General features: G+C 42.5%; 3 protein-coding genes and 1 non-coding gene across 8 annotated transcripts in view; 3 read left to right on the top strand and 1 right to left on the bottom strand.

Annotated features, from left to right (window-relative positions):
* The window catches only part of TRIP11 (thyroid hormone receptor interactor 11), a 67714-nt gene extending 46655 nt beyond the window's left edge, over window positions 1-21059 (top strand). For both annotated transcript variants that reach the window (XM_039884039.1, XM_039884040.1), the window contains 5 exons: window positions 2948-3029; window positions 3838-3952; window positions 13375-13491; window positions 14674-14818; window positions 17664-21059. In XM_039884039.1, coding sequence (XP_039739973.1) covers window positions 2948-3029; window positions 3838-3952; window positions 13375-13491; window positions 14674-14818; window positions 17664-17884 — 680 coding nt within the window. In that variant the 3' untranslated portion in view covers window positions 17885-21059. The remainder of the gene's footprint in view (window positions 1-2947; window positions 3030-3837; window positions 3953-13374; window positions 13492-14673; window positions 14819-17663) is intronic.
* Window positions 8128-8246, bottom strand: LOC120619787 (5S ribosomal RNA). Its single transcript, XR_005657665.1, has one exon. It is a non-coding gene; the product is annotated as a 5S ribosomal RNA (ribosomal RNA).
* Window positions 21060-38018: 16959 nt separating the features above from the next.
* On the top strand, window positions 38019-105673 carry FBLN5 (fibulin 5). Its single transcript, XM_039884038.1, has 11 exons — window positions 38019-38523; window positions 41842-41896; window positions 43228-43279; window positions 46447-46701; window positions 81377-81499; window positions 84304-84420; window positions 88095-88214; window positions 91856-91978; window positions 93109-93235; window positions 96077-96272; window positions 104705-105673. The coding sequence occupies exons 1-11, from the start codon at window positions 38507-38509 to the stop codon at window positions 104864-104866; spliced, it is 1347 nt and encodes a 448-aa protein (XP_039739972.1). The 5' UTR covers window positions 38019-38506; the 3' UTR covers window positions 104867-105673.
* Window positions 105674-128044: 22371 nt separating this feature from the next.
* TC2N (tandem C2 domains, nuclear) overlaps window positions 128045-144179 on the top strand; it is a 33870-nt gene continuing 17735 nt past the window's right edge. For 3 of the 4 annotated variants that reach the window (XM_039884034.1, XM_039884033.1, XM_039884032.1), the window contains exons 1-3: window positions 128045-128173; window positions 140271-140392; window positions 141681-141914. In XM_039884034.1, coding sequence (XP_039739968.1) covers window positions 140326-140392; window positions 141681-141914 — 301 coding nt within the window. In that variant the 5' untranslated portion in view covers window positions 128045-128173; window positions 140271-140325. Of the gene's footprint in view, window positions 128174-128304; window positions 128349-140270; window positions 140393-141680; window positions 141915-144179 lie in introns of those variants that run through there. The other variant, XM_039884037.1, reaches the window with a different exon arrangement.

Below are 144179 nucleotides of genomic sequence, written 5' to 3'. Positions count from 1 at the left end.
GGTTCCTGGAGAGAAAGAGAGTCTGTAGGGACCTTTGAAGTCAGTATTTGACTTTCTTTTCTTTTCTAAACCTTTCCTGGTTAATACTAGCCTTCCAACTTCTTCCCCCAAATTCTGAGGGTTTTTTCTAGACTCAAATATCAGAATATGTTTAAACTACTTGAATTCGAAACAGCTTTCTTCATTGCCTGCAAGGTATGCAGAGTTATCAGTTCTCTATCACATTAGCTCAGGACTAACTTGTATTCTGACAATGAGTTTAAGAAACTTTTACCTTATTATTTTGGACTTAAGTATGTTTTGATCCTGCCTTTCAGAACACAGAGATTTTATTCAAAATGATACCAATATTGAATTTTCATCAAGAAAATTTTTTTTGACATGAACTTTATTAAGACAGATTTTTTATTAGTTTTTCATAGAGCAAAGTTATATTTTTCTAATTCATCTTCCTAAAATCATTTTTGTCAGAATCAACTCTTTGCTTCATGAATTTTACTCTGAAGATGTCCATTTATCATTCAGTATTGTCTTTTCTTTTTTAATAAGAGACAATTATATTGTAGTGGTTATATCCTGGTTATGCTGCAAAGCAGTGCTATCCAATAAAAATACAATGCAAGCCACATGCAAAATTTAAAATTTTTAAGTAGCCACATTAAAAAGTAAAAAGATACAGGTGGAATTAATTTTAATTAATTTTATATAACCCAATATATCTAGAAAATTATCATTTTGACATTTGACATTTAAAAAATCATTAATGGTAGGAGAAAGGTAGGAGAAGGGAGATCTTAGAGAAAGGGAAGGTAGGGCTGGGGTAAGTTTGACTTCTGTTTCTCTGCTGCCTTTGGGAAGGAGAGAAGGAGGGCAAGAGAGAAGACCGTGCCCATCTTTACTCTGGCTCTTACTTTAATTCGTGCATGGGATTGTTAATTCAGAGTGGTTAATTTACTATGAATAGTCGAGGGTTCTATTACATTCAGAACGTAGTACTAGAAGAGGCCTGGACAGCACCATGTGTTCATAGCATATACGTGCACCTTAAGAATCTAAAATGTCTTTTACTGACTCGGACTTTAGTAATAGTCTTATTCTCTCTCTCTCTCTCTTTTTTTTTTTTTTTAAACGTCCAAGCTTAAATTCCTTACTGGAAAGAAAGGAAAGGAAACGTTTGTAGTAGATTTTCCGAACACAAACCTCACTTTTATAATATGGTTATGGCAACCATCTCTATTTTGGTAAAGTTAGCCTATTATATGAATTACATTTGGCAATTCAGATTTTTGCAATTTAGAAAAACCATAAGCCATTGCAAACAGTTAAACTGGACAATTTTATGTATACATTTAGCACTGTAAGTCAGAATTTTAGGCTTGTACAAGACAGAATAAAAACATTAAGCAGATGGACCTGGCTTAAATCTGTAAGGTTCAGAGAAAATTTTGAGAAAGTGACTTAGGAACGGAGATGTGAAGGGTGAATAGGAGTTAATAGGTAGTGCCAATGGAAAGGAGCTTTCCAGGCAGAAGAAAAATCATTTACAGAAGTCTTGCAGTGGGGATTGAAAGTCCAGAACTAAAGCATACATTTATAGTCAATAGATTTTCAACAAGAGTGCAAAAGGATGGTTTTTTCAACATATGGCACTGGAAAATCTGGATATCCACGTGCACAAGAATGAAATTGGACCCCTGCCTTACACCATGCACAGAAATTAACTCAAAATGGGTCATAATGAGACCTATATTTTAGAAGTAAAACTGTAAAACTCTTAGAACAAAACAAAGGAGTAAATCTCAGTGAAGTTGAGTTAGGCAGTGGTTTTTTAGATATGACACTAAAAGCATAACAAAAGGAAAAATAAATTGGACTTCAAGAAAACGAAAAAAAATTTCTACTTCAAAGGATACCGTCAAGAGTGAAATGATAACCCACAGAATGGGAGAAAATATTTACAATATCTGACAAAGGAACTCGTATCCAGCTACTGCTAGGAAAATGCAGCATAACTCATAGAGTAGTTTTGTGGGTAGAGGTCCACGTCTAGTGTTTGGATGTGTTTCTTGATTTGAATATAGAGCTTTGTTGCAAAGCAGCTTTCTCTTCATTTCTTTCAGAATGAAATTTAAGATGTAGTCTGAAGTTAATATGCATCTCTCAGCTCACACTGTCCATGTCTGAGGTGGTAGGCGTGAACTCTGGTCCAGAAATCCTTGGCCCAGGGGCGTGGTTGAATTTATGAACAGGCTATTTCCTATCGTAATCCTAGATTTTGCCTTTAATACTCCTCAAATTCCAAGAATTCCACCAAGATTTTACATATATGGCTTCCTTTTTAAGTAAGAATTTTAAAATAAAATAGTCCAAACATCCTTCTAAATCAGTCATAAATTGTAAGAACCAGCAATATGAATTGTATTTTGCAATTTATTTACCCCAGAATTAGCCCTATCAGCTACATCCTGAGCCATGCATGGTCTTAGTTGTGTTAGATACTTAGCTCACCGAAAGGCGGAGTCCAGCCAGGAAAATGGAAAAAGGAAAATCTAAAATTGTCCTTTCTGTTTCCTTCCATTAAAGGGTGGCTTTGGAAATGTTTCATGCAAGGAAGCAATGGTGAAAATCTCTTCTTTGCTATTAAGTTTCTGAAGAGAATGAAAACTTTTTTGTTTTTTTTTCTGGTATTTAAATTTTCTGTTAAAGGATTGATTATCGAGGGTAAACCATGTGAATTAATGCATACTCTGGCCTCCAGGTAACTTCTATACCAGAAAGCCTGCTTACCTGAACCAAAGAAGAGGTGGAAGTAGTTAAAAATTCCTAATTAAAATAAGTGCATTTATTCAAAATTCTCAGAAAAGATGTCTTAGATCTCATTATGTATTCATTTGTGCTATTTTTTTAATCAGTTAATGACTGTCTTTTTTCACATGTTTTGTAACAGATGAGCTCCGACAAGAAATGCTGGATGATGTACAAAAGAAATTAATGAACTTAGTAAACAGCACAGAAGGAAAAGTAGACAAGTATGCTCTGCCTTTTAACTCTTATGTATTTTATGGAGACTACTTTTATGGCAAAAACTTATGCATGTGATGTTTATATGTGATTGAGTTTTTAAAAGCCTTTTCTTTTTCCTACATAGCGATGAGATATAGGTAGTTTTAATGAGGAGTCAGTAGAATAATTCCTCTTCTCTTGCTTAAATAGATTTTCCCAGTTCAAATTCTTTTTCTTAAAACCATATGGAAGAGTTAAAACATCACCACTGCACTTAGAAAAAAGTTTATTCTTACCATTCTTTTTTACTCTTTACTATCCTTAATTGAACATATTTTGCTCATGTATGAGGTCTGACATCTAGGTATATATGAAATATACCATTAATATTTTAAAGATTTCAATATTATTAGCAAATTTTTAATAAACACTAACGGAGAAATATAAGCATGACCGTTAAGCACACAAACTGTCATTGCTGTTTCAGCTGGGGAGGGAAAAATCTGAAGTGTCTCCTGAAGGTTGACATCAACCCAGACAGGCACTGAGAAGTACTGATGAGGACCATCTCAGTTGTTATTTGGTTGAAGAAAGTGGATGGCCAATAAGAGATGTTTTAAAAGCTATACATTTTAGGTTGTTTGAAGTATTCTTAGTTAGACGTGTCAAGATTTTTTCTAAAGTTACTTGAAAATATTGTTTAGTGTTTTTTATAATTAAGTATTGTTTAAGTACAATGAAATATTTATATGATTAGTGTTTATTGTTTGGGTACACCAAGTATTGAGATAACTCGTTGAGTTAGTTGAGCAGTTTCTGCTTTCATTTTTGTAGAGTCCTAATGAGAAATCTCTTCATTGGACATTTCCACACACCAAAAAATCAGCGTCATGAAGTGTTACGATTAATGGGAAGCATCCTGGGTATCAAAAGGGAGGAAATGGAGCAGGTAAGTGGACAATGTGAGCCATTCTAAATGCAGTTATAACTAAAACAGTGGAGTTGTATAAAATTTTCTTTCCTTGTATGTTATATAACTTTTCCTGGAATACAATTTTTTTAATAGTGTGGAAATGGAATCATTTCATATTACAGTGAAAAAGTGTATTTGTTCAATTCGTATAATTTTTTTTTTTTACTTTTTAAAATTTATTTTTTATTGTGATAAAACATAACAAAAATTTACCATTTTAACCATTTTTAAGTGTACAGTTCAGTGGTATTCATTCACATTGTTGTTTCAACCATCACCACCAACCATTTTCAGAACTTTTTCATCTTCCCAATTTAAACTCAATATCCTGTATATACGAACTACTCATTCTCCTCCCCATGACCCTCAACAGCCACTGGCGACCATATGATATTTATCCTTTTGTGTCTGGCTTATTTCACATAGCATATGTCTTCAGGATTCATCCATATAGTAGCATGTGTCAATATTTCCTTTTTGAGTATGTTAAATATATTAATATAGCATTGTATGCATATACTATATTTTGTTTATTCATCAGCAATGGACACTTTGGTTGCTTCTACCTTTTGACTATTATAAATAATGCTGCTATGAACATGGCTATATAGATGTCTGTTTGAGTCCTTGTTTTTAATTCTTTTGGGTATAAACCCAGAAGTAGAATTGCTGGGTCATATGGTAATTCTGTATTTAATTTTTTGAGGAATTGCTATACTGTTTTCCACAGCTGCTGCACTATTTTACATTCCCATCAGCAGTGAATAAGGGTTCTAATTTCTCTACATCCTCGCCAACACTTATTCTTTTTCTTTCTTTTCTTTTTTCTCTTCGCTTTTCTCTTTTTTTCTTTTCTCTATTTTCTTTTCTCCTCTTTTCTTCTCTTTGCAAACTGGTAATAGCATCCTAGTGGGTATGAAGTGGTATCTCATGATTTTGATTTGCATTTCTCTAATGACTAGTGAGTGATGTTGAGCATCTTTTCATGGCCCTGTTGGCCATTTATATATTTTCTTTGGAGAAATGTCTATTAAAGTCCTTTGTCTATTTTTGAATTGAGTTGTTTGTTTTTTTGTTTACTTGGAGGAGTCTTTTATATAATCTGTATATCAGTCCCTTATCAGGTGTATAATTTGCAAATATTTTCTCTTATTCTGTATTGATAGTGTTATTTGCACAAAAATTTTTAATTTTGATGAAGTTCAATTTTACTATTTTTACTTTTTGTTGCTCGCGCTTTCGTGTCATATTTAAGAAACCACTGCCAAATCCAAAGCCATGACAATTTTCCCCTATGTTTTCTTCTAAGAGTTTTATAGTTTTCGTTCTTTCGTTTAGGTCTTTGATTTATTTTGAATGAATTTTGTATATGGAGTGACATAAGGGTCTAGCTTCATTTTTTGCCTGTAAATTTCCAGTTTCCCAGCAATATTTGTTGAAAAGACTGTCATTTCCTCTACTGAATGGTTTTGGCACTCTGATGGAAAATCAGTTGACCATACATGTGAACATTAATTTGGGGGCTCTTCATTCTATTCCATAGGCTTATGTATCTGTTTTTATGTTAGTAACACAGAGTTTTGATTACTTTATTGTTCTAGTAAGCTGTGAAATTAGGAATTGTGCATCCTCCAATTTTGTTTTTCTTTTTCAAAAATATTTTGCATCTTTAGGGCAACTTGAGATTTCATGTGAATTTTAGGATGGATTTTTCTATTTCTGCAAAAAAATGCTGTTGAGGTTTTGATAGGAAATGCTTGAATCTGCAGATCATTTTGTGTAAGATTGTCATCTTAGCAATAATATATCTTCTAAGCCATGAATGTAGGATGTCTTTCCATCTATTTATGTCTTCTTCAATTTCTTTCAGCAGTGTTTTGTATTCTTTAGTGTCTTTTGTCCCAGTTAAATTTATTTATTCAGTTTATTTCTTATTTTTAAAAATTTTTTTTGATGCTATTGTAAATAGAATTGTTTTCTTGATTTCTTTTTGGATTGTTCATGGTTAGTGTATATAATGCAACTGGTTTGAGCTTGCATATTTTTGAAAAGCTTTTTAGGGAGTTCTGATGGATATCTTTGGCTAGGTACCTGCTCCTAGCCTTCTCAAACTTTCTAGTAGAATTTTGAGCTAGAAAATAGTTTAAATATCACCTCTGGCACTTACCCACTTACCAGATTATGACCTTGGACATTTCCTCAGCATTAAAATGGAAATTATACTTTTGATCATACAGGGTTGTTATAAAAAATTAAATAGATATTATCTGGAATCTAGTAACCCCTCAACTGATGTTAGTATTCACTCTGTTGATTTTTTTATTTCAGTGTTATTCCTAGGTAGGTAATGTTTGCAGTAAGTTTGAAAGCCAAGTAGAAGTTAGGAAGAGTGTTGAGGCAGAAACAGTCCTATATGTGAAAATATAGAGGTGTGAAAGGTTTGCCATGTTGACTAAGCATGCATAGTGACTAAGAGCATGAGCTTTGGAATTCGGTAGATTCGGATTCAAATTCCAAATCCTCCATGTTTTCACTCTATGTCTCTGGGTCAGTCATTTAGCCTTTCTGACACATGAGTCAAAAAACAATTCAAAATGAAAATTAGTATCCAAATTTGTAGGATGCTGCTAAATTAGCCCTTATGGAACATTCATAGCATTAAGTGGCTATATTTAAAAATTTTTTTAAATAACAAACAGGTAACATTCAATATTATTGTGTATTAATTTTAGCTTTACAGCATAGTGGTTAGACATTTATATAATTTACGAAGTGATTTGCCTTCTTAAGTCTAGTACCCATCTGGCACCATACATAGTTATTACAGTAGTATTGACTATATTCCCTATGCTGTACTTTTATGTCCCCATGACTATTTTGATACTGCCAATTTGTACTTCTTAATCCCTTTCTCTTTTTCTCTCAGCCCTCTCAACGCCCCCCGCCCCATATCTGGCAACTAAAAGTTTATCTGTATATATGAGTCTGTTTCTGTTTTGTTTTCTGACATTTCACTTAGCATAATACTCTCTAGGTCCATTCATGTTGTCTCTAAGGGTAGGATTTCAATTTTTTTTATGGCAGAGTAATCCATTGTATATATGTACCACATCTTCTTTATCCAGTCATCTATTGATGGGCACTTAGATTGCTTCCGTATCTTGACTATGGTAAATAAAGCTGCAGTGAACATAGGGGTGCATATATCTTTTGGAATGTGTTTTGAATTTCTTTGGATAAATACCCGGAAGTGGAATTGCTGGGTCATAAGATAGTTTTACTTTTACTTTTTTGAGGAGCCTCCATACTGTTTTCCATAGTGGCTTTACCAGTTCACAGCCCCATCAGTAGTGCACAAGGGTTCCCATTTCGCCACATCCTCGCCAACACTTGTTTGTTGATTTATTGATGATAGCCATTCTGACAGGTGCGAGGTGATATCTCATTGTTTTGCATTTCTCTGATGATTACTGACCTTGAGCATCTTTTCATATGTCTATTGGCCATCTGTATGTCCTCCTTGATGAAATGTCTCTTCAAGTCCTCTGCCCATTTTTTAATTGGATCGTTTGGGTTTTTTTGCTGTTAAGTTGTATGAGTTCTTTATAAATTTTGGACATTAACCTTTATTGGATGTATCATTGGTGAATATCTTCTACCATTCGGTAGGTTGTCTTTTCGTTTTGCTGATGGTTTCCTTTGCTGTGCAAAAACTTTTTAGTTTGAGGTAGCCCATTTGTTTATTTTTTCTTTTGTTTCCCTTGCCAGAGGAGATAATAGCAGAAAAAATTACTAACAGCAATGGTGGAGAGTTTAATGCCTGTGTTTTCTTCTAAGAGTTTTATGATTTCAGTCTTTAATCCATTTTGAGTTTATTCTTGTATATAGTAAAGAAGGTAGTCTAGTTTTTTTGCATGTATCTGTCCAATTTTTCCAACACCTTTTATTGAATGGACCGCCTTTACCCCATTGTATAGTCTTGCCTCCTTTATAATAGATTAATTGACCACATAAGCATCAGGGTTTTTTTTTGTTTTTTGTCGTTGTTGTTGTTGTTTTTAGGTGAGGCCAAACTCTTGGTTGACCTCACAGATTGTAAGGACCTTGTCAGCTTACAATCACTTATAATGATTTTTTTTTAAATTTTTTTATGCCTACAGCACCTGGTCTTCCTAGGTGGTCTCCCATCCAAGTACTAACCAGGCCCAACCCTGCTTAGCTTCCAAGATCAGATGGGATTGGGCTTGTTCAGAGTGGCATGGCCATAGACACATAGGCATCAGTTTATTTCTGGGCTCTCAGTTTTGTTGTGTGTTTTTATGCCAGTACCATGTTTTTTTGATTATTGTAGCCTTGTAGTATAATCTGATATGAGGTAGCATGATACCTCCAACTCTGTTCTTTCTCAGGATTGCTGTGACCATTCAGAGTCTTTTGTGGCTCCATATAAATTTTAGGATTATTTACTGTAGTTCTGTGAAAAATGCCATTAGTATTTTGATAGGGATTACATTGAATCTATAGATTGCTTTGGGTAGTATGGACATTTTAACAGTTAATTATTCCTATCTATGAGCATGGTATATGCTTCCATTTATATGTATTTTCAGTTTTTTTCTTCAATGTCTTATACTTTTCTGAGTACAGGTCTTTCACCTCCTTGGTTAAATTTATTCCTAGAAAATTTTTTTTATGCAGTTGTAAATGGGGTTGTTTTAATTTTTCTTTCTGATAGTCATTATTGGTGTATAAAAGTGTAACTGATTTCTGAATATTAATTTTGTAGCCTGCCATTTTACTGAATTCATTTCTCAGTTCTAATAGTTTTGTGGACTCTTTGGGGTTCTCTATCTATAGTATCATTTCATCTGCAAATAATGACAGTTTTACTTGTTCTTTTCCAATTTTGATACCTTTTATTTCTTTTTCTTGTCTGATTGCTGTGGCTAGGACTTCCAATACTATATTGAATAAAAGTAGTGAAAGTGAACATCTTTGTTTTGTTCCTAATCTTAAGGAAAACACTTTCAGCTTTTCTCTATTGAGTATGATGTTAGTTATATGTTTGTCTTATCTGTGGCCTTTATTATGTTGAGGTATGTTCCCTCTAGTCCCACTTTGCTATGAGTTTTTATCATAAATGGATGCTGGATTTTGTCAGATGCTTTTTCTTCATCTATTGATATGATTATTTGATTTTTATTCTTCATTTTATTTATGCGGTGTATCATGTTTATTGATTTACAGATATTGAACCAGCCTTGCATCTCAAGAATAAATCCCATTTGATCATGATGTATGATCTTTTTAATGTATTGCTAAATTCAGTTTGCTAATATTTTGTTGACGCCTTTTGCATATATGTTCATCAGGAATATTGGGCTCTAATTTTCTTTTTTTTTCCTGTAGTGTCTTGTCTGGTTTTGGAATCAAGATAATGTTGGCCTCATAACATGAGCTTGGGAGCCTTCCCTCCTCTTGAATTTTTTGGAGTAATTTGAAAAGGATAGGTGTTCATTTGTCTTTGAATGTTTGGTAAAATTCATCTGTGAAGCCGTGTGGTCCAGGACTTTTTTGTTTGTTGGGAGTTTTTTGATTACTGATTCTTTTTCATTAGTAGTCATCAGTCTGTTCAGATTTTCTGTTTCTTCTTGATCTACTGTTGGAAGATTATTATGTTACTAGGAATTTGTCCATTTCTTTCTTCCAGATTGTCCAATTTGTTGGCATGTAATTGTTCATAGTATTTTCTTATAATCCTTTGTATTTCTATGGTGTCAGGTTGTCACTCTGTTTTATTTCTAACTTAATTTTTTGTGTCCTCTCTTTTTCTTTATGATCCTGGTTAAAGGTTTATCAATTTTGATTGTCATTTCAAAGAACGAGCTCTTAATTTCATTGATCTTTTGTATTGTATTTTTAGACTCTATTTTGTTTATTTTCATTCTGATCTTTATTATTTCCTTCCTTTTGTTCACTTTGGGCTTTGTTGTTCTTTTTCTAGTTCCCTTAGGTATAAGGTCAGATTATTTATTTGAGATTTTTCTTGTTTCTTGAAGTAGGCCTGTATTGCTATGAATTTCCCTCTTAGGACTGCTTTTGCTCTGTCTCATAGATTTTGGGTACTTGTGTTTTCATTTTCATTTGTCTCAAGGTAACTTTGACTTTTTTCCTTGTTCTCATTGTTAACCCATTCATTGTTTAGTGTCATGTTATTTAGCCTCCACGTGTTTGTGCGTTTTTCAATTTTTTTCTTGTGACTGATTTCTAGTTTCATACCATTGTGGTCAGAGAAGATGCTTGATATGATTTCAGTCTTCGTAAATTTAATGAGACTTTTGTGGCCTAACATGTGATCTCTCTTGGAAAATGTTCTATATGCACTTGAAAAGATTGTAAATTTTCCTGCTTTGGTGTGAAATGTTCTAAAAATACCAATTAAATCCATCTGGTCTAGTGAGTCATTTAAGGCCGCTGTTTCCTTCTTGATTTGCTGTCTAGAAGATCTGTCCATTGATGTCAGTGGGGTGTTAAGTCCCCTCCATGACTGTATTACTGTCGATTTCTCCCTTTATGTTGGTCAATATTTGCTTTATATATTTAGGTGCTCCTCTGTTGGGTGCATAGATGTTTACAAGGATTATATCCTCTTGTTGGATTGATCCTTTTAGCATTATGTAATGTCTTTTGTCTCTTATAGTCTTTGTTTTAAAGTCTATTTTGTCTGATATGAGTATTTTTATCCCAGCTTTTTTTTTTTTTCATTTCCATTAACATGAAATATATTTTTCCATCCCTTTACTTTCAGTTTGTGTGTATCTTTTCGATCTGAAGTGGGTCTCTTGTAGACAAGCATATGTATGGGTCTTGTTTTCTTAACTATTCATCTACCCTAGGTCTTTTGATTGAAGCATTTAATTCATTTACATTTAAAGTGATTATTGATAGGTACATACTTATTGCCATTTTATTATTCACATTTTTTATCTCTTTTTTCCTTCTTAAAGAAGTCCCTTTAGCATTTCTTGTAATCCCACTTTGGCAATGATGAATTCCTTTAGCTTTTTCCTGTGTGGGAAGCTCTTTATCTCTCTTTCAATTTTAAATGATAGCTTTGCTGATTAGAGTAGTCTTAGTTGTAGGTGCTTGCTTTTCATCACTTTGAATATTTCATGCCAGTCTCTTCTGGCCTGCAAAGTTTCTGTTGAGAAATCAGCTGACAATATTATGGGAGCTCCCTTGTAAGTAACTGGCTGCCTTTTTCTTGCTGCTTTTAGGATTCTCTCTTTGTCTTTAATCTTTGGAATTTTAATTATGATATGTCTTGGTGTGGGTCAGTTTGGGTTCATCTTGTTTGGGACTCTCTGTGCTTCCTGGACTTGTAAGACTATTTCCTTTGCCAGGTTAGGGAAGTTTTCAGTCATTATTTCTTCAGATAGGTTCTCAATCCCTTCCTCTCTCTCTTCTCCTTCTGATACCCCCTGGTGCAAATGTTGTTAAACTTGATGACCCAGAGGTCCCTTGAACTATCCTCATTTTTTAAAATTCTTTTTTTCTTTTTGTTGTTCTGATTGGGTGTTTGCTGCCACCTTGTCTTCCAAGTCACTGATTCAGTCCTCTGATTCATTTAATCTGCTGTTGATTCCTTCTAAGATATTCATTTCAGTTATTGTAGTCTTCATTTCTGACTGGTTCTTTATGGTGTCTGTGTCCTTTTTTATCCTTACTATCTCTTTATTGCAATTGTCACTAAGCTCAGCTTCTCTGTGTTTGTTTCTATGTGTTAATTAGATCTGCTATATCTCTCAGTCTTGGCCAGGTGGCCTTATATATAGTAGGTGCCCTGTGGGGCCCAGTGGTGCAGTCTTCCTGATCTCCTGCACCCAGTGCTCCAGGAGTGTCCCTTGTGTGGGTTGTGTATGCCCTCTTGTTGTAGTTGAGCCTTGATTGCTGTTGGCACATCAGTGTGTGGAATTGACCTTCAGGCTGACTGGCCACACCCACAGCATATGAGCTCCTGTGCCGTGGCTGACCTGACAGAGTGGGATTGCTCCAGCGAGCTCTGCTGCCTGCTGGGAGACCACCCTTTGGGTGTGCTGCTTGTGGAGCTAATCAGGCGGAGCTCTGTGGCGGCCTCCAGGTGTGTTCTGGGGCCTCTTGGGAGGGGCTTCCATGCAGGCCACGGTCACCTGCTGCCTGTGACCTGCTGAGGCTTCCTCGTAGGAGCTACAGAGCGGTCCGTGATTCATAGCTGCCTGTGTGGGACCTGGAGGTGCATGGGAGAGGTGACACTGCAAATCGAGGCCGGCTGCCACCAATGCCGGATCTGAGGCACCTCAGCAAAAGTCATAGTGTACGCTGAGGCCTGCTGCTGCCTACCAGGTGCTTATAGGGCCCAGACAGTGTGTAAGTTGGGTGAGGCAGGGTTTCAGGGAGTCGTCATGGTGGAGCAAGTGGGGTTCACCAGGCTAATGCTGATTTAGATTTGGCCACAGTCAAGGAGGGCTCAGCACATGAAATATAGCACTTGCCTGCCAGCTGTGTGGGAAGAGGGCTCAATACAAGGACAATGGTGGCTGTCCCTCCAGCCTTTGGCCCTGAATCCATACAACTCAGTTTTTCCCTATATGTCTCTGACAACTCCCAAGCCGCTGTCCCTCTACTATAGCCTAGGGTGAGTGCCTGTGAGCCAGTGAGTGCCTGTGAGCCAGTGAGTCTGTGTGCAGGCTCATTAAGCCGACACCTGGGTTTCCAGCAGCCTTCGGTGTCATCTGGACAGACAGATGTTGTTTGGGCTCCGCTTGCTGGCACTGGTTCTCTGGCCTGGGGAGCCTGGTGTGAGGCTGGGACCCCTCATTCCTCAGAGGGTACCTCTGTAGCTGAGCTATTCCTCCCAATTCTCAACCGCCACACGTGTGGGGCCAGCCTATTTTGCATCTCTGCCATTTCCTCCAGTCTCAACGTGGCTTCTTCTTTATAACCATAGTTATAAGACTTCCATTCAGCTAGTCTTCAGTTGGTTCTCCAGGTTGATTGTTCTACAATTTCGTTGTAATTTTGATGTGGTCATGGGAGGAGGCGAACAGTGTTTACCTACTCCACCATCTTGACTGGAACACTAAATTTGTATAATATTAGTTAAAATATTTTGTAACATATAAGCCACCTCTCTTATCAGAATGCTGAAATTTTGAGACATGACAGTTTTCAAATTTTAACCGAGATAGTGTTCGGGATGACATTTCATTGTATTTGTAGCCTCTGTCAGTAGGAATCATTTACTAGAAATTGAATTGGAAAAGCATAGTTGGATACCATTTGAAATCATGTAAAAAATGGTTCTTATTTTTTCTTTTCTTGTACTGATAATATTTTTCTGTCTTAAAATCATTTTCCAGTTGTTGAATGAAGATCAGGGCAGTGTTACCAGATGGATGACCGGGTGGCTTGGAGGAGGATCAAAAAGTGTCCCCAACACACCTCTGAGACCAAATCAACAATCTATGCTTAATAGTGTAAGCGCTCATTTTATTTTTGCTGAATATGAAGGGTGAGATGATTGTACATCGCATTCATTTGCAAAGAATCAGATTTCTTTTCAAAGTTATTTTACATAGCCCTTCTATTTTGAAGTTATGGAAATTAAGATCCAAAGATATGATTAGCTTAATGATAAGCAGTTTTAATAAATTTATTGAATATAGGTTTTAATTTTTAGTATATGTGCTGCTCAAGCGAGCACTAACTTTAATTTATTTTTATTTTTATTTTTCAAAGTATTAACTGTTCCTTTATTTGTATTTGATCATGATGCTTCAGGCACACAATTATTTGTCTTACTACTAAATTATGAGATTCTTAAAGGTAGCGACTTTATTTTTCGCATGTATGTATCTCTGTAGTCATTGAGATAATAAATACTTATTGAACATCTGCTGTGTACCTTCCTGTTCTGTGCATTGGGGATGCAGCAGCAAATCAGATAAAGTGCCTGCCCTCAACGATTCCATTTTTGCAGAAGGAGGTAGTTAATAAGCATGAAAACAAAGTGACTGTCATGTTAGTCGGTTTAAGATGAACATCAATTGACTTGAGTAGCACTGTGAGAATGTGGAGTTTACTTCTTTATTTTTAAAAGGAGAAACTAAGGATAGGTGACTTACTCTCAGCTAGCTAAAGATAAAACGCTATTTGAAATTGGATGGCGGAAAACTTAATTTAAAAGAAAGGTCTATACTACATTATTTTAATCTGATAAAATTACTTGTGAGCTTTTGCTATATTCATTGATTGGGTTTACTTTAGAAAAATGTGACTGTTTAATATTTATTTTCTGTCAATATAAGTTTTCATGTCTGTAAACGGTTATTAAAATGATTTAAGACTTACCGTCTTAAGTGTCATTAGTGGCAAGAAATCTTAAGTGTTATCAGGTAGCTGATTCTGAGTATAGATTTGTAAAGTGCTATCATCAAAAATTATTTAGTTAAAGTTTTTGCGTAATGTCTATATAACTGAAGTACTTGCAGTTTTAATTTTTCATAAAGCTTAGTTATAAAGAAATGATTCAAAAAAAGAAATGATTCAGATGGCACGATTAGTTTTTAATATTTAATTAGAATAGCTAGTATTTTTTTAAGTTGTAGTGAATATAATTTTAATACCTGCCTAATATAACTAAAATATTTTCTTCTTAGTCTTTTTCAGAACTTTTTGTCAAATTTCTAGAAACGGAATCTCATCCATCTATTCCACCACCAAAGCTTTCTATTCATGATATGAAACCTCTGGATTCACCAACAAGGAGAAAACTAGATACAAATGTATCAGAAAATTTTAAAGGTAAAATTTATTTATTTTTTCTTCAATTTAAAAATTTGAATGTTTAATTTATGATTATATTTAACAGTGATATTAACTAAAGTTTTAGTTAGTGTTTTTGAAAATGTGCAATGTGACTTCTTCAAAAATTCCAATAAGGCATTATATTTTGGCTTCATATATTCTTGTAGCAACCCAGTATTTTAATTGGCTTAGAGTAATTTAAACAATAGGAAACTATTTTCCCTTTGCATATTGGTTTAATTGTTCTCTCTCCCCGCATAAGCCACTTTGAGTTGCTCTTGGCAGTGGTGGTGAACTGGTAAGCCTTTGCCTGGTCACTCGTTCGCCTTTTTCACTAATGGTGCTTATTGCTAGTAAGAGTTAGAAGTGTGGTTTATAGTTAAAGATTTTTTCCCTGCGAAAATCTAAGTGTTACACTCAATAACCAAACCTTGGTGTGTTAATAATATTTATAAGAGTAGTGTAGTAAACTGGCTTAGACATCCAGGAATTTTATGAAGCATTCTTGTATGTCAAAAGATCTGCCAGGAAGAAGATGGTTTGGTGGCTCTGCATATGTGCACATAGTTTTCTGTCCCTCTGGTTTATAAGGGTCTTATTTATATTCATATCCCCTATATTAGCATGCAGTAAAATTTCTTCAGTTGAAATTTAAGTCTATCCTTTAAATTATAAATAGATTCTTTATTGAAAGTCCCTTTTTTCCTGAAATCTTCATATATTAATTCAGACTAACACGTTTGTTTGCTAATTGGACTGTAAAGGTATATATATGTTATTATATATGTTTAAGTTTGTATCACGTCAGATATTTAATGTGGATAAAACATTAAATAATTTATATTCTGAATTTTTAAAAACTTGCTTAGTCATTTTGACAAATATTTCTATTCTCATGAATTTTTTATAGGAAGAGAAAATGGTAACATTTATTTGTTCTTCAGATAAGAGGTTTAGCTGCTAAATTTAGTGGAACGTCTTAACTTCATCTACAGGCGTAGACCATACTAAAAACACTTTTTCCTTGTTACAGTAGGTTGTAGTATCTTAAGGCGATTTCCAAAATTCATTATGGCAGGGTCTCCCCTTCTCTTTACCCTCTTCCCCTCCTCTCCATCCTTTTCCCGTCTCCACTTTCCTCCCTCGTTCCTGCTCTCCTCCATTCAGGTATCAGGTCATGTGCCCAGCTGGATCTGAGATAAAACCATTGATGCTCTGAGTTGGTACAGGGTTTGCATGAAAAAAAGACAATTTGAGTCTTTTTTAATCCTGAATTTGGAAGTTGTGTGGCTAGTCTAAGAGCTTACTAAGTATCATCATAAGCTTTTTCAGTTTGGAAAGTTGTTATTCACAGGAGGGTACAGCTTGAGGACCTAGGGGTACTTAATTGTGTAAGTAGATTTGATTAATTTGTTTTGGTGCTTTCTTTGTCTTAGAGGCCTTTTTTTTTTTTTAATTTTATTTTATTATTCGTTTCAAGTATGCAGTACAGGTTAAGCTTATAAAACGATCCCCCCAGTTGCTCTTTCTCTCTGGCTCTCCACCTGGCCATTATGTTAATGCTGACTGCACTCACTATGCCTGCTCCTTATTTGAGATTCCCAGTGCTGAAGAGGGTGCCTTCAAGGGGCTGCTGGTCTCTTAACAATGAAGTTGTTAGTGGGTAAGAAATAAAAACACAGTTCATCCACTAAGACATAAGGGCATAAACCAATTACCTATTCCAATAAAAACTAATTGTAAATCCTAACTTTATAGAGAAAATATCTAATTGAGAATTGTTTTCAAACCTTTGAATGTCTAAAAGATGATCAGGTAATGTAATGCATATATATATATTTTTTGTAAATTAATATTAAATTTTATTATTGAAATATGGGTGCCAGTGTTTTTCATGATCATCATGACTATTTGGGGGAAACCAAATTCTCAAGTCGTTTTACAGGTAAATAGTTAGAGAGTTTGCCTTATAACTTAGAAAACACTTTTAAAAGCTGTTATTATAGTGTGGAGACTAAAAAATGTAGTACATTTCCTCCCACTTTCTAAGATCTTCTAGCTGGGCTAATAATCAACAGAGACAGATTAAGAGGAGAAAATCAAACTTTTAATGCATGCGTGTGGGGAATTCACATAAGCATGAAAATTCCAAAGGCAGTGAAGCAACATTGGATATATATGACATTTTTGGAAAATGGAAAGAGACGGTGGAGCGGGGAGGGGTAGAGATTTCAAAAGTGAGAATGTGCGATTTATAGGTAATTGAAGAAGAGTAGAACATAGTGGCAGGCAAATTCTTGCAAGGCAACCCAAAAACATTGCAACACAGGGCTATATTTCTAACAGGCCCCTGCCTGAAGCCCTCCTGTTTACAATACTCAATTCAAATTAGGTTGCTGAGGGTGAGCATTCTCAGATCTTCCTGAAGTAAGTCTTTCCCTCTGAATCTCTTGAGCAGGAAAGGGGAAGGAGGACCAAAGGTTCTTTGAGTCTTTTCTTAATAACCAGCTTAAATATCAGTATCCCAAAAGGCAAAACTTTTGGTCCCCTTCAGTAGTAAGTGAAATTAATCAGTTATATAACTGATATTTAAATACAAAACAACAAAATGTGTTACATAATATTAATGTGAAGTATTAGCTATACATTCAAATATTCTTCTCTCCCCTCTTCTTTCTCCCATTCCTTTCTCTTGTCCTGTCCTTTCACCGTTCCATGTTTCACAGGCTCTGCTTATCAGAATTAAATTTATTAGGGGGCGAAATCTGGGATCCTAAAACACACATATAGTGTTGACTCAATAACTTATAGGAGACTAAATAATTGATGTTTTATCATTTAGATACAACAGAATCCAGGTCTGGTAGAAGAACCGATTTGAACCCTTTCTTGGCTCCCCGCTCCGCGGCTGTGCCTCTCATTAACCCAGCTGGACTTGGGCCTGGTGGGCCTGGGCATCTTCTTTTGAAACCCATCTCGGATGTGTTACCCACATTTACACCTTTGCCAGTGTCACCTGACAACAGTGCTGGAGCTGTGTTGAAAGACCTTTTAAAGCAATAGATGATTCTCAAGCCAGAGACGACATACATAGCACTTTAAAGAAACCATGAACACTATATTTATGTACTTTATCACAAAGTGGCCTTTTGGAAAAAGTCATGTATTTGTTTGCAGTTGTACTTTCTCTAAAATTAATAAATATATCGTTAATGCTTTTAGAAATTGCAGGTGTCGCAAGAGGAAGTGTTTGCTATATTATCTGCTTTTTTCCTTCTCTGATTTGACCTAATTTAAGCTAGAAACATTTGCTTTTTTATCTTAACTTAAAAAAAATAAGAAAAATAAAAAGACAAAAATACTACTAGGTATATATTCGCTCTTTATTTCCTTTTCTGACTTTCAAGTTCATTTAAACTGAAGACATGTTGTTTGTCCTTTAAAGATAATCCAGAGATTTACCAAAAAAGAAAAAAGAAAAGGAAGAAGAAATAATAGCAGTGGCTTATCTGCATAGTGCAGAAAATTGATCTGAAGTGTATATGAGTCATCTTTAGAGGACTCTGTGTAGGTAGACAGGCCAAGAACAAAGGTTGTCCCTGGGAGGTAGTACACAGTTGTCCTGAGGTGGAATGTGTGTGTTTGGTTCTATGCAATTTTATCACATGTGTAGATTCATGTGACCACCACTACCGTCAGATATGTCAAGGACCCCTCATGGCACCCCTCACAGCCACCTCCTTCCCCAGCCCCCCCCTTAACCTCTAGCAACCACTAACTGCTCTCTATCTCTATAATTTTGTCATTTCAAGAGTGCTATAAAAATGGAATCATAGTGTGTAACTTTTTGAGAATACATTTTTTTTTTCACTTAGTGTGTTGCCCCTGAGATCCATTTGAGTTGTTGCATATATTAGCAGTTTGTTTTCTTTATTGTCAAGTACATATTGTGGGTCTGTGTTTTTGTTTTATGACAGAAGATATCTTTTTAAAGGTATCTTAAAACTAATTGTTTTCCTACACACATGCACACAACTTTTATATAAGTATTAAATCATAACAGCTGCATTTACGGAACTATAATTAGCAATATCCCTAAACATGACACCTCCTGGCTCTCTCTGAGGTGTCAGTATGAGAGGTACAGTATGTCAGTCCAGGAACTGTCCATTCTCATCCTCAGGGTCACTGAGGGCAGTGACATTACTTCAGCAGCACTAGCATCAAGTGTTGGGAACTTAAGAATAAGGGTGTATTTATTTTTTTTTATAAACCTATCATAAAAAATCCTGAGTTGGAACTTAATTTAATCAGGATGTCAGGTTTGTATTAGTTGTTGACGCTGTACATTTAAAGACATTTCTTGCAAATTTTGTAAATTTCAATATGCCTTTAAAATAGAAACATCTGGATACAAAGGAAGGTGGAAGTGATACTAATCTAAATATGTAAATAGTCCTGGCTCAGGCCAGGACTAAATTTGATTATTTGTAAATTTTGCTGTGATTACGTATACATTCTGACTGTATTTAGAAGAGTGGAAGTCTAAGGGTTGATGGGTAAATCTGATTTTTCTGAAGAATTTAATAACTGGGACATTGCTACTTCACAACATCTGTCTCCTTGGCTAATTTATTTATATTGTCATTCTTTATTTAGTATACTTTAAAGGAAGTTGTCATACCAGTTCTATATTAGAACTGTCAAACTGCCTTTTGTCTCTTTTGCGCATTATTATTTCTCTATGAAATTATTACTCTTAGGTTTTATATGATCTTTTCAAAGAAACTTTTGCTGGCCATTCTTAATTATTTACTGCTTACCATTGGAGTTTCATTTCAGTGTGAAGCGTCTGAAATAAAAATTCGTAAGTTAAAGAAAGAAGACACATGATCTTTCATTTTGGAGAAATAGAACATGCAAAAAAATTTTTCTCTTTTAATTTGAAAATAAAATTTAAGTGGTAGGTATTTAAGTAGCATGTCATCATATTTTATATGCCTTTTATGACATTTTGAATATTTCCTTATTCAAAACAGCCTGTCTCCCTTCACCCCATAGTTTAACATAAGTTTGAAAGCTGTTATGGGTGGATTGCATATCTACATCACAGGATGACCTTACATGGCCGCTATTTAATTATGTGACCTTGAACTAAAGCTGTAGTACCTAATGTTTCAGTTGTATCATCACTGAATCTATAGCTCACTGGTATGCATGCTAAGTGTTTGTTGATGTAAACCAGACATAACTCATCTACTTTTCTACAGCTAAGTTGTGTCAGAGATGAACCATCTGCTCAAAGAATCTTCTTAGTAACCATACAGTGATGAAGCATATAATTCTAGTGTCAGCAATAGGACATTGCTAACAGGAATTTTATTGCAATATTTTAACTACGGTGATTTTACTGTTTACTTCTCAACAAACTTACTAGAATTTGTGGTGGAATTTTGCTTTGGCTGCCACAGATTTTCACAACATTCCTAATGGCTTTCAACTGCTAATACTATAATAGAAAATCCAGCCAGACATTGAATTTGACTTTAGTATAATTCTGTATCATATAGTGGTTTGAGTTTCAGTTTCTGCCATTATTAAAAGAAAAAAACAAAAACTAAAACTAACACATGGGCAAAGTAAATGACTTCCTTAAAACCAGCCAATTAAAACATTAAATATCCCCTCTCCAAATAAAGCCTCCACTTTATTTTAACCTTTGAATGGTTAATTGAAAGGGAAGGAAAGACTCTACGAATACTTACTCATTCCTTAGGTGAAAAATAAACTGTCTTCAGGGACAGGGGTATGTTGAGAATTATTGAAAAAGTGCTGTTATGAGTCAAAACTTAAAGCATTTGAACTTGATTTCTAAAGCTAGTGAAGTTTTTCATATATCGTGTTTAAAGTGTTTTCCATCAAAAAATATCTTTAATTTTGTAAATATCAAGTATAACTGATATTTATTTTATATATTCCTATGGAAAAAGTAATGGTACTTTTAATGTTCTGACATTTGTGATTATTTGCCAGTGTTTACTTTTTAACTTATTAAGGTTTCTCTACTTCATATTGATCAGTTGTCTTTTGATTTCTAGGGAAATAACTAAATGTGGGAAATTTACAACCCAGCCATAATACTGGATTGTGTTTTATAGAGCTTAAGTCAATGCATTTCTGAATTTCTCAGGAGTACTGCAAGGCAAAAAAAATAAAAAATACAAATAAAAATGATATATATGAGTTGGCAATGTCTTCATCCACAATAAAAAAAAAAAAAGATTTTTTAGCAAACAGCTGCTGACTTTTTCTTTAGAAGGGGGAGAAATGACTTACACATGTTGTTTATAGCAGCAGTTGATCAACTACTGAAGCTAATGTCTTCAAGTGTTCACCGGATGTCTGCTGTGAGGATACTATTTGAGTCTTGGAAATGTTAAGTATAAACAATTTAATAGATGCTTAAGATAATGTATGAAAAGTGGATCGGAGAGATTTTAACCAGCCTTCCCTCCGCCCTCCCCCCGCCGGAGGTGACATTATTCATTATTGGGCTCTTGGTGTTTCGGTCATGGCTCGTTTTTTCTTAGATGTGGAACCTCGAATAGTTTTAACTGTTCATATGATAGCAGTATTGGAATGATCATGGGTTTTGAAGTTGAGAGATGGATGGGAGTACTCATTTTGACCCTTTCTGTGTGACCTTAACAAAATTACTTTGGGACTGATTTTTCTCATCTCTGAAGTAACACCTACCTAGTAAACTTATGGGGTCATGAGGATCAAGTGACACATTCATTCATAATATTTATTAAATGAATAATGTACCACTTGTAGAAATGCTTTATAAAATCTGTAGTTCTGTACAGATGTTAGAAGTTGTGATGATTACTGCCAAAGAGTGGATGACAGTATCATGCGTGGGGGTGTTATAAAGCCAAGGATTGTTTCAAGAAGGTAAGGAGGTCAAAAGTGTGAAGTGTTGCTGCTCTGATGCAAGTTTTAAGACCTCACTGCATTTTGGGACCAGGACATTGGCCATGACTTAGAGTAGTGTTGGCGGAATGGTGGGAACAACGGCCATATTGTTCAGTGGGTTGAGTAGGTGATGAGCAAGTGGAGATAGTGTTTGTAGGTAATTCTTCTGAGAAATTAGATTGTAAAGGGGAAGAGGACGTTAATAGGAAAGTAGGGTGGAGGGAGAACTGGTTTAAGCTTGTGTGAATGCTGACTGGATGGAGAGGCTGCAGAGTGGAGAGAGGAGCTCCTGAGAAGGGGGAACCGATGAGTCCGAACACAGATGGGGGGATTGGCCTTAGCTAGGAAGGACTCCTTTATTGGGACAGGAGTGATGGAAGAGCGGAGATGCAGACAGCAGGTGGATTTGGGTAGAGGGAAATTCTGGGAATTTTCTTCTGTGAGGTTGTCAAGGAGCTTTATCTGTTAAAAATGAGGCTGTGGAGGTTCTGAGTCTTGAGAAATTCACAGTCAAGTGGGAGAAACAAGCCTGTCCGCATTACTGGGGACGTGTGAGGACTGCCCGAGGTCCTGACATGGGCCTGGCAGACAGATGGGACGAGGGGGCGTGGTTGCTGAAGGAAGGAACATTTGAGCACTCTGGGAGGAAGCCAGCTAGCAACATAAACAGATAAAAGTTCTTGCCCCAACCAGTTCCAGTGGAATACAAAATGCTGTTAACCTGCACTCGCTTTCCTGTCCTTGGGACTTAGGTCATGTGAATATATGATATGTTTGAGGGGTTTACAGCATGTTATTGTCATAATTTAATACATCCAGTAAATTAATAATACATTATAATTATACCAATATTTGTTTTGGAGATAAAGAAAAATTCAAGAATGTTAATAAATGGATCATTAAGGCAAATGTTTGAACCCTTAGTTTGTTTTCCGCCTTGGCTATTACTGGGCATCGGTCTTTTAGCCCTTCTGGGGTTAAGAAATTAATAATTTGCACTATAATGATATTTTAACTGTGATAATTTTCAGCTGTGACTGTTTTTACAAGCGTCCTCTCCTTTTCAGCTCTAACATTCTTTGATTTGAATAAACTTTTTCTGACCCTCAAATATTAAATTGTAATATTGAAAATATTTGTGAACTTAGAGTTGGTAAAGTTGTTTCCTAGATATCCTTGGACTGTTAAAAATATAAGATACATTATTGTTTTTTGTAAACTATAAGGCATTTAGACATTGAAGGCCATGGTACTGTAAGAAGTTTTCTCTGACAATGGTTAGTCATTGTATATTCTTGAATGCATACATTTCCCAGAGTACAAGGTCTGGCCCAGACAGTGAAGAGAAACATGATTTCATTTAAAGAAAAGGATTGGAAACAAAATAATATAAATTTTCTTCATGTTTCCGATGCAGCTCTTTCCACTTAGGTATGTTCAAAGAACCATCGTGTCATCTGTGAGTTAACACCTTAATGCCTTTACGAAAGGGATTTTCAGGCACTCTCCCTGAATAAAAATGGGGAGGTGGTGCTAAAGTTACAAATTCTAGACTAATGAGGTAATTTTTTATTTTTGAATACTTGGATGGAATGGGTAGTCTTTGAAAATTTTTGGAATCATTTCAAAGTCATCCCTCTAAAGTATTTGGCATGCCGCATGCATGCAGATTTACCAGTAGAATAGTCTAGATGCATGCATTCACCCTATGTTGCTCTCTCTAGGGCTGCACTTGCCAACTGTAGATTCTGTGTTGAAAAATATTGATGGTAAAAATCAATTATCCACAGAATTGCTACTTGAGCAATTGACCTCTATTTTTTAAAGTGTTTTCACTTTTATGTTTTTCCTTGAAATTAGATTTGCTTGGTGAAAACTAATTTTACCCCTGCTGTCATCCTTTAATTTGTGTGTGTGTCAAATATTTCCAACATTCAAGAGTAGATAACAAGGATATTAGGGACATCTGGCTATGGCAATGTGAAGAGGTCAGCCATTCCTCCCTGCAAAAAAACAAAAACAAACAAACAGAAAAAAAAACAAACAACTTGGGGCTCTGGTAATTGATCAAAGAGACAAGAAATTGAAAATTGTTGATTTTTGAAAAACTTCTAGAGCTTCGGTCAAGAACCACTGGAGTCTAATCTTACTGCCTGAGGCTTCCCTGATCCTCAAGCCTCCCCGTTTTTCTAGCACCAAGCCAGTCTTGAAAACCAGCAGCTTTGTTGCCTGAGAGGGTGAACTCAATTGTGGGGGGTGGCGGCTGTGCAAAAACCATGACTTTGTCAGTTTAAAGTGGTGAACTTGGAAGGAAACATGGAGAAAACTCAGCGTTTCTTGCCCACGGTTGCAATTCCAGATGGGGTGAGTGGCTGACCAGTGGGAATTTAATGGGGGAGGCCTCGGCACTGAGAAAGGCATGGAAGGGTCCTGGCTGCTAGAAAGACCTGACTCATGTGCAGGGAAGACCCAAGTGACCCTAGTGGTAAGAAAGGCCTAACAGAAGCCAACGTGAGACTGGCCTGTGAGGATTTCTCAACCTGCACGCAAATCCACTGGCAATGGATGGAAGCCACATGGGCTCGAGGTGTTTAATGAGCAAGCCTCTGCTGACCACTAAGCCACGCAGCAGCAACCTCTGGGAAGCCAGAGTAAAATATTAAAATAAGAATATAAAAACACATGAAAGGATTGGCACAAAATATTCAACGGCACAAAAAGAAAGGACAGGCAACCAAGATTACCCAGCAAAGCTATTGTTTAGAATCAAAGAAGAGAGAAAGAGCTTCCCAGACAAGAAACAGCTGAAGGAGTCCATCACCACTGAACCAATATTATAGGAAATGTTAAAGGGACTCCTTTAAGAAGAAAAAATAAATAAATAAATGTGAATAAGGAAATATTGCAAAGAAAAAATTCTCACAAAGGCATACACATAATAAAAGCAGTGGATCAACCAACACTAAAGCTAGTACAAAGGTTACAAGGCAAAAATAGGAAGATCGCATGTAATTGCAACAGTAAATTAAAGAATACAAACAAGTAAATAATGACTAAAACGAGCACGGAGAAAGTGAATAAAAATGGTAGTTTTAGAATGTGTTCAAACTTAAGCAACCATCAACTTAAAATAGACTTCTGTAAACGTATCTTGGTATGTATGAAGCACATGTAACCACAAACCAAAAATCTACAAGAGATGATAGAAAAAGTAAAGAAAGGAATCCAAACAATACGACAGAGTCATCGACATGCAAGAGAAGAGAACAAGAAAATAAAGAACAGAAAACCACAAAAACGAAACAATAAAATGGCGATAACTACATATCTATCAATAAATAACTGTAAATGGATTAAATGCTCCAATCAAAACACGAATAGATAAAGAAGGTGTGGTGCATATAGACGATGGAATTACTCAGCTATAAAAAGGCTGAAATCTTACCAATGCCGGCGACATGGGTGGACCTAGGGGGATTAGGCTAGGTGAAATAAGACAGAGAAAGACAAATATATGATTTCATTTATTTGTGGAATCTAAAAAACAAATGAACAAAACAGGAACAGACTCACAGATACAGAGAACTTACAGTTACCAGGTGGGAGGCCAGTTGAAGGCCGGGTGAAAAGGGTGAAGGGATTAAATTGGCGGTTACAAGGGCTGTAAAGTACAGCATAGAGAATATAGTCAACAACACTGTAATAACTATGTATGGTGCCAGGCAGGTACCACGCTTATCGGGAGGATCACTTTGTAAGCTATGTAAATGTCTCACCACCATGCTGTACACCTGAAACAAATATATTAAATGTCCATTGTCATTGAAAAATAAAAAAGAGTTTTTTTCAAAAAACAGCAGAGACGTGAGCAGTCACACTTCCGTGGGGAAGAAAGCTTCCTCAGTATAAATCTAAATTTAAAAAAATCAGAAACATACATCAGAATTAATAGTTGTTACATATAATCTAAAGTATCTAGATGTCAACCATAAACTATGAGTAATCCAAGGAAGAAAGTGTGATCATATTCAGGAAAAAAGCAATCGAAAGAAACTGGGGGCCTAAATGTTAGATTTAGCCCGCAAAACTTCAAAGCAGTGATCTAAATACAAAAGTTAAAGGAAGTTATGTTCAAAGGATACAGAATAAACGCTTGCATGCTCATGACCCAGCTTTACCAACTAAACATGCCACATTTTCTAAAAATCTTTTTGAACTTTGAAAGAAAATTTCGGTCATAGACTCAAAAGTAGAGAGAGTAACAATGAGCCCATGTACCCATGATTAGCATCTCAGGACTATCGACTCTCATTTCATCCTGTACCCTCGCCCATTTCCTCTTTCTATTTTTTATTTTTCAAATGTTTATGTAATTGAAGTAAAATTCATCTAACATAAACCCAGCCATTTTAAAGCGTACCATTCGACGGCATTGAGTACATTCACGATGTCCCACAATCATCAGCTTTTCCTTTCTTCCATAATGTTTTCATCACCTCAAAAGCGATGGACCCTCAGGCCGCCATTCCCCTTTTCCCCCAGCACTTGTATTTTTTAAATTAATAACAATTTTTTTCTTTTTCAGTTATAGTTAGCGTCCACAGCCATTTTGGTTTCAGGTGTACAACATAGTGATTAGAAATCTCTATAACTCACAAAGTGACCACCCCAATAAATCTAGCGCCCCTCTGACACGACACATAGTTATCACTGTATTATTGGCTGTATTCCTTATGCTATACTTTCTGTCTTCATGACTTTTGTAACTACCAATTTATACTTCTTAATCTCATCTCCCTTTTTCATCGACCGCCACCCCCCACCAACCCCTCTCCCATCTGGTAACCCTCAAAATGTTCTCTGCTTGAAACGAACTCTGCTTTTTTGTTGTTGCTTATTTTGTTCCTTAGATTCCACACATATGTGCAATCCTATGGCATTTGCCTTTCTCTATCTGACTGACTGCACTCAGCACAGTACCCTCTAGGTCCATCATGAAATATCTTTCTCCATCCCATTACTTTTAGTCTGTGTGTGTCTCTTAATCTGAAGCGAGTCTCAGAGGAAGCAAATGTAAGGGTCTTATTAAGTATTCAGCCACCCTATCTTTTGATTGGAGCTTTAATTCTTTTTCATTTGAAGTACTCGTTAATAGATATGTTATGACTGCCATTCTTTATTTAGACTTTTGATACCTATTTTTTTCTTCTTAAAGAGGTCTCTCCAACATTTCCTGTAATACTGGCTTGGTGGTGATGAACTCCTTTAGCTTTTTGTCTGGGAAGCTCTTTATCTGCCGTTCGATTCTAGATGATAACTTTGCTGGGTAAAGTAATCTTGTTTATAGGTCCTAGGTTTTCATCACTTTGAATATTTTGTGCCAAGCCCTTCTGGCCTGCCAAGTTTCTCTTGAGAAATTGGCTGACAGTCTTATGGATGTTTTTTTGCTTGTAACTATTTGCTTTCTTCTTGCCTCTTTTAAGACTGCTTTTTTCTTGCCTCTTTTAAGATTCTCTCTTTGAATTTAACCTTTGGTATTTTAATTATGATGTGTCTTGGTATGGGCCTATTTGGGTTCATCTTGTTTGGGATTCTCTGAACTTCTTGGGGTTGTATGTCTATTTCTCTCACCAGGTTAGGGGAGTTTTCACATCGGTCTTCAATTCCTTGCTCTCTCTCTCTTCTCCTTCTGGTACCCCTATGATGCGAATGCTGTTACACTTGATATTGTCCCAGAAGCTTCTTAAACTATCTTCATTTTTTTTGGATTCTTTTTCCTCGTTGCTGTTCTGATGGGATGTCTTCTGCTACCTCGTCCTCTATGTTGCTGATTCGACCCTCCGTTTCTTCCACTCTGTTGATTCCTTCTAATGTACTCTTCATCTCAAGTATTGTATTCTTCATTTCTGACTGGCTTATTATGTTTTCCATCTCCATTTTTATGTTGTTGTTGTTGTTGTTTTTATCTCTGTTAAAGTTCTCACTGAGTTCATCTACTCTTCCCCTAATTTCTTTGAGCGTCCTTATAACCAGTGTCTTGAACTCTGCATCTGGTAGATTGCTTGTCTCCGTTTTGGTGAATTCTTTTTCTGGACCTTTGTTCTGTTCTTTCGTGTGGGGCATGCTTCTTTGCGTCCCCATTTTGGCTGTTCCCCGCTACCCACTCTCGTGTCTGTTTCTATGTATTAGGTACATAGAAGTATGTCTCCTAAGTCTCCCAGTCTTAGTGGAGTGGCTTTATGTAGTAGGTGGGCTGTGGGGCCCCTTGGCACAGACCTGAGGGGTCCAGCTGCAGGCCAAGTTCAGCCACAGCCTGGGTACCTCCAGGACCACCTGGTAAGAGTCACAAAGCAATCCACATACAGCTACCACTCAAGCTGGGCTAATAGGTGCCTCAAGGGGCCAAGTCAGAACCCGAGGCTGGCTGCCACTGGTGTGGGGCTTGGGGCTGTTCAGCAAGAGGTACAAGTCACACTAAGGCCAGATGCTGCTGCTTTGGGTTTTGTGAGCCTTTGAGAGGTTTTATGAAAGTTCACAGCAGGAGCCAAGATACCCCGTGTATACGGAATAAATCACTAGAAGTGGCTTGGGTGCGCCCACAAGTTGGGAGAGGGGGTGGTCTCAGGGAATCCCGTGGGCAGAGCGTCCTGTGTTATCCAGGTCAATGGCACCTGGGGTGCAGGCTGGGAGCTGGAAGGCTCAGCAATGGAACAATGGCTTCTGCCTGTACCTCTGTCCGGGAGCAAACCACCCCTCCAGCCCTCTCCCTGAAGCCTGACAGCTCAGTACCTCCCCGTATGTCCTTGGCGATCCAGGAGCAGCTGCCCCAGCGCTGGAGCCGGGAGGGAGCGTGTCCATCAGCCAGTAAGGCCAGACGCGGGCCCTTTAAGAGGAAGATCCCCACTTCTGCAGCCCTACGTCTCTCTCTCTCTCTCTCTCTCTCTCTCTCTCTCTCACAGCCGCCACCTCCGCTGGTTTTCCCAGCCATGGGTGGTGGGGACTTCTCCCTGCACTGGAACCGTGCACTGAGGAGCCCAGTGGGTGGCCGGGACCCCTCGCTCATCAGGTGGGAGAGGTGGCTCTGCAGCCAAGGTAGGCCTCCGATTCTCCACCACCACGAGTGGTTGTAGGACTGGCCGGTTTGCGTCTCCGCCCCCATGCGGTTTTGAGGTGACCTGTTAGTGGAGGTGACGTAGTTGTACGGCTTCTGTTCAGCCAGACCTCAGGCGACCCCGCGTACTGGCGGCTCTGTAGTTTTGTTATAATTTTGGTGTGGTCACGAGAGGAGGCTTGCACAGCCTCTACCTTCTACGCCATCTTGGATCCTCCTCCTTTTCATTCTGAAAGCATTTTCACATAACATGTCTTAAAACTGCGACAAGGAGCCAGTCTTTGTGGGACAATAGAGATGATCAAATAATGTATGCCTCTCCTGGTCCTGAGCTCCCCAGGAATGTTGTTAAGATTTGACATCCCATCTGATACGTAGAGCAGCTTACGTGGTCTCTCCTACATTTGGTGTTAAAAGTCCTTTCTTTTATGCAATATGATGACATACTATATGATCATTGTTTATATTTTTTATTTTTATTTGGCAAAATTAAAAATCGACAGCATAATATTGTTTCCTCTAATTTTCGAAGGTGTTGATTTTACCGGTCTGGTTAAATGCAAGAGTCTGGGAACCACGAATCTCAGGTGGATTGTAAATAGGAAATGAGGTAATATGAACATTATACTATTATAAAATTATATTAAATAGATTAATTTTGCCCCAAACCTTACTACATATTAAGCATCAGAAAACAGACAAATATGAGAGAGAGATGGCAAATAGATGAATACTATTAACTATTTTCTCATGTGCATCTCTGCGGCTCCTGGCAGAGCATGCTTGCCCATAGCCCTTTTGATAGTAGAGATCTCATGTTTTACTCATGATTACATGTTAAAACCACAGCCAGTTAAAACAATCCAAACAAAAAGCCCAGGCGTTTTCATGATTTGCGGAGGTTCCTGAGAATTTCAAATATGTGCAGAAAATTCTGACATCCTTGAACAAGTTGGTCGGTTACATTGGAGTGCAGTTAGAGACCACATGTAAAAGGGAAAAAGTCTTGGAGCAGAAATTCAAAAACCTGGATTGCAATCCCTGTTCTGCCTCTAATTATGTGAGTAAATTAGTCTCTCTGGGCCTTAGTTTTCACATTTGTAAAATTAGGGGTTACAGTAAATGATGCAGAAGGTTTAGGATCTAGTCACCTCCTTCAGGCGATGTCTTTGTTCAACATTCCCAAGACCAGTGGGGCCACCTCCTTGTGTCCTCCCTTGGCCTATGCACATCTTCTTGCACTATTGACCGATCAGTGACTCATAACCTTTATTGAGGGCCTGCGTTGGTGCTTTATGAATGACTCTCTCCTTTATAACACTATGATATTCTTTTTGCCCCATTTTATAGCTCAGCAAGGTTAAAAGTTGCTGAGAGTGCTGTATTTGTCAAGATTCTCCAGAGAAATAGAACCAATGTTTTGAAAGGTCATCATGTGTTTAACATAAACATAACACAGAAAGGAGAAACCATGAAGGATGGGATTAAGACATCTAAATACATAGAAATGTGAAATGTATACATTTCCAAAAATGCCATAAGATTACAAGGTAAAAAGGCAAACAGGAAAATATTTGCAACGTAGATGACAACGGAGAAATAAAGATGGGTAAAGAAAGTAGAGAGATCATTGATGTTCTTCAGGGTTTCTGGCAGAGTTTGCTACTTGTCCTCCAATGTCCATTTCCTGCTTTCACAGCGGGAACTCCAGATTTTTAGCTAAGAAAGTTGATGATCTCAGAACACAGACCACATCTCCCAGTGTCCCTTGCAGATAGGTGCAGCTATCAACTTCTGTCTTGCTTTTTGAAATGTAGATGTGGTCGTGGTGTGCCCTTTTGGACCATGTAGAGTAGGTCAACATTTTAGAGATTGCAAGGCAACGAGATAGAGGAAGACTGAATCTCTGGTATCTTAAAGGGACAGAACTGCCATAGTAGCCTTAGACCACCACCCTACGGAATGCAATGTGGGAACATGTATCATTTTATCATGAAACATAACCATTGTGCTATTTCTATTAAAACACACACACACACATCACCACCACCACCACCGCCACCACCCCAAACCAAAAACCACCACTAGAGTGGAATTCTTTGGGCTTTTTAATTGGTTCACAGGGAGTGAATGAATTACCCTGACTTGGTGCCTGATTAAGTCAAGAGAGGAAACGAATTTGGGGAACTATCTCATAAGGAGTTGAACATTTGTTTCTGCAGAGAAAGACAGAAGTTAGGGATGATGAGAGGAATTTATTTGAGAGTTGTCTACACATTGCTGACCGTTTATGGGACTTATGTCCCATAATAGCTATAGGACCAGTGACTATTCCCAGGACAAGAGGATAGTAAACAAGAGTAGAGAGGCTGGATCTAACTTTGGGGCACTCTTTGGCTAGGGAGTTGAAGAGATGGATTATCAACGGTCAAAACTTCAAAGAGACAAAGGGACAATTAAAGATGAAGGGATTAGTGTTTGGCCATGAGAGCACTAGGAGACTTAGGGAGCCCCATTTGGGTGCATGGTGTCAACATGGCCAGACTTCAGTAAGTCAGAGAAAGCAAGCTGTGACCCTGAGAAGAAATATACCTTCCGAGAAGAACTCATTGTGGTTAATTAGGTTCAAATTCATAACCAGAGTCTAGAAGCCCTTACTGACAGAGGCCTGTCACGCACTTTGCATTTCAGAGAAAAGCCACAGACTGAGCTGCCAGCCTCCTGCACTGTGCTCCCGCCATCTGAGCCCACCCTTATAAAGAAGCTCCTGGCATCACCTTTCAGCCAATAGGATGAGACCGTCTCCATAAAATCAGAAATGCACAGCTATTTTCTCATTTGCCTCTTTACTGACCAGAGTGGCTTTGTAACAATCAGGACAGTGCCATTTGGACCAATCAGACTGTAAATTTGCATAAAAATGGACCAGTCAGGGATGGAGGTGGGACTTCCTCTATAAAAAAACATCCTTTCCTTTGTCTCTGCAGAGCCTACTTTTGATTTCCACTGGAGGCTGCATCCCCCAGGTTTGCAAACTGTTTATATGGGTAGTTTCTCTTTTACCACATCCCACACTGGGGACTCCTGTTGGCATTAGATTGGTACAGATAACTTCTGTTGACACAAGGCTTGGTAAACTGGAAAGAATAACAAACAGTCTAAACTCTGGCCTAAGCCAAGCTCCAGAATCAAATGAGCTTGGTTTAGGCCAGAGTTTAGATGACTTGTTATCTGTGCGGCTCTAATTTCTCTGGGTCTGTTCTTCATGAGCAAAATGGAGGGTTTCCTATTTCGTGGAATGATCATGGGGATCGAAGGAGAGGGTGTGTGTGGATCACGAGCATTCACGCCACCTTCCCTGTTTTGCATTCTTTCTTAAAAAGGCATTGCGATGTAATTATTTCGGGCAGTGGAAAAAGGAACAGTTTAATATTAATAGTCAAAATATATCATTAAATGTATAATTTTGTAAATCCTCCCCCGCCCCCACAAATTTGAAGCATCATCTTAAAAAAAAGAAGAAAAAAAAATAGCCCATCTGTCTTTCAGTCTGTGGCACAGTGAAGAAACAGCTTCACTGGAGCCAGGAAGGTCCCATTCAACAGGTTATAACCTCTTCCATTTATGTCGAAATTTACATTTGCAAAGTTGTTCTATAGTTGTGATTGTATTCGATTCTGATGATGGGAGCAGAGGCAGATGTGGGATACCTATTTGGCAACTAAAGAATTAAAAAAAAAAAACACTTAGAAAAGGAAGTTATGATCTCTAGAAGCTAGCAAGGGTCACTTAGCAGTTCATGCTCAACAAACCTCATTTTCTTTTTAAAAATAGAATGGCCAGATCAGGAAATGCTATGGATAATGTTCGTTTTGATGTTAGCAGGACATCTGACAGTTTCCCATCAAGTCTTTGTGGACAAAATGGAGAGGAGTAAGTTGAGTGAGAGAAGTTGGTGGCACCCCAAGTTAGACAATCAGCAGTTCCCCCACAATGCTGAGGACAGAGGAGCAGCTCAGTGCCCACCTAGACAGAGTGCTTCACTCTAGTGCCTGCCCCAGTAAATTTGTTATTGACAATTCTGTTAAAATCTAAGATGTCACAGTCAGCAGATCTGTAGTTGTCAAAGCTGGGAGTGATACTTAATACTTTAGATAGTAGAATTCATATTTTAAAAGATCTGGAACAATCTTTTAAAATAAAAAAAAAAAAAAGAAGAAGCAATCCAGGTACAGGATGGAGGAAATGGTGTTAAGCAGCCTGTGTACTATGGACTGTTTTCATCGGTACAAGTTCAACTTGAACAAAGAGGCTGATGCAGCCACTGGAGGAGGACGCTGCCCAGACTGCAGCAGGGGCACGGGACACACATAGGACTAGTCGATAAAACCAGGATGTTCCCTCTGGGGAAAAGGATACCAGCTCAGGCAAGAGGTGGGACTGTTTTCACAAATAGGAAGCTGGTTATGCAGCAGAGGGAGTAGCCCGTGGCTGCAGAGGGCCGAATTAGGACCCAGGGAAGGTAGTTACATACAAGGAAGTAGATTTGGGTTCAACTCAAGACAACTTTCTAACAATTTGAGCTGTTCACAGTGAATGGGGCTGTTTTTGTGAGGTTATGATTTCCTCATCCATGAAACCACTAACGAGTAAATAACTTACTTGTTATTGAAGATATTTTCAAAGGGTTTTGTAGGTGTGGGAATTTGGACACAATGACAGTTATGAGCATAACTGATTTCATTCCTGCAACAACACTTAGAGGTAAGTATTGTCTCCATTTTGCAGATAAGGAATCTGAGATGCCAACAGGTTACTCAACTTGCCCAAGATCTCTAGAAGCTAGCGAGGGTCACTTAGCAGTTCATGCTCAACAAACCTCATTTTCTTCTAGACTTGCCCAAGGTTACTCAACAGGTAAACTCAGGCCCAAGCCTTTTATCGCAGCCCTTATTCTCTCCCTTTTATTCCAATCCTACTGTTTTAAGATGGAAACGACCTCAAGCAGGCTCATTTATTTCCTCTCCCTCCTTATCTTTCAGAAAGGTTGAAAGTGAGGCAATAGACTAAGTTATTTAAAACTCTTCTCTACTCTACCAAATAGCCCTACATAAATAGAATGTATTTTCCAATTAAATTAACCACATATTTTGAGCAGATAATACATGCTCGTGGTACAAAATTCAAGTTATACCAAACGGTGAGCAGTGAGGGGGAAATTCTCTTCTTGTATCTTTTCCCCAGCTACCTATGTAATCTCCTTTCTAGGAGACAAACAACGCTAACAGGTTCTCGTGTATCCTTCAGGAGATGTCTTTTCTATACATATACAAGCAAGAACTGGTGTATATATTTTTTCTCAAATAGCAGCACGCTTTACCCAGTTCTACAGCTTACTTTTACACTTGTTAATATATTAGTTTGAGTTATGTGAAATTACCAATAGTCTACCATTTTGACCTACAAAACATGTGGGAAATCTTTCAATATCAGCACTGAGGCAGCTGCTTCAGTCTTTTTTTTTAAATAAATAAATAAATAAATAAATAAAGTGTAACCCTCAGACGACTTCACAAATCCTAAGTGTACACACTCCTGTGGAACCAGCACTCACATCAATAATTAGAATAATACCAGCACCCAGAAGACCCCTGAGGTCCTGCCCACTCACTACCCCGTTTTTATTTCTCTGTAAATGGAGTCATCCAATACGTACTCTTATGTGTCTAACGTTTTTTATTGGTTACACGAGTCCATTTTTAGAAATCTCTTACCTTGTTTAACCCTATTGGTGCCCAAGTGATGGACATTAAGGCTGTTTAAAATATTTCGCTATTACAAGCAATAGGAGGGATGAAGAACCTCGTAAATATAATGTATTTAAAAATATTTCGTGATGTGAAATTTCCAACACATACAATGTAAAGAGAAAAAATGGATGCTCAGCTTTGGCAATTATTAACATTCTGCCATTCTTGTTGAATGTATTTTTAGAGAAATGTGGGGGCTTAAAAAATTATACTTTTCCTCCCATTTTCTAAGTTTTTCTAGCTGGGCTAATAATACAATTAAGAGATAGATTAACAGGAGAAAACAAAATTTTAATACATGCGCATGGGGAATTCACATAGGTATGAAAATTCCAGAGAAAATGAGGCAACATGGCATTTTGGGCAAAGGAGAAAAGTGGGGTACAAGGTCTTGGATTTTATTTTATTTGATTTTTTAATATATTTTAAAATTAATTAATTAATATTTATGTTGACATTGGTTAACGAAATCCAGTGTTCAGCTCAACATTTTAACACTAAGGCATATATATGTATTTGCATGTGTGTTCGCCTCCCATAGTTAGAGTTCTTTCTATCACTACATATCTGACCCCCTTTACCCCATCTATTCTCACCCTCCCCACTCCCCGCTACCCTCTGGTAACCACTAGTCTATAGTCCATGTCCATGAGTCTCTGTTTGTTTGTCCTGTTCATTTGTTCTTGCTTTTAGATTTATATCCCACATATAAGTGATATCATGTGATTTTCAACTTTTTCTGTCTGACTTATTTCACTTAGCATGATTATCTCGGGGTCCATCCATGTTGTTGCAAATGGCTGTATTTCATCTCTTCTTATGGCTGAGTAATATTCCATCGTGTATATGTACCACAGCTTCTTTAGCCAATCATCTATCGTAGGACTTTAGTTGCTTCCATGTCCTGGCCCCTGTGAATAATGCTGCTATGAACATCGGTGTGCAAATATCTTTTCGGATATGGGTTTTCCAGTCTTTGGGGCAAATACCCAGTAGAGGGATTGCTGGATCATATGGTAGATCAATTCTTAGTTTTTTGAGGAACCTCCATACTGTTTTCCACAGTGGCCGTACCAATTTGCAGTCCCACCAGCAGTGTATGAGGGTTCCTTTTTCTCCGCATCCTCTCCAACATTTGTTATTACTTGTCCTGTTGATTATAGCTATTCTAACAGGTGTGAGATGTTATCTCATTGTGGTTTTGATTTGCATTTCCCTAATAGCTAGTGAAGTCGAGCATCTATTCAAATGTTTGTTGGCCATTTGTATGTCCTCTAGGGAGAAGCGTCTGTTCAGGTCTGTTGCCCATTTTTTGATTGAATTGTTTGTTTTTTTGTTGTTATTGAGTTGTATGAGTTCTTTGTATATTTTGGATATTAGGTCCTTATCGGAGGCGTTGCTTGCAAATATATTTTCCCATTCGGATAGTTGTTTCTTTACCTTGTTGACAATTTCTTTTGCTGAGCAGAAGCTTTGTAGTTGGATGGAGTCCCAATGATTTATTTTAGCTTTTACTTCCCTTGCTTTTGAGATCAAATTCATAAAATCCTCTTTAAGTCCAAGGTCCTTGAGTTTAGTTCCTATATTTTCTCCTATGCATTTTATTGTTTCAGGTCTTATATTCAGGTCCTTAACCCATTTTGAGTTAATTTTGACGTTTGGTGATAGACAACAGTCTAGTTTCATTCTTTTGCAGGTGGCCTTCCAGTTTTCCCAACACCATTTATTGAAGAGGGTTTCCTTCTCCACTGTATGTTTTTGGCTTTTTTGTCGAAAATTATTTGCCCATATAAATATGGGTTGACTTCTGGTCTCTTGATTCTGTTCCACTGGTCTGTGTGTCACCACATATTTGACTCCTTTTACCCCATCTACCCCCCACCCACCGGTCTTGGATTTTAGAAGATAGAATGGCTCTTTACAGGCAGTTGGGGAAAAGCAGAGGACACATGACAAGTAAATTTTTGCTTGGCAACCCAGAAACAAAGGGACACGGGGGAGGGGCACAGGGAGGTGTATCTGATAAATAGGTCCCTTCTGACACCCTCTCATCCATCGGACTCAATTCAAATTAGGCCGCTAAGGCGAACATCTTAAGATTTCCTTGCTTGAGTCGGTCTTTCTCTCTCAATCTCTTAAGCAGCGAAGGTGGGGGTGCGTGGGTGGGTCAAAGTTTCTTTCTGAATCTTCTTAATTACCAGTTTAAAAATCAGAATCTCAAAAGGCAGCTTCAGGGTGGCAAAACTTTGATCCCCTTCAGTAGAAAACCATTTACTTACCAAAAACATGCCTTCGAGAAGGCTAAACATGCAGTCTTGGGAGTCTCCCCTGTATGGAGGAATAGCTGTGTGACCTTGGGGAAGTGACCCAACCTCTCTTACTGGGGATAATAATTCCTACTGCAGAGTGTCCGTGAGGAGAAAGGACATCATTGCTGCTTTTCCAGCTGTAGGTAGGACTTTGTTGAGGGGGCCAGGGGACGATGCAGGTGGGGAGCGAGGCATTTGGACTACTGCCAGTCTGCATTGGTCTTTTATAGAATAGTGTCTTTGGTAAGGTTTCATTGGCCAAAAAGGATTCCCATGCTAAAAAAAAAAAAAAAGAGGAAGAATAAAAAAAATTCGAAACCATCCATATAATGAATATAAAGGACTTAGAATAGTGCTTTTAGGTTATTATCATCATTCTGCTTTCCCTGACCTTTTGCATTTTTAAATCACCTTTTCTCTTGTTCAAATCACTTTCTAGCCTAGGGACTTTTTTTTTTTTAATGAAAACAGTTTTTTTTCCGGCTTTATTGGGATATGGTTGACATATAATGTCGTGTAAGGTTAAGGCGTGCAACGTGTCGGTCTGATAATACAGACACTTTTTAATTCAAGCGAGACCCGGCCAGGGAGTCACGGGCTGAGGGCGGCGCAGCGAGCGGCCCGGGGGTTTGCTTTGCACAAGTTTGTGTCTTCAGCTGGCGTCAGCCAAACTCCGTCCTCCTCCACCCCTTCTGGAAAATCGTGTCGCTTACCCCAAGCCTCTGCTTCATTGGTTCTGGTCTCCCAAGAAATCATACGATTCTAGTCCCTGTCGCGGTGTTTGTCCTGAGTTCAAGTTATTCTCCTAGAGGCGACTTTCTCGGGTGTCCCAACGCCAGGGGTGGGGGTGGGGGTGCTAGTGTGCTGGATCCGCCGCCCCGCCTCGACCACGGCCACCCGGCCCGGGATGTCCTCCCTGGGTGGGAAGTAAAGGGTCAACAGGCCCTCCCAGCACCCCACCCCCCGCACCCCACCCTCCGGCACTTGCCCGCCAATCGCCTCCAGCGGGGATGCCGGGGGCGCGAGTGCGGCTGCTCCGCGGGGGGACAGGGCTCTCCTCCCAGCGTCGGGCCCTGGGTCCTGGCAGACGCCCCAAGATTGTTGTGAGGAGTCTAGCCAGTTGGTGAGCGCTGTAATCGGAACCAGCTGTGTCCAGACTGAGGCCCCATTTGCATTGTTTAACATACTTAGAAAATGAAGTGTTCATTTTTAACATTCCTCCTCCAATTGGTTTAATGCTGAATTACTGAAGAGGGCTAAGCAAAACCAGGTGCTTTCAACTGTCGGCTCTCCAGTGGCTCGGAGGACCCAGGCTCTCCCCGCGTCCTCCCCGCGACTCGCTGTCCCCTCTGGAATAAAATACCCGCGAGCGCCACGGGCCCAGAAGAGGGCCCGAAGCTCAGCAGCTGCCTTCCAGGGTCCCGCTCCGCGAGCTCTTTCTTTCCCGCTCCGCTTCTCCTGCTCACGCGTCTTGGACATGCCAGGATTTAAAAGGTAGGTTCTCCCCTGCGGGCTTTTTCCTCCAGGATCTGGAAAACGTCCTGAAAAACCTGATGGGCGGAAAATGGCTATGGACGGATTCAGGCAGTGTCGGGATATTGGAAAAGACATCAGCTAGTGATGCAATGATATTAATTATAAAAAGCTGCGCCTCTGTCATTTCCATCTTGAAGCCTTCTTTTGGGAGTGGGTACTTTATCATACGGTTTCAGAGTCACAGCATCCCAGAGAGGTCTGCAAAAACCTCGGAGCTTGTTTCCTCGTTTCCCGAAAGGGCGGCAAATTTGTGGGGGTGTTTTTTTTTTAAAAAAAAAGAATTGATATTATTTTTTAAATTGGGAGACCAGTTACCGGTTTCAATTATTTTGCTGCATCGGCTGTTGGACACGCGAACAGGCAAGTTGCACATCCCAGGGCTGGATTTGCCCCATGCGTGGGATTCCCAAAGGGCATGCGACCCAGAAGTCTCAAGCCAATGAAAAGTGGGGACGGCAGAAAGAACTACATGTAAGCAAACGTTTTGCTCTTCTTTAAGGAAATTGCAATTCTAGTCGAGTAATCTTTAAACTTTAGAGAACTTTATCTAGATTACATCGGCAGTCTTTATCCAGCAAAGTCTTGAAATATTAACTGCTTTAGACAGATTATGTGGGTGTGCGTGTGCGTATGCTGAAAACAAATCTGTGATAATATCATCCCGAACTGGGGACATAACAGCCCTGGGATTTCATTGGTCTCTCTGGTTTTCCTCTCAGTTTCGGATGGTGCACAAAGTGGTGGACCCACCTGTTTTCAAAAATTCCAGGGACCAGTTATGAGCATCGAACGTTCTCCCATATTCCTATAGTTAGTTTATTTTTGCGGTTTTCTAGAGTTTTTCATGACAAGGTACAACTGTTTTTGACACCATGAGAGCAGCACGCCTGGGTATGATTTCTCTTGATTAGCCTGGAGCTTACGTGGCCCCCAGCACCCAGCCGTGGCTCTTCCAGGAGTCTTGGCTTGAGGCTGGACCTCTGAGACCAGACCTGTCCTGGACTGCGCTCCAGCCGGGAACGGGGGAGTCTGGAGTAGGGGGAGAAATGGGGTTAGCATGCCTTTTCCACTAGCTCTTGAAGTCCACTGCATTCTGTCAGCCTGTTCTGTCTCCAACATAAACGAGACAGGGTTTTATAACCAACTGAGAGGAAACTTCATGTGAAGAAACAGGAAAACATTGAAATTCATAATATACAGCCTGGAAAATAAATTTGTTATTGTTCTTTCATTCCTTCCAGATATAAATCTGGCTGTTGCAAATATCAAAAAAGCCCTGGGATTTGGCTCTGCACTTTATAAGGTCAGGGCTGTCTCCAGCGTTCTAGAACCTGGCTCACACAGGCACTTAGATGAAATGAAAACTCGTGGACACTCGGGGTCTTTATCTTTTGGTTGGAGACTAGATGAAGGAACTGGGCTTGCATCTCCTGGCGCCACATCAGGATTCTATTCCCTTTGGATGTCACCTTAATTCCAGGGCTTCCAAGTACCCAAAGCTGCTTATTCAGATGAGCCTTGTGTCATGGACTGAGTGAGCTTTGTAATCTGTTGAACATTCTTTATATGAAGGGAGGGATTATAAAGTGGAGGCATATTTGACAGTGACAAGCCACTGAATCCAGCCAGGTCCCATGTCCACTGCTCTACTGAAAATCACCCCCTCCAGGAAGCCTTCCCTGACCTTCTTACGTCTAACCCCCAGCTCTCATTGCACTCAATGGGTGTTTCTAACCAAAGTATATAGACATTATCGATTCATGTGGCTCCCCAATCAGCTCTCCAGGACAGTGACTGCGTCATAGTTTTGTAGCTCTTATGCTTAGGATCCACACCTGCAAGTAGTAGTTGCTCAGATAAATCCCTGTTGAACTGAATAATAATTGTACCAAATAAAGCTCTACATTTACGTAGTTGTTTTTTTTTTTTTACCATCTTAACTGTGTTTAGGTGTAACAGTTCAATAGTGTTAAGTGCATTCACATTGTTGTGCAACCAAACTCCAGAACTATTTTCATTTTGCAAAGCTGAAACTGCATATCCATTAAACAACTCCCCATTCCCTCCCTCCTTTGCAAGCCCCTGACAACCTCATAAAAGTGGGATCATACTTTACTCGTCTTTTTGTGACTGGTCTATTTCACTTAGCATAATGCCTTCAAAGTTCATTTAATTCGCAGCATATGTCGGAATTTCATTCCTTTTTTAAGGCTGAGTAATATTTCATTGTATGTAGACACCATAAATCGTTTATCCATTCATCCATCGGTACACACTTGAGTCGCTTCCACCTTTCGGTTATTGTGAACTATGCTGCTATGAACAGGGTTGCACACCTATCTCTTTGAGACCCTGTTTTTAATTCTTTTGGGTATATTCCCTGACGTGGAATTGCTGGATCATATGGTAATTCTATTTTTAATTTTTTTTTAGGAAATGCCACTCTGTTTTCCATAGCGGCTGCACCAGTTCACATTCCCACCAACACTGCACAGGGGGTTCCAGCTTCTGCACATCCTCATCAACACTTTCTGCTTTTTTTATTATAACTACCCTGATGGGTGTGAGGTGGTATCGATTTTGTATTTTTAAAGCGTGGTGGTGACTACGATTTTCTTAGAAAGAAGCTTGTGAGTGATGAAGGGTAGGAATCGCAGGCTCAGAGAGGTTTGGCGGCTTATGAGTGGCAATGCTGGCCTGACCCCCTGGTTTCTCGACTCCTCCTAAGTTTTCCTGCTACGCTTCTTCTCTGGGTTGCCCAGGTCCCCTCCTCCTCTTCTTCCTCAGAGCCTGCTCTGTTAGGTGACTTTCCTGTGACACTGTCGCTCCTTGGAGCCCAAGTGCTTCACGGTTGTACTCCCTTCCCTTTCATCGTTCGAGGGTGTGATGGCTCGTCCACTCTGGGATCATCGCAGAATAAAGCTGTCACAGCCCAGGCCAGTCTCCCTGTGTAAGGAGGAACAATCGAAGCAACTGGCCAATACACTGTTGCTACCACGGCAGAGGGTTTCAGATTTGTTCTTTGAAGCAGCTAAATCCTTTATTTAAAAAAGGCCATCTAACACATTATCCTAACGCACGGAAGCAGTAGAAGAGACCGGTTGGGTTTGAGATGGTTGGGGTATCTAACATCCCCCTTGGTCTCTCTGGAGGGTCCCCATAAACACAAGGTGACATCGCCATTGTAAATGCACGGGCAGCGTGAGGTCGGCGTTTACCCCCAGACCTGGATCCGACGTATCTTGGGCATTTATATCAACTTTCTGCTCTCTGCAGGATACTCACTGTCACCATTCTGGCTCTATGTCTTCCAAGTCCTGGGAATACACAGGTAAGCTTTTCGTTTTGTTAATTTATCTAGAAGCGTGTTAAAAATCAGGGTGTCCAGCCACATGTTTTAGCATCCGAGGACAGTGGGGGTGGGAGGGGCTTCACAGTTTACCTAAATTGAGCTCTCCCATGCACAGAGATTAAAGCTGGGGCTCAGGAAAGTTGAGACTTGCCCCAGGTGACATAGTTCATGAGTGGCAGGGCTGGGACTTCAGTGTCCTGACTCTGAATCTAAGACTCTTATAATTGGATCACACTCCTTCATCTGTGTCCCTTTGGGGAGGTCTTGCCTCACCATCAATGTTAAGTCAAATGCGCTCCAGTGTTTCTGAGTGGTAGTGCCCCTGTGATGCCTGCACTTGGCCTTGGTTTGTGAGCAAGGCTGGAACCCAGCTCTCCTGGTTTGCTGAGCTTTATGGCATAGTCTCCTGGTTCATCTGCTCTGGGTTGTTTTATTTTGTTTTGTTTTTGGCCCTAAGACTCTGAGACCCCTGAACCTACTCCCAGGAATGCAGGCTCAGTCCTCTCCATAAACTAACCCACAGCTCCGGGAAGCTGAGCTCCTGAAGCTTCAGAGACAGCCAGGCTCCCACAGTCAAAAACACATCTCCTTGGCTTATGCCTATAAAATGCCAGGCTCCAGGGTCTTCCTGAAAGGTCCACTCACTGTCTACTCCCATGACAATTTTTCTGAGTATGTGAAGTTATAACTCAAGTTGTTTGTGAAGCCTACGACCCTTGGGGGCTGTTGGAGATCTATCTATTTTCGAAAGCATCTTTGTGTAATTGTCTTGCTGAGGTTGAAATGGAGGGATTTCCCCAATTCTACTTTTCTTAAAAAACTGTATCACTATGTAGCTTTTCTTTTATGTACAGACCTCAGAATCAGGTTTTCATAGAGTACAAAGAACTCCTACTGGGCGTCGAGAAGGTGAGATTAAGTAATACCCAAAGAGACTGATTGCCCTTAAAAGCACTCAAATCCATTCCCAGAACGGGATGAACACTGGACAAGCCTCATTCAGCAGATCAGATGTGATTATTATTGCCCTTCATAACTAGAGCATGAAAAATTCCCAGTAACCATCTGCTAAAAATGAAGATTTTAAAGCAATAGCGTGGGAACTTAAAAAATAATGCTAAGTGTAAAATGATTGTAAGACAATATAAAAAAAAGTGAAGGACAAATAGGTGTTATCATATAGGTGTTGGTATTATGGATGCTTTTTTTTTTCTTTACTCCTTTCTCTAACTTTCTGTGATGACATTATAATATTTTTATAGTTAAACAAAAGGTGAAATGACCTTGCCTCTTGCTTCTCTCTTCTTCAGCAACAATGCACTAATGGTTTTGACCTGGACCGCCAGTCAGGACAGTGTGTAGGTAAGAGGTCGCTGAAGTTCCTTTGCTGGGTGGGGGCTTCCAGTGATAGCCCGACTGCAGGACCATTGCTTGTTTAGCTGTCGTTCAATATTGTCAAACCTGTATTAGCCTTGACCATGGAAGAACACAGTGTCTCGGAACATTTGAAGTCAGTGACACCTTCTTTGTGCCCATCACCTTAACCAGGGTAAGCCCCATGAAAAGGCAAAGACGAGTAAGAATTGGCCCCTATCCCCAAGGAACTCTTCATCTATATTAGTTTCCTATGGCTGCCATAATAAATGACCACCAACTTAGTGCTTAAACAACTCAAGTGTATTATCTCACAGGTCTGGAGGTCAAACGCCCAACAGAGGTCTACCGGGCTAATATGGAGGTGTCATCAGGCTTTGCTCCTTTCCAGAGGCTCTAAGGGATAATCCATGTCCTTGCTTAAGTGTATAATTGGCAAAATTGAGTTTCTTTCTTTCTTTTTTTAAATTGAGATATAATTGACATTTAACATTGTGTAAGTTTAAAGTGTCCAATATATTGATTTGATACGCTTATATACTGCAGTATGATGACCACCTTAGCATTTGCTAACACCTCCATCACATTACATAATTGCCATTTCTTTTTTTGTGGTGAAAACTAAGCTCTATTCCTTAACGATTTTCAAGTATATAATACAGTCCTGTTAACTCCAGTCACAATGCTGTGCGTCAGATCCCCGGAAGTCAGTTATCTTACAGCTGAAAGTTTGTTCTCTTCTACCAGCCTCGCCCTACACCCTCAGCTTGGTTTTTTAAAACTCTACATATAAGTGAGATTAAACAGTATTTGTCTTTCTCTGTCTGGCTTACCTCACTTAACATCATGCCTCCGAGATCCATCCATGTTATTGCAAATGGCAGGATTTCCTTCTTTCTTGTGGCTGAATAATATTAAATGTGTGTGTGTGTGTGTGTGTGTGTGTGTGTGTGTGTGTGTATCTCTATATCTTCCTTATCCATCACTAGGGACACGTTGTTGTTTCCATACCCTGGCTATTGTGTGATGCTGCTGCGATGAACATGCAACTGCAGATATCTCTTTGAGATCCTGTGTTCACTTCCTTTGGACATATACCCAGAGGTGGGATTGCTGGATCATAAGTGTTTGAGGAATTTCTATAATGCTTTCTGTAGTGGCTGAACCAATTTACATTTCCATGGAATTCAGTTTCTCATGGCTATAGGACTGAGGCCCCCGTTTCCTTGCTGCATGTCAGCTGAGGACCCTTCCCAGTTTCTAGAGGCCTCCCTCACTCCTTGGTTCATGGTCCCCGCTTCCATCTTCAAAGCCAGCAGTGCGCGTTGAGTCACACGCGTCACATCTCCCTCTGCTGTCACATCTCTGACCAACCATTCTGCCTCTTCTTCCACTTTCAAGGACTTATGTGATTACGCTGGGCCCACCCAGATGACCTCCCATTTTAAGGTCGGCTGATTAGCAACTTTAATTCCATCTGCTACCTAATTCCCCTTTGCCATGTAACCTGTGTAGTCACAAGTTCCCAGGAGTAGGGCAGACATTTTGGGGGCTGTTCTCCTAGTACATCATCTGGTGGGAGATGCAGACCTAGACGGAGTGAACTCTGCAGACGGAATAAAGCCATTGCCAAGTTGAGGGGATAGTAGTGGGCTGTGTAAAAGGAGGGGAGAGAGTGATGCCTGATGTCTGGGGTCTATAAAGAAAGTCTCCATGGAGGTGACATTTGAATCTATGTACATATGAAGAATTATATATCGACTAGAGGAGTGAGTAGGATCCTGAGAGATGGCATTCCAGGTGGAAGGAACAGCATGAGCAAAGACCGTGGGTGGAAAAGACGTTCAGGGTATAGAACAGTTTGTTGTGGATGGAGCATAGGGCATATAAAAAGAATAAGGCAGCCCCACTTGCCCTCACCTCAGATTAAATTAGCTTTTTAATTATATATGATTTAGGCCTTATTGTCTGTCTTCCCTGAGCTCACATTAGCTCAGAGAATCAGAGGGCGAATAGATGGTTTAAAACAATGATGAGTGGTGAGAATAAAACCCCGCCATGGAAAATCTGGGCTTGCAGTTTGATTTAAAGTGAAGGGGGCCGAGGGTGTGCCGAAGGACATAGAGAGAGGCGGCAGCCATCTTTCTGGTCCACCAGATTTACGGGGGATTTCAGGCTTACGGCTACGGAATGGGGCCTTCAGAGCCTAAACTTTTCCATTTCCGGAGGTGGGAGTTGGTGTGAGTCTCTCAGGTGAGATGGCTGGAGTGAACTGTCAGGATTCAGGCATCTTACCCCTCCTCCCCCCAACCCCTCTGGTCGCACATGGAGCAGGCTCCAGGCTGGTGAGAGGGCCTGATGTGTGGCATCAGGTCAGCTGCTCATGCTGGAACCAGAGCTCAGGCCTCTCCTGACCTGGCCTAGCAAAGCCAATTTTCTAGAGCACCTACCTCCCCTTCCAGGCTTAACGAGCAGCACACTAGCCTGTCTGGAAGTGGGCCCTTTTTGCTGGCACACTGTGAGCTGACTTTCAAGTAAGGCTTTACCGCACAACCAGCTTACTCTTGGCCAGGCCTTGTCTTTCTTGATGGGACTTTCGAGGACTCTTTCTTCCCTGTCCAGCTGTTATTTGGAGTAGAAATGGGAATGATTCTTAGGTCTATCCCAGAGTTTCCTGTGGGCACACAAGAGCACCTGAGATGGTACACCCACAGATAAACAGTCTTTATTTTAATAGTTATATATTTATTTTTACTGTTACCTTCTGTTTATGCTCATTGATAGTGTTTTTCATTTGCCGTGGTCATGTAAAATTTAAAAAATACATTTCCTTGGGTTTAAAATGTGGATTCATTAAAAAGAAAAGTATTAAGTACATGATAATACAGATTTTTGTGGATAAGGCCGAAATCGTGATGGTGGTATCTAATAACTGATGTTTGGGTAACAGTGGTCAATTCGATTTGACTCAGCCAACCTTTGGTTGTACCTGCCGGTGATAAGCCAGGCACTGCCCTAAGTGTTTGGAAGCAGACGCTGTTACAGGGTGTTTGGAGGTTCTCCCTGGCTCTCTTGGTACAGAGCTCCGCTTAAATAAGCCCCATGCCCAGGACAGCCAGGGGCCACTAATGCTCATCCTTTCTGTGGGCTTCCAGATGTCGATGAATGCCGGACCATCCCTGAGGCCTGCCGAGGAGACATGATGTGCGTGAACCAAAACGGCGGGTACCTGTGCATCCCCCGGACAAACCCAGTGTATCGAGGGCCCTACTCGAACCCCTACTCGAACCCCTACTCCGGTCCGTACCCAGCAGCTGCCCCTCCGCTCCCGGCTCCGAACTACGCCACGATTTCCAGGCCTCTCATGTGCCGTTTTGGATTCCAGATGGATGAAAGTAACCAGTGCGTGGGTGAGTCGCCCAGCGTCCGGAGCTTCCTGTCCATTGTGCTCTGGTGAAGGCCATGTCCTATTCCAGTAGGTTCGCCCCAGTGGGTTGTTAGCTGCCTTCAGTGCACCAGTGAAACAATGACTGAAGCCATGGTTTTTTGACTTTTAGCAGCTCGTGTCTCTGGGTGCCCTCCCACCTAAACCGTAGTTTAGTTTGCTGTCTTATTGACAGTGCTTCAGAAAGCCAATCTGTTTTCTCTCTCTCTTTCTCTCGCGTATCTATCTCTCCATCTACCTATCCATCCATCTTTCGATCATATCTGTTTATCATCTATCTATTTAAAGACCAAGCTCATATTTTCTCTATTATATAACAAATGCAGCTGGTCAAACTTAGTAAGTGGATCCCAGAGAGAGATCTAGAAAGGCTCAGCGCTTTGTCTTCAACACCACTCATCCTTAAATGGAGTATATGCTCCTGAAAGAAAAGAAGCCTTGAGGGCCAAGACCAAGTATTCTGGAAGGAAAATGGGTTTCTTGAGTGTAAATCAATGCCCTTTTGGTCAAAAGGGGCCTCGCTGATGGGAGATTATAGCAAGAGTAGATCTCTGGGTGGAAGGAGACACCGTAGATCATGAGGTCCCAAGGGAGTTGGCGAGTGGCGTGGTGGGTGCCCTAGTGAGCTTTGGTGTTCTGCTGGCCAGTGTGGCCTTGGCAAAGAGTTACCTGGAATCCTCCTTGGTCACTTTGGCTGTGATCAGACCAAAACCTTTGTGATTGTCTCCAGCTTTGGGAGACAATGGTCTAGAGTGATGATAGCTCCAGACTTTTTTGATTGTGTACCCTCTCTACAAAATCTTTTTATATCTGGACCCCCATTAGATGCATATTTATAAATTACATACATATCCTGTTATGCTAATATGGTTTGAGGAGTATAAAGCATACGTAAGAAATAGAAAAATTTTAATGATGTCATAAAAATTAATGTGAATTGAAGTTTAATATTTCTTTCCTTTACCCTGAAAGTTTAGGAGGACCTCAGTCAACTCAGTGTGATTTTTCTTGGTCCCATTTTAGGGCTCCAGAGTGTTGAGCTGTAACCAACTGTTAGGCTGGGTTGGTTATTCATAATATCTTCTATATTTTCATGCAAACGAGCATTCATTTACATTTGAATTCATGCAAATAATATGCAAACAAGTGTCCTTCAGAGCTGCAAGGCAAAATTAGATACACCTGAACCCAAACTTCTTACTGGTCTCAAGGGACAGAGGTGTGGAGGAGGAAGAGGGTAGGGGGAGAGAGCTGATTGATGGTCACTCTGAATATAGATGATGGTGCAAAGGGAAAGAGTGTTGGATCCAGTCGAGCTATGGCCTGAAGCTTTGATGGAGAAGATGAGAACATTCTTCCTATAAGAATCAGCAGAACAGTATGCCAGTTGTAACTGGAAGGGATTTTTGACAATCCTGAACCTTAGCCTCTTCATTTTATGGAAGAGGGGATGTGGACTCTAACTCGTTAGAGAATTGCAGAGGTAGATTGGGATTTTGGCTCCCCTGACGACCAAGCTACATTCTCCTAACTGGAATGCTTGGCCTCTCGTGTCTGGTAGAAAGAAATGATCTCAGAAGCAAATGCAGAGGAAGTAAGGTTGGGGTGGTGCTGCTCTTCCAGAATGTGTGGTGGGGCTGGATAAGTCCAGTGACCGGTGCACCTCTCAAAGTGAGGGAGGGGGTGTAATGACGATTGAGGCACTGTGTGTTTTCGGGAGGGGCTGATGTCTTGGGTGGTCCAGTCCCCCAGGCCCCTTTTGTGGAGCGGCTGGACCGGCCGCAGGCCTCTCTGAAGCATCGCCCTCCCCCCCGACAGACCTTTCCAGGATCCCAGCGCCCTTGAGAATAAGATCATGGCTGGGGAATCTATTCATCTCCTGGTCCCTATGACGTCATGTAGTTTTAGAGCTCCAAACCTGTCACACGGGAGATGCAGAGCCTTCATAATGGCCCTTTTGTAAGAAAAATACAATCTAGGAACCCTAGTGAGGACTGGCACCGGGCCCGTCCATTTCCAGAAAGTTCAGCCTTATGCATTCATAAGTCCAGAGTTCTTTTAAACTTCCCTTCACTCCACCCCACCGTTTCCTGATTTACAGAGGTCCTTCTGGGCATGGAAAGAGGTGGCTTCATGGGGAGGGGACAAGAGAGGGAATGGGGAAGGGAGTCTCCACTGCTGTTTCATCCAGGAAGAGGGATGAGAAAGCTGGGCCTGGGAGCAGGCGACAGGGGAGCCAGGCACATGGGCGGTGAGGAGAGGGAGGGACCTGACGGGAGACATTGTTGCTGCGGGAGAAGGACGATGGTGACGTTTCCCAGCACGCGGGTCTGACCTTGTGGAGGAGGCTGGGATGAGTCTCATGCGGTCGGGGAGAATCGGAGAACATTGCTGAAACTTTGGTGTTTGAGGAGAGGAGGATCAGCTCTCCAAAGAAGCCTCTTTCTCCTCTCTCTCCTCCTCCTTCTCCAAATAAAAGATAATAAACGATAGGAGCAATGGCAGCAGCAGTAACGATGGCAAACACATGCAGCGCTGTGTGCCGGGCTCTTTCTGTGAATGAACACGTTAAACCGTCACCACAGCCCTATGAGGTAGGACTGTTCTTCCTACTGTACAATGAGGACCGGAAGCACAGAGAGGCAAAGAAACCTGTTGGGGGTCACACAGGATAATGGGGGTCGTGCCAGGACTTAAACCCATTTGGGCTCTGGATGAGATAAAGCTTTGTTCAGAGCCCCTCAGAGAGTCAGTACTGGAGCCATGGTTAAAAACGAGGGCCTTCTCTTCCATTTTTTTTAATTAAATTTTTTTCCTCTAAAACTTGGAACCTGGACAAAAGCACAGAGAACACAGTGAACACTTACCTACTTGTCACCCAGCTTCAGTAATTATCAGCATATACCCATCTCGTGTCTTCTTTACCTTCTCCCCATGGATTTATTTGAAGCGAATCTCAGGCATCATGTTTCTTCCTTAAATACCTCAAAATGTATCTCTCGGAGATAAAGATTCTTTTAAAAAAATGGCCACAATATCATCATCCAACCTACAAAAATCAGCAATAATTCCTTTTTACCCTTAAATATCCAGGTAGTGTTCGAATTTCCCTGATTGTCTCACGAATGTCTTTTTTCTGTTGGTTGGTTTGAATCAGATCCAAACAAGGTCTACAAATTTCATTTGGTTGACACATCTCTTAACTCGCTCTTAATCTTTTTTGTTCCCTTTGCCGCTTAATCTGTCAAAGAGGCTGAGTTGTTTGTCCTGTAGAATTTCCTTCATTTGGTGTCTGGCTGATGACATTCTTGTGGTGGCATTTAACATATTTCTCCATCCCTCTATATTTTTGTAAACTGGTGAGGGTTAGATCTAGAGATCTGATGCAATTCAGGTTTAATTTTTTTGGCAAACTTCTTCCCAGGTATCTCTCTTGCTCTTTTGTTCTCTCTGTGTTCTAGTTTTTTCTCCTAAGTGTCTAAAAGTCTATACAAAACTTTCTGGAAGCAAATAGATATCCCCTTGTGCTGTGGCTAATTTTTTCCAAGTTTTGGACCCACTTTCAAGGAGGCAGTTTCCTCCCTGTGCCCAAATTAGACCATGCCCTGTTTATGCAGGAGGGGCAGGGCCTGGCTTGGCACCCATGTCCCCTGGGCCTCTGAGCTTCCTTCTTCACTGCTATGTTTTGGGTTCCTATTTGAAAGTGGCTAGACCCTGATCCTTCTGGGACAAAGTTTGGTCTGAGTCCACAAGCCCCTAGATGTAAATCTGGATCACCTGGGACTTGCAGAGAGAGTGAACAGTGATCCAAGGATTATAGCCCACGAACCCAGAAAGTTATGCGTCATCAAGAAAACTGGCATCTTGGCTTGGGGTGGCACAGCACCAGGGCCACCTCCACAAGGGTGGTGGGACTCATGGCTGGTTACAGTGCCTGCTCCAGGTCCTGGGATCCTGGGCCCTTAGAAGATCTGGTTACCAGCTTCTTGAGATGGAGAGCCAGACAGACATGGCTAATTGGCAAGGAGGAAATAGAATACATCCAAGACCCAGACACAAGGCAAAACCGACCACATACAAAGCCTTCCCAGCTAGCCAAAAGAAATCTCAGAAGCAGGATGGTGCGGGGCGTCAGCAGCATTGGTGCCGAAGGCTCAAGGAGAGGGGTGAGCCGAGCCGAGAGGCTGGGGCACCCCGGATTTGAACCCCTTCAGGATCCTTCCTATCATAGCACACTGCCACTGGGAACAAGGGCTTTGGCTTAGGTCCCTGAGTGTGGATGCCCCTTGTCTGAGTGCTCAATGCTTTTGGAGCTCAGCTTGTCACCTCTCTGGGTGGATGTTCTTAGTTCTGCTTTGCTAATCAACTTGGCTCAATGGTAAGTTAAGTTCAGAGTCTGCACCAAAAACTAACGCGCGTGAGGGGTCTTACGGCCGAGAAGGCAGCCTTTTCCCAGAGCCTCATTACACCAGGGACTGCAAGATTTCTTCTGGCCGTTTGTGGTAGAGCAATATCTTTATTCTCCTCCTCGACAGGGTTTTCTCATTGATCGAAGTGCCCAAGGGGGCAGAGAGGAACACGTATGGATCCTCTGGGAAGATGGATGGTAGTTGGCCTGAGGCTTTCCTCTTGAGTTATTTTTCCTGAAAACCAGCCAGTATTTATTCAACCAGTGTATACATAGTACCTTGTTGGCGCCAGGTTCCGGCCTAGGCACTGAGGACACAGGGCACCTGGGCATGGCCATGGGATTCTCTCCAGAGCTCACCATCAAGGAAGGGAGGTTAGACGTAAAGCAAGCAGCTGAAATACTAGGCAGACTCTAATAGGTTCCTGAGAAGGCGGAGGTGGGAAGGTGGTGTTTCCTGGGGTGGAGAGAGCTAGAACTTAGGACTCAGACAGGCCTTGATTCCCATCTTGGTTTGGCCACTTCCTAGCTGTGAGACGTGGGTCTCTGTTTTCTCATCTGGAAAATGGATATAATAACTCCTGCCTCACAGGTAACATGTGAAAATGCCTTGTCCAGGGTCTGCATGGAGTATGACGCAGCAAGTAATGATGAGGAAAGGTTCAGGGAGGCGGCTGCTAGAGTCTGGAGATGATAACTCGTGGACAGGTTTGTAGAGTCTGAACATGTATGGGAGGCCTTATTCTTGAAAACCTTAAAAACGACCTAACACTGAGCTTGGTACACCCCCACCTTGCAGGCGTTGAAGGTCTTTGCCTAGTTCAGCCCTTTATGGAACTGTCAGGCAGATTTTGCTTCCAGATGCTAACAAGCCTGGATTTATTTAAATTGCGAAACAGAACAATGGGAAGCCGTTCCAATGTGGCATTTGTTCCCAGCGGATAAGACTAGGACAGGAGCACTTAGAAACCTCACTTAGGCCTGGATGTCACAGGCTCCTGCAGGCTTTTCTTCTTATTTTTCACACAGGCTGGGGCTGTAACTTGAAACCAAGCCCTCAGGATGAGACTAGAAGGAAAATGCCGGAAGCTGTGGCTGCTCCGTTCTTTAGCTGCTGAGGGCCTTGGGACCAGGCAGGCCTGGGAGGAAACGGGACCCAGGATGGAGGCAGAGCCCCACAGCTGGGTTTGCTCAGATGTCGCCGTGAACTGGGCCTCGGCAAGCTTGTCTGAGTGCAGCCCCCCGGCTCAGGTTGTCCCATCTTGCTTCAGGTCTTTCCCAATTCTTGGGTGGGACAGTGAGCAGGCAGTTTATCCTCTCTGAACCTGTTTTTCCATATGTAAACAGGGATAACAGTACCAACTTCCACAGGCTATTCCTGAGAATTAAATGAGATAATGCATGTAAATTATCTAGCATGGAGGCTGCCTCATGGGAATAATTAATAGCAGTTATCGTAACTTTGTTTTCATCATTTCAAATCTCGTCATTCCATTACGGATTCTCCTACTCCAGACTCTCAGTCCTGTTATTCAGTTATTATTTATTCTTTCCTCTGGGGATTAGATTTAATAGTGGATGCCTTTGAGAGGGTTGAAGGTTGAATTCTTGCCACTGTCCAGCATTATGTGATTTTTGCTTCCAAGGACACAGGCAGCAGAGAAGGGACTCTGGGATGTCATCCAGTCCAGCTCTTCTCAGAGCTCCTGTGCACACGAATCACCTGGGGAGATGCAGGTTCTGACTCAGCAGGTCTCAGATGGGGCCTGAGGTTCCTCAGTGATTTCTGCATGAGCCTGGGGAGAGTGGCCTCTGATTCACAGGTATCTCTGGGATGGGGGCCTGGAGGTTCCTTGATTTGCCACATGAGCCTGGGAGATGCAGGTTCTGATTCAGCAGGTCTCAGATGGGGCCTGAGGTTCCGCATTTCACACAAGCTCCCTGGTGAGGCATTGCCCGCTGGTCCAGCAAGGCTCTGGTTAGCAAGGCTCTAGTCTATCTGTCTATTGTTAGGTAGGACTGCATTTAAGAAAGAGAGTAACTTTATTTTTTTAAATGTAATTTCCATATTGTTTGATTTGTTAGAAGAATGTATTATTTTTGTTTAAAAGCAAAAAAAAAAAAATCAAAAAAATAATTTAAAGCCTAAATTGAGGCAGCATGCTGAGGTGGTAAAGGGATCAGATAGGACATTAGTAAGAACTGGACTTTGAGTCTAGATTTGCTATGTCTTAGCTGTGTGACATTAAGAAAGTCACTTGGCCTCTCTGGCCTAAGTTTTATTATTTAGAAAAAGAAGGGATGGTAGGAGATTAGAAGTCTTAATCTGGGGTCTGTGGATAGAATTCAGGTGATCCATTTTCATGGTTTTTTTTTCCCCATTAACTTCTGATGAAATTTAGCATTACCTTCCGTTATATAGGCAATAAACTATAGGACTCTCAGCAGTGCCTGTGACAGTGTTAACATGAGAAACACAGATATTTATGTATCACGTTACAGCTGTAGCAGTTATTTTGAAATATATTCTCACTTATCACTACTTCAGAATCGTAGAAGATGTTAGACCTGATGCCCGATCTTGCTATTTAATACACTGACAAAGGAGTGTATATATTACTGTATCACAAATTTAGTTTGAAAAAATATTTTGATAACTGTCTTTCAATATAATTGGTTTCTTTTATAATCCTATGAATTTAATGTCCTGCAGTGAACGTCATTGTTCTGAGAAGGGGCCCACAGACTGCACTGGTCCGCAAAATGGGTTCGTGGCATTTAAGCACACAGTGGGCTTCAGTTCCCTGGGCCAGATGGTTTCTCAGGTCCCCTCCAACTTAAGAAGTTTCTACTGTTCTAAAACTCCGCAGTCCGCAATCCGTAGGGAAGAGGACGTTTGCGTCCTGACAGGCTGGGTTTCCTGTTAACGCATTGTCATCCGGACTCAGTAATGTGGTCCTTCTCCAGTTGCGTTGCAGCCAGCCCGCGTGCTCAGTGGCATCTTCTGCCAGGACAGCATCAGTTCTCCATTTATGAGGCAGCCCCTCCCACCCCCAGCTGGAGCCGCTTTGGAAACGGGCCCTGGCCGGCGTAGGGTGGGGACCCACGGGTGGGGCACGTGCAGCCCTTGGTGCCTTTGTGTAGTAGGTACTTCCCCGATGCCTCGCATGGCGATTAGCTCAATGACCTGTAAATTTTTCTTGGCTCTCACCTTATGTTCCTTGTGTTTCTATTAATTACGTTCCATTCTGGACTTAGCCGGTTATGTGTGAAAAGCAAGTGGTGTTGCAAGAGGACAGAAGCGTGGACTTTCAACATCAGCTCCGCTTCTGACGATTCTGGCTGAGGCGGGTGCATGACCAGGTCTCCGGAGAGCGTCTGCTGGCGGCAGGTGCTCGTACTTACCTGCCAGATTGCAAATAGCCTCAAACGCAGATCGTTTAGCAGCCCGGTTAGCCATATGTGTTTTAATTTAGTGGGAGGTGCATGTTATGGTGCTTCTCAAACAGGCCCGATGGTTCCAGATATGTTGAAAGAGAGGATGGTGTTTGACGGAAGTGGATTGAAAAGACCACTGGTGAACTCTAGAACAGAATTGTACCTACACTGGCACTCTCCGTACATGTTCCCCGTGGGTCTTGTCTGCTTGTACAGATGTCCACAGGGCATCTGCAGCTCCCACCCCCTCTCCAGCACGATGCAAGAAACAGAGTGATTTGGGAGCTCTTTGTGCTATGAGGAATGGATTAGATGGAATAATGAAGTAAAAATCCCATATGATTGCAAAGGATTAGTGAGTGTTACGGAGAGTATGTGCATGAGTACAATAAAGCTGATTAAAACAATAAATGGGGAATCATATTTAATATTGCCAGCAATAGCCTCATGGAAATGTCATCTGATAAGCCCAAGTTACAGTATCTGCTGTTAAGGAAAGAAAGGGGATCTTTCTTTTCTCAAAGGACCTGGAGAGTGTGGGCGATTAGGCCAGGGAGTAGTGGGAGATAGTATGATGCCGCGGGAAGAGCATGAGCTTTAGGTTCAGAACATGCTGGGGTTCTAATCCCATCCATGCACCGTTGCCTGGCTTGGGTCCTGAAATCTCGGAGTGTCCCATCTACAAGACGAGATACTGGTACTTATCTGGTGGGGTTGTTCTGAGGCTTAGCAAAGCATAACCTGAGTGTCCGCACTCCCTCAACGATGGCTGCTGTCGCTCCCCGCCCCCATCCCCCTGGGGCGGCAATCTATTTGCTCCACATCTACCAGTTTCTGCCCAGTTGCAGGTCAGAGAGTGGCAGGTGCCATTGGCTACTTATCCCAGGTGGGGAGGTTTGGGGGAGGGGAAGGACAGGGACCATGTGCTGCCACTTCTCCACTCTGACCACACTCAGCCAGAAGCTGCTGTTGAGCCTTTCTCTGGGGCCCTCAGCTCTGCGAGTGCCAAGGAGTGACATGGGTACATTTGTCCTCCCCTTTCTTTGGCTGCCAGCCTCTCTGGATACATGGACACACAGATAGACAGAAAGACAGACTCCAGACCACGCTGGCCTGGCAGGTTGTGACTGGGGAAGTGCGGATGAGCTGGGCTGACCCTCATCAGACACCTCTGAGTCAGACAACCTTCCCCAGCAGACCCTGTGGTCTGCTTGGAGGTAGAAAGGCTACAGCTTCCCAGCAGTCCCCAGGTGCGTGTGACAGAGGACAGGCAGTTGCCCGTGTGCTCTCATCAGGGCGTGGGTATTGGGAGTTGGGGCAGTGGGCAGAGGGTTCCTCGACTGCAGGTACTACACCAGTGTCCATGATTTATTCATAAAATCTGGCAACGTAGCTCTCAATCGGTGATTGTCAACTGAACGAATGAATGGATGGATGGATGGATGGATGAATGAATGGGTGGATGGAAGGAGAGTGTGGGCACAGTTAACCCCAGGCAAGTGAGAGGGGAGGCTTCACGTGTTTCTATGCTTGGTCTCATCACTCAGTCAGCTCACCCTCCCAGCCACTACCGTGCTGGGCGCTGAGGGGGACCAAGATGACCAAGAATCTCCTTGTTCCTTGAGCGCCCTGTGGGCCAGGGCCATGGTCACCATGTACGTCCACACCCAGCATGGGTCCTCACACCACTGGCACTCAGCGAGTGTTGAATTGAATTGAATCGACACCGTAGCCGAGAGGCTGACGGGAAAAGATGCCCGTGAAGAACCTTCCGGTCAGATTAACTTTACGAAGACACCTTTCCACAGGTCATCATCTCCAGACTCTAGCAGCCGCCTCCCTGAATCCACCTGGAAGCCAGGGCTTCTTTTTCCTGCCGTGGGAGGGACTGGCTCTCAAAGATTCACCTCCAACCGGGACCAACTCCTCGCACAACTCCAGGGGGCGCCATTCAGTTGTGTGACATGCCTTTGGCACCCCCTGGAGTCCAACAACCGGCCTGAGGCTCCTGTTTGTCTTGGAAGCAGAGGAGCAGTGCTTGGGGAAGGGTCCCTAAGGCCATCTCCTTGGGGGCTGGCAGGGAAAGGACATTCGCAAGATTCCTTCCCTCCAGAGGGCCTCAGACATCAGACTGGATGTCAAGGACTGACCTCTCATTCCCCTCTGGCTTGTCGGAGCTGGGCCAGAGGGGAGATGGGGACAGCCAGCACTGGGCCCTGCCCCAGGCAGCCAGCATCCACAGACTCCAGGGGACGGTGGGCGGGTCGGGGCTGGGGAAGAAGTGAGGCTTGGGGGACTTGTCAGTGCTGTCTGAATTTCCCTCAAACTAAAACATTTGCAGAAACCCAGCCAGAGTTGATTTATGAGCTCCACATATTTCGCAGGTCTTAACACATCCCCCAGGAATCAGTGAGGTCAGACAGAACAGACTTTGCATCCGGAACCAGGATGAAATTGGCATCTTCGATAATGCCCATGGGAATCAGGGGATACTAATTGGAGGGAGAGCGTATGAAACAATGCGAAGACAAAAAACTTGACTCTGCTTCATTCCCGCTTAGGAGAAAGACAGGTCATCTGTTTTCTGCATCTGAGCTGGGTGAGGGGTGGCCGTCTCTGCTGGGCCCGCTGTGACCAAATGAAGCATGGTGGGGCAGGGCTGCTGGGGCAAGCGATGAACTCGGAGCAAACTTCGCAGTGACTGCAGTGTCTTGTACCGTGTCCTTTGGCTCACGCTCCATAACTGTGATAAATAGACATTTGTGATTATTTATTTAACATTTCTCTATCCAGCAGGAACTTTCTGTCTTGCTCATTGTTGTATTTTTAGCACCTGATAGATATTTGTTGAACAAGCAGGAAAGCTACACATGGTGAATTGTGTGTATAGGATTCAAATGAGCAGGAGAAATTGATTATGTCTTAGTTATCCAAATAGGTTAGTTTGTTATCATTAATGAAATTCATTCCTTTCTTTATCATGTATGTACTGAGATCTGTGTTGTACACACAGAGATAAATCGGGCATCATTACTGCCCTGGGGAGTTCATACTCTCTTGCCAGGATTTGGGGTAGGATGGTAGGAAATAGAGAACCCAACCTGTATAGTTATAGCCCAATGTTATAGTACAGCAGCAAAAGCAGGTACAAGGCTCTCTGTTGGCGCTGGCTGGAGCGGTCACAGAAACCTTTCATAAAGACAGGTGTTACACATCTGTGCGTTCGTTTGATTAAACAGATATTCACTCAGCACATCTCTGTGTCAGATACTGCCAAGTGCTGGAAAGGGATCTAAAGATGAATAAGACTCAGTCGCTACCCTCAGGATCTCGCAGCTGAGCGGATGTGAGTGGGGATTGGGGAGGGGTGGATGTACGTAATCCATCAGAGTCTTCACACGAGCCAGAGTTTGAGGCGGCGCGCGCAGTATTGCCAGGTGCTGTAGGAGTGCCCAGGAACAGAAATTCCGTTCTGGGAATGGATATGATTTATGTGACTCTTTGGAGGATTGATTAGGATTTTTATGTGGGAGGTGAGGAAGGACTTTCTGGGTCAAGGGAACAGCATGGACAGAGACACAGAGGCGAGAAATTTCATGGCGCGCTGAGGAAGACTGGTGAGGGCCAGCCTTGGTCGTGAGCCCATCGGTCACCTGCCCATTCATAATCCCCAGTGTGTGGCTGCAGCATGGCCATGGTTGGGGGTGGGGCAGGCATAAAGTGACAGATGAGGCTAAGAAGCTTGGCAGGAACTAGACTCTGGGGGCCTTGGATGCCATGCCAACGGCTCGGGCTTTATTCTGTGAACACTGGTGTTTGAGAGGGAGAGTGGTGTGTTGACATCTGTTTGGAGAAGTTTTCTGATTTAGCGGCCCAGGGGCCTGGGGTCTTGGTTTAATCTTAGCACTACAACCAGCTCAGTGAGTGGTTATAGTTCCAGTTTGTTCTCTTTCTGGGCTCCATTTTTTCACCTATACAAGAGGGTCTGGACCACAATCTCTAAAGCTCCCTCCAGCACTGACCACTCAGGATGTGAAAAGGCTTATGACAACTGGGTATAGAGTAGCTTCTGGAGGCAGGTAGATTCAGGAGATAGTATCTTTTCATCGGAGGCAGGGATTTTGCATTTAATCTAAGCTCTGGGGGCTGGTTACTGGGCCATGTCATAATGATGTCACCTCCATGTTCTCAAGAGTCCTGGTTGGAGCCTCTCTTTAAGGCTGAGGTTTAGATGAGCCCTTTTCTGAGTCCTTTTAGTAAAGGGGCATCAGTGGATGGCTGTGAACTTGGCTCTGACTATGATGATAGTACATGGCCTGGTTCCAATGAGAAATCTGGTATTGCCTTTATAACACCTGGGGAGAGTTTGCAAGCAGCTGGAGTAAAACACAGACTCCTTATGAAGCCAAGAATCCTCTTGGAGTGACCAGCAGGGTGGAAATGTGAGCGTTCCATTATTAGGCCTTTTTGGAAAATCTCCCACCTCGGACCTCCTAAACAGACCCTTTTTAAAGGATCATCCCAATCTCTTTTAGCTCCAGAGAGCAGGCATTGGCCAGGGACCAGGTGGCTGTTGGCTTCTCACTGTGGGAGGCTGGATCCTGCGGTTACATCCGTAATCTACATCCTTAATTATCATAACTCCCACTTGACCACTGCTTCTCTCTGTCCGCAATGCTTTCACATCCACTAGCCCACTGAATTCTCCAGCGGCCCAGTAGGCAGGCTCAATATTGTTTTCCCCATTTTAGAGACTACCTGGGAGAGCTCTGTGACCGTCCCAGCACCCCACAGTTTGTCCGTGGGGGAGACCCGCCAGAGTGGAAGCTCGCTGACTTTCAGACCCCGCCCCTCCCGTAAGACGTCCTGGATGCTCTTGGTTATTCGCAGGCCGCATAGGCCCCCTTTCTCTTCCTCAAACGCGTCAACTTCTTCCCTACCTCGGGGCCTTTGCATTCGCTTCAGTTCCTTCTGGAACTGTCTTCTGACTCTTCACTGGCCGGCTCATTCTCCTCTTTCAGGCTTCGGCTCAGTTTAGATGTCATCTCCTTAAAGAGTCCGTCCCTCAACACCCTGCCCAAAGTAACCCTGCAGTCACTCTCCATCACAGCACCTGTCACAAACCTGAGCATGTGTAAAATCATCTGGAGGACTTCAAATGCAGAGGGCTGGATCCCACCCCCAGTGTCTCTGATTCGGTAGAGTTGGGGTGGGGCCTTGATTTCCAAGGGGTGCTAACGCTTCTGGTCTGGGGACCACACTTTAAGAACCACTGACTGATAACTATCTTTTAATTAATTAATTAATCGACACTGAGGTATAATTGACAGGTAATGTTATAGTAGTTTCAGGAGTCCAGGATAGTGATTTGATATTTGTATATATTCATCTCCACAGTAACTCCAACATGCGTTATCACACATAGTGAAAACTTTCTTTTCTTGTGATGAGAACTTTTAAGATTTACTCTCTTAACAACTTTCAAATATGTAATACAGTATTATTAACTATAGTCACCATGCTATACATACATCTCATCATGTATTTATTTTATAACTGCAAGTTTGTACCTTTTGGCCCCCTTCCCTCATTTTGCCAACCCCAACCCCCTGCCTCCGGCAACCACCAAAGCTGTTCTCTGTACTCATCTATGAGCTTTTTTTAAAAAAAGATTCCACATGTAAGCGAGATCCTATGGTATTTGTATTTCTCTGTCTGACATATTTCATTTAGCATAATGCCCTCAAGGTCCAAATGGCAAGATGTCCTTCTTTTTTATGGCTGAGTAATATTCCATGGTAAGAAAACCACATTTTCTTTATTCGTCCATCGATGGACACTTAAGTTGTTTCCGTATCTTGGCTGTGTTTATTTGTTGATTGTCTGTCCACCTCTTATCTTGTTTCTGCTGTACCCCTAGTGCCTGGCCATCACTGGTGCTTGACAAATGTTTGTTAAATGAGCGTTGACTGAAGACTCCGTTGGGACCCCTCGGTTTATTATCGTCCTACATGTAAGAAGGGGAAGAATGCCAGACATGGACAGAATCCCTGGGAGTTACTTGGTCTGATCTCTTCTCCTCTGTTACCTTTTTCTTTAACTTTTCGAAAAACGTTCAAGCTTTTTCTAAGGATCATCATTAATTTTGTGTATAGATTGCACGGATGATTTTCATAAAATCCCAAGTGAATGAATTGGACTGTCTGGATTCAAGGAGGGGTGCCAGAAATCCAGCCAAGCTACAGGACATCCAGCCAAGAGTAGATGCGAGTCTGCCGTGTCTTCGTGCTGTGCTTAAACTTTGAGGCTCACCTCACCTGTCAGCGGGTGGGAAGGAGCCCGCATGTCCTCAGTCTTCTCCCTTGGGATGGGTTACAGAAGAGAGAGCTGTGGTTGGGTGGGTGGGGGAGTGCAGGGTGTGCCTATGGCTCAGGGTTTTCCTCTGCGATGAGCAGAGTGGCACGAAGGGAAGAAACCTTGATCTTGGGCTTGTCAGCACCACGTTCTAACAAACTGTGCGACCCAGCCCAGCCGCCACAGCTGTCAACCTCTAGAGAACTTTCTGGGTAAGTGAGTTAAAATTTTATGACTGGCTAGCACAGGACACGTCTCACCATTTCCAAAGTGGTACTTTCAGAACTTTTAAGTGTCTGAGGCCTCATCCTATGCTTGGGTTTCAAAAGAACAAAGTTGAGATTTTGCCAGACTGGAGTTGGGTTTTAACTGTAAAATTTTAGCTTCCTTGGCAAGGGGTAGTTGGAGATAAAATCTGGGGTGATTATAGGTCCCCTTAGGCTATTACTGTGGCCAAGTAGTGCTGAGGGTGGGCTTGGGCCAAGCTGGCTGACACTCTGTTTTCTAGCTGGGGGCAGGAGTCCCCCGAGGACCACAGGAAATGAAGAGTGTGTGTGTGTGTTTGTGTGTGTGTGTGTGTAGGGGGTGGCGTGCTGACTCTTGTGGAGACCACCACAAGGCCACCCTGGACTAAGTCTCATGGGAACAACTAATTCTGCCCAAGAGAATCAAGGAAGGCGACACAGAGAAGGGATATTCACAGTTTAGTTGGGAAACCTGGAGACCAGAATGAGATGTAATTTACCCAAGGTCACCTCGAAGGTCATCTGCAGAGCTGAGAGAAAGCCTAAAGTCACTGGATTTCTAATCCTAAGAAAAGAGACTAGATTTAGAAGCTGAATGACCTTGGGCAAGTCGCTGCTCCCCTGTGGGCTTCACGGAGGAGGGTGATCTGTAAGATTATTTTAGATAAGTCATTCCTTGTGAGGTACCATGGGTACAAATGAACAATACAGGACCTCATATCGACAATTTTGGAATGTTTGATTCTGTTGCTCATGCTTGTTTTCATATTCTAAGCCATTTGGTCAGGCCAGTGTTTGTCAGGATAAGGTGAGTCAGGGCGTTCAATGGAATAGCCTTTTTAAATTGGCTCATGGCCTGGGCCTCAGTTCCTTGAATTAGGGTCAGGTTTCGCAAGATTTCTCCACCAACCCAGCTACATGGAAATGCCAACCTTTGTCTTCTTCGTAAGTTACAGAGTTTTTTCACATGCAACCTCCACAAAGAATTGTAAATGGAAGAAATTTGGCTGCTACCATTATCTCCTAAAAAAGGAGAAACAAAAAAACAAAAAACAGAAAAAAAACCAAAAAAACGAGGCAGAAGTCCCTGGTACTTTGGCAGGCAGACAAGCCACAAAAGGGTTAATAAAATAGAGAGTGATCAAGACAAGAGGAGAGAATACAACTTGGCTCGTAGCTCTGGTGGGGAGGGAGGCTTGCCAGGATCGTGTTCCAGTGCAACCTACTGACCGTGACGAAGAGGGTGGGGTTCTAGAATCCGGCCCAATGGGCCATACACACACCGACAGTGTCTCGTCGATGGGATAGAGGAAGGCGAGGCCATGCCCTTCCCTGTGGAAGTTTGGGGGGCAGTCTCTAATGTGAGAGGTGCTGGAAGAGCACGCAGAATGTATGAGTCTACTCGGGCTGCCATAACAAGCATGGCAGATCAGGGGCTTAAGCGACAGACATTTATTTTCTCACCGTTCTGGAGGATAGAAATCTGAGATCAAGGTGTCAGCAGAGCTGGAGCCTTTGGAGGGCCTCAAGAGAGGCGTCTGTGCCAGGCCTCACTCCTTGGCTTCTAAAAGGCTATCTTCACATTGCTTTCTCTATAACTAAGTCCATCTCCGTGTCCAAATTCCTACATTTCATGAGGAAACTAGTCATATTGGGTTAAGATCCTCCCTAAATAACCTCATTTTGACTTAATTACCTTTTAAAAAGTATCTAATTATCTCCAAATATAGTCATATTTTGAGATACGAGGGGTGAGGACTTCAACATATGAATTTTGAGGGACAAAATTTGACTTCAACATGTGAGTTTGGGAGGAGCACTATTCAGCCCATAACATAGGACACAGTCCTGTTCCTCCAGCAGGGACCCTTCTGAGGTCAGAGACCCTGGACAACGTCTTTATTTTTTCCTATCTTTAATGACCTGGCCCGTATGCAGTTTCTTCTTGGCCTTATTAAATCGTCATTACCCCACCCCAAGTGCACTGGCATTTCCTCTCCAACTCGCTTTGAGTTCCCAACACACTCTGCTTGTTCCTCTGTTTGGTCGGGTATCTCTTGGTCGGGTAGGGTATCTCTCTACCTTGGACCTAATTAGAAGCGTACCTGTGCTCCCGACGTGTTAAAGCCTCATGTCTTAGGCATCTGTATCGCTCTCATATCCCTTACCTCCTCGTCCTGCACACAGAGCGGGTTCGATAATGTTTGTTGGCTTGTCGATGGGTCAGCTGTCCAAGAAAGTTGGGTAATAAGTGCTGGATAAACAGGAAGATGTGGCTGTTAATAAAACAGCAACATGCTTTTCCTTGGATTCTTTGCACTCATCACCGACAAAGATGAGCTCCTGGATTTATAAAGCTCAGGAGCTCTTTCTACCCTTCTCTCCTTGTTTGACCACAATGGGTCAATGGAAGAATCTGCAAACTGGGTGCTCGGCATTCTTAAACCCCCAGAGTTCAAAGAGAATGACTCCTTTGGCCAGTCTTGAAGAAACTCTTCAATCATTTCTTGAATAATGGCATTCTTCTGGCTCAACTTTATGGCTACTCCTCCCTCCACCCCCAGGCCGGTGACCTTCTGTCCCTTTGTTTCTTGGCTGGAAGTCTGGGACTGCAAAAGCCATTTCAGCGAAGTGAGGGGTCCTTCCCACGAATTCAGAGCCACACACCCCGGAAAGCCTGACTGTGCAGAAACGGCTGGGTTTTGGCAGACTGATTTTGAAAAACAATGCTAATAATTTAAAAGTACTTTGTATGGAGGATGAAGAATGTACTATCAGATAAGGCAAGTCGCCCGTCTTGCTAGGAGAAGACTCATTTGAGGATTTGCTCTGAAACACGTTCCCTCACCTTCCACTTTCACTTCCTCTGGTGAAGCTTCTACATCGGCACCTGGGAGAGAGGTGTGCCTGTGATTAGTCCTTTGGGGTCAATCGGGAAGAGCTCTTGGGATGGTTGGCAGGGGTTTGGGATGCCTGAATTTGTGTACCGATCATCTTTGCTCTCTCTGTTGTACCTTATAATACTTTTAGAATTTCTATGCATACCTTGATGTGGTAACCAGCTTGGGTCACATGCCAATCCCTGCTCTCATGACTGACCAGCAACGTGTAGGCTTTGACTTACCAAGCCAACAACACAAGTCCAACCCTGGGGTCAGGAGTGGGTTTAAAGCTACCTAGGACACATGGCCTGAGAGCTGGGGAAAGGTGGTTCCTCACGGGAAGATTGGGGTGCTATTACACATGAAGGGAGTTTAGATGTTGAGTGGGCAAGAGCTATCCCAGCTTCCACATGGAAAGAGAAGAAACAGAAGGACCATAAGTTTGTTCTGAGCCAACACTGACAGATGACGAAGGATGTGCTCAGCAGCCGACTCATTGTACGTGCACTCCTCCTGACACTGAAGGATAATCACCAGGGAAGAAGGAAGGGGACTGGGGCAGTTATCTTTGCTACCCACCTGTTCTCAAGTACACAGGTACCCACACTGCACCTCAAAGACAACTAATTCTTCTTTTTGTTAAAAATTGCCAGAGAAGTAATGCCACAAATTCTCTTTATAGAAATGTCAGACTGTTACAATGTTCCGCTTCGAGAAAAAATGTCTAGTGCCTTTGTCTGAATCTTTGTTTGTGCTGCTGTCTTTCTCATCCAGTCCTTAGGAAAAACAAAATATAAAAGAAAAAAGAATGGCAATTATTTACCACCATCATCATCAGCTCACATCAAAACCTGCATGTCCCTGAGCCCGTTTAATTTTAACGTGGTGATGCAGTTGGCCAAGCGCTCGACCTCTCTCCACTCACGTGTGCAGAGTGCTTGGTTCTTCCTTATCATAGTGACTCTTGGGAATGGCCTTGGTTTTCTTATCTGTAAAGGGACCATAATGCCTAGCTCATAAGTTTTCTTTTCCCATGAGAACTAAAAGAGGGAAGGTATACAAAGCATGTGACATTAGAAGGTGCTCACTAAGATGCATGGCTGTATGTAGCCACATACTCCCTAAGTTACGTTGCATTAGAGTAATTAATTTCTGCTCTAAATAAAAATCCCACTGGTCACTTTCAAAGTGCATGATAGCTTCTAAGAGCTTTTAAAATGGAAAATGGAACGATGGTCCAGGGTCGTACTGCTTTCTGACTGAGAAAATCTTAAGCAATTGAATAATACTATTCTGAAAATTGACCAGAATCATTCTCGGAACTTTGTGCTGAGGCATCAGAAACAGATTAGAATCTTCCCTGCAAGTGTTTAATAGACGAGCATCTATAGAAAAACCTCAGGGCCAGGGCCAGGCTATCTGGGTTAGACCCCAGCTCAGCCCTTCACTAGCTGTGTGACCTTGGACAAGTGTCTTCAACTCTCTGAATCTCAGTGTTTGCTTCTATAAAAAGCAGGTAACAATTCCTGTCCTGCCTACCTCACGGGATTATTAGTGATATAGTAGAGCCTTTAGTTCCTATAAAATCTGCAGAACTAATTGTTTCCAGAGCACTTTAAAAAATTACTCCATTGTAATATTTACGAGTGTGTTATAGCTGTTGTCAGTCTGTCTCAGTAAACCACGAGCTGAACTGTGGAAAGAACTTATGCAATATTTGATATATACACAAAATTATATGTAACATGTGTAAGCCAAAAGCTTATTAACTATGCATATGGGAGAACCCAGCACTGAACCTCAGAACCTGTGGGCTTCTCCACCACGGCATCCTGTGTTTTCTGCCAAGGTCTTCTGAGACTTGTGTGTTTCATCCAGTGTTATGTTTCTAAGATTCCCATCCATGTTGTCGTGTGTAGCGGTAGTTTATCTTTTTGCTTTGGTATACTTTATCACTGTGAGACTGCATGATAGCACAATTTATTGATTCGTTCTTTTATCAAAAGACATTTGGATTGTTTTAGGTGTTTGCTGTTACAAAGAATGATGCTATGATTTTCTTCTGGGTGACATATAGTTGTGCCATAGGTATGGAAATTTCACCTTTACAAAATAATGATTTATCATTTTCCAGAATACCAGTTTACACACTTATCAGCAATGATTAAGACTCTGTTGATTGACAGTCTTGGTATTGACAGACTTCTTAATTTTTGCCAGTCTGGTAATTGTAAATTTTTTTTTTCTCATATTCTTAATTGCATTTCCCAGGTTACTAATGAGGTTAATCATCTTTTAATATATTTATTGGCCGTTTGTTTTTTCTCTTTTGTGAAGTAGTCTGATCATATTTTTTACCCATTTTTCTATTAGTTTCTCTATATCATACTTGTGATTTGTATGAATTCTTTCAATATCTAGATCCTAATCCTTTTTCAGTTGTATGGGTTGCAAATATCGTCTCCCAATTTGTGGCTTATCTTTTCAGTATCTTTACAGTGTTTTTTGAGCAACAGGCATTCCCAATTAACGGAGTTAAATTTATTAATCTTTTCTTTTGTAGCTAGTGTTTTCGTGGAGATTTATTTGAGAAATCCTTCCCTACTCTGAGATCATAAATACGTTTTCTTATATTATCTTTTAAAAGTTTTAAGACTTTGACTTTCATGTGTATATCTTGAATTTATTTGGGATTTATTCATGTACATGGTGAGCATAAATCCAATTATACTTTTCTCTGTATAAATAATCACCTGTTACCCCATCACTTTTTATTGTATAGTCCCTTCTCTCTCTGTTACTCTGTAACGCCCTCTAGCTTAACCATCAAGTGTCAACATCTGTGGTGTATCTTCCTATTCTCTATTCTTTCCCATTGTTAATTTGTGCACCAGCGCCGCTCAGTGTTAATTAGTATAGCTTTATAATAAGTCCTATTAAATAAGTTGGGTTCCTTTACTTTCTTCTTCAGGAGTGTCTTGGTTATTCTTGGGCCTAGTGCCTTAAAACAAACAAACAAATAAACAAACAAACCCTGTTGAGATTTTGGTTGTAATTCATTGAGTCTTTAGGTAAATTTGAAGAAAACTGGTATCTTAATTTTATTGTGTATACATCCTTGAATGCTAAATTCCTTCCCTTTTTAAAGTCTTCTTTGAATATCTTTCACTAAAGTTTTATAATTTTCTCCAAACAAGTCTTGCAATCTTTGTCTAGGTTTATTTCTAGGAAGCTTATTTTTTGTTGCTATATTAATAGTGTCTTTTAAAAAACTCAGTGTTCCTTTAGTTGCTAGTGTCTAAAATACAATTTATTTTTGAATATTGATCTCATATCCTGCTGGTTTGTGAAATTCTCTTTTACTTCCAATACTTAGTCTATAGAATTTTGGGGGTTATTCTGACAATCACAGTATCTGTGAATAATGAGAGTTTTGTTTCTTCTCTAATTTTTATACCTTTTCATGTCTTATTGCTCTGGCCGGTACCTCTAGAGTAATATTGAGTATAGGAGGTGGCAGTGGGCAACCTTGTCTTTTTCCTCATGGTAAAAGGACTGCATCTAACGTTTTCTCATTACGAATGCGTTTTGTTGAGTTTTATTAAAAAAAAATTAAAAATATGCTTATGTGGGGAATTACATTAATAGATTTTCTTATTAAACCACCTTTTATTTATTCCTAGGATAACTTAGTCATGATGTATTATAATTTGTTTAAAATATACTGCTGGATTTGTTTGGCTAATATTTTGTTTAGGATTTTTTTCATCTATGTCTATATATTAAAATTGCCTGTCACATTTCTTTTAAAAAATTGCTTCTGCTGTGTTTGGTATCAACATATTAGATTGATACAGTGAGATATTCTTTTCTATTTTCTAGAAGGCTAGAATGACCTAGTCATGGAAAGTTTATTGGAATTTGTCTATAAGATCATAGATGTTTAGGATTTTTTTTTTGTACGTGTGGGAAGATTTTTAGCTATTGATATAATTGATTTAATAGTTATGGGACTATTTGGACAATTTTACTCCTCGGTTTGGTTTTGCAAAGTTATGTTTTTCTAAGAATTTATTTAAGTTTTTATATTAATTTCCACAAACTTTTTCATAGCCATTCTTTGTATTATCTTTTAAATCTCTGCTAAATCTGTAATTCTGTTGGCATTCTCATTCCTAACATTGTTGTGCTCTTTTTTAAAAAATGTTAAAATCATATCCATTTTATTAGCTATTTTTAAAAAACCAGTTTTTGGCTTTGTTGATTTGTTTCTTTTTTGCTTTTTTGATTTTTATTTCATTAATTTCTGCTCTTTTATTACCTCTTCTAATTTTTTGGATTTCTTTGTTTCTTCCATAATGTCTTAAACTGAATGCCTAACTCATTCATTTTAAAGCTTTCTTCTGTCCTAATATTAACATTTAAGACTGTATATTTCTCTCTGTGAGTTTGGATATGCAGTATTTTCATTGTCATTAAGTTCTAAGAATTTTCTGATTTATTATGATTACTTCTCGTGGTTCATGATTTATTTAGTGATGAGTTCAAAAATTTTACACATTTACGGAGGTTTATCTTTTTGTTATTGATTTCTTTAGTTAACGGCATTATCACCAGGGAATATGATCTGCGTGATACTGATTCTGTGCAATGTGTTTGGAACATGATTTGTTCACTCTGGTATCTACAGTGCTTAGCATAATGCCAAGAATGTGGAAGTTATTTGGTAAATGTTTGCTGATCTAATGAATGACAGATGAATGAATGTCTAGTGACCAGGCATTAGAAGAATTGTCTCTTTCTGCTCAGCCAAGTTCTTCAATCCTGCCAGCTACATCATATTCCAAAATAGCCTTGCAAATGAGCATCAGTAATATAATTGTCTTCTATCTGGCTCCAAAATTGTCTTCTATCTGGCTCACCCCCTTCTCCTTTGGCCTGGGAAGCAGACACTGACTAGGTGGGTGAGAGGCTGCTTGTAAAACAGGTGGTATGAGACTGTCAGACCCAGTCTTAAATATGATAGAATTAGCTCATTGCTTTCCACTTATTTCTTCTATGACCTGGAGAAAAGTATTTCTTCTGTAATGGCAACAGTCTCTAAGAATACACATAAAGTGGCATTTCCTCCAAAGGAAACTCTTATCTCATTGAAGCCCTGAACGTAATAAGGCACGAAAACCCCCATTTAAAATATAGGAAAACTGACAAAAACCTAGTTAGTGGTGAGGCTAGTTTAAGTTCCTGATCTGTACTTTTTGTTCTATATACTAACCATCAGCACCTCATTTTTATCACTTACAATAATAGGATGGTAACACTTTAGACTTGCCTAAGAGCTTATAAAGGTAGATAAAAACATTCGACTGAATTCTGCTTGTAAAGAGCATTCGAAGACAAAGAATGAAAAATACATCCATTCTGCACTAGTTAATACATATTGGCTAAATTAGTGAATGAATAAATAAAGTCTTTATTTTGATGAGTACATTTTCTCCTTTTTGAATTAATATCTTTGGGGCATATGAAAGAGAAAAGTGTGATTCATTAGCTTCTCTGTCTTTTCCTAAGCCCCCGAGAAGCACCTTTTAAAGATGTCTATTAAACAGGTCGTGAAAGAGGGCCAGAGGGAAATATTAGAACATTTCTTATTTCAGAGTAAATCTCAAGAGAGGTGGCAATGTTTATACATTATAACAACATTCATATACTGCAACAACATTCATATAGTATAACAATGTTCATATACTGGAGCAATGATCATATATTATAACAATGTTTATATATTGTAGTAGACACTTGACAGGAGGCTGAACAGACAGACAGTAGAAAATAACTTAATTGTGCTCCCCAATACTTTTTAAAGTGGAATCAGGTAAAGTCTCATTCAGGTCACCCTCTTATTTTACGTTTTCTCCCTATCTTATAATAGTCTGGTCTACAAGGTCATGTCCTCGTTTTCAGTGCAGAGGCAAAATCGTGGGCATCTCCCAGCCATGTTTATGTCTTTCCTCTTGTGTCCTCCAGAGGGCCTCCTTAGCCCTGTCTAGGTGGTGTAGACCGTGAGCGATGAGGGTAGGAAACTCATCTGGAGCACAGAGGATTCAGATTCATCAACCTTTCCTGACAGAGAACAGACCTCAGACCTCATTTTTCAGAGGAGGAAACGGGCTGAGAAAGACTTATCTGAAAGCCACCATTGAACTAGTGGAAGATTCTGAACTAGAAGTTGGCTTTCAGCCCCTTCTTTTTTATCTTCTTTTGGGGGGTGAGTTTCCCACTCTGTTCCTTCCCTCTCTTCCTTTTCTTATTTCTCCTCCTTCTTAACATGAAGCTGTAACCTTGACTGAGGGCCATTTCTGTGCCAGGCAAGATTTAAACTATTGATAAGGATCCTCACAAAACCCATGAGTTATATACTATCGCTAGCTCCTTTTACAAACGAAGAAACTAAGGCCTTGAATGGCTAAAAACAAACATTAATAACAATGACAAAAACTCGTTTAAAATCACACAGCTAACAACAACAACAAAAAAATAGTGGCAACAGGATTGGAAAAAGGTCTGACTCTAAAGTCTGCATTTCCGCCAGCCTGTGTGGCCTTTGAACCATGTTACTAGAAGCACAAGATGCCTGTAGCCCAGATCTCTTTGTTCCTGCTTCCCTCCTTCCCTCCTTCCCTCCTCCCTATCCCTTCTACGCCTTCATCTTTCTTCCCCACATCCCTTTTCTTCCTGATTCTTTACTTAATTCCTTTGTGGAGAACGGGGCTGCAGAGGAGTGTGGGCTGTTTGGGCAGAGAATTAAGATCTTTAGGAGTGCAGGATGCTGGGATTTTGTTTCAGATCACAGGCCAATTGTATTTCTGGATAGGAACAAGTCATGAAATTTAGAATGGAATTCAATGAGGAAATATGATTTGATTTACAGGTGTTAACTCTTTTTATTGTGGTAAAAACAAAATACCATGAAATTTACCACTTAACCATTTTTAAGGGTCCAGTTCAGTAGTATTAGGTACATTCATATTGTGCAACCAACCTCCGGAACTTTTTCCTCTTGCAAAACCGAAGTTCTATACCCATTAAACACTAACTGCTCATTCTCCTCTCCTCCCAGACTCTGGCGACCGCCATTCTATTTTCCATCTCTATGAGTTTGACTACTCTAGATAACTCTCATGAGTGAAATCATATAAAAAAAAAATTTTTTTTTTTTGGTGACTGGCTTATTTCACTTAGTATGATGTCTTCAAAATTCATCCATGTTGTGTCATGTGTCAGAATTTCCTTCTTTTTAAAGGCTGAATAGTATCCTGTTTTGTATATCTGCGATATATGTATCAGATTTTGTTTATTTATTTATCTGTTGATGGACGTGACAGAGGGTGGGATCATGGGAACCCGATGAAGAAAGTCTTTAAAGAAGAAGGGAGAGAATGACTGTGCCAAATGCTGTTGGGAGTAGTGAAGGATGAAGACTGAACCATTCATTGGATTTGACATTGTGGAGGTCACTGGCGACCTTGACCAGAGAGGCCTCAGTAGAATAGAAGACATGGAAGCCTGATTGGAATGGGTTCAAGAGAGAGTAGGAGGCACAGAGGCAGAGCGGTGACTGGAGATGACAACTCCCAGGAAGTCTGTGGCAGAGGAGCATAGAGAAATGTGGTGATCACTGGGGAGGTGCCCTGGGCCATTTGTTTCCATTTTTTTTTATTAGAATTTCCTTCACTACTGCTACTAAGTCTTACCAAAAAGGCATTTATTTGCAGCCCAATTGAGCAGACTTTTGACCCTGATTGTCAAAATTGTTAAATTTGGGGGTCTCACCTTATTGTGGCTTTTTAAAAAAATGAAAGTCACATTGTTCTGATTGACATTAACTCGGAGAGCTCATCAAAACATAAACTTCATTCTAATTTTTGCTGAATTGCAAAGGGCTAGGACTTTTGTGGGGGCCACTGAAGAAAACAATTCTTAAAACTGAGAACTGATACAAGTTCCCGCATGCAGGAGAGGATGGCTGTGTTTTATCCTTCCTCTCTTCTCTCTCTCCTTCCACACTGTTGCTTCATTTTTTTCTTTCTTTCCACCTTTCCAGTTCTTTCTGCCTGCATTCTCCATCCCTTCCTCCTCCAGCTTCCTTCGCTTGGCACACGACAATTTTACAAATGAGCTTCCTTCCCTATGTGCTCACTCACACAGGTCTGCTCGTGTTAACAGCTCTCGGCTCCCTGAATGTGCTGTGCCTCTCATGCCTGTACACATGACTCCCTCCACCTACTTCTTTTGGCTGACTCCCATTCATGTGTATTCTGTTATAAGCTAAGCTGCTATAACAAAGAGACCTTCGACCCACTGGTTTAGATGAGAAAGAATTTTATTATTCTCTCATGGTATAGTCCCAAGGAAGGTAGTTCAGGGCTAGTAGGGTGGCTTAACCAAACTCAATGTGCGGCTTTCACCTCTGGATCCAAGATGGCTGCTCCAGCTCTCACCATCACACCTGCATCCCACTCAGTAGGAAAAGAGAAATGACAATGGGACCACACAGTCGTTCTTTTTTAAAGCATGACCCAGAAATTGTTACACATTACTTTTACTTACATTCCAATGGCCAGAATCTATTCACATAGCCACGTTTCATTGTAAGGGAAGCTGCAAAGCAGTCTTTAGTTGGAAGAATGGATATTAGAGGACAATATCCAATTGTAGCAGCCCCTGCCCCATCATCCATCTAGATTTCTCCTGGAAGCGTCCGCATTCTTCTCTCCAGCATGGCCCTTACCACACTGAATTGGGATGATCTGGTCCCTTATCTGTTCTCTACTAGACTATAAAGAGACATGGCTTACGTGTCATTTATCTTTGACTCCCTAGTACCTACAGCAGTCGTGGCTCGTGGTGAATGTGTGCAGCATCAGTGAATCCTGAAGCTGTGTTATTGGCACGGGGACTCGCGCACTGGGCTCTGCGTGGTGGGGGACGGGGGCTAGCGTGGTTGGCCCCACATGTGACTCCTTCACCTCTCCAGGAGTCCGCTAGTGACCACAGAGGGGTGGACGGAAAAAGGCAGTCCCTGTTCCATCAGCTAGGTAAACACGCAATCCTGAAAAGTCTTTAATCAGTTCAAATATTTATTTTAGGTTCAAGTGATATAATCCAACTCTTACCAAGTCCAAAGTGTGGTAGGGAACAGGACATGGCTGTGTCAGCCCTGTGCTGTTTGGCGGGGAGGGGTGAGGTGGGGGGGGGCGGGGGGTGGGGCGAGGCTTCTAGACGCTCAGGACACGCGGCACCCCCCAGCCAGGAGACAGCATCCCGAGGACTCGCTCTCTCTCTGGCATCCTCTCCCCACCGCCGCGGTCCCCACATGCTTTTCACCTCTTCTTACCGTCTCCTGAGGTTTCAGCTCCTCTTGAGCTGTAGCTTCAACAGTTATTCTCGGATACGCGGGGGTCGTCTGCTAGCAATGGGGTGCAGGGAGCTTTGAGCTATAACAGGAAGGAGGAGCCAAGGCAGGACAGGAGTCCAGCACAGTGGGCGGGTCTCAGGATGAAATATTCATATTCTTCTTCACCTGCTGGCCTGTTTTTTTTTTTTTTTATAACTGTTATGTTGAAGGCGCCATCTGTCACTTCTCTCCCTTTTCCTAAGACGCTTCGGGTTCCAGGAATGGGTGTACATGAAGGAACTGTTTCCCTACGTCACTGTCCAGTGTCGAGACCTGCCCTCCTCTCCCAGATCTGGGACACTGGCAGTCGTGTGTCCTCACAGCCTTCTGCAGTGCCTTCCACACATTCGTGCTCAACACCTGTCTTCCCCACCAGCCCGTAAGCCCTGGGAGGGCAGGTGATGGTAGCCCCATTTCAGAGACAAGAGGCCGATGCAGAAGGTCAATGACATACACTGGGTGACCCCGGTTAGTTAGTGATAGAGTCAGAAGAGGTGGCAGGGCCTCTGACTGCAGGGGTGGGGAAGAGAACACATGCAGATTTCATTATCGCGCCCCGAGAGTGAGTGCCAGGTAATGTTTGTCACCACCGATGGGCTGACTGATTCCTCACAGTGAATTTGCACACCTGGGGATTCTCACAGCCAGAACCAGGCTGCGGGTTTTGTGTCGAGTCTGAAGAATGGATTGGATTTCCTGGTCATGCCTAAGAGGTCCCATGGATGCCCCTTGCAGGCCAGGCAGAAGGTGTATCTTTCCCTTCCTATGTTGTTCCTCCCTCCGATGATTGTTGAGAAAAATTTCTTCCTCATCCAGAATGTCTGGCTCTCTGGGAAGAAAGAGGAAACATAACTTACTCCATCAGGCCAAATACGTGTTGTGTCAAGGCTTTTGGAGGTGAGGACATTCTCAAATCTGCCCTGGGCAAAGGCTAGGATGGGAATAAGCCTCCAGACACTACCAGCTGGAGTCTGAGGTGCTGCTGGGCCAGAACTGCGAGCAAATGTTTGCCAGGTAACCTTCACCTCACAGGAATGAGCTCTGGGGCCACAGAAGAGGTGAGTGGCTAAACTAGTTTCTTCTGATGTCATGGGGCTTAACTGCCTTTCCCCTCTGGCCTTCAGAAAAGTTCAAGAATGAAGTTTTCTGTCATGCCAGGCATTGTGTTAAGTGCTTAGGACAGACATGTGAACAAGACCCATTTCCTGTTTTGAAGACACGGATGGTTTAGTGGAGAGAGACGGAGCCATACACAACAAACCAGGTACTACAATGAGAAGTGCTTCATAGTAGCTGTGCTTTAGCACATGTCTGAGTAGAAAGGTAGGCTTGAGGTGCTGTGTGGCCAAGGTATGAAGGAAAGCTATGAATTTTCTAAAGAAGAGACACACAATTCTGAGTAGTAGAGACACGCGATCTTTTTTCTGTCTTGGATGGCTGAAGCTGTGTTTCTTGTCCTTTCGGGGAGAAAGCCTGGAGGCTGGAGGACTAGTAATGAAGTTATGACAATCATTTAGAGAAAAGACAGTGAGGCCTTGGTGTCTTCGACAGTGGGGGGGGGGGGGCGTAAAGGGGAATTTGTGTGATTTTCAGAAGGAAAATGGCATAAATGTAGGGTGTCGGGGGAAGGATTTAAGGAGAACCGTGGTTTCTAGCCTGGTGTCACTGAGAAACCGTGACGCCATTAACTGAGATGGCACCAGTTGGGGACAAGGAGGTCACAGACCATGGCAGGGAGGATGAGAGAACATGGAGGTCAGGATGTGGGGGCGAACAGGCTCCCGGGGGTGGAGGAGCAGCCTGCAGGGAGTTGACAGGTTTCGAGAGCTATAGCCTTTATAGGCTGTGCTTTCGAATACTCCCTTCAAAAGGGATGGTCCATTTATTTGCTTCACAGTCACAGTAATGGCCCGAGCCTCATGCCCTTTAAGTCAAAAGACCCATGTCTAGATTGGCAAAAAGCAGCCTTGTCCTCTGCCTCTCAGGACATCTTAGTGTATGGCACTCAAGAAGGAATACATCTATCATTCCCCCCGCCCCCCACCACAACTACGGGGACCATTCACACATGGGCAAAAGTCGAATGGGCTTGGCCAGTTCATGGCCAGGTTTAAAAGCAACTAGAATGGGCGGATGTTTACCAAGCACTCTGGATGAAAATCATTACTTAAGGACCAAGCAATGTGATCCCCATCAGTTGCATAGTTTGTTGCCGTAGCAGGTCCGAGCTAGAAGGGGCCTTTCAGAACTCTCCTCTAAGCTCTCACTTTGTGGATAGAAAAACAGAATTCCTGGAGAGGCTGGACCCTGCATTCCGGCTGGTGTCTCTTAAGACAAAAGGATTTTTTGTTGTTTGGAAAACGGACCACATATTTGTTGCCTAACAGGAGGAACAAAATGAGCAAGCAAGCTTTGTAGCCGACGCTTAGTATCAAGCATGGGGAAAAGGGCCGTAAACACACAAAGATCTGGTTCGTAACGACTGCTCAGGACCCACAGACACATGGAGTGCAGATGTCCTGGGGATTCAACAAGCGAGTTCTCAAACGCTGAGATCTTTAATTAAGCAGGTGTTTGGGAAGTCGGCCCTGTGTAGCTTCCAGCCTTGGCTGGGTTTGTCTTGCTGAAAAATGGCACCGACCCAGCTCAGCAGCAGGCCTGAAACTGGCTTCAATCGGAGACGTAGGAATGTGCCATTGTTATTTTCTTCTTTCTTATCAAGCCCCATTAGCTTGAGCGAGGAAGGAACAAAAACGGGCTGGGAAAACATGTTGTTTCACTGGGTAAAAATTTACTACCAAGGAAATGATTTTTTGCCGTTTCCAAAAAAGGACCAGTGCAGGCCTTGGAAAGGTGTAGCCCTCCGAATACTTTGGGACAGTTTCTCCCAGTGTCACCCAGTGAGAATGTTTCTCTGTGGCTGATGGGCCTTCTCACAGAGGAGCAGAGACATTCAGCTGAGGTCGTGCACACGGCCTCACGAAGTCAGCCCTTCGCTATTCACAGTGTTGGAGAAGAGAAGACTCAAGAAGAGGAAAGAATCGTAGACTACGCAAAGGGTGGTCATATTTGGCTGTTGGGTTCGGGAGCGTGTGCGTCCGCTTCGGCTTTCGGGCGTCTGCAGTTATGGACCCGTAGGTGCCAAAGTGCAGAGGTGGATACCAAGGCCCCGTGAAGGAATGAATGCTCCCTCCCTTTGAGCACCTCTTCTTTCGATCTCCTGGCACGTGTCTGGAGCTCTAGGCCAAGAAGTCTGTGGCTCTGGCTGTGGTTGAACCATGGAACTAACCACGCCTGACAGCCCAGTGCCGTCGTCTCGGTGATTTTGGTGAATCCCTGCGAGAGGCAGAAGTCAAGATGCCCCTGTCTTTCACAGCTGCTGGAAACAACATCTCACCAACCCAGGGAACAAAACTTCCTGGGCACCTGCTGTGTGCCAGGCAGTGATAATGGGACCTGTGAACACGTTAATTTACTAACTCTCAAAATTCTTAATTTAGTAGCTCTATTTTGCAAGACACCTGAGGATACAAGAGAGTAATGAACTTGATCAATAACATCTAGTTATGAAGTGCAGGAGCCTGGGTTCCCGCCCAGTTCTGTCTGCCCCTAAAATTCTTCTTCTTATTATTTTTTTAACCCACCAGCCCTTTGTGGGGAGTTTCAGCCCACGGGTGTTTTTTTTTTTAGCTCTCACGCTTTGGTGCTGGGAGAATGGCCTAGGAAATGTTCTTCCTACGAGCACGGGGCGTCATTAGCTTTTGCTTTGTTTCGTTTTGTTTTACAGTTTTTGAAGGTTACTTTATTTCAATCAGAATTAGTGTTATAAAAGCAGTTTACATATTTTCCCTTTAACCTACAGGAATAAATGATGAAGGGTAAATTCATGTCTATATGTGTAATATGTACATTCAAATATAACATATATGCATATTGTTTATAGTCAAACATATTTATTACGCATATTTATGTCAGCACATTAAGTCTGTTATACCTACTGGTAGAGATTTTTATATAATAATTAGTTTATATAATAATTAGTAGAATGTCCAGCAGCTTTGTGGCTGCGGCCCTCCCCACGCGGTCCTTCGAGTCAGCCTGGAAGATTCCATTTGTTTTGTTGTCCCGGGTTGTTGGGTGGTATAGTCAGATGACTTGGGGCCATTTCCTCCATCTGGTGCCTCTGAGAGATTTCGACTGGACTTGGGGGACATTTTTTATTCACCCTGCCTTCAGGTATCTGCCCAAGGGGACGTGGCTGGGCACGTGGACCCAGCTAGTGGTATGACATCCTCCACAGGTATCCCTAATGTGTGGCCTGCTGTCGTGAGGCTTGGGAGCCCACTGCTGCCTGTGGCCTCCTGGGAGGGCGTCGCGGATGGGGCTGACTGGTTTTGATGACTTTCCTAAGCGAGCAGTTGTTTCAGATTGTGAACCTGTTAAACTGAAAGGACATCTGAAGGAAGGAGTGACAGCTCAGACGAAGCTGCAGAGGTCAGCAGTGCGGTGGCACTCTGCGCGGAGGATGATTTTCTCCGGGGCAGGGGCAGCGTTGGGCTTTGATCTGCTGCCAGGTTCTGGAGGAGTCGGGAGTGGTTTCCTTCTGTTGCCAGGGCACTGGTTGCCTGGACAGCAATGGACGCTGCCCCACCTGGGGACAGAGCCATGGTTGCTGTGGGGGAACCCTCCAAGTGCCCAGGCAGCCGCCCAGGGCCACGGCTTCCAGGAGGGAGGCTGGGAGCTGGCAGAATGACTCTCAGTGAAGTCTGCTTCGGGGACCGATACAGAGGGACAGTGCTCCACGCCAGCTCTCCCAAATGGCCTGGTGGGTTGGGTGGACACACACGCGCGCAGTCGAACATAAAGAATGAATACGTGAATGAGTGAAGAAATGACTGAACGAACCCAGCATTTTTTTTCTCTTGGGAGACTCTTCCCAAATATCACACAGAAAAGGAAAAGAAATAGCAGACACGGCATCGTCCGAGGATAACGGCACTTACTCAGGTTGCCGTCACTTGTACTTTCCACTGATGCAGAAAAGGATGCTTTGCCAAAGAATGTCCTTGGAGTGATTCAATGTATTTTTCCTTCTGTTATTTAAGTCAAATGTATTTAATGTAAGCAATTCGGCTGTGAGCTGGAACGCGCGACGGGTCTTTGAGCCCTGCGTGGAATCCGCGGTGTGGACACTTCCGGCTCAGCTCCTCCAGGTATGTGGGCTGACAGTGGTTTCAGTGGGGCTGGTTGTGTTTAAAGGCCACACACCAAAGTGGTCTTGTCAGCAAGCTGGCTGGGAAAAACGAATCTGTGGATGTAAAGACATTAATGTTTGCTGTTCACGTGTTCATTCATTCATTCATTCATTCACCAAGCAGTTATTGAACTTTGACTACGGACACGGCATTATACCAGGTGTATTTTGAGAATATAAAGATGGGACACATTTCCGCACCCGCCGCCCCCATTTCTAACTCCAGGGTCTTGAGTTCTCAAAATACATTTATATTGACAATCCATTCAATCGGCGGAATTTAAAAATTTAGTTTTTTGAACGTACATCAGTAGAAATGCAGTATAACCGAGTTAATTCTTTACCACAGTGAAAAGTGGTGGAGTTTTTTAAAAAACGAACTTTAAAGATTTTGTTTCTAGGTTTGAATAGTTTGCCCGTGCCTGTGTGCGTGTGTGTGCATACCCACGTGTGTGCTCATTGAGGCCCCACACGTCCTTCTGAGGCCAGTCTGGTCTGCTCACAGTGTTTGGTTTCTCTCTGTGGGGTTCCGTAGGCACATTGTGTGCGTGTTAGTTACACAAACACAGAGTCTTGGGAACTTGCTACCACTGAGGCCGTCTAAGGCCCTTCTCGCCTTGGGTCTCCCTCACCCTTCATTCCCCCCGAGGCAGGAAAAAGAGCACAAATTCCTAAGGCAACGTTGTTCCCAGGGTACAATTGCCATCCATCACTTGCCTCCGGAAAAATGTAAATATGTGCTGGCCGATAGTAGCATTATTTATTATCCTAGGCTTTGACGTGGACTTGAGCAGGCGCGGCTGCTGGCCAGGCATTATTCACCGGTTCCCCTGGGAGGCTCTGCTGGGTGGGCCGAGCTGGGGTGGAGGGGAGACCGAGGGCAGAGGCAGGCGCTCTTGCAGCTGAGAACAGGCTGGGTCTTTGCCACCAAGGCCATATCTCGTAAGCGTGTCGGGGTGGAGCAGAGGCGGCCGCCACCTTGGAACCAGGGTCTTGGAGGCTGTCCATGTTTAGAGGATAGAAGGCTGGTTCCACACCATGCCAGGCACCTGGTTATTTGGGGGTGGGAATTGATCGGTTTTGTTGGTGCTGCTGCTGGTGGGTGGCAGATCGTGCTGGTGTCACTTGAACCCAAGAGACCATTGCTTCCTGGCCGAATGTTTCATTGAATCAGTTGTGCTTGCTTCCTGAGCATGTAGCCGAAAAGGCCTGTGTTACAAAAGACCCTGTCCTCCAGGAGCTTACGCTCTGGGGCCCTAGGTTCCCCCCACCTCCACCAGTCTGCAATGTGTAATGTCAAGAGGCAGTTAGTTTTTCAGGAGGAGCAGGAAGAGGCAGCAAAAGCCCTCTCTCCTCTGCCAGGGCAGCCGGCTCCCTCCTGAACTCGCTGGGTCCCAGGCGGTGTGACCTGTCATTCCTGCACAGAGTGGACTTGGAGTCAGGCAGGCAGGGAGGCCTGGGCTTGGCTCTCAGCTTGATGCTTAATTAGCTCCTTCAGACAGTTTTCCCATCTGTAAGATGGGGATCATGAGCCCAAATATAGGGTGCTTGTGAGAATAAATACATAAGAGAGTGTCGGGCACACTATACAAGCTCAGTGAATTGCAGCTTTTAATGTTATTTCCAACTGCAGGGGAGGCAGTGTAGGTGAGCGAACTCCGACTACAGGGGTGAGAGGTGTAGATGGAGGGGGTAGGACTGACAGGAGGAAGGGCGTCGGCGTTGCGCCAGGTGGATCCAGGGCTTTGGGTCGAAGTGAGAGTGTGGTGTCAGGAGGTCCCGTTATAGGATTCTGAGTGCTCTCCCTAAGACAGTGTGGGGATAAAGGGACGAAGGATTCGTTACAGTTGAAACAAACACTTTTGAGTGCTGAATGTGTACATCAGATATCTTGAGAAATATGACCGTGGCTATGGCTTGGTCTTTATGCTTTGAAACTCAATTAAGACGGGACCAACTTGGATGCTGGTACCTGTGCGCCGCCAGGGAGACGGAGATGTACACGTGGTAGCATAGAAAACCCGAGTGTGGGGAGCAGGCGGCAGGAGATCAGCCGCAGGAGGGAAGACTGGACGGCTCCGTGAAGCCTCGCAAGGGGCAGGAACCCCCGGCCGAAAGGTTTTCATGGATGGATCCAACCCCGGGACTTGAATACAAGCTTCCTTTGGCAGGTGACATTTCTTTTTCGTCTATTGTGTTCTCAGAGGGGTTTATCATAGCTCTGTGCACACAGTAGGTACAGAGAAGACCCCTTTTTAACACGTGAGTGGATCAGACAAAAAATCAAGTAACGGGTATTATCCGGGCGACCCGCTTTGAGAAAATGATGGGACAGGATGGCAGAAGAGTGCTTAAGCATGTCTGTTCTCTTCTTGGCTATTTCCCTTCGTGGATTTCTGGGGAGCAGACTAGCTGTGCCCCCTCCAGTACGGCCAGTCTCTCCCAGTGGTACCCATCAGAGAAGTGCCTCCAACCTCTTGGATATAACCCAGGGACACTATCAACAGCTCTCAGCCGGACAAGCAAGCAGCCGGCACTTCTGGTGGCTCCAGGGCCCTAAATAGATGCGGGTAACATTCTTTGGACTATGTCTGTGTTACAGATGTGGACGAGTGTGCAACGGATTCCCACCAATGCAATCCTACCCAGATCTGCATCAACACCGAAGGAGGGTACACCTGCTCCTGCACGGATGGCTACTGGCTTCTGGAAGGCCAGTGCTTAGGTAACAGCTCTCTGGGGCCCATGGAAACTCTTGGAAGTTAATGGCTGCCAGGGGTATTATGAAATGTGGGCATAGCTGGGTGGGCTTTTCTTTGGAGTAGGGGGAGGTGCAAGGCTCTTGAGGTTTACGTCTATCACCACCTTTTAAAATCAGTTGTTACTGTCACCATCATGTCAATATTAGAATTTTTGAATGTATTTTTTTAAGGGTTCATGTTTAATCTTACCTACACCTTCTTTCTTCAGGAAGTTTATATCCAAGGCAGGAAAACGATAGAGGTGGGGGTTATTCTCTCCCAGTTAGAAATCACAGTAAGGGAACACTTTGCTTCGTCACAGAAAAGTTCCAAGTCGCAAACGTGCATCAGTAGATTCTGAGCTAACACCGTCTCCTCCCCACACCCCACATAGCCACCCCACACCCACCCCACTAGCTGGCCTTTTCTTTTTATTGCTACGGAGCCAGCGATCACCAACTGAGAATTTTGTTCCTTGCAGTTGGCATCTGCTATATGATCTCTCTGTATATTTTCACTGGAGGGTTATTTCCTTTCTTCCTCTCCAGTGTTCGGTCTAGCCAAGTGAATGAATTCACAGCAATCTCTAGCTGTCACTTCAATTTCTAGGGTGTGATTTCTATGCTGTTTTCTTGGAAAAGCCCTGCCAGTTTAAATTCTCTAAGACACTGTTCTGTTGCCTGAAAGTCAGTCCTGGAGGAGCTGAGAAATAAATCCAAACAACATCATGGAAAGAAAAGAGAAAGGTCCCTTTTTCCAAGTCTCTCTTGATTGAGACTGAGTTTAGGTCGGCTCTAGAGCCCTGTCTGCAGCCTCCTCGGGGCCTGATAAGCCGGCCTAGACTTGGCTCGGTTCTCCTTTCCAGGCACGCCCCAAAGAGCTGGCCGCACAGGGCATTTGTGAGTGTGATGGTCGCCATGCATTTTAACCAACCTCAGCTATTATGGAAAATTTGATGCCACTGCTTTGAACATAAGCAGTTCATTGTGAGTGAGTTCTTTGTACGGGAACTTAATGTGTAGAATTTCAGAGCTGGAAGGGATGTTAGATATTATGTCATTCAACTTTTATAGAGTTGGAAACTGAGACTCAAAGAGGAGGGACATTTTGGACAAAGTGAATTGGGTCTAAAATCTGTCTTCTGTTTTTCAGTCCAGTTTTCTCCACCACAAGGGGGTGCTAGAGAGGATCGGGTGACAGGGACACAGGCTGGATCACACAGGCGGTAGGGCCAGCCACTGGGACACTCCTCCACCTGGGAGGGTGGTTGTCCTCCACACAGCGTGAAGCTCTGGGACAGATGCTCCTGGGAGTCTAACGTGGTGCCACATGCACAGCCTGCTCACACTTCATATCCAAAGTAAAGACCTTTCTTAATCGTGTCTGAACTCACGCCCTCTCCTGGCCAAACTCTACTTTCTCTTTCAAAATACAAGTTCCACAGCTGTCTACCACCCGCTCTGTGCACTTTTGGAGGCATTGCTTTTGCAGAAAAGTAAGGGGCTGGGGGCTGCCTTTCCTCTAAGGTGCCCCTAGGCAGAGGATGCCCTCCCCTTTCCCTGTTGCTTCTCTGTCCTTGGCTATGTGCCCAAGTGCACCCTGGGAAGAGGTCAGGACTAGCAACTGCACAAGTCCTCGTGCTTTCTCAGCAGGAGCTGCGTACTGCTCAGTGGGCAGTGGGATGGGCCAGGTTAGAAGTGGCTGGGACTCAGATCAGACAGAATCACAAGGGCAGGTCACAGCTTCTGGGGAAGGTTGAACAGTAGGTAAGGTGGAGGTGAGGGTCTTTCTGACAGCAGGTGGTCGGAACTAGGCACAGAGACTGAGGTTCTGAGCTGGCCTCCAGAGCCCTGGATGAGCTCCGATTCCAAAGGAACCAGGATACGAGGGAGAGAATGTGATTAGTTTAGGGGAGGTGAGGATGTGATAAGAACCAGTTACAATTACAGTTAGATTAGTTGGTCACAGCCAGTGCTTGTATAGATGAGGACTCTGTCTGTACCTGTAGGCTTCATTTAAGACCTCCTTTCCCACAGGAATGAATCCCCCAGCCCATCAGCCCATCTACCTGGGGGTTGGGAAGTGCTTTCCCAATGACATCGGGCTCTCCACTGACTGGTACATGTCAGCAGGGAGGCCATATTGCCTGGCTCTGCCAATGGATCCATTTTTCCACAGAGCTGCTCAGGAAAGGGCAGCCAGGGCTTGCAAGCAGTGTGTTTATCCAGAGTTTTATGTCTGCTCTGGTGCATGGAGGGGATCCAAGGTGAACTTTGGAGTCTTTGTGTTACTGGCTTCATGGGTTTCCAGACTGTAGTGCTATCTAGCTCATCCTGGCCTATACATGATCTCATTTCTGACACCTGGACGTATTCATTGTCAGTGGAGCCGGCAAGGAGCCTGCTGGAGTTAGGCTGTGAATTCCTCTTACACTTGAAGCTAGCTGTCCTTTCCCAGGGCAGTGAAACATCTATATAAAATCTTGGAGTTGACTCTTAATGTTGGATACAATCTTAGAGGCCATCTGACCCAACATCCCTCTCTAAGCAGAAATTTCTACTATAGCTTTCGAGATAGGCTCAGGTATTCGCAGGACGGAGGTGGGTTGGGAGGATGGTAGGGAGATTGAGCTTTGGACACCAGAGGGCGTCGCCATCTCTGATGCTTAGTAGGTCCTGTCTTCATGTTAGTTCCCTTTCACGTCCCTTCGTGATCTCTCTCCAGAAGAGATGGGGGTGGCATCGGCGATTGAGAGGAAATGTCACCTTGCTCGCATTTCTGTTTCCAGACATTGATGAATGTCGCTATGGCTACTGTCAGCAGCTGTGTGCGAATGTTCCTGGATCCTATTCCTGTACATGCAACCCTGGCTTCACCCTCAACGAGGATGGAAGGTCTTGCCAAGGTAGGTGATGTGACCAGTAACTGGAACACGGTGTGCAGCACTAGATACTGTCTTCCTCGGAGCCTGACAGTTTAGTTGGTGGGAAACGCTGTCGTCAAAGGGATTTCCTGCTCATCGTCACTGCGTGTTCAGCCCCATCGCTTACAGAAACCCGAGACCCCAACCGAGGCCGTAGGAAACGGGTCAGAAAGGACTCTGAGTACTGCCGAGATTAGGAGCACGGCCATCCGTCGGCCGGGTGCTCACGGTTTCGTGGGTTTGCTTGTCTCGGTCTGTGATCAGAAGGAACCCTGGTGGCTTTCTTGGCTAATCAGAAATTTGCTTGCATATCTTGTAGCCTAAGTTCAATTCCTGGGGCCCAAAGAAGGGGTCAGTCAAAAAGAACTCCTGACCCGTGATGAATTGCGAAATACACACGGACACGCTAAGCAGGGGTTTCGTGGGCAGTTTCGATGCCTCTCACTACGTTTTCCCCTTCAGCCTGTGTTGGGAGGGCCTGTTACTTAGCAAGGAGTCTGGCGGTGGTGGTAACTTCCCCTAATCTTAGCAGTCCCCGTAATCAGAATGAAATGAAGGCATTTTCTCGTTTTCACATGATCACTTCAAATACTGATAAGTAAGAAAAACAAGCTACGTGCCTATTGCGGTTTTCATATGAAGGTTTCTTCTGCTCAGGAAATGAATGGGGGACTTAAGACTCAAGGAATTAGCGCAGGTCCTGCCCGGCCTCCAGCTCCCCACCCCCGGCCCCTGGCTCCCCACCCCCGGCCCCTCGGCCCGGGCCTCCAGGCCCTGGCAGCTGCTCCGTCCAGGGTGGAGGCCGTGCCGGAGACTCAGAACAAGGTCTTTGTCTGGAGTCCGCCACAGGGTTTTGCAGGGCCCATTTCCTTGTCACACCATTCGAGGTCTGGCCGGCAGGCTCCTGGCCAGCTAGATGGGGATGTTATGTCTCCATTAGTTTAATCGTATCTAAATCATTGAATAAACAGGAAGGCATCAGCCTTAAAGAGTTTGATCCTGGCTTCTTTGCAAGTCTCTCCTCCAAAGCTGGTTCTGCTCATTGTTCCAAGAAGTCTCGACTGTTTTCCTCTTGCCCGGAGAGGTCAGTTTCTTCTGAGAGCAGAGGCCAGGCTGGGAGGTTGAGGGAGCTGACAGAGCAGGGCCTTTCCGACCCACTGGAGCAGGGAGCAGGCGCCTGGCTCCCTTGCCACTGCGATAAGTGGCTTAGGGCAAAGGCAGGCTTCTCCATGCCAAGGCCGGAGGTTAGAGGTGCCAGCCCAGGTTTTCCTCCAGAGGCTGGCTGCTTGGTGTACCCGACACCTCTTGAGGAACAGCCAGGCACAGCAGAGCCAAAAGTCCCATGTGTCCTTGAGGCCTCTCAGGGACGGGCCTGTGACAAGAAGCAGATAATCCACCTGGCAGCGCCAGTCCAGTAGCAGGCACAGCACCCGGGCCTGGACACGGGCACGGACACGGGCACTTGGCCACTAGAATGTTGCGTCAGCAGGGCCCGCTGGTGTGACATGGGATGCTTCAAACTCTATTGAGCTTTTGTAATCCTGAAAGCTGATGGGAGGGAGGGGGCTTTCACTCTTCCAAGCATTGTCACGTCTGCTCATTTCATTGAATCCCAACAGTAGCCTTGGGAGGTAGGCAGGGCAGTGTTTGTGGCCCTGCTTCACGGATGAGGAAATCAGTGCTCAATGCATTAAGCGATGTGGCCAGAGTCACACGGCCAGGTGGTGGCAGGGTTGGGAGTAGAACCAAGGGTCCAGCAAATAGGACTGGGGTGCAGTCTGCTCCCACAGGACTCAGGAGGGCATCTGAGCATGTGTGGATCCCGGTACCAGTGGGAAAGGGCAGCCAGGGTCCCAGGGGGCCAGATCCTTTGGGTCCTGCTGCCCTGCTGAAACAGCTGAGAGCTGAGAGAGAGCAGGACTCACGCTCATTCATCTCCATGTGGCCAGAGTCTGGCCGGAAGCTGAGGACGCCAGCCCTAGTACTCGCCAGTGCCATCCTGCCTGAACCTCCACCCCATGGCCTGGCACCATGACATTTTCCAGGTGGAGAGCCTCCAAGCTCCCGTGGGCACCGGGGGAGACTGGTATCTGGCGGGGCCTTCTCTGCATGGCTGTGTATGGTTTTTTTCTTTCTGAAAGCTCCAAAAATGCCAGGAAGTAGGAACCGTATGGGCGTGGGATTAGCTCTCCTCCTTAAGGAAAGCTTCTCAAACTGCTTACCACTAAGGCTTTTAACTGAAAACACTCAAACCTCTATTCAGAGTCTTAAGAGGTTTACCTGGACTTTTGAAGGGGATAAAAATTCTCTCAGCCGGAACTTTGGTCATTGGCATAAGGGGCATGGGAGAGGGAGTGCTTAGAACTGGCTGGTCAGCTGGTGCTAGTAGAAGGGGGCTCCCTCGGCCCCCCCACCCCCAACCCAGTGAGCTGTGCGGAATGAATCGGGTTTTATGGACAGACCCCTGACTCACAGTCCAGTTCCAGCTGTGCCCTTGTTAGCCTGGGGATTTGGGTACATCTCTCAACCTTAACCAAATGTTAACATCTCGTTAATGTATAATCGATGTACGATAAACTACACTGTTAAAGGTACATGATTTTATGCGCTTCAGCGTATGTATACCCCCATGAAACCATCCCCACACTCAAGATAATCAATATTCCATGGTTCCTAACGGTTTCCTTGTGCCCCTTCGTGGTCTCTCCTTAACCTACTGAACTTGTACCATGGGGCAGTGGTCCTGAAGCAGGGCTGTTATTTAAGGATTCATTGAGTGCGAGATCCTTCTATAATCAGTGATGTTATTTATGCAAAATTATCTTAGCTTGGGTTTCCATGACAACATACCGTAAACTGGGTGGTTTAAACAACAGAAATTAATTTTCTTACAGTTCTGGGGGTTAGAAACCCAAGATCAGGGCACCATCACGGTCAGGCACTCACGAGGGCTCTCTTCTGGGCTTGCAGATGGCCACCTTCTCTTCTGCAGCCTCACGTGACAGAAAGCGCAAGAGCAAGCTCTCTGGTGTCTCTTTTTATAAGGACACGAATCTTATCCTGAGGGTTCCACCCTCTGCACCTTATTTAACCTTAATTACTTGCCAAGGCCCCATCTCCAAACGCCATCACCCTGGGAGTTAGGACTTCAACATGAACTTGGGGGTAGGGAGACACGATTCAGTCCATAGCAATATTAGAGTTATTATTAGAATTGTCACACTTATTTGTGTACCTGAAATGTCAGAGTCAGCGGGGGTAAGGGAAGAGCTCATTGGGAATGCGATGTAGTAGGTGACAGAAAAGAGCAGATATCGCTTAGAAATTCCTGTTGGTGGCCGTGGGAGAGTGGCCTTCTTAGGAGGTGTATATGCGTACCTGTGTGTACCTGTGTATGATGTGTATACATGTTGTTTCCACTCTTCCCACCTTGTGAGCCCAAAGGGACATATGGATGGAGCCCTTGGTTCTTCAGTAAACGTTTCTGGGGTCTGACTTCTCAATCCAATAGGTCCTACATGGAGATTCTTGGTCCCTGTGGATCTGGTCTCCCAGTGGTAGTAGCTTTTGTTGCCAGTGCATTTTTTTCTCTCTCGTTAGTGTGGATGTTTTGTTGTGGGAATGGTCAGTGACATATATGCTTTGCCTTTCCACAGATGTGAATGAGTGTGCAACTGAGAACCCCTGTGTGCAAACCTGTGTCAACACCTACGGCTCTTTCATCTGCCGCTGTGACCCAGGATATGAACTTGAGGATGACGGAGTTCGTTGCAGTGGTAATGGGCGTTAGCATTGGAGGTTTCCACCTGCACTAGGGGTAGGGGGTAGGGGTGGAGGGCAGGGCCTTCCTTCACAGGTGTTTCCTCTCATTTCTCAGAAACGTCTCCAGTTTGGGACATTTCCCGCTGCCATAGGGTCACAAACACACAAAACAGAGATGAGTCACTGCTTGAAAGGTGGAGTGGGGTCCCACCTCTCTTGTCATTTGACCCCAAATGCAAAAACCAATGGAGCTATCTTTTAGGGTCTGAAATGGGGGAAGAGTGAGAAAGAAGTCACACAATTTTGCATGTTGGTTTATCTGTCCTCACCCAGCACTGATTCAAATCCTGGGGATAGTGCTTACAGAGGGCGGGGACTCAAGAATAATAGCATGTCTCATAGGGTAGGGTGGGAAGGGGCGTGTGTGGAATGCATGAGATCATGTATGTAAGCGCAGACACTCCGTGAACTTGTAAAATCTCTACAAATACTCAGTGCGTAGCTCCAGTCCTGGCATGTGGTGCGCGTGCAGCAAATAGTTCTCGAATCAATGAATGACTGAACGGGGAATGAATGAAATCTTAGTTTGTCCTGAGAACATAGACGTGATATCTTAGCTGACCTCTTAGAAATTCCTTCCAAGTTTAAGAAGCTATGATTCTCTGCCTATGCCAGATCGTGGACTCTATGATAATTTTCTTATTAACCCTCATTATAAGAAACTTGTAAACTCGTAAATTCCTTGAGAATAGAGGCAGCATCTTACTCATGTTTATTAGCACCCCACACAGAGCTTATGTACAGCTCTTTCTAAGGTTCTTCCTTCTTTTTCCTCCACCCCCCCTTTTTTTTGTTAATGTGGTCATCCAAACTCATCCCATCTGCTGCAGCATGTCAATAGCAGTTGTAAATGAGCACAGTCCAAACTGATGACGCTTTGCCGTATTTTTCAAAATAAGTGGGCCGTGCCCTAGGGTGTGAAATCTTTTTGTCCTTCAGAATGGAAAGTTTCCTAATGCCGAGTTTCACTGTGCCAGGAACTGACCCCGGTCATGAATGGGACTGTGTGAGAGCACCGTTTAGGACTGGAGCGTTCTAGGGAGTCATTTAAAACAAATGAGCCCCTCTCCCCAGGGCCAAGCAAGCTGGAGCTGTGAGTAGGCAGCTACAGACAGCCTTACACTGATCAAATGTCAGTCCTAGAAATGGGAATCGAAGGCCCTCGGACGTGAAAAGCTACTTTCTTCCTAGTTGTCAGTCCCCGCCTCTCCCGCTTCCCCCATTCCTTGGGGAATCTGGGCCAAGGAACATCTTGGTGGGAAGTTTAGCATTAGTTTCTCTGGGGTTCCCTGTGCACCCACAGAGCTTTATCGATCATCGCAGAGGCGGTCTGGGAGAGCGACCGGAGCCAGACAGAGCCGAGTTCATATGCTGTCTCTACTGGTCACTGCTTTCCCTGGCCATGTGACCTGCTGAGCCTCGGTTTCCTCATTTATTAACAAACACCCTCATGGTGTGGTCACAAAGATTAAGTAAGTTTGTGTACCTCAGTGTCACTACAGGTTAACTTACTCTCAGTACGTGTGAGAGCCCTATGGCTTCTCAGGCAGCGTCCATCCTTGGTGGTTTGGCAGAGAGGTTCAACTGACTCCCTTTACCCCAGATGGCCAACTTCTCTTCCATGTTCTCACTTTACTCAAACGTAGAGTGATCCCTGGCCACCGAGGATGTTAAGGCTGGCCCTGGGTAGCAACGTGACACAGAGAGTTTTTTTCCTGTCTCTTCCTATTACCCCTTTCTCAGCTCAACAGGAAAAGCTACCGTCACAGTGTTATGGCAGTTAGTGTGGCCCCGCCATGCAGCACCCGACCCTTCCCAGCCGTGTCCCCTCGTCTCTCAGGGATTTCTAAGCCAAGCTGATCCCGGAAGCCGTGGTGGGTTCTCAAGCAGATGAGCGAAAATGGCCTCATGTTGTGCTCCCTGCCAGAAACTGGGCTTGTAGTTCAGCTTTGCGGCTTGGGATTGCAGACCCTAGATAAACTGAGTCTGTCTGTTAAGGCCCCTTCCTGCCCAGCCAGCGGTGGGGATGGGTGCTACCCTCTCCATCCACACTGGAGCTCACCCTGCTCAGGGGGCTCCCTAACCTTGGAACTCCCCATATTCACCGATTGTAAGTCTTGAGTGTGAGTGACTCAGGGAGACATTACAGCATTGTATTGATGAGCGTAGGAACAGGAGGCCGCCTGGGTTCAAATCCCAGCTTTAATGGTTACTCGTTATCTATGAATTTAGTTAAGTTACCGAACCTCAGTAAGCCTCATTTTACCCTCTGTAAAATGTGGCTACTGATAGTATGTTCTTCATAAGTCTGAGATGAAGATGGGGCAGGTAAAGCAGGTGAGACCCCAGAGCTTGGCACCCAGCGAGCTGTTAGATTTTACTACTGCTTCTGTTGAAGGTATGAATGGAGTCTACAAACTTAACAGAAAAAAGCAAGGGCACTCTTTGTTATGAGGGGCTGTGGCTAGAGACTAGGACCCTATAAGGCTCCCGAGGGAGAGGAAGGGGATGACAGAAGCAGATTTCACAGGGCATGCTCTAACTTTCAAATCAGCATTCCCGTCACCTGAAGACCCCCAGGAGAGACAGGAAGCAGTTTTTCCTTTTTGGCCATGAGAGGCATCAGGGATGTAACACCCAGAATTATCCGATGGCAGAGAAGCCTCCTCATGTGCTGACACCCTCTCTGGGTGATTCCCGCCACCAGTGGTGTGCGAGTTAGAGGGCAATCTGAGGACATGTCACATGGGGAAACTAGCGAAAGCAAGTTTTCGGGAAACAACAAATGAAAGAAAAACATGTTTTCTTTGGCGCACTTATTGAATGAGGCTCAAATAGGGACTCCGTTGCCAGACTCTGTGTGTGATGAAGAGTTGGCTTTTCTGCAAGGCCTGCTTCTGCATCAGCTGCCACGGCCTACAGTTCAGGGGCTGCCCCTTCATGTCCCCACCTCTGCAGCCGGAGAGTGGCACAGCTCCGGGTTTCCATGTCCCAGGGACCATGCTCCTGCCCACCTCATGCCACTCTAGAGTTTTCTCTTTCAAGGAGGTTTTCACATGTAATGAAGTTTTACTATAATGGAGAGCCCCTAACCTTCTGGATATGTCTCTTTTAGTTACGATTTTAGGAATAATGTTGTTTTTCAACATTGGGGCCATTAGTAAAGTTTCTCTTTTAGAAAAGCGGGTCCAGCAAATGTTTTTTGGGTCCTGGGGAAGAAAACTCCAGTGGGCAAATAAATCTCACCTCCAGAGATGGAGGATAGATTCACCTACAGGGGCAAAATGAGTCAATAATGACTAGATAATGTAGCTGAGCCAGGTGCAGAGGGTGTTGGAAGCTCGCTGGAGACAGAGTTCACCTCCCTGTAGGAGAGAATTGTCTAACAATTAGAACTGTCCAAATATCAATGGGCTGCCTCAATAGGTAGTGAGCTCCCCATCATCAGAAGTATTCAAGAAATGAATTGGCAACTTCTTAGCGGTAAAGCTGCCATATATGTCAGAGACTATGGGAGCTGGAGTAGATGACCACTAAGTTCCCATCTCCAGGTCATCTGTGATTATAAACAGCAGGTGTAACTTGTCGCCCCCAGATATGGACGAGTGCAGCTTCTCTGAGTTCCTCTGCCAACACGAGTGTGTGAACCAGCCTGGGACGTACTTCTGCTCCTGCCCCCCTGGCTACATCCTGCTGGATGACAATCGAAGCTGCCAGGGTAAGGCTGTCCAGAGGGGCCTAGAGGTGGAAGGTGGGGCCGGCTCTGGATGTCTTGCTCTGGGGAATTCTGTGTGGCTTCGGGAAGCTGACAGAGATGAGAGCGGGAGTGGGTGCTGGGGGCTCCCAGAGTGACAGGTTCTGGGCAGGATGCTTTGGCTGGTGCCTTCCTGCCCTGAGAGTGGTCCCGTCCTTTCTGAGGCCAAAGGATAATTTGGCCTCAGAAAGGACGGGACCACTCTCACTGCTGTAAATGAACTCCGCAGATACAGGTGGAGCCCTCTGAGGTCTGGTGGCCTCCCCAGCAGATAGATCCCTGCAGCCCCTCTGAGGACTGCGCCTGAGCCAACCAGGACTTTCCGTGGTCTGGACCAACCAGGCCCAGGCTTTCTCACGGCCCCCGGAGGGCACCGTGGTCGGCACCCTGGTCATCTTTTTCTTACCGACTTCCTAGAGAACGGATGCCAGAGAGACCTCCCACATCCGACTGCCATGTCCCACTAAGGGTCAGGACCCAGGCTGTGGAAAGGATGGGTCTCGTTCAAATCAACTGTTTGACTCAATTTCCAGCCCCACGCTCCACCCACTGGGGCCAGGGTGGGAGGCAGGTAGCTGATTGACTGACCCATTTTCAGCCTCCTTGAAGCTGCTTTACCCCAACACAAAGCAAGCATTCTCGATAGCAGTGCCAAGCAGTAGAAATATAACGTGAGCTATGAACGTGAGCCATATATGAAATTTGAAATTTTCTTAGTTGTCCCATGAAAAGAGTAAAAAGAAACAGGTAAAATTAATATTAGGACTATATTTCATTTAATGCAATATTTCCAAAATGTTACTACAGCACGTATTTGATACAAAAATTACTGACGAGATTTTTACATTCTCTTTTTGTGTGTGTTAAGTCATTGAAATCTGGTGTGCATTTTCCACTGACAGCACAGCTCAGTCTGGGCTAGCCACATTTCGAGTGCTCAGGAGCCGCATATGGCCAGTGGCTGTCCTATTGGAAAGTACAGCTCTCTAATAAGATGCAGGCAGCTCCCGCCCCCGCCTCCGCACCCCGGGCCGGGGGGCCGGCACCTTGGCAGCGCGGCCCTCCCTCAGCCTCTCCTCTACCCTGCATTTCAGACATCAACGAGTGTGAGCACAGAAACCACACGTGCACCCTGCAGCAGACTTGCTACAACACGCAAGGGGGCTTCAAGTGCATTGACCCCATCCGCTGCGAGGAGCCTTACCTGCGCATCAGCGATAAGTAAGTCATGGCTCCCCCTGGGGAAGCGGGGCATGGGGGAGGGGCCTGGTTCAGGAGGCAGCCCATGTGGCATGAAGGAGAGAACACCTGTCAGGGACTTGGGAGACCCGGCTCACTACCTTCCGTATACACACACATGCACACGTGCACACACGCACGCATGCACACACACGCGCACACAGTCATGCCAGAGCTAGGTGAAGTTTCCCTGGAGCTAACGAGAGGAGAGGCAGAGTTCTCGAACCCCCTTCCACCTTTAATGCTTCTCAAGCATCTTATGCACAGGTCTTGTTAGAGTGCAGATTCCGGTTCCGTGGGCCCGGCCTGGCCTGGGATCCTGTCTTTCTGACAACTCCCAGGTCAAACGGATGCCGCCAGTCTTCCCAGACCGCGCCTGGAGAGACCGCTCGCCGGTTCCCAGTACCCGAGGCAGCTTGTCTTGCTCTCATCAAGTTTCTGATGTCATAATGTTCAGTGTTTTACTAAATCACCAGATGGCAAATATTAGAGTTGAGGAGCATCTACAAGGAATTCGTGGCTCTCCAGTGTGCTTCCCTCTGATCAAAAACTGGCAGAAGACAAAGCAGGGACAGGCAGGTCCTTCAGAGATGCCTTTCCTTGCTTCTGTGAGCTGTGCTTCTAAACAGCCCTTTAGAACGGGGTTTTTGGTTTCTGGTTCCAGGGTCCTTTGGAAGACCTTCTCTTACTGGCTTCCATGCCTAGTTCTGTCCGGGTTTCTCCAGGCTGCCCTTCTCTGTGGCCGGGGACTTGACCCGGTTCCACGCTCAGCACTGAGCTGGTGTTACTGGCGAGGTCCCTGGCAGACCTCTGAAAACGCTTGGTGTCTCCTGCCTCCAGGCACCAGTGCAGCCTGAGTCCAGCCACCCTCTTCCAGTTCATTTCCTCGTTCGGGTGTCCTGTCCTCTCGCCGACCTGAACAAGGTGTGCTCTCACCTTTACCCACACCCCGGGATGTCCGGCCTCCCGTCTTTTGGGCACACGTTTTCCACCATGTGGAAGGCATTGCTTTCAGTGCCACGCAGGCAGATCTGCCCCATCTTTCCAATCTCGGCTCCGGTGCCACCTCTCCCAGCTGTTTGTGATCCTCTTCAGCTGGGAGCCATCATTTCCTCCTCCCAGTTTCTTTTAGGAAACAATTCTATGTGACACATGACATATTAATGTGGCCATTAGGCACCAGGGACATTTTGACTTGGAAATTTTGATGCTGCCATAAAAAACAAAACTTTAAAAATTCTTTTATACATTCATTTAAGTGTTAGTCCAGTTCCTGTTATGTGCCAGACACTGTGCTAGGCGCTGTGGGTTTTGCTCTTGTGCTAGTGGAGGGGACAGACATTAAACATACTGTCACATAAATGGATATACGATCATCGATTGTGATAGGCGCTGTGAACAGGGAGAACAGAAATTTACAAGGTGAAAGAGTAGGCTGGGCCTGACCCAGCCTGGGGAGCCTGAAAGCCCCGCTGAGGGAATAATATTTGGGCTGGAATGGGAGGGCCAGTCTCTTTTTCCACAGAGAGAGGAAGAGCAGAGGGAACAGCATGTGCAAATGTTACAAGGCAGGAGTGACGATGTCCTCGGGGAATGAAGGAAGCCCGAGTGGCTGCAGTGAGTGACTGTTAGTGACTTGAGAGGACGTTAGAAAAATTGACAGAGCCCAGACCCTATGGGGATCTCAGAGGTTAAAGTGGGTGTTTAGTTGTTATTCACATTGCAATGAGTGGCCACTGTGGAATCTTTGAGCCAAATTGAGACATAGTCTGATTTATGTTTGACAAAAGGCTCTCTGGCTGCCATGTAACGGATTGGAGGGGGGAAACCCATTAGGAGCCCATCCCAAGGATCCGGGTGAGACATTGAGACAGTTCAGTGGTGACACAGATGGTAAGAAGTAGCTGGATTTGGACTATATTTCAGAGGTAGAACCGATAAGACAGATTGGGAGTTAGTGGGGAGTGCCAGAAGCATGGCAAGGCTGACTTTCATTTCTGCACCAAGGCACATGTCAATAGATGTCTCCATCCTCTTGTGAACTCTGACCCCTAGGGGGAGTCTCAGGCATGAGGTGAGAACTGGGGGTGGTTAGAGATCAATGAAGGGGTGTCTATAACAGTTATTCCTTGGTGATTGGCATCAATGATTTTATATTATGACGATGCTATTACTAGTGTTTCGAATTAGCTGCTTTGTATTAGAGAAATTTGTTTCTGATTTATTTCTCCTTTTAGAAGGTGAACTATTTGAGGTCAGAATCTTATTTTCCATTGCAATTAAAGTGTCTTAATGTCATGTCTTATGCATAGTAAATTCTGAGCTCTTGTTTATTGAATTAAAAGATTAAATTATGTTCTGGACTGGCTAAGTGCAATGTAAAAGGACCACCCAAGACCTGTCAATCTAATGTAATTTCTCACTTTTAAAATTTCCTTTGTAAAAATAAGAAAATTTCTTAATAAATGTTTATGGCTGGGAAAGTAAAGGGCTGTGTGACCAGAGGCACATTTTGCTGACTAAATAAATCCATGACAAATATGAAGTGCGTTAGTTCTGAAAACCAGATGTCTAAGGTTTAAAGTCTAGTAACGAGACTATCTGATTGGCCAGAATAGGCCATTCTCTAGGAAGCAGGGCGCTCACCTGGATGCTGAGAGTTTTTCAATGACAGCCAGGAGCAGAGAGAGTCTACAATTACAGCATTTGGATGACAAAAATGGAGTGGCCTCCTTTTCAGTGTTTTAAGTAAGGAAATAGGTACAACTAGCATCTGGAAAGGATTTACCAACCACTTCCTCAAACGGTTTCCCTTCCCAACAGCCGCTGTATGTGTCCCGCTGAGAATCCCGGCTGCAGAGACCAGCCCTTCACCATCTTGTACCGGGATATGGACGTGGTATCAGGACGTTCCGTTCCTGCTGACATTTTCCAAATGCAAGCAACGACCCGCTACCCTGGGGCTTATTACATCTTCCAGATCAAGTCTGGGAATGAGGGCAGAGAATTCTACATGCGGGTAAGACGGGGTGGCGAGCGATGGTCACCATCTTCAACAATGCATTGTGTTGTCTATCCTGGCACATGCTTCTCGAAACAGGTCGGAGTACAAGTAGGGGGCAGGTGTGAAGAAAGAAGAGAAGAATCTGGGGGAGTCAGGACTTCAAGGTTCTGGTTCCTGTCACTTTCCGTGTGGCCTTGCGAAAGCTGCTTCTCCTCTGGGAACCTCAGGAGCCTCTGTCCCATGAGGAGTTAGGCCAAGATGTGATCTTTGGTCTCTGTCCTCCTACTATTCCGTGGGAGAAGTGTCCGCATATCCATTTATCCACCCACTCACCTGACAAACATTTACCAAGTACTTAACTAAGTTCTTTCAGCAGCCGAGAATACATGAGTGAACAAAACAACCTAACCTCTGCCCTCACAGCACTTACGCTGCAGTGGATATAAAGGTGTACCTCACAGAACTGGGCTCTACCTGCATGGTCCAACACAGTAGCCATTGAGCTCTTTAAATTTAAACTAATTAAAATGAAATTAAATGAAAAATTTGGTTGTCCCACGGCACTAGCCATATTTCAAGTGCTCACTAGCTGCACGTGGCTGCCCACTGGTTCAGATAGAGAACATTTCTATCATCGTAGAAAATTGGATTGGATAGCATTGACTTATCTATATTAGTAAAAAATCTTAGAGCACACACCCTAAAAGGTGTTTGCTTGTTTGTAAATTATGTAATTGTAATACTCTATCATTGCAGCTTCATCTCCTGCAACCTCCGGGGTGATGACACCCCTTTAGAGACCACTGCCTTCGAGAGGTCTTTTTCACATTTCAGTATGAATTGGGGCACTGATCCAAAAAGTGGATTTTAGAGCTTCATCTCCAGAGAATCTGGAATCATCTGAATTACCCAGAATAATTCAGAATATGGTGGCTGAGTCCTAGCGTGTCAGTTTCCTATAGCTGCTGTAACAAAATACCACAAACTCGGTGACTTAAGACAATGGCAATTTATTCTCACGCAATTCTGGAGGCAAAAACCCGAAATCACTTCCACGGAGTTGAAATCAATGCGCTGGCAGAGCTGCATTCCCTCTGGGGGCTCTAGGGAAGAATCTCTTCCTTTCTTCCTCTACCTTTGGGTGGCAGCCAACATCTTTTGACTTGTGGCCACATCACTCCAATCTCTGCCTCCATGGTCACATTGCCTCCTCCTCTCTGTGTGTATCAAATCTCCCTCTTTCTTTTATAATGACACCTGTGATTGGATTTAGGGCCCACCCAGGTAATCCTGGATAATTTCTGTCAAGATCCTTAACTTAATCACACCTGCGAAGTTCCCTTGTCCTTATAAAGTAACATTCGCAGGTTCCAAGGCTTAGGACCTGATATCTTTGGGGGCCATTATCCAGCCTACTGCACTCAGAAGGATATAGGCCAGGGACGCTTATCCACTTTTACGAGAGACAGCCGGAGGGCCTGCAAAAGGACCATGTATCTGAGCTCTCTAACTCTCCTCTCCTAATCTTTCAATCTTTGCCTCTGGGGCTGGGACTGTCTGAAAACAGGGAGGTCTCAGAAGCAGTAGTTAGAACAGAATAGAAAAAGTCCCAGAGGTTGGTATCATGCCTGTATCCTCATCAATATGTTTTTGACAGGCCTCTAACAGGGCCAGGTCACACGTGATAACATGGCTCGTGAAGCCAACATCTGTACACCAGTAGTAGGGTTGAGAGCTTTGCAAGAAGATGGAGTGAGTTGAGGCGAGAGGAGCTTCTGCAAGATGAAAAAAATAGAGCTGTGTTTATGTCTGTCCTTTCCCCAAACCCATGAGCAACAGCTGTCCTGCAGAGACCCACATCTGTGAGCTTCTGTGGACTTCCTACCCTTGGGAGCATATAAGCCTGGCCCATAAGAATAAGTATCTAACAGTCTCGTTTCTCTCTTCTGTACAGACACAAAGATGTCCCTCTTGGGGACTTAAAATACCATCACATACCTGCCTCCATTCCTCCCCACCCCCGGCAGAATAGAAGATCTGCAGAGGGTAGTCTTGTGTAGGCAAGATTTCACTCACCAGGATACCACCCACTAAAATCCCCCTAGACCCAAATAGTTCCCTGTGTGGCTGACTTGTAAGAGGTACCCAGCAATGATGGGGGAGAAGATCCTCCTACAGATGGAGAAGGTAGAAGGAAAGGCTCTTCCTGGAAACTTCCTCTAGTGCCTGGATTGTCATAGCAAAAATGAGAACCCTGAAACTCACAAAGCTGAGCCGTGTGTGGCTTGCGCCCTGTCTGAGAACATTGAGAGGGGCCCTAACTCTTTAGTATTTATTCATAGGAGGATGTCAGGATGCTGAGGGGATAGAGGCCTACCCTGAGAATGGCTGAAGGAACGTAGGCATGGGGAGGTGGCTCCTGTCTGGAAAGGTCCCAGGGGCTATACCTGGGAAGAGAAAACGGACTGAGTGTGTGGGCCCTGCAAGGCCAGGAGGCGTGGGGGCCGGAAGACAGAGTGATCTGCCGGGCAAGGCAGGGCTTCCACACGCCAATGTCGCAACACCCTCCTCAGGCGACCTCCTACAGTCATGCTTTTTAAATGATTTTATTTTTTTACATGATTTTATTTTTACTTATTTATGGGAGACAAATGAGAAATCATAGAAAAACCAAAAAATTATAGCCTAGTCATGCTCGTGGGCTCAGGAGCCAGGCTGACCTGCCTCCTTGGCATTCTGCAAGTTACAGACCATGTGACCTTGGGCACATTACCTAACCTCTCTGAGCCTCGACTTCCTCGTGTGTATAGAGAGGATTAGGATTAGATGAGATCATCTACTTAGCACAGTGCCTGGGACACAACTGATTGTTGTTATGGAACAACTGGGATTTAGCAAAAGTGGAAAACTCAATCACTTTCTTTTCCTCATGGTGCCGGCTCGAACCTGGGCACACCTGAGCGACATCTCAAGTTGATCCCACAGGATTCACAGACGCTTTCAGCCACCACTGAATTGTCTCATTCTCCCACGGCAAAAGTCCCAGCCGGTTTGAACGCAAACTTCAACCTCTCAGTCTCTCATTCTGGGTAAAGCACCCTCGCCCATCACTCAGAGGGGGCGTGTGAGGTGCGGGTGGTGAGGGGGTATGGGGGTGGCATCTGTATCTCCCTCCTCTTTCAGAGCTGCCTCTGGCTCCCCTCCAGGCTTGGGGGTGGGGCAGTGCAGATGGTGGAAGGGGAGTGGTTAGGGAGCCCGGGTCTTACCTGACCTCTGCAAGCAGGCTCTGGCGCTCACTCTGGGGCAGAACACAAATGTCTTGCTTTCGCTGGGTGCTTTGTGGGTTCTTTGGAGGTTTCCCTGAGGACTGAGCACTGAGTATTCTCTGGTGTGGGCGATACGGCCTCTAGTCAGCCACTTGCCACCCCAAACTGTCCACCCTTCTTTCTGGTGCTATGTCCCACACAGACTTTCCGGGGTGGAGGTCACCTCACCCTGGCAAGCAGACCTTACACTAGGGCCTTGGGGCCACCAGGAGCCAGCTCTCCTGCAGCAGGCTCTCCTCATTGCAGTGTGAGGCAGCTCTGGGGTGCTTCTCTAGACTTCTCCAGGAGAGAGTCAGGGGCCACTGTCTGCATCCTTAAACGTCCGGGGACCCACATCTCCGGACAGTTTTCTCGAAACCCTCTCTTCTTGAGGTGGGGGCTGGTACGTGTATTTAACACATGCATATAGGCTGCAGGGGTGATTAGGGTGAGAAAAACAGATCTGGCTTGGCGAGCCCCGTAAAACAGCAACAGAAACAACACGAATCCTCCGCTGTGCGCAACAGGTGCCAGGCACCGTGCCAGATGCTTTGCATATGTCACTTCGTTCATCTTCACAGCAATTCTATGCACAGGGCCTGATGACCATCCGGTTTTACAGATGAGAGCACCGAGGCACAGAAAGGCCAAGTTACTTGCCCAAGATCTCACAGCTAGGAAGCACCAGAGCGGGATTCGAACCCAGGCAGTCTGGGAACAAAAATCTATATCGACTCTTACATTTCTCTTCAGGATGTTGGGTATTTTCATCAACTCTTCTAGTTTCAGGGTCCCGGCAGAAATTGAGATGACAAGAAAAGTCTACTTGAACATCTAGAAACAATAGAAAGTGTTCAATGAGCATTCGTTGTTATTCTATTGATAGTATTGTTTCTGTTGCTGCTGTTAGGACATTGTGAGCTCCTGGGGCCTGGAGAAGTTGGTGAGCTGCCCAAAGGACTGCAGTGTCACATGGGACGTGGGGCTCGGCGGCCGTTCAGTGTCTCCCACCCTGAGATTCACTGACTGTATTACGAGCACTCGAGAATAACTTCATCTCACCCAGGAGGCAAACCATACACACACACACACACACACACACACACACATACATACACACGCAAAGACATCAAAGATAAGCACACACACGCACGCACACACATGCACGTACTTGCTCACATATACATACACCTACTACATGCATACCCACTCATACAAGTGCGCACACACACAGGCACACACCCCTATATGCATATACACAAACCCACATGCACACACATGCATAAATACGTACACATGTGCAAATACCCACATGCATATTCATGTACACACTGCTAACATGCTCCTTTCGCAGGCCCTGTTGGCAGTCTGCCTTACTCTGAGCCCAGGACAGAGGACTGGTGATTGGCTTTAGCCAGGTGATGCTGGGACACAGTTCAGTCCAGAAGAGAGAGCATGGTCAGGGGTGCAGACTGTGCCAAAGTGCATTTAGTCCATGACACACGTGGATCAGGTGGCAGGGCCTCGGGAGGCTGACCCGCCATGGCTTGGCTGCTCGCCGCATGTCAGACAATGCTATCCCACAGGTCGATTCAGAACAAACTTGAGTTCGTGTGGGAGCTGGGTCAAGAAGACACATTGGTGGGCTGTTGGCAACCTACTCCCACTGCAGTCAACTCCACGGGTGTCCGGTTCCTCATGCCTCCTCCTGTCTCCACCATTAATTCAGCACCACTATGTACGCAGCTTTCATTCAGGCACCGAGAGCTCAGGAACAGACAGATACAGCCTCTGCCTTTGGGGAACCCACACTATAGCGGGGAGGGGACAACCAACCAGGCCAACATTTACGATGCAAAGTGGCGATTCTCAAGTAGAATAAGTGCTGTGGGATGGCAGGAAATTGGGAGGTACCAAGACCTCATCATAGAGTGTAGTGGTCAGAGCATGAATTTTGGAGATAGACACTGTAGTACCATGTGCTAGTTTTGTGACTTTAAGTAGTGTACTTAATCTACTTACATTCTAGGGTTATGAGGATTAAATGAGAGATATATGAAAAGTCGTAGCCAAATGCCTGGAATCAAGCACCACCACCACCATCATCACCTACCATTGCCCCCACCCCACCATCATTCATCACTTCACTACTTCACTCAACTAGTCAACCCCACCATCACCATCACCACCTCACATCACACCACCATCACCATCACCACCACCACCACACTCCCCACCTCCACCACCATCACCCCCACTCCACCATCATCACTACCATCAACATTTACGATTATTGCGATTACGATGACGAGATTATTTGCGATTACTTATTTATTTATTTACGACGATTACTTTTTTATTTTATTTATTTTATTATTTCATTTACGATTACAAGCATGATTATTGATTACGATGACATGACGATGAGACATTATTACGATGATGATGATTACGCGATGCTATTATTTATTATCTTTACTTCGATATCTTTAGATGAATATTATTTTCATTTATATTTATTGCTTTATCGATTACGAGCTATTTTACGATTATTATTTATTTATTATCATTTATTTTCATTTATTTTACGATGACATTCCTTTTATTTCGACATTTATTACTTCGTATTTACGATTAATATACCATTTACTTGATTATTATGACATTACGTATTTATTATTACGATTAATAATATTATTACGAGATTATTATTTATTTACATTTCTACTACATCACGCCATTATTATTTTGCACCAATGACCACTAAGGCCACCAATAACCAGGGGCTCTTGGGGGGCCTATTTAATTAATTCCCTGACTTCCCTAAAAAACTAGTGAGGAGTGGAGGTAGCTGTCCTCACCTTCCCTGGCAGGCCCTTGAGTCCCGCCTTGTGCTGTGGGCAGGCCTTTCTCAGGCTGCTGCACATCTGAGCCTGGTGGAGATCACACTCGCCGACTTCTAAGGTTACTCCCAAATGGGAAAGGTAATGATCTCTCATGCTCTGGAGACTTTTCCCAGGAAAGCCCAAAGGAACAGCTTGGAAGTTTCCAGTTGTTCTATTTCCCCTCTCAGACTCCCTTCTGAGGGCCGCTCACAGCTCAAGGTTCTCAACCGTTGGCCTTTGTTCATGCAAACAGCGATAGTTGGCAAGATGTTTGGGTGTGTAAATGCTGTGAGCATTTCCCTGTGTGTGGCTGTATGTTCTGAAGCCCTGGCCCAGGGCTCCGAGGTTTTGCAAGAGCTGACAAGGAAGTCCAGGCGATCTTCTGCATGAGCAGATGTCACTTGTGCTGATGCTGACGGGAACAGAGAGAGCTGATGCCAAGAGGAAATGGCATCAGCAGACAGCAGAGGTCCCAGCACCTGGCTGGTACCTGCCTGCCAGCCCCACCCTAGACATACCTACGGCAGCTCTTGGGGATGTCCGGAACATTATACAGAGCCCTCCCTCTGTGGAGACAGATAACGCACTTGGTGTGGCCAGGTTTCTTGCTTTTGCAGATCCTTTTGCTTTCAGTGTCCGGGCACAGCACTGGGATCTGCAGGAAGGGATCGTCCAGCACGTTCTTGTTTCTTTGTGCTGTTTCTTCTCCAGGGGCCTGCGATTACGTCATCGCACTGACCCCCGAGCATCTCTCCTTAAGGGTGGAGCTCAGGAGAAGTAAAACACCCATCAGTCTCTTCTGATGACCGTTGTGCAGGGAAATAGGCCTGGGTTCGGGGATCAGACAGACCACCCGAATGAAATCCCTTGGCTCTGACCTTGACTAAGTTGGGTGACCCTAAGCAATTACTTAACCTCCCTGGGCCTCAGTTTGCTTATTTATAAAATGAGAAAATAATGAGACACCTTTAGTTTGGTGCCAGGCCCCCCAGCCTCGTCCTGTGCTTTTAGATGAGCGCCTCTCGGTCATTAAAGTGTCCATGACTCACCTGGGGATTGTGTTAAGCTCCAGATTCTGGCCCAGGAGGCCTCAGGTGGGGCCTGAGATCCTGCATTTCTAACAGGCTCCCTGGTGATGCTGCTGCTGCTGTTCCAGGGACCACGCTTTGCGTAGCAAGGCCTCTCAGGGTTTTCGTGAGGATTAAATCAGCACATGTGCATAAAAGCATCCGGAAAGGTATATGCCTCATGCATGGCGGGTGCTCAGCTGATGTCAAGCTACTCTCCCTACCTCAGAAGTTTTAGAAAAAGATTCACTGGAGGAGAAACGTTCACATGAAATTATTAGGACTACAGCGACAGGGTCACAGAATGGTAAAGCTGGAGGTGACCGTAGTGTCTAGACGGGAGCCTCAGCGGGGGCGGCAAATTGGAACCACCTGGAGGCTCGTAAACGAATTACGTTTTTCTTAGGCATCGTCTGAAATCCAGCGAGGCAGGAAATCTTGGAATTGGCCCCGGGAATTGTTAGTTTTAAAAAAAAGTGTCTGAGGCGTTTTGGAGGCTGTTTACTCGGGAACCAATGATTTGGCACAAACCCTCACCGTAGAGGTGAGGCCTTGAGAGGTGAAGTGACAACCGTGAGTCACACAGCGCCATCAATTATTTGTTCTTTCATTCAAGACATATTTACTGAACACCTGCTGTGTGCCAGACACTACGCTGGGTTTCAGGGGATTCAGTGGTGAAAAGCTTGACTCCGATCCTAGCTCCATGGAGCTCACGGTCTAGTGGGGACCTAGACATTGGACGTGGATCAAGTAAATAGTGTGGATGATGACACCTGGTAATGACTACTTTCCATCCTATGCAAAGTAGCAGGTGCGATGGAAGAGGGCCACGGGGGAGGGGAGGCAGCAACTTAGATGGAGGAAAGCAAGGAAGGCTCCCCTGAGGAAGTGACGTTTCCAGGTAAAACCCGAAGAGTTAGCAGGAAAGAGCCAGGGGGAGCGTGGGCGAAGCTGGGAGGAGTGGCACCAAGGGGATGCCAGTGTGACTGCAGTGGGCAAGGGGGATGCTGAGTGAGGCTGCAGAGGCGGGCTGTGGCCAGACCCCCCCGGGGCCCTCTGCTGTGGGAATGCGAGAGCCCACGTCACCTGACAGCTGTCTGCTTTCCCCACAGCTTCTGTGGTCAAGCTGACCCCGCCCGCCTAGGTTGGTCAGGCTTCTCTAACGAGTGTCCCGGTTCTGTCCACAGCAAACAGGCCCCATCAGTGCCACCCTAGTGATGACACGCCCCATCAAAGGGCCCCGGGACATACAGCTAGACTTGGAAATGATCACTGTCAACACCGTCATCAACTTCAGAGGCAGTTCCGTGATCCGACTGCGGATATACGTGTCGCAGTACCCGTTCTGAGCCCGGGGCCGGAGCCTCTGACACAGCCTCTCAACAGCACCAAGGGACAGGAGAGAAGAACCGAAGAGGGAGAACGCGAGCGCGACAGACATTCCGCCTTTCCTGCTGATGGTTCCCCAGGGAGTCGGCCCCAGTGTCCTGACCCCGCCTGTCATATTGTAGCCCTGTCACTCTGAAGGACTTGCTCCCCCAGTTCCTACAATGCAGTTATCAAAAAGTATTATCGTTGACACCCAGACCTGAGATTGACGGTGATTGTTCGGGGCCTTCAGTTGATTGTCATGTTTTTCGAAGAAAATAGATTAGGTTTGCTGGGGTCTGAGTCCATGTTCAAAGACTGTGAACAACTTCCTCTCACCTCTCTCACGCCTTCTCTCTCTCTCTTGCCAATCGCTGCTTTGCAAAGGCCCAAAGAGCTCACGGGGACGCCATGGGTAGCTAGTTCGCTTCTTGTATGTACAGAGGAGGCTATGGAAAGAAACCACTGTAGGATCTAAGGGTTTTTAAAGAGTCTATTTCAAAACCATGTATGGTATTTTCAGCGGTAAAAAAAGTTTTGGTTGTCCAGAAATTTGTATAACTGTTTATCCTTTCTTGTTCATTTTGAGTTTTTTAAAAAAATAATACGTGGTAGAATTCCTTCAAAAGGCCTTCGGACACATGTTATGTTCTGTCTTCCCACACCCAGTCTTCCCCATTTTAGCCCAACGTTTTCTTTGAAGACCCCTGAATCGTGCTTTCTTTGGAATTTTTACTCAACTGGGTTGGAAGGCAGAGGTCTCCAAACTGATTAAATATTTGAAGAGATTTTTTGTGTTTGGTTCATTTTGGCATCTTAGATGCTTCAGCATCTGGGTTTGGTTCTTGTTCTCTTTAAACCCGTTCATTGTGTACTGGCTTGAGAAGCTGTCTGGACAGTTCGATCACCATTTATAACTCAGGCACATGATGGGGAGAGGGGAGCAGACATGGGGGTGGAGAAGTTAGGAGGAAGCATCAACCCCGAATCCCATTTCACTCGATTAGAAAACAACTAGAACTTCCTCTGCTATGTGGATTATTTCCAGCTACTCTTCCAGGACGGGAATGTATTCGAGCTACTGTGAATCAGTGGTCCTCGACCTTGACCGCCCAGTCATGGAATTAGTGGAGCTTTTAAGAAAAAACTGATTTCCGGGGCATCGTCCCCAGAGATTCTGAATGAGTAGGTCTTAGGTAGGGCCCAGGTGTCAGGAATTATTAAAACTCTAATAAATATCCAGACTGAGAACGCATGGTTTTAAGCCCTATAAAGAGAGAGAAACAAATGTGGCCCACACCCTGGCCACCTTGACCTCGACATCTGGTCCATCATCCTTTTCCTGATCAGGGTCTCTGGGTTTCCTTCAAGTGATAGAACCCAGGCAGGGGCAAAGAGTCAGCAGTGCAAGTCACAGACTAGGGAACAGGTGGGCACGGATGCTTTTCTCTCTCATCCCAGAAGCTGACCTGAGGCTTCAGAAAGGAAGCCTGATGGCCAAAATTGAGTCTACAGGATAGATCCATGGATGCTCCCACTCTACCTGTTAGGATATTTTTATTAAAAACCCACGATGTGCTGAGAACTGTGTGCTGGATTGTCAGGGTTGATGGGAGTTTCCTAGGTCCTTAACAGCTGCTTCTTCAGTGGAGGAAACGGCATTTTCAGCTCCCTTACCCAGAGAGCATTTCTCTTACGCTTAACACCTAACCCTGCTGTTAGCTGTGGTTATTTTTCCTCTAAAACGAATCATCCCAGACATTTCCCATCATGCTCCTTCAGCAGGTTCAAGTGACATTAACGATAGCATTGACAACAAATGCTACTTAGTAGGGGTTTCCCAGGTCCTTAATAGCTGCATCTTCAGTGGCGGGAATAGGATTTTCGGCCTCGTTCCACAGCTTGAAAGAGAAAGGATGATTTCCTACAAACTTGGCAGCACAGGAGCCTGGCTCAGGTCTCCGCAAAGACCAGGAGGTGGCCCTGAGCCTGGACTCCCTTCGTGTGGGGAGGCCGACGTGTCAGGGATGGGCATGAAGTCAGGGATGCTGAAGGCGTGCGTGAGCTCTGCACGGAGCAGCTCCAAATTACGGACTCAGGCTCAACACAGCCCAAAGGGAAGGTTTCTTTGAACTTCTGGAAGAGAGGGAAGGAAAACTCTGTCTTGGTGACTTGAGGACCCATTGGTTTCAGAGGAGCCACATTTGGAACCAGGCCCGCATCTCTAGGGCTTGCATTTTATTTGTCCACGTCAACATGTGGCTTCCTGCTTCTAAGAAAAAAGGCACAGACTCATAAAAGCCGGCGCAGAGGGCTTCTCGGGCCTCAGGTGGCTCTTTCCACACAATCTGATGCGTTCAACGTAAATAAATCAGAAGTATGTGGGATCAATTTTCCTTAAAATACACTTGGGCCTAAAAATTAAGGGAAAAACACTTGGGGACGAAGCGTGTACCAAAAGGCCAAACCCCAAACATTTGGGAAACAGTTTCAGAGGCTCCCAGAAACTGAAAAGCTATTCGCTTCACTCACCCCTTGGAAATAGACGGATGTTATTATTTTCACAAGACTGAGGATAAGCCTGGTCTTTGAATCACAGCATTGTCCTCCCTCCGCTGGAGTCTACGGGGCTGGCCGTTCCACTGAACCCTGAGATATCTGGGCATTCTACATCTGTCCCTTGTCAGCTTTGCCCCATGACTGAGCTGGGCTGAGAGCTTGCCATATGAACCCTGCTCTGTGCTGCTTCATCAGGTTCTGAAGAATGAAGGGTTCTGTGGTGGAAGGGGGTCCAGATTAAGAGCTGGGACACCTGCAGAAGTCCTTGTGTCACCACCTAATCTTCTGGGTTCAAACTTCCATTCAGCTGCTTCTAATTCTCAAATTTTGTGATTCCTTGAAATGTGCTTTGGGGATGACAGCCAGCGTTTCCATTAAACTGCAATTTTAGAGTTTCACAGGGGTTTGCCAGTCATAACACCTTCTAATTGGTACAGAATCCACCTACCTGTTGCCTCACAGGCCTGGGTAACGTACTTAGAAATTTTCACCATTTTCCCAGATGGTGAAAACGTTTCAATAGGTCTGATTACTTCATTTTCGGTGGTTTAAATGTATTTTTGTGGCCTGAGTGTTTACTGTAATGCATACAAGTTCTTCTTCCTGACCCAAGAAGGTCCTCCAGAGAGAGAGAACACAACAAAGGAGCAACTATTCCTTACTCCCCTCCCAACACATAAAATCTTGTCCGTAAAGGTTTTTGTCTTAAGGGGAGCACACGCCTTGGTAGAGTGCTCTCCCACCCGCTTAACTTTGGTTGAGCCAATTTCTGGATTCAGAGAAATGAACAAGATAGATACAGTCCACTGATATTTCTCCAAGGCTTTACATAACCTGTGAGACCAAACTGGCATACAGTGTGATAGGAGCATTTTAACAGTGTGAAGAAAATGATTTGGGTTAGATTTTAATCATTATTAAGACCTATTTCATACAATGAAAATTCTTATGAACATATCTATAGGCCCATATTTGAAATTTAGAATAAGATACCTCTTGCTTAGAATTATTAAATGCATTGAAAGGAAACACAAAATCAACATTAGGTGAAAATTTTCTTTCTTTTTGATGCAGTTTGTATGTCCCTTGAAATGCAACGTTTTCTTTTCTAGAAAAAAAAAAAAGGAGAAACATGTAGTAAAACTTTTCATTATTTTGGAATTGGACACGGCTCACCAAGTGCAAATATACAGATCGTTCCTTCTTGTTGATGTTTTCTTTCTTAAATTTGTTAGTGCCTTTACTTAGCAGATGACTATCTTCATTAGAATCCCTGAGAAACTAAAAGATGTTCTGTTTTGTTTTGTTCTTTAAATAATAACCTAGAGGCTTCAGGACAAAGGGAGTGCATAGAAACAAGGTGTTTCACTTTGGTAGCTTTTATTGTGATGATAGCTCCAGTTAGAATCTTTGACTTACGAAGGCTTTTTTTAATAATGAATCTTCGACAAAAACCATCAGTGAAATAAGCCATTAGGGTGAGAAAAATAGGCATCGACATAGGAATGATCTATTAATTTGCCACCAATGGTGTCCTCCCATAAAGGGGAATCACATGCTGACAGGCGGTGACAAACAGCACTTTTGTTGGGGAATTTGGAATATTCTCGAGCAATATTGTAAAATAAAGGCAGGGGCACTTTGTCCATGAATGCAAACACTAAGGTCATTATGATATCTATTTATTACGATCCGATAAATTATTCATGAATTAATACTGATTTAGGGCCGGAGACCATTGGATAGCTTGATGTCATTTTAAAATTTCTTGTTTGGAGAGGATTGCATTGGTTGCGACCTAGGTTTTTGTTTTTGTTTTTGTTTTTTTTCTAATTCTTACTAACTGACCTTCTACTCAGGGTACATTTGATGCTGCAGCACTGGCCGGCATCACACGGTAATAACTACACTTTAAATAGTTGCCTTGAGTTCTTCTGAGTTTTAACGCACAAACCAATTATTATTTATCCTTACAGAAGAGCATGGATTGCTGTTATGTTTGTAAAATATAACATCTCCCTGCTCTCAAAAAATTTTCCAAAACATGGAAACCAAGCTGTGATATCTGCAAATAACTTAGCTCTTTACAGTGATCCTGTAGTCGTCTGTTTTCGTTTTGTCTTGTTTTGTTTTGTTTTCTTCTGGTTCCACATTGAAAAATGCCCTGCAGAGATTTCCACTCGAAGCCTGGCCTTTCCACACAGCGTCTTGCCAATCTTTCCGAAAAGCAGACCTGTGGGCCAATAACACTGGTGCATTTTTACGTACAAAGGCGCTATTGAAATCATAACCTACTTCTTTCAGTGAAAACATGGTTAGTCAAGAGGATCCTGTCAGCTCAGAATTTGTGCATATTTGGGGAGAGCGAGACCCCATATCTTCTCATTTTTTTTTTCCACCTGTCAGAACTTTGGAATGTATTATCTTTTTAGAGCCTCCAGGGCTATTTTTTAAAAACTCAGTGGTGTCATTTTTCATCATAAAAGCAAAGGACTTTACACAAGGAGGTGGTAAAGAGCTTTCAGGTGTACTTCGGAAATGTGGGGACAATGAGGCACACTGACAGAGAGGGGGTTGCCTCATGAGGAACAACTGTGGAGATGGGGCAGGCCCCAGGAAGAGAGGAAGTGCTCCTTGCAGCTGATGCTCTGCGTGGATGCTCTGCTGACACTCAGCGAATGAATACTTTACTCTTCACGCTCATTCCCTTCAGCTGCAAGCTGCCATGCTGGGGCATCGCCTCAAGGCTGCTCTTGCTCTTAATTTTCACCAAATTTCCCTCAGCCCCATTCCACTCTTTTGTTGGTTCTTCAACAACCTGCTGAAGGCTGAGGTGGGAGAGAAAAGGCAAAGGATGGAGGTGGAGCTGGTTCTCTCGATTCTCCTGCGGAGATTGGCTGCTGCTCCCTCACTTCGCTTCTGAGTAAGGTCATGAGCTCGGGAGAACCCTTTGCTCCCCACCTTCTCCTCTCGTGTCTTCTCTTTCTTCCCTCCTCTCTTGTCTCTCCTTCTCTGCACTGTCTCCCCGCACCCCCTCCCCACCTGATCTCCATCCCAAGGCCGGGAGTTGGTGGTCATGGATAGGTCCTGTCCGGTAAAGGTAGAGCTGGGTCCAAGGGGCAAAGTACAAGCTCTTTATGTATTTTGACCTGTTCACCCTTTAGTTTCTCTTTTCTTCCCTCCCAAGCACACAGACTCTCTTCCCAGGCTCCAGAACGTCCCTTCCTGAGCAAAGCCATGGCTTCCTGTCTCTCGTCCTTCTCCTGGTGTCCCTGCTCAAAAGTGTCTCTATCCAATGACTTGCCCTGGTCCCCTTTGTGGCTATTCTTCACGAGGGTCCCCTCTCAGGCCTCCTTCAGATCTCCAGGCTCTCCACTCCAGGGTGGCTTCCTTCATTCCAACACCCCTTGTCCGGGAGCCAGGCGACCCCACTCATTCCCACCAATGCAACCCTTAAAATCTTTCCAGCACTCCTTTGTCCCTTTGTTCATCATGGCATCTAGTGCCTTGACCTGGTATCTATATTCTTCATGTAATCTGGAGCAGAGAAGCTGGAAAAAACTAGAGTTTCTTTAAATACATTATAATGAACCATTTTCAGAGCTCAAGGTCTCTTTGTCAATAACAAATAACACTTAACTTTCTTTGTAAAAAAGAGTGCTCGAGGATTCTTCACAGATTATAGAATTATTTATCCAAACTATTCCCAGATAGTACATAGTGTGGTTTTATGGACAATAGCCTTGATTCAGATCAGCCTATATCTTTGTAACCTTCCCTCACACACCACTTTTTCATAGTGGAGTTAATATTTGACTCTGACGTGAAAGATGACTAAGAATTCCTCAAGCATAGGAAGAGAGGGGCACAGAGACCACCAATGTGGTGGGAGCAGAGGACACAGGGGCATGTGTATGGCAGAGAGGTGGTAGAAGCAGAGGCCAGATGTTAGATGAGGTTCATCTGAGTTTAGAATTTACTGCAGAGGCCAGTATATTTCACAGAGCATCAGTCTATGGAGATGCTAACCAGTGCGCCAAGATCAAAGAGCTCTCTTATTTAATAGATTAGGGAATCCGATTTCTGAATCCCCTTTTTAAAGATTCACGACTGACATTAGAAAATTAAAGCCTCTGAGAATCCCTGCAATGAAAAAGAAGCTTTTAAAATTTTGTGTAAGGGTTAATCCAACTTATTTGCAAGAGAAATGTTTTTCCCCCACAACAACTATCGACATCTCCGGAAACAATTTCCTTACATTTGGGAATTGCCGCTCTCTGCTTAGGGGAGTTATGGTAGGGTTTTTATTCTATTTTGTTTTGTTTTTTTCTTTTTTAATTGGGGAAGAGACATGGTCTTATTTTTAGAAAGATGACTTCGGAAGAGGTGTATGGAGAAGGGTGACATGGGAGTCAAGAAAAATATTGCAGTCGTTCACGTAAGAGATCATTATCTCTACACTGACCTTTCTAAAGAGTAAGGCTGTCCAGATCCTTGCTGAAAAGTCTTTGCTAGCATCCCCTCTGCCTCTGGGTTAAGGTTCAAACTCCTGACCACAACCGACAAAGCTTTCCGTGATCTAGTAGGTTCCTGCCTACTCCTCCAGCCCCAGCTCCTACCATTTTCTCCTCCTTCACAACAAATCTTCAGACAAATAGACAAACGAACTCCCTAAACCTGGTCCCTGACACCGTCGAACGGCGCTGCCCACCCTGTCCCCCACTCCTGTATGTAGCGACTCATTCCTTCTGTGTTGCCTGTGCTTCTGTGCTTGTGGATACCACGTAGAGTTCTCACGTGCAGACTCCTTCAAGATGCGATTTCTCTGTTGCTCATCCCTGTAGACTTAAGGGCTAGAGCAGTGCCTGGCACGATGTAGGTAGTCAGTGTCATTTGAGTGACTGTGATGCTGGGAAGTGACAAGAGAAAGTGGAGAGAAGAGGAAAGAGTCAAGAGAACTGTAGTCGATGGAATCAGTAGATCTTGGTGATTTATTGAGGCTTAGTGAGCTAGAGGACATCTTAGCTTAGCTGAAGAATACCTTAGAAGGAGGAGTTTTGGGAGTGGGAGAAGAATTATATTTTAAACTTGCATCTTTAAAACAATGTTTTGTCGACATACAGTGGAATGCATAGATCTTAATTACACAGATGCCCTTGGACAGATAGACTGCGCTGAATTTGAGGTGACTGAAACATCTAGGTAGAGGTTTTCTGAAGACAGTCAGAGGGACATACTGAAGGAGAGAGTTTAATGCTAGAGACAGCACAAGGTGTCCTTGTGAGAAGTGGTCCTGGGAATGCAGATGAGGTGACTCCCTGGGGATGAGAAACTTGAGGACACATTCTTTGATTTAAATGACCAAATGTACTCATGAAAGCAGTCATCCACCCACAGTGAGTCACTAAACTTCTCCCCGAGTGAGTGATAGGGCTCCTCTCCCCAATGATTAAGGTCAGCACATACCACACATGAGGAAAGAATGCTAAGATAAACGAAAATGACTCAAAGTTTAATATGAAAACTGAAAATTGCATTAACCATGCTATCGATTAGCTTCTTGAAACAGCAGAGTCAGTTTCTAATTAACTCATTAGGCAAATACATGTTCCTGGTTGGAGTTAGATTCATCACACCCCCCCTCCATCCCCTAAATATACTGCATTTAATTAAATGTATAGGAAAAATTCTGTTGGCCTTAGGAGTTATGGCGATGTGGTTGGAAGGTCTCTAGTCTGGAAGTCTCCCAGAGATAACGGGGCAGGCTCTGCCAGTCTTTGCCCGTACTCCACCTCTTAAAATGCTCGGGGTGTGGCTTATGGGGGTAGGGGAGGAACCTATCCTTTGTTGGTCAATGGATGCTGCCCTGAACACTTGGGGGAGATACTAAAGGAGAGCAAGAGGTTGTCTCACCCTTGAGGAACATTCCAGAAGATCACCCTTAGATTTTCTTTTTAAAAGCTTTGTTTAGTTTTCTGGGGTCTTTCCTGTCTTCTAATAATCTCTTACATTCTACTTCTTCTTCCTCCTTCTCTGTATTTCCTCTTCTCCTATGCGTCTATATGCAAAGAGCTTTTAAACGGTCCGTCGCCCTTATTATTCTAATTCTGTTTATGCTTGTAAATTTCTATGACCTGTGCGGCAGTATTTTCCTTTCTATATTTTATAAGAAAAAGGCATATCAAACTCAAAAGATAAATTGAATCGCTCAAGATCATCTGTGTTCAAGTGACAGAGTTTGCCTTAAACCACAGGACAGTGCCTGTCCTGCAAACGTCGTGGCCTTTCTTCGGGTAGTTGTGAGCTGCAGCCTTTAGCCCAAAAAAATCCACTTATGTTAGGCTAACCATTTCCTTGTTAGAGAGAGAGCTCTGGATACTTAGGCTCGATTCCATTTAGATACCACTCTGTGTTTTAAGAAGCGATTTCTAGCCCGAGATTAAAATAAGTTTATGCACTGGTTTGAAGAGCTCTGTATTTTGACTCTGGCTTCAGAGAAATATTCTTACTAGGTTACATGAATATTTTGAAACTTGGTCCTTACTTTTTTTTTTTAATTCAATAAAAGTTTGCACAAACAACGCATCCCACAGGAGAAACTTACGCCAGATCCCAGATGTTTAACACGTTTGCTTCAGATATTGGAGTTCATGGCCTCTTGTGCTTGTTAAACCAAAAAATGTAAGACCAGAGAAATGATTTTTAGTATCTAGGAGTGCTGCAAGGTCAGGCTGGATTCTGGGCAATTGTGACATTTCAACAAGCTTTTTGATGACAGGTTTTTCCTGTCTCTCTCTCTCTCTCTGTATGATTTTTTTTTTTTTTCTTAAAACAATGCAAGCAGAGAGTTCAATGACAGGGAGCATGAACTCTTTAGTTTTGACTCAATTCCAGTTCCTTTTGGTTGACCTATGCAGAAATGTAGAAAAAGTTCCTTTTCTAATCCTGACATCGACTCTCCAATTTGTAACCACTTGCCTACATCTGTCATTCAGTCAACCATTGATGAGGCTTGGGATTCAGAATGATGCGATACCAATAACAGGCAGCATCTACCGGAAATGACTGTGCCCATTGTTACGCTGTTTCTTTGCGTATGTCATGTCATTTAACCTGTCCCCTTCACGACCACCACCTTGGTCCCAGCCGCCCTGTTCTCTTGCTCCCAGTCTCTCTGCTTCCACATCTGCCACCGACCCTGAAGTTTATTCTCAACCCAACAGCTGGAGTGTGTGTGTTGAATGCGTTTGTGCTGTTCCTCCACTCTAAACCCTCCCATGATTTCTCAGCCTATTCAGAGTAAAAGCAAATGCTTCTGCAAGGGCCTGTGCTAGCTCCTTCATCCCAAACTGCACCCCATTCTCCTCTATCCTCATTTCTACCTCTCTCCCTCTCTTTCTCTTGTTCCTGTCATTCCACCCTCCCACCATTCCTCAAACATGCCAGGCAAGTCTCTGGATTGTTTACAGGTCCAGCATAGGTTAAAGCACATATGTTACATTATGTGTCTTAAGGTAGGAAAGTGGGAGATCATTCGTTTCAAACAATTGATAATAAGTTAGTGATCTATTGGTGGGTAAAATTCCAAAGCCCATGAGTCAAGGTTAGTGACGTAAAGCATTTTATCCCGACAGAATATAAGTATCGTTGGGAGGGTGTTCATTTTCACCTACTGTACAGCATTCAGGGTTGGGATCTTTACATTATGGGCGTGTAGTACCTGCGATTGACTTACTGAACCATTGAAGGAGTAATGATAATCGAAAACTTAGGCTTCATTGAATAGTTGGAAAGATAAATCATTTTGGGAAATGTGTTTCAGCCAATTAGAAACATACTTTTGAAGAACTAAACCTTTAAAATCATTTTAGTCAGTTTGATGGATATGTGAAATAAAGTGTTGACCACTTTTCTGTCTTGGTAGCCAGACTACACTGTGTGTAAAGCTTTCTGTATGATTCAGGATTATCATTATAAAATTCTGTGGCTACAATCTCCTGCATCATAATACGATGTGTAAATCCATTTGCCCCTACACTAAGTGGTCCCAGGCAACTGTGCTTCTTGAGTCCTTGTGCCTTCTTTGTATAATTTTACAGGGGCATTTGGGGAGGGACAGAGGAGTCACAGATGGGCAATTTGCATCCTGAGAGTTTTGTGGGAGCCTCAGCCATACTGAAGGTTCAAAAGGAGAGGTAAGATTATGCGCTAATTATAAGCGAAAAGGCCTTAGATGAGTTTAATTATCTTTTTTCACTGTTGTCTCCATCTTGATGCTTCTATAATAGCATCCAGCAGCTCCAGAATGCTGGCCACTTTTGGAATTTGGGACCAGAGACACTTTGACACTGTCTGGACCAAACAGAGGGAAAATAATCAACACGAGAATAGAGGGGTACGAATCACAAGTTCCATATACCTCGCATCTTGTTTATAGGAATTTTGTTCATGACTCTGAAATTATCCTTCAGCCCAAGACCTGCTTAACATGCTAACGTAAATCATTACACATAGCCTACACTGTTGTGAAGTGGTCTTAATCACATTAATTTACATTTAAATAGTGCTTTAACATGTACAAAATGCTGTCGTATATATTTTTTTCATTCATCAAATATTTGTTCAGTATCTACACTATTGGCCCAGGCCTTATGGTAGACATTGATAATGCAAAGATGAGTAAGAAAATGTCCCTCCCATCTTCTTATTTTGATCATTATAATGACCCCGAGAGGTAGCTAGGCAAAGATTATCCCCACTCTGTAGGAAGAAGAGATTGAGGCTCAAGGAGGCTCTTGCACTGTCACAAAAATGTATGAAAGTCAGAATTTAAACTCATGTTTCCTGCCTCCAAAGCCCATGTTTTTTCTAGTATTCCATGCTATAAACAAATACTAAGAGGTGAGCACTTAAAGCAAACAAAAATGTATGCAAATCATAATCAATTGAAAATGCCAAAAGACCCATTTCCAAAGAATCTTTTGGGACCTAGTGTTTTCAGTACTCAGCAAATCTCTTGTGATTAATGATAGAAACTAAACATGTATTAACTTAGGCAAAAGATGTTATTTATGGGTTTATGCCTGGTGTGGTTTATACACTAGTACAACAGGAAAGCAGGGTGCAGCTTCTCGCAGGACCGAATTCAGCCAAGAAATCTAACGCCTTTGGAACTCCTTACCCTGTCTCTTATCTTTACTTCTCTCAGCATATCAACTTCATTCTCTTTTATTATATATTGACTTCTACCTACGAGACACGGCCACCAAAGTGTCTTCTATTGCTAAAAAGAGGACTGACTATTCTTTCCTAGTTATTATTTGAAAAAAAATTCTAGAGAAGGATTTTGATTGGCCCTTCTCAAGTCAGATGTTTTCGTAAACCAGTCAATTCTGACTAAGAGAGGAAAATCATGGAAAAATAGAGTAGTCACAGCTAGACATACATATTTGGAGTAGAGGAAGGAGTAGCTTTCATGATATAAATAGATATCTCCTTTGAGCTACCTAAGTTTAGTCTTCAAAACTATCTTTTTCAAGAAATAGCCTCTTCGATTTTTGGAAATTAAATATTTGCTGAACTCCATCACCATACTATGCCTCTTTTAAAGGAGTCAGCACAACGCCAAAAAGAACGAACAGGAAAACTCCATGTAGAAAAGCTAAGGAATCTTCCTTACATTCAGCCAGACTTGGAAGTGAAGAAGGAAGGTAGAACATGCAGGTGGCCGACAGCAGTGAAAATAAGCTAGTGAAGGATGGGGAGATGGTGACTATGAAGAAGAGCTAAGCATATGGCATGACTGCCCTAAAATGACTGATTTTCAGGCACAACTACAGTCATGGAGAAGATAGGAGGCGGAATGCCAAAACTCTCGGGGCTAGAAATGTTATTGATCTTCTGGTCTATTCCTTTCATTTTTCATGTGAGTAGCTAGATTGAGGGAGAAGTAATCTGCCTAAACCATAAAGCCTTAATTATTTCATTGGCAAAAATGGAAAAATAATGACACCAATTCTTGCCTATGTCGGGGGGTTATTCTTCCGAGGGATATTGGAATGAAGTTACCAGAAGTTGAACAGTGCATCCGTTACCACTGGGCTGTCTCTTGCCAGAGAGCAAGTATAAATATGTAGATGGCGGATGAAGATGAGGAAGACGATAAAAATGGGAGCTGCCAGAGAGGGGGGTAAAAGAAAGGTCCTGAGTCGATGGGTTTTAGAAGTAGACTTTACCTTCCTCATACAAAGCTAGATCCCGTATAGCCTACTCAGGACAGTCCCAGTCCTACTGATCATATGTCAAGGCTGGTCACAACCTGAGGTTTTTCCTATTTACCTGATGTCTTAAATCTTTGAAGCGTCTTTTCCAATATCCGTTTTCTCCCATAAGTAGCACAATGTGGTTTGGGGAATTGGTCTTAACTTAAGGAGTAGGTCTGATTCAATAATGTTCTTATCCTTTTTGCCTATTATTCATTCAAGAATGAGCATATGACTTAATTCTGGCCAAAGAAATATGAGGAGAGGTTTTCTTGCTTCTGGAAAAATTTATCTCTCAAAACTGGTCCAAGGGAATTCATTCTAACCCCTCACCTGAATTGAAGGAGGAAGGTCTGACTGTCCCAGCAGCCAATCTACAAACACAAGGGAACTAGATTTAGGATGAAGCTTACACAACCTAGAACAGAGCAAAGGGAAGGAAAACATTCAATGATATATGGTTGAATTGCTGAATCAATGATTCTGATGTCTGATCTACCTTTGGACTTCCTTTTAGGTTAGCCGTATCAATTATCTCTTGTTGTGTAACAAATGTTCCCAAAACGCAGTGGCTTAAAAACAACACGGTATCAATATTTGGTTCATAAACCTGTAGTATGGGCAGGGCTCAGTGGGGAAGGTTTGCTTCTGTTCCAGGAGGTGTCAGTTGGGGCAACTCATCAAGGGGCTGGAGGATCCACTTCCCAGATGGCTCACTCACATAACTGAAAAGTGGGGGCTGGCTCAGTCAGCTCTGAGAGTCATAACCCTTGGGCCTCTCCACAAACTGCGTGGGATTCCAAGGGCAAGCACCCAAAGAGAACCAAGTAGAAATTGTATTTCTTTTTATGACCTAGCCTTTGACGTCATATTCTATTACTTCCACATTCTGTCATTTCCACAGTACTCTCTTGGTCAACCAGTCACTATGGTTAGTCTAGACATAAGAGAGAGAATGTAGATCCCAACCTTTGATGAGAGAAAATTCAAAGAATTATGAACACGATTTAAGCCACCACACTAGCTAATACATTTCCTCATTTTTATGACCGTTTGAGTTGGGTTGTCTGTTATTTGTGGCTGAAAGTATTTTTATTGATACAATTAGTGTCATCTCAGCTGTGGGCAAAGGAATGCCTTAAATGAACAGTTCTCAATCACAATGCCAACTGTAGCATGGTTACCAGTAATTTACTGGTAATTTAAAACCAAGGTTTTAAAACTATTCACTCTTTTTCTTTTGCAAATGAGAGCAGAATCAAGCTTGCCACTATACTAGCATGAGTCACTTATCTTAATTCTAGTAGATTTCTCTAAACGGGTGACAAAAGAATGGAATCAGATCAAGGAAATGGTTGATACTAGGAAGCATTACTCCAGGTTGAGAGCTATTGGCCTGGATGCCTCTTTTAGTAAGAATTGGAAGGACCTTTAGAGTTCATGTGCTCAGGGTCAAATTCTTTTCCTTCTCCATATATGTACCAGCTAAGCCAGTGAGGTTAAAGACTTGCAATCTTCTCCTTACAGTTCCGATGGTCTTTCTGTGGGCAAGGAAAGGAACGAAGAAATTCTGCTTGATCATCTGCATTGTTCTGCCCCACAATGAACTCTATCTAGACAAATAAATCATTTGTCAGTGTCCACTGTATTCTTAGCACTCTGCCAGGCATTGCAGATATAATGACCCTAGGAGGTGGTTCTCTAGGAACCTAGAAAATAAATAGAAAGCAGTTGGAAAACAATGGGATGGAGCTACTTAAAATTAAGTATATAAATTAGCCTTTTAAAGGAAAGGGGGATGAATGAGAGCTGAATGTTTACTGGATTTCAGGGTGCTTCCCCACCCAGAAGGGGCAGGGGGAGTCACTTGATCCTCGCCTCCCGAGCTACCTCTGCCTGGGCCAGGGTGAGTATCTGACTCAGGATTGCCCTGACCATAGACCACCAGCCACCTGTGCCTTGAGTTTTGTCCAGCTAAAAAAATATAAGCTGAACCCATCAGATTCCTCTCCCAGGAATCTGGAAAGTGACAAGCAGTTATTACTCTCCGATGGCAGGCCCTGAGCTCAAAGGTCTAGTAGATTAGTCATAAAGGAACTCATTGTGGAACTGGGTACAGACTGTGGCTTTGAGAGACTCAGAGAAGCTGGTCGGGACATGAAGGTGTAAAGAGAAAGTGGTCTCTGAGATGTGAGGCTGAGAGGTGTCTGGGCTGCTTCGGATTCTGCCCTTTCTAAAGCCCCTTGTTCTGATTCCTGAATCCTTGTATGTTCCCATTGTTCCCTTACACGCATTAGGGCTGGGACTAGAACACCATGCTCTGCTTTTCACTTGAACTAATTTGAGTAGGTTTCTATTACTTGTAACCATCAGAACTCTGCTCAGAACAAGTTAAGAATCCACAGAAGGGATGGCAATTTCAATAGGCCTTGAGTAACGAATTGGGTTTATGTAAAAACAAGTCTTGTGTCCAGGCTTTCCAATTTACTAACCAAGCCTATGAGTTGATGGAAGGAGCTAGACCTTTAGAGTCACACACAGCCTTTGGTTCAAATTCTGGCTCCTTGATTGCTTCTCTGTGATCTTGGAAGAGTTACTTATCTATAAAGTTTAGATAATAATACCTACTCTGCAGAGTTGTTGCAAGAATTAAAATAATTCTATATATATATATAGCCCATTAACACAGTGCTTGGCACGTGATAGGCCAATGAAGAATGGGCGGTATCATCATTCCAAACATATTTGGGTGGGAGAAAGGAGGTAATTTTCAACCCTGTTTCTAGTAATGTAAAATGGTTTTAATTGAGGTATATTGTATTTCTCAACATTTCTAAAGTGGCTTTATGTGTTTGGGGGGTGTGGGGTGTGGGTGTGTGTGCATTTGTATCTGTTTGGCAAGGGTTTTGTTTGTCTCCCCTTGCCCCCTTTCCTATTGAAGCTGTATTCATTCTGTTCTTGGACTAGTTATTGTTATTAATCAGGCACATGGTATGAGATGAACAGGGGTGATGAGTTGGTCAGACTGCCAAGCAAGTTCGTGTTTTGCAGGAAACGCCAAATTGTTTCCTGAGGGGATGTTTTCCTGAAATGGAAGGGTATGCTTCACTGGCCCTCCCAGACCCTGTCCCGTCCCGTGAGTGTTGTCACCTTGTCAAGTGACATGATAGCTCTTTAAAAGCCAGTGTGTGGACTGCTCTCGAGCTGTGCTGGAATTACGTTTGCATTGTTGGTGGTGGTTGTTTTCTTCTGGTACATGAAGCCCACATCAAGTAGGAAGTGGATGGCAGACCTCCCACATTTCCTCAAAAAATATCCTGACATCATCAGTCCCTCATAAACTGGAAGGGTGGGGGAAGCTAGTGAAAGGCAGGGAGTGGTGGAGAAAGAAGGAATGTCTGAGGAAATAGGGTAATAAAATGTTTTGAGGACACCCCCCCCCAACCAATGCTTCTAGTTCATATAAAGACCAATGCATACTTCAAACTAACAAATTAAGACATAATTGTCATAAAAATATGTCTTTGGATATTTGGTTCATCTGCCAACCACATTTATTCATGAATCCTCCTTATGGACTTGGAGCAGATTTAAAGAGAGAGGAAGAAAGTCTTGGCATCCTAAGCTGCCTGGGGATTTTGCTGGGCGTATGAGTTTTCCTAAAACTCTGATGAAAGCAAAAATCATAGATGATAGGATTCAATTTTTTTTTTCAGATAGTGATTTAGAGTTGTATTTGCAAACAACCATTAATATTCAGAAGTAGCCTTCTGAAGAGTTTTTAAATCTTACTCTCTTCTGCTGTAACAAATATGTAGACTTTACATCTAGCCAAGATGTTAGAAATAGTCAGATAGAATTGTACTGAGTGTTTAAAGATGTACCTTGAACTTACCAGTGACCCAATCGGTGCCCCTAGTGACTTTGGAGGAGCATCCTGGGCACACCCGTCTAGAACTCTAGGGCCACAATGGGGTAAGAGCACCTCTCCCACCATCCCAGAAAATCATGGTTGGAGGGTATGTCCGGTAACTACTGCTGAATAACAAACAGTCCCCAAATGCCATGACATAAAACAACAATCATCTATTATTTCTCACCTGTCTTCTGGTCAGCTAGGGATTAGCTGATCTAGTCTGGACTTACCTGGGATGACTCTGCTCCATGTCCCTCATCCTCCTTGGACAAGCCGGCTGGCCCAGGAAAAATCTTCTCATGGCATTGGCTGAAGCAGAAGAGGGCAAGCAGGAACATTCGAGGCCTCTTCAGGCCTAATCTCAGAACTTTAACATTGCTACTTCCATCTCATTCTATTAGCCAAAGCAAGTCATATGGCTGAACTCACAACCAAGGTGTAGGGAAATTTACTCCACTCCTTGAGAGGAAGGAACTTCAAAGTCATGGCAAAGGGTGGGAATACAGAGAGAGATGAAGCACTGAGGCCAGTACTATAATCTATTACAGAGAAGAAGGCCCATGACAATGACTGTACCCCGAGTGAGTGGAACCACACAGCTATCTGCAACTGTGACAGGCCAGTCTATTCGGTGGCACTGATAATGGCTATCACAACTTGGTGTTGTGAATCACTCAATATTCCTCCTAACTCTTCTAATTTTGGTTCCACATCCCTCCCCAGGCATCCTTCTGCTTGTCGTTTACCTTCCTATTTGACTGTTGCTGTAGGGTGTAGCGCTTTGACCATAGATATGAATGTTTAGGGCCTGCAACAATTTTATTTCTCATGCTATATTAATAGACTTGCCCTATTAATATTAATAGACCTTATTGTCTACATCTGTGTCTAGTGAGCCTGATTGAGTCTTCTTCAACAGAGTTTAACAGTATGCTAAAGGGGAAAAGAAGCACGTTTCTAAGCTTGAAAAACTGAAAGTCAGTTTCCATACTATGGTAAATTCATACTAGGAAGCCAGTGGGCAACTAAGTAATGACCTTCTCTCTTGGGGAGACCTCTACCAAGGTGTAATTTTTACCCAGATTTCTATAGTTCCTATATTTGACCTTTTCTTTTCATTGTAGAAGAGAAGAGAGGTACAATCCACGTAATCTTCCTGTTGGGTTGCCAAGCACTTGCAAGGTGAATCAGAGGGCCTCAATCAGGGAAGGTGAACCATTAGAGTATTACTGAGACAAGAACATAAGATCTTACAGATTGTGGGAGAAACGGGAAAGGAAAGGCCTGGGAGCAGGATTCAAGGATCAGAGGAAAGTCACCAACCAGCCCCCATGACACCCTGGTGCAGGTAGACCTGTAGGGTCACAACTTGCAATGAATCTAGAAAGCCAGATACATTGAGCTGCTGGAGTGGCATCCAGGAGGGCTGCGGAAAGTCTATGTGTAACTGTCACCTTTGTAAGTGTTCAGCCAAGCTCAGGAGGTGGGTCTGGGATTCCAGTGGTTAGTAGAAATAGCGGTTAGGAAGGAGAGGTAGACACAAGGAGCACGGACAAGCTAGAACCTGCCAGCATCTCTATGTTTGTGTGCCACCCTGTGTAATAATGAGGATTTTCAGAGAGTAATAGCTCCGTTTCATTTCTGCCTTCCAAATCTTGTCCATTTTTTGGTCAATCCAACATAGAATCATATAGGAAAAGGAGTGTTGTTCCAGCTTAAACTATTGTATATAGAGTCCAGAAAAATGAAGTCATTTACTTCATATTTGAATCATTTCTTCCAGTCCAGGGATTTAGATGTTTCTCTGCTTTATTCAATGAGTCTGGAATCCTGGGCAGTTTTATACCATGTGCTTCACGTATTTCATTCTTTTTGGATCAGCTTCCCAGACTGGATGAGTTGCTCTTGTAGTTGGTAGAAAACCCTCTATTTTTTTTCCCCCTAAATTCTTTCTCTCCCCGCTCCCCTTTAAAACTTTCCTTTGATCCAAATGGTGCTATTGCTTCCTGCCCCAACGGCTGAATATTTTTCATTCAGGCCTCCACTATTAGCCTTTTGGTGCTACGAAGATTCATTGATTAATGAGGTTTGGAGGAGGGGAGGGCTGTGAGGTGAGGGCATTGAGAAGAGAGGCTCTCATCATAATTAGGTCTCTTGGTAGAGCATCTATGAACAGCCATTTTCCCATTGTTACTTTAGCTTTAGTGGGTACCAGTTATTCGGGAAAGAAGACAATGGGAGGGGGAAAAAAAGAAAAAATTCATTCTACCGCAAATAGTCCCTAGTTTATTCAAATATGTGTCCTGTAGATGAAGATACGAACTCCTTAGTATGATATTCAAGAGCCTACAAAACATCTTTTCTTACTCTTATCTTCTATCATTCCTTAATATATATGCTATTTTGAGTGACACTGGACCTCCTGAAGTCCACTCAGAAAAATTCCTCAAAATGCAGGAAAGAGACCAACGGTAACTGATAAAGACGATGAAGATGATGTGATGGTGACTCTATGCTTGGTTTCGGATCAGGATGTGAGCATTCTGATCAGGTGGTCATCTGAGAAAGAGAACGAAGAGCTGAGTATCCATAATGATTTTTCTTTATCCACTTGGGACAAACTTAAATTCTTTATGACCTTAATACCTTCTTCGATACATTTTCATGTTCCATGTTTCCCATGGAATGCCTAGAGCAGGAGACAACATTTTCTAGTATCTTATGTAATCTACATGTCATACTTTATGACAGTGTTAATCAGGGTAAATAAAGGTAGCTAGCTGCTGGGGGAAAAAAAATCCCCAAATATTAGTAGTTTACACAGTAAAGTTCATTTTTCACTCACATCACAAGCCAATTAAGATTAGTGAATGGTGGGGGGACCTTTGTTCCATGAAGTCAACCAGGGACCAGAACTTCTTCCATCAGATCTCACCATCAGCTTTAGCAATAGTTAGGAATGGTCCTAGGTGGTGAAGGAATGGGAAGAGGGAGTGAGCGGGGAGAAGGCTCACCAGTTCTTAATTGCCTGGATCCAGAAGCGAAACTCTACTTCTGCTCAAACTCCATTGGTGAGATCTGGTCGCATGGCTTTACCTAGATGTAAGTAGAATGGACAAAGTAATTTAGTTTTGTGCCCAGAAAGAAGAATCGAGGTTTGGTGAGCATTCACTATTCTGCTGAAATGTCACTTTCTCTCTGAAGCAAGTGCTTAGGACAGTATCTAGTATACTACAGATACTCAAAAATACTTGTTGAATAAGTGAATGAATGAATGAATGGATGGATGAATGAATCAATCAATCAATATCCATTTATAAGATTCTACTGTTATGTTTTCCTATGGCAGAAAATGGGAAGGGAATAATTTTAGGGAAAGCAGAAATCTGTTCTCCCACCCTGCATTGTATTCATATGACCATTTATATTTATGAAATTATTTCACAAGGAATTCATATTTTTTTAAAGACTCATTTTTCCTTCATTCAACAAATATTTGAATGCATTATATGTGTCAGGTGCTCAGGAAACAGGTGAAGGTGACTCACATGAAATGAGTTTAGGGGGAAGAGGGAAAAGAAGCCAATAATCACAATTATTGTATAGGTGCCACGATAGAGATATAGATGGATTGTGACAGAAACGCTGAGGAAGGACACCTAATTCACTCTGGGATGGGTGATGTTGAGTTTCTTTTTCCAGAAGATGTAATACTTTAGATGAATGAACATGAATTAGCCAGTTGGCACCCATAAAATAGAGGTAAGGAGAACAGTAGTGCCAGTTTGGTAATTTAGGGAACTGCAATTGATTTAGAAGGTCGAAATGTATGGTGGGGTAATGGGAGGTGAGGCTGGAGAGGTAGAGCTGGACGGAGTCACAAGTCACTTATAAACTGCACTGAATGAAGGAAGAATGAAAAGAGATTAGGACAGAGATTAAGTGATTTGTCTCTAGCAAATGAAAGAATTAATGCGCACAGCAAAATCTAAGCAGCACTGTTATCCACATCAACCCAAACCTATTTTTTTTGCCTCAAATAATATAAGACATTAATATTTAAAAAATAGTGTTTAACATTAAAAAGAAAACAAACAACAAAAATCCATTCAGAATGTCGCAATAACCACCATTTTCTGGGAAGAGGTTAAACACCAGGGAACAGTGAAAGGCATACAACGACGACCATGCATGCCCAGGAAGCCGAGCCTCTGAAAATGGAACAGGAAGAAGGCCCATTTCAAGGAAAACAAAGGAAGTGGTTTCATTGCATTCAAAGAACAATCTCTGTTAATCGAGTGGATTGTTCTAAGGAAGACTTTTTAGATGGAATACGAAAGAAAATTAAGAATAATCCAGGGAGCTCTTGGGATTTCTGCATCAAGGTTGTTCAGTTAGGGAGCTAAGGGCTCGGTCCAGTTCAATAGGCATTATAGAGCATTCACACATTCATTCATTCTTCATTCAGCACACCTGAGTGACACTTTTGTGCCCTGCACCATGATGTCAGGTAGTAAAAGATAGGTAAAAGTCCCTTGAAAACTAATACATGAATCTTGCTATTTCTCACCAAAGTTGGTTAAGGGTCAAATGGGAAAGAGAGAGAGAGAGAGAGAGAAAAAAAAAAAATATATATATATATATATATACATACATATATATATATATAACATATATATTACATAAAATATATATTACATAAAATATATATATTACATATACATATACACATATATATATGTAAGGCACATCTTTGATTAGAAACCTTTATATATGTAGGTCAAACCTTTATATATATATTTTAAAGGCCTTGAAGTCTGAAGTCCAGAGTCAATCTTGACTCTATACTTGGGCAGCCACTGTTTGTTTGACCCTCAATATTTTCAGCTGTAAAATGAAGATAATTATAGTTACATCATAATTGTAAGGATTAAATAAGATGACTCATGTGAAAGCTTTGGGTAAACAGTAGAGAACTTTGCAAACATTTGTAATACAGTGCAAAATTACTAAGGGTGAACGTACTAGGACTTTAGAGCAGTGCTTATCAAAGGTTTTGATTGAAACACTAATGCCCCAGGATGATAAGAGGCCTTTCCCTGTGGGCTGAGGCACCTTACCCTCTTAGAGTTTCTGGCTGGAACTGAATTAAACTGACACAGACATTATTAACAGGAGCAAAGCATACAGATTTTTTCATGTACATGGGAACACGCATAGGAAAATGACCCAAAGAAGCAGAGGTGGACACACACACTAAGTTGGACCAAGAGTACTAAAAAGTGAAAATGAGTAGACAAACGGGGCTTAAGCAAGGGCAGTTAATCATGAAGTGACTAGAAAGACAAGGGTCAGTTCAACAAGGTTTGTTTGTATGGATGAGGGAAATCCTTAACTCTCATCCCTGGTGACAATGTTTTTTTCTTCCTGGTATATGGATGACAGAGGATGTTTCACGCTAGGTTTTCATCTGCTTTCAGGAAGGGAAAAAAAAAAGGTCGGAGTGCCCTTCTCGTATCTGCTATTTTTGAAGTACCTTTAACTCAAATTAAATCTTATGCTAAAGTAGGATGTTTGGGGGTGGCATATTCTGCCACCCTTCAGGTCAAATAAATTTAGAAATGCAGGATGATGAAAGTAAAATACAATTCTTAGCCCTGTAAGTACGTCCTCAACCGCAAGGAGAGCAGCTATACTGTGTTTCTTTCCCCAGATTAATTCGATCTTGGGATCTAAACCCCCTTCCCCCAGCCCACCACTCCATCATCTCTAGGGCCTGGAGATGACCAAAACGCACTTTGGAAAAGATGCTCTCCAATCCATCGCCCTTTAAAAGCTGAGCTATTCATCAACAGATGATATAGGAATCCATTCAACAACTTTCCCAGTACAGGGTTTAGAGTCCCACTACGGGAGGCATGAAGGTCAAGGGCCAGCCAATTCCTTGTCAGGGTGCTAGAGGGTTCCAGCACAGGATGGGGCAGGGCGTTGTAGTGGATACCTTTAGGATTCCTTTCCAACATACCTACTGCAGGCAAGGTAGTTGTAGATGCAAAGCCACAAAAATGAAGAGACACAGGCTGAATCTCAAAGATATTATAGTCAGGGTGTAAACACTAAAGTCTGGCAACACTGCAACTAAGAAAAGTTTCTCTGCTTCCAAAAAAAGAGTGCAGAGATATCTCTGGCGAGAGAGACTGCTCCTTTCTTCTCTGTTCAGAGGGGTTCATCAGGCCCATGGCTTTCCCCCTATATTATCTCTCTTCTGATCCCTCAGCACACTCTAGACTGCGTGAAACCTTGTTAGACCTTTCCCCACCGAGCAGCGGAGAGTCGGGGCTTGGAGAAGCCGGGAGGCGAGGAGCCGAGGGCGCAGGCGCAGTGCGCTCAGGTACGCGCGCCGGCGGCCCCGCCCCCGCCAAGACGAGCACAGCCCGACGGGCGGGGAGAACCTGGGGGACGGGGCGGAGCCTCGGGGCGCTGCCGCGCGAGGTGGCCCGAGCCACGGTTCCCGCGGGCGGCGACGGCACAGCGCCCACTGCCCGGAGCAGGTAACCGGCCTCAGCGCCGTGTGGGGGCAGGGCGCCCCGAGAGCCGCGCGTGGAGACCCCGGGGCCCCGGCGGGCAGGGGAGCCCGCGGGCCCGGGGGCGCCGTCCGGGGGGCCAACCCGGGGGCTCTGCGTGGCGTGGGCCCCCCAGAGCGGGCTCGCGGGGTTTGGGGTGGAGGTAAGAGCAGCCCCCGCCTCAGCGAGTAGCCCCCGAGTCCCCAGCCTCGCGGGTCAGAGGGTGGAGCGACTGTTCTGCATGTTTTTTTCGTGTCCTTTAACTTTATTTTTCTTTTTAATGTCGTCTTGGTTGGGGCCCCGGGTGACTTGCTCCCGAGCGTCCTCAGCGACGCCTGTTCTCCGGAGGCCTGGGGGAGGCTTTAGGGCCCCTGGACAGCCGCGATCACCCCCGTAGCGCAGGGTGGGCTGTGCGGCGAGGCCGGGACCCCGCCCTGCCAGGTTCTCGAGTCCGTTCAGCGGGACCCCCGGACCGAGGGCGGGCCACGCGTCCCCCACGGCCCGCCCCGGGTGGGCTCCGGGCTCCCGAGGAAAACGGAAGCGACCTTCCTTTGCCTGGAGAGTCTGATGGGAACTGATTAGCGGACTTTTCATCTGTGATGTTTCTGAAACTTTTTGAAGCTGCGAAGGGGTGTTACAGTGTTACTTTCCTGTGTTGTTTTGCAAAACACAAATTATCTACCCCAAATTATCTAGATTTTAGATTTGGCTTATTTCTTCCCGCCCCCCCCTTTTTTTTTTTTTTGTAAATTCTTTGTTATAGTTTCCTTTAAATAAAGGAAAATACTATGGGCGAATTGGGATGTAAATTGCACACACTCGTCCAGGTATAAGCAAGACAGATGCCCAGCCAAAAATATTGATTTTTATTAGAATATTTAAAATACAGCATGGGAAAGGAGTGCTTTTGTATTTAAAATATTGTACTGATTCTCACTTCAGGTAGGCGGTTAATAGAATTCTGTAAAAAAAAAAAAAAAAAGGCCTGGAAATATTGAGAGTAAACAATAACACCCCCTATTTACCAGTGTAATATTGTAGTATGTAACTTTCCTATGGTTAAAAAATTGCTTTTTCTGGAAGGAAATGTTTATATTGCTTGCTTTTGAGAGCTGGCGTTGGAGATTTGCTTTTATCACCTTTCGTATTTTGTATTTTTTGCCAATGACTGAGTTACTTTCATAACTGGAGGAAAAAGACTTCGTAAAAATTTGCTTTTTTTTTTTTAAGTATCTCTTGTAATTATTATCTCCTCTTGATTTATAATGAATAATTCAATTCGTAAATTTAATTTATGAATAAAACTGAAAAATTGAGAGATTAATTCAGGTTGAGAGAAAATGAGTTTGAGATTCTTGCAAGACATCTGGCAGAGTTGTCTAGTTGGCAGTTTAATATTTTGGTGTCGGGATTTTCTAAATTCAGGATCGGAGTTGTAGATGTTGGAAGCATCCGGATTGTGGTAGTTAGTCCTATGAGAGTAGAAGAAATCATTCAAGTAACTAGAGTAAGGAGAGAGGAAGACCGAGGATAGGAAACGTCAATATTTAAGTGAAAGTCAAGGAAACCGAGGAGCATTCAGGAAAGGAGGAGGAACTCTAGCAGACAGTGGTGTCATAAAAGCCAGGGGAGGAAATAGTTTAATGAGAGGAGAAATCTGAGTCAGATGAGTCAGAGGAATCTGGGAGATAGGTTCTGATAAAGTGCCTCTTGGCTTTGCTAGTTAGGAGAGGGTCATTGATCTCAGCAAACATAATTTAAGTAAAATGATGAGTATGGGAACTGAATTTGAATTTGAGGAGTAAATAGAGGGTGAGGAAATAAAGATATGGAGTGTAGAATCCTTATTTTGAGAATCAAATATTAGAAGGAGTGACAGGGTGGTGAGAGGGAGTTTCTAGTCAGATTGGAAAGAATATAATTAAAGCACCTTTTCGTTAAAGGGCATTGTTCTCTCTCATGGTTAAGTAGCAGAAGCTGAGAGCAAGTAGCTGAGCATATTGATAGAAGTACAGTATTAGAAGTGTATTTCATCTCCCACATTCAAATTATGAGCCCTGTTTTAGTGGTATTTTGGTCTTTTGGGTTCAGGTATTGCTATCAGTGTTGAAGTCACACTTTAACTAACTGTATTGATCACATTTCACCTGAGTTCCAGTACTGTGATACTCCCGATTTACTTTTAAGTCATGTGATTCCTTCGTGTATATACTTCATATATACCTCAATGACTTCTAGAAATCTAAATGTAGAAATCATGCATTTTTGATTAAATCTACCCACGAAGCATATATCGCTTCAGGCCTTTGCATTCAAGGGAAAATGCTCTTCTTAGATTAAAATTTCATTATAATGAGTTCCACTTCAATCTTCATTGAAAGTTTAGATTTTTTTGTTATTTTTCAGATAAGTAATTTTATGTGTATTTTCCTTAGGTATATTAAAAGAATAGCTAAAGTTGGAAAAGGACAGGTTGATAAGGTTGTGGAGCAACTGGAACTCTGGTTCTCTGCTGGTAGAAGTTAAATTAGTGCCATTAGTTTGGAAAACTTCCCGGCAGTATCTACTAAAGTGAAACACATGCATAAATTACACTCAAACTATACCTGACAAATTCTAGAAAATGCAAACTAGTCTAGAGTATAGAAAACGGATCAGTTGATACTCAAGGATGGGGACAAGGGCAAGTAAGGAAGGATGATGAGTTAAAAGGGGTATGAGGAAACTTTGGGGCATGGTAGATGTATTCGTTTTCTTGACTGTGAAGACGCTTTTATCAATGTACACATATGTCTGACTCATGTAATTGTACATTTTAAATTGTGCAATTTACTGTAAGTCAGTTGTACCTTAATAAAGCTATAAAAAAGAGTAAATAAAAGTAGAGAGTGAAAGAAGACACACCATTTAAGTGTAAGTATACAGTTGACCCTTGAACAACATGGGATTTAGGGATGCCAACCTCCCACACAATGGAAAATATCCACACATAACTTTTGATTCCCCCAAAACTTTACTAATAGCCTGCTGTTGACCAGAGCCTTGGCAATAAACATAAACAGTTGATTAATGCATATTTTATATGTTATGTGTATTATATACTGTATTCTTACAGTAAACTCTAGAAATTGTTAAGAAAATCATAAGAGAAAATACATTTACACTATTGAAAAAAGCCACATATAAGTGGACTCATGCAATTCAAATAGGTGTTTTTCAAGGGTCAACTATGTATTTCTTTTAAATACTGTAGTTATCTCAAAGTGATGGGATTATGGATATTTTTCCTTTGTTTATATAGTTTTCTGTATCTTATTTTCTACTATAACCATGTATTTACTTAATTCTTAAATGAGAAATGATTTATATGTGCAAAATAGTACTTTGACACATCTACAAATTTAGAGAATACGAATAAAATACATGGCCCTGTACCCATGTCATACTTTAGAAATAATACATAGTATATTTGAAAGATCGAGTGTGTCTTTCTCCCTGATTGTATCTTTCTCTTTCCATGCTCCTTGGTTTTCTGTATAGTTTTACTACATATTTATATGCTCCTAAATAATGTATTATTTAGTTTTGTCTGTTCTCTCACCTTTTTTTGGCACACAGTATATTTGTGAGATTCATCTATGTTGACGCGTTATGGTTGTTTACTTTCTGTTGCTGCGTTTCATTTCATTGTACGACTTTAGCACTGTTTATCCATCTTCCTGTTAATGGGTATTTGAGGGAGTCTTCAGTTTCCTTTTTTAATTTAATTTTTACTTTTCGCCTTTAAAAACTGGCTTGTTCTGACCATTCTAGTCTATGTTTCTTTGTGTACGTATGCAAGAATTTCCCTGGCTTTTTGCCTAGGAAAGTTGTGGATCTTCAGTTTCGCTAGATAATAAAATGTTTTATAAAGCGGTTGTACCAGTTTACACTCTGACAAGCAGTATTGGCATTATTTGCTTTCTCAACAACATTGAGACATTTGTATAACAACATTGGTAATTATCTGAATTTTTTCTTTTCAACAATCTGGTGGGTGAGAAATGGTTCCCCACGGGGAGTTTAATTTATGTTTCCTTAATTACTAATGATGTTGAACCTTTTATAATTCCTCTTCTGTGGGATGTCTATATCTTTTGCCTGTTTTTTCATATTAAAAAAAAAACTCTTTTTAAAGTTGATTTCTAGAAGTTTGGGTTTTTTGAAAACATATTCGGGGTGATAATTCTTCGTCAGTTATACGTGTGGCAAATATCTTTTTCCTAGTAAATAGCTTGTCTTCTTACTTTATAGAGGTTTCTGGTGGACACATTCTCTAGTTTAATGTAGTTGAATATGTCAGCCTTTTCCTTACGGTGAGTGCTTTTGGCATCTTGTTTAACAAACCTTTCCCTTCCTTGAGGTCATAAAGACATAGTCTGATATTTTCTTCTAAAAGCTTGAAAATGTTGCCTTTCATATTTATGTCTTAATCCATGTGAAAATGATTTTTGTGGGGTATGAAGTGGGCATAGTTTTTGAGTTTTTGATTTTCCATATGGGTAACCTTTTTTCCAGCATCATTTATTGATTATTCTGTTTTTCCTCCCAGTGATCCATAAGTATCATAGGTTTCTGGGCTCTTTTTCCTTAGGTCTCTGTGTATCCTTCCCAGTCTTATTTACTTTAGTTGTATAAAGAGCCTCCATACCTAAGAGAGCAATCACCCACCTATGCTTCTTTTAAAACTAGAGTCCCCTCAAATTAATGTTTAATTTTTTTTCTAAAGTAAATTTTTAATAGTAGTATAATGTGTTATTTAAGTCTTGAATATCGACAGTAAATCACCCGAGGACACGAGTAATACTGAAGCTACTTTAATGCAGACTATATCAGACGGTCTTAGTTTTTGCAAATCCTGTCTTAACTCCCGAGAGTTAATTTTAACCTAAAAAGTTAAGGTAGGATTTTCAGTTTGGGAATATAGTTAAGATATTTGGAAAAACCTGCACCCTAAAAATAGCCAGGAACGTTGTATTTACAAGAAAAATTAAAAGGTAGTTAAGAATTGATATGTCAGAATCCAAGAGGAAGCTGAAAATCTGTATGACTAAAGGAGCGCTTAAGTTTTATTTGCTCTGAAGGTATTTGCGCTACTGGGGAAACTTGCCTGGATTTGAATAAGAACTGGTAGATTTGCAGGGTGGGAGGCATAGTTAGAAGTTAGCCTAGGGCTCATTTAAGGTAAGCTAATAAGAGACTTCCTGTCATTCTGAGATCCCAAAGGTCTGGATGTCTTTTAAAGGATGAAAACTCTACTTCCTTCTAGGATCTGCGATGAAAGTTGCCTTGATGCCAAGCTTGAAAATGATTTTTCTGTTTTTCCTTCCAGTGATCCATAGTATCAGGGGATGTAAACAGGGGAATAAAGCCTACCCTTGGGAAGTTGCAACCATCAGACCATGAGGGAAATTCACATCACGTGGTAGTCTAAAAAAATTTCAAAATGTGAATTTCAAAAGAAAAAAAAAATTTTTTTTTTTTAAATATAATTCATGTACCATAAAATTCACTTTTTTAAAGTGTACAGTTCAATGGGGTTTTTTTTTTTTTGGTATATTCACAAAATCAAGCAATCATCATCACATCCAATTCCAAAACACTTTCATCACCCCCAAAAGAGACCTTGTACCTGTAACTAGTCACTCTACATTTCCCCTTCTCCCCCCAACACCTGGCTGTCACTAATCTACATTCTGTCTCTGTGGATTTGCTTATTCTGGGTATTTCATATGAATGAAATCATACAATATGTAGTCATTTGTGTCTTGCTGCTTTCACTTAGCATAATGTTCTTCAGGTTAATTCATGTAGCATGAATCAGTACTTCAGTCCTTTTTATGGCTGAATAAATATTACATTCTTTGAATATATCACATTTTATTTTTCCTATTCATTAGTTGATGGACATTTGGGTTGTATCCACTTTTTGGCTATTATGAATAATTTGCTGTAGATGTTTGTATGGAAATATATTTTTCATTCTCATAGGTAAATTTACCTAGGAGCGGAATTGCTGGATCATATGGTAATTCTGGGTTTAAGTTTTTGAGGAACTGCCAAACAGTGTGTGGTAGTCATCCATATTCTTTCCTTTTTTTAAATTTTTAAAAAAATTTTTCGTGTGGATAGTCAGTCGTCCCAGCACCAATTGTTGAAAAGACTTCTTTTCTCTTTAAAGTTTCTTAGCACCTTTGTTAAAAATCAATTGACTATAAATGTAAAGATTTATTTCTGGGCTCTCTGTTTTATTCCATTGATCTATATGTATGTCCTTATGCAAATATCACAATTTTAATTACAACAATTTTGTAGTAAACTTTGAAGTCAAGAAATATATCTTCCAGCTTTGTTCTTTTTCAAGATTATTTCAGCTGTTCTGTGCCTTTTGCATTTCCATATGAATTTTAGGATCGCTTTGTCAGTTTCTGTAAAGAATCTGGAAGGGATTTTTGTGGAGATGTGTTGAATCTGTGGGTAATTTTGGGAGTACTGCCATCTCAATAATATTATGGCTTCCGATCCATGAACATGGGCTGTCTTTCCATTTATCGAAGTCTTCTTTAATATTTTTCAGTAATGTTTTATAGTTTTCAGTGTACAAATCTTTCACTTCTCTTGTTAAAGTATTCCTAAGTCTTTTAGGGTTCTTTTTTTTTTTATGTTATTAATGGAATGTATTTCTTAATTTCAGTTTAGGCTGTTCATTGTTAGTATACAGAAATACAACTATTTTTTTTATATCGATCTTATGTCTTGCAACTGTATTCAATTTGTTTATTACTTCTAGTAGTTTTTTAGGGGATTCTTTTGGCTTTTTTTATTTGCAAGATTAAGTTGTCTGTGAATAACGAGAGTTTTATTTCTTTATTTCTAGCATGGATTCCCTTTATGTCTTCCTAGTCTAATTGCTCTGGCTAGAATCTCCAGTACAGTTTTGAACAGAAGTGGTGTGAGTGGACATCCTTGTCTTTTGCCTGGGCTTACAGGAAAAACATTGGGTCTTTTAGCAGCTACTATGATATTAACTGTAGGATTTTATAGATACTTTTTATGATGTCGAGAAATTCTCTTCTAGTTTGATCAGCTTTTTAAAAAAATCATGAATGACTTGGATTTTTCCAGCCTTCTTTTTGTATTTGTTTTGGTGATCATGTAGTTTTTGTCCCATATTCTATTATATAATGTATTATGTAAGTTGATTTTCAGATATGTAATATTTATGATATATAATTTTTTCTGTATGTTCCTGGATTTGGTTTGCTAGTATTTTGTTGAGGATTTTTGTGTCCATATTTATGAGAGATAGCCATCCTTTTACTTTTAACTTATTTGTGTCTTTATATTTAAAGTATATTTCTTATAACCAGCATATACTTGGATCACACATTTTTAACCAATATAACAATCTCTGCCTTTTAATTGGTATATTTAGAGCATTTAAACTTAGTGTGATTATTGGTTTAATTTAAATCAATCATCTTGCAGTTTTCTATTTATCACACCTGTTCTTTGTACCTCCTAGTCTGTCGTGTTGCTCTTTGTTGTCCATTCATCCAAGCTGTTCTTTGCCCCCACTTTCTTATTTTTTTATGCTTTCTTTTATATTAACTGAGAAAACATTTTTTTGTATGATTCCATTTGATCAGCTTTTGGCTTATTAGCTAAACTATTTTCTTATTTTAGTCGTTGGTTTAGGATTTATAGTACATGTCTTTAACTTTGCACAGTCTATCGTCAAATGGTGTTTTATACCACATCACATCTAGTAAGAGAAACTTACAATAGAATACTTCTGTATCTCCCCATATCACCATGTTATTATTTTTACCTAAGCATCAATAATCGTTTGAAGAGATTTAAGTAATAACAAATCTTCTATATTTTTATCCATGGTTCTCTAGTGTAGACCCAAATTTCCATCTAGTATCATTCTTCTGCCTGAAGGGTGTCCTTGAACTCTTCTCATGGTGTGGATCTGCTGGTGGTTCATTCTTTCACCTTTCATGTGTCTGAAAGAAGGCTTATGTCACCTCTCTTTTTGAAAGATTTTCTTGAGGCATCAAATTCCACATTGACAGTTTTTTTTTCTTTCACAATTTTGAAGATTTTGCTCCCCTGATTTGTGCTTGCATTCTTTCCAATGAGAATTATGCTACTTTGTTCCTATATATATTATGTCCTTTTTTTTTTTCTAGAGCTCTTTTAAGATTTCCTCTTCATCACTGGTTTTGAGCCATGTTATTATGATATGTTTTGGTGTTGTTTTCTTCAGAATTCCTGTGCTTGGTGTTCATCGAAGTTCTTAGATCTGTGGTTTGTAGTTATCAAATTTGGAAAATATTTTATCCAAATTATTTTTTCTTTATTATTATTCTTTAAATATTTTTTCTGCATCCCCCATCTTCTTCATTACATGTATATTAGGCTGCTTGAAATTGTCTCATGGGTCACAGGTGTTCTTCACATTTTTGTGTTCATGCTTTCTTTTCTCTGTGATTTTATTTTGGATCGTTTTTTACTGTATCTTTAAGTTTGTTAATCTTTTTTTTTTTTTGCAATATCTAATCTGCTATTAATCCTATCAGCTGTATTTCCCATCTCAGACAGTGTAGTTTTTATTTTTAGAAGTTGAGTTTGTGTCTCTCTTTCTGTCTTTCGTGTCTCTGCTTTTTGCACATATAGAATGCAGTTATAACTGTTATCATTTCCTTAATTGTCTGCATCAGTTCTGAATTAATTCCAATTGGTTAATTTTTCCCCTTTCTACTGCTTATATTTTCTTTGCTTCTTTGCATGTCTGGTAATTTTTTATTGGATGCCAGACATTGTGAATTTTACCTTATGTACTGGATATTTTTAGATTTCTATAAATATTTTTTGTTTTGGAAGATAGTTAAGTTTCATGGGAATCATTTGATATTTCTGAGTCTTGCTTTTAAGATTAGTTAGGTGAGGTAAGTCTACCAGTGAGGTAAGACCCCTTCCGAGTACTCTACTTAATTCCTTGTGAATTATGAGGTTTTTCCAGCCTGGTTTCTGGGAATAGGCATTATTACTGACGTTGGTGAGTACTGGTCATGGTTTTTGTAACCTTTTCTGGTGGTGTGCTGCCAGTCTTATGTAGATTTTTTGTGTGCATGCTCTTTGTGTGCAGTGCTGTGCTGAATACTCGAGTGGGACCCTCTGCCGATGTCTGTAATTCTGTGTGCACCTCTGTACTGTTCAGTAGTCTCATGCAAATTCTAGCTGCCTTTTTCTTATTCATGTAAACTTGTTTTCTTTTCTGCATCCCTCCCCCATCTTCCCCAGCTCATTTTGGCTGATTTACGGCTGTCAACCTGGAGGACTTTTTCTCCAGAAGTAGGAAGCATTTTTAACCAGTCCTCCTGCATTCCCTTCAATATTGACGTAAAGTATTTGCAAGCTGACTGGGGTCAGATTTGTAGTTCGATGAGTATGTTACTTGTTTTTATATGAGTTAGTTATTGTACTTTGTTTCCTTGTCTATCAACTACATATTTGCTGAGTTCCAGCTGTATATGCAGCATCTGTACAAGGTACTGAGCTTAAATAGAAAGTGAGTACAATGTAGTTTCTGAATGATTTATATTGTAGCAGGGGAAGTAGAATAGGTCTCATGAATTTCAAGAAAAATGTAATTATTTTTTTTAAGTTCACGGGATGTTTAGAGGTGAGAGAAATTTGTATGGCCTGGATGGTTAAGTATCGTATTCTCTAAACTTGGGCTGAAAAGGGCTTTTGAAAATGTATACATTTTTAAAACAAATCAGTTACAAGATATAATGGAAGAAAAGTTGCTATTGTAATAACCAAACAAATTTTACAGGTAGGCACTTAACAAGAAAAGTTCAGAATTTATATGAGGAAAACTATGAAAACTCCCAAAGATACAAACATAGACCTGAACAAATGTAAAGCTGTATCTAGTTCTGGGTAGGAAAACTCAACATCCTAAAGATGTCATTTTTCCTAAAACAATTTATAAATTTAACATTATCCCAGTGATTTTTTTTTTTCTTCTAGAGCTAGAGAGATGATAAAGTTCATTTGTGAGAACAGATGAGAATAGCTAGGAAAATCCTGAAATTGAAGATCAATAGGATGGGAGGCTAGCCCTACTAGTTTTTAAAACATATTATGAACCTTTATCATTTAAAAAAGTGCTATTCATACAGGAATTCACAGACCAATTAAAGACAGTAGAAAATAGTAATAAATCCAACAGCATGTGGAAAATTAGTCTGTAATAAAGGCAGCATCCTCTCTCGCTCAATCTCTCTTGCATAGCAAAAGACACCATAATAAAGTAAAAAGACAATGACAGACTGGAAGAATGTTTGCTACCTATATCATGGACAGTGGGTTAATCTCTCTAATATTTAAAGATCCTCCAAAACTGAGTAAGAAAAGGACCAATTGCTTTATAGGAAGATGGGCAAGAGATAAGAGTGAGTTCCAGAGACAAATTCAGATTAGCCTTATATGAAAAGATACCCAACTTCATTTATCCTAAGAGAGATGCAAATTAAAACTACATAAGATATCATTTTTTTTATCAGGTTGGCAAAAGTCCAGCATTTGAGAAATATTTTGTTGGTGACAGAAATAGGTGCTCTCATGTATTGCTACTGGGAGTGCAAAATGAGACAACTTCAGAGAGAAATTGAGCAATATTAAATAGAATCACACATACATATCGACCTTTTGACCCAGTCGTCATATCTCGAGGACTCTATCTTACAGATATATACTGGGAAGTATCTGAAAATATGTGTGCGCAAGGCTACTCCGACATTCTTTCTAACCGCAACAGACTGGAGACAATTCCCATTTTGATTTTGCTCTGAATGAAACAACTGTAAAAAAATTTGACATCGTAGGGAAATTTGAACACTGACTGAATAGTCAATTATATGAATTTTTTTTAGATATGATAATGCTATTATGATTATGTTCTTTTAAGTACCTTTTAAAAACATTTGCTCTGTTAGAATCCATTATAGTTACTGTTTGTTTTGATGCTCAACTTGATCCATCTTTAGCCAGCGAGAGCCTCTGGAAGTTAACTCCTGAGGGCCTTCTGCCACATCTTTTAGAGATCATTACTTAAGTACTTATGGAAGAAATTATATGATTGGAATTTGTTTCAAAAGAATCCAAAGGACAGGGTTAGCGAGGAGGTAGAGATGAATTACGATTTGCCATGAATTAATAATTATTTAGTTTTGGTGATGGGGGTTTGTTATTCTGTCTTCCTTAGTATACATTTGAAATTTCCCATGAAAATGTACAGTTTAAGTAAGTATAAATGAAGAGAGTGCATTTAACACAAAGTCACTGAGACCAAGGTGGGCCATTGGACATGACGTTCTTACATAATTTTATATTTCTGGTAAATTTAAAACAGACTCCGTTTATTTCCAATATCTCTTGTTTGTGACTTAGCTGGTGTCGTGTTTGTGTGTGTGTGTGTGTGTGTGTGTGTGTGTGTGTGTGTGTGTGTGTGTGGTATTGTGTGTGTGTCGAGAGAGAGAGAGGGAGAGAAAGGGAGAGAGAAAGAGAGAAAGTTTAAGATACATTTTTTTGGTTAGCGTAATTTTAAGCCTTAAACTCGTAAAGTATGGCGTTATTTGCTTATTGGCCCCATAATAGAGCCTTCGGGTTACTAAAATAATTGATTTGGAGAAAGTGAAATTTTTCTCATGCATTTTTAAGAGTGCCATATTATCTTTCAAATGTGGGTTGGATGTCAATTTAGATTTACAAAGCTAAAGAGAAAATTGAGAGTGGAATTTTTTTTCAGGTTTAACATCGAGATGGTTCTTTTAGTAATTTTTAAGCATGTCATTTTATTAACTTTTCAGAATCCTAGGTTATACAAAATTACATATAGGTACCAAAATCTATCGTCCTCTAAACATTTGAACGTCTTAGAAAGACAGATAATAGGATTTATTTAGTGATACCTAACGACATTAAGTATGATATGATCGTTTTAACTTGTTTTCTGTTCCACCAACAGATTAATATTAAAATCAGAAGTTATATCTTTTGCTGGATATTGGAAATTGAACATAATGGCAACAGAGTTTATAAAGAGTTGCTGTAGAGGATGTTTCTTTAGTGAACCAGAAAAACACAACCGTGAGTTTTGTTTTGCTTTGACTTCAGACATTTCTTTCAATGTCTTATTTATCTGTGGCATTGTGTAATATTAAGATAAATGAGACATATTTCCTCACTTCATGGGAGAAGTAGAAACATAAATATAAGACACACTAGGTAAGTATTAAAATATCCTGGAGCGTAGGGAAGAGAGAGATGAATTCAACCCAGAGGCACCCTGGGGCAGCACCACAAAGAAGATGGCATTTGGCATGAAGTCTGAAGAGAATTTTAGGCAGCTGAGAGGGAAGACGGAATTACGGAGTGTTCTAGGTGGATGACGAAGTACAGGCAAAGGCGGGGAAAGATAAGTGTTGGGTGCGTTTGGGGGACAGCCTGCTCTGATAAATGTTTTAAATGTTTAAAAAATGCCTTTCGTGAATGAAAGACCAAGGGGAGAATGACTGATGGGGAAAAGAGACCCAAAATGTCTCAAGACCCGCATTTGTCAAGGACTCCTGGAGGTTTCCTTTCTATTGGGTGGTTTCCTCATGTCTTCAGGGTTAAGACTGGAACTTTATTTTTCACTGGCTCTTGTATTTCTTACTAGAGCACAGCTTTCTAGTATATTTGAGTATGAAGGCTTCTTTTTTGCATTAAAACATTTCATAAGTTCGTACACAATGGTAGGTGTACTTATATTCAGTCTACAGACAATACTGTTTGTATATAAAGATTAACTCTGTGTGTCCCTTAGCTCCTCATCCTAGGTCACACATTTTTGGAATGACATATCGTTTTAGAGAATGGACAAAACAGGTCAGGGAAGCCAGTACAGGGGGAGGTGCTATTATATTAGGATATATATACTTTATTTTGTGATTTGGTGAAGATTTTTATAGACTTGGAGACCTTTAGCTTCTTTTCAGAATTGCTTAATGCATTTAAGACTGATGTTAACCAATAGTATTAACACCAAGAATTGCTTCATTGGGAGTGTTTTTAAATGACTAGATTTTACTCGAAAGTATTGTAGAATTAACTACAAAATAAACTTGTTTGCCATCTCTGAACTCTTATGTGAATGAGACTCTTTGAAAACTGCCTTTACTATTATGATGAATTAATATACTTAGCAATAGTGTATTAATTGCTTGACTATTGGCTGGACAGATGTTCTTGATAAGAGCCTAGAGTAGTTTATGCATCAGCAGTTTCTACTAAAATGATTAAGTACCAAAACATGTTAGGTTTAGATGCTTACATATAAATCTACGTGCATATTTGTGATTTTTTTTTCTTTTCTTTTTCCTTCTTTTACATGCAGTTTCCGTGGAAAAAGACTTTAAAACAGCAGTCTCAAATAGTCAAAGTACTACTATCTCTATACCTCCATTGACTTCTGTTTCTGTAAAGCCTCAGGTTGGCTGTACTGAGGATTACTTACTTTCCAAATTACCATCTGATGGCAAAGAAGTACCATTCGTGGTGCCCAGGTTTAAGTTATCTTATATTCAGCCAAGAACACAAGGAACTCCTTCACATCTGGAAGAACTTGAAGGTAAACAATAAAATGGCAGGGTTTTAAAAATCAACATGCAACATTTAAATGCTGTGATTGCTGTAATTTTGTTCTTTTATAACTTTTAACATAAAGATGTGTATTTTGTATACACATTTTACATTTTGCTTTTTATATGCTTTGATCTTTCTATAGAGGAACTTAATGTACAGTATTTTTGAAAGGTCCCATTATGAAACCAGATCATAATACAATACATTTGTGTGTAGACGTGGCTTTTTTAAAAGAAATAATATATCAGTTATCCTTCACACATTTTGAAAGAAAAAACTGGTGGAATTATATAGGAAACATTCCTATCTATTGTTTTCTAAAATTTGATGTAAAGAGAAATAAGGAAGCAATGACTAGTCTTTCTTCCCAACTTCCGTCACCACTATACTTCGAGGTCTATAAATATACTTTTCCGTCTAAATACACTTCCCAGTCTAAATGGCCACTTGAATGAAGTTGATTCAGTGGCTGAATTTTGCCTGATGTTGTAGAGGCCAGTGAACTAAAGAAGAGGAAACAACATGAAACTTGTATTTTAAAAAACGATTTGTTCTACTACATTGAAACACTGTCAGTCACAATGATTTTTTTTTTCTCTCAAAATTTTATTATGAAAAATTTCAGACATAGAAAAATGGAAAGAACTTAATGGTGAATACCTATATATCTACCACATAGATTCTTTTATTTACATTTTACTATACTTGATATCACATCCATTCCTCTATCCATTGATCCTCTTTTGTGGGGGAGAATGCATTTCAGAGTAAACTGTGGACGTCATTATGCTTCCTTCTAAATACTTAAGCATATATGTCATTTACTAGAGTTCATTATCTGTTTAGTTTTCTTCTTTCAACATAAACTTTGCACACAATGAGCTGCCCAAATTTTAAGTGTGTATTTTTTGAGTTTTGACAAACGCACATACCAATGTAATCCAAACCCTTTCAAGGTCAAGAATACTTCTTTAAATGTTTCTTTTCTGCCCCCTCCTTTCTCTCTTCTTCTGGGATTCCAATCACACATATGCAGGACCTTTCGATATTGTTTTATGTGTCTCTGAGACTTCTTATTTTTTCTAGTCGTCTTTTTTCCTCTCTGTTCTTAAGATTGGATAATATTAATTTATTTTCAAATTCATTGTCTCTTACCCTTTGTTATTGCCATTCAGCTGTTAAGCCCATGCAGTGAATTTTATATTTTAGAAATTGTATTTTTTAGTTGTAGATTTACACTTGGTTCTTTTTTATAATTTCTGTCTTTGCTGTGATTCCCCCCAACCCTGCCCGCCCCCCTCCGCCCTCCATTACTGTGAGCCTGTTTTATGTCTTTGAGCTTTAACATCTTTGTCTGCTAATTCTAACCTCTAGGTCATCTAGGTTTGGATTCTGTGTATTGTCTTTTTTAAGAGAATGGGTCACATTCTCCTGTTTTTGTGTGCGTGTGTATTTGAGGTAGCTTTGAATTTTATTCTGGATGTTGAATGTTGTTGAGACTCTAGAATCAGTTATATTACTCTGGGGGTTTTTTTTTTCTTTTCTTTTCTTTTCTCCAGCCGGCAGTTAATTAACTTGGTTGGACTCTGCAACCAGGTGGTTGGTGGCAGCTCTTACCTCAGTTTAGTTTTATTATCCTTAGTTGGAGTCTGTCCCACACATGTGTGGTTCAGGGATCAACCAGACATTCGAGGAGTCTTTATTCACAGAATTTGGGGCTCTCTCCTTTCCAAGATTCCCACCTTAGTTCTAGCAGCTGTGAGTGCTCTGAACTCGGCCTTCTGGTTCTTCAGGCCAGAAAGACTGGATTTTCTATTGGAGTTTTACTCGCCCTGCTCAGTGCCAGCTTTGGCCCGTCTGCAGGCTAAATGTTATTAAAAACAGATAACTAACTTTGTACTATTCCCTTTTTTCCAAGAGTCAAATTCTGTCCAGAATCTGCATTGCTTTTGTTCACTCTCCAGTGCCTTCAGGGTTTTTTTTTTATTTGTTTTGTTTTTGATCTAGAGTTTAGTTTTGTTATCTATAGGAGAGTTAGGTCTGGTAAGAGTGATTTTTTTTTTTTAAAGAAACAGGGAAAGATGAACCCTGTGCCTTATTTTTTGTATATCAGTAGTGTCTCTAAAAAATAGTTTTTAAAAGCTCTGACTCATAGGATACCATGATCGATTGATTTTTCTCTTTCTCTCATACTTGTTTAATAACATTGGGATTAAACTGTATAAACAGCTTTGTAGTTTGTTTTATTTAT

The sequence above is a fragment of the Pteropus medius genome, unplaced genomic scaffold, assembly GCF_902729225.1.
Source record: "Pteropus medius unplaced genomic scaffold, Ma_sr-lr_union100, whole genome shotgun sequence".
NCBI classification, from domain to species: Eukaryota; Metazoa; Chordata; class Mammalia; order Chiroptera; family Pteropodidae; genus Pteropus; species Pteropus medius.
Note: the sequence above shows the minus strand (reverse complement) of the source record. Positions and strands in the feature narration are given on the sequence as shown.

Excerpts from the sequence above, each read along its gene's own strand:
- FBLN5 (XM_039884038.1), top strand. Across the intron at positions 46,702-81,376 it reads TGAAAGTAACCAGTGCGTGG|ATGTGGACGAGTGTGCAACG; the intron begins GTGAGTCGCCCA and ends TCTGTGTTACAG. Across the intron at positions 96,273-104,704 it reads GCAGAGAATTCTACATGCGG|CAAACAGGCCCCATCAGTGC; the intron begins GTAAGACGGGGT and ends TTCTGTCCACAG.